The 144,179-nt window shown below is 44.4% G+C and overlaps 3 protein-coding genes, 1 long non-coding RNA gene and 1 pseudogene across 7 annotated transcripts; 2 read left to right on the top strand and 3 right to left on the bottom strand.

Moving 5' to 3' along the window:
* Positions 1-24,070: 24,070 nt before the first annotated feature.
* LOC136498659 (transcription factor BHLH156-like) lies at positions 24,071-25,955 on the bottom strand. The gene is given in 4 exon segments (XM_066494540.1): positions 24,071-24,386; positions 24,539-24,940; positions 25,376-25,576; positions 25,578-25,955. Coding segments are annotated over 4 exon segments (1,056 nt in total). The 5' UTR covers positions 25,917-25,955; the 3' UTR covers positions 24,071-24,272.
* Positions 25,956-38,950: 12,995 nt separating this feature from the next.
* Positions 38,951-48,956, bottom strand: LOC136497564 (small ribosomal subunit biogenesis GTPase RsgA 1, mitochondrial-like; annotated as a pseudogene).
* A 2,481-nt stretch (positions 48,957-51,437) lies between these two features.
* LOC136497445 (large ribosomal subunit protein eL43z) lies at positions 51,438-54,075 on the top strand. Of its 2 annotated transcripts, XM_066493241.1 has the most exons (5): positions 51,438-51,550; positions 53,192-53,231; positions 53,311-53,399; positions 53,663-53,745; positions 53,827-54,075. In XM_066493241.1, exons 1-5 carry the CDS (start codon positions 51,548-51,550, stop codon positions 53,888-53,890), a joined length of 279 nt encoding a protein of 92 aa, XP_066349338.1. In that variant the 5' UTR covers positions 51,438-51,547; the 3' UTR covers positions 53,891-54,075. The 2 variants fall into 2 exon arrangements, with proteins under 2 accessions (XP_066349338.1, XP_066349337.1); XM_066493240.1 differs by lacking the exon at positions 51,438-51,550 and having other exon boundaries at positions 53,180-53,231.
* Positions 54,076-57,649: 3,574 nt separating this feature from the next.
* On the bottom strand, positions 57,650-67,440 carry LOC136497874 (uncharacterized). 3 transcript variants are annotated; one of them, XM_066493753.1, is made up of 9 exons: positions 67,027-67,440; positions 66,710-66,754; positions 66,010-66,124; positions 65,174-65,237; positions 65,040-65,088; positions 64,387-64,484; positions 58,551-58,689; positions 58,246-58,370; positions 57,650-57,847 (listed from the first exon to the last, which is right to left on the bottom strand). In XM_066493753.1, the coding sequence occupies exons 1-9, from the start codon at positions 67,357-67,359 to the stop codon at positions 57,730-57,732; spliced, it is 1,086 nt and encodes a 361-aa protein (XP_066349850.1). In that variant the 5' UTR covers positions 67,360-67,440; the 3' UTR covers positions 57,650-57,729. The 3 variants fall into 3 exon arrangements, 2 of the variants coding, with proteins under 2 accessions (XP_066349850.1, XP_066349851.1); XM_066493754.1 differs by lacking the exon at positions 58,246-58,370 and having other exon boundaries at positions 57,718-57,847; XR_010769457.1 differs by lacking the exons at positions 57,650-57,847; positions 58,246-58,370; positions 64,387-64,484; ... (3 more) ...; positions 66,710-66,754; positions 67,027-67,440 and adding an exon at positions 59,123-64,287 and having other exon boundaries at positions 58,560-58,689.
* A 26,891-nt stretch (positions 67,441-94,331) lies between these two features.
* On the top strand, positions 94,332-95,992 carry LOC136495272 (uncharacterized). The gene is made up of 5 exons (XR_010768956.1): positions 94,332-94,704; positions 95,005-95,124; positions 95,385-95,590; positions 95,688-95,755; positions 95,869-95,992. It is a non-coding gene; the product is annotated as an uncharacterized lncRNA (long non-coding RNA).
* The last annotated feature ends 48,187 nt before the right edge of the window (positions 95,993-144,179 follow it).

The following is a 144,179-nucleotide window of genomic DNA, read 5'->3' as shown; positions in this document are numbered from 1 at the left end:
ACCACCACCAAGCCATCTAGGAGGTGGCAACCTCCAAGAGTAACAAGCACCACTAGCTTGCAACTCGATCACCTAGTGCCCACTCGATGCAACCTCATGATGCAATCGCTACTAGAATCGCTCTCTCACACAATCGAATGATCACTATCAAGTATATGTGAGATGGAGGACTCCCAAGCACTACTACACAAGCCACCAAGGCTCTAGTGTGCTCAGCTCTCGGCCTAAGGGTGACCATGGCTTCTATTTATAACCCCACGAACAAATAGAGTTGTTACCCCTTCACTGGGCAAAACTCGGGATGACCGGACGCTCCGGTCGATCGACCGGACGCTAGCCCTCAGCGTCCGGTCGTGCGATGCACGCCACATGTCCCCTTCTTCGAACGCTGATCACTCGATCTCAATGGTCATCTGTCGACCGGACGTAGCAGCTTGAACTGACCGGACTCAACAACCCCAGCGTCCGGTCCTTTCTAGTAAGGTACCAGACATGACCGGACGTGTCTAGTCGGTCGTGATCGGACGCAGCACTAGCATCCGGTCACTTCCAGCTTCTCTGCTCTGCCTACGTCATCACATGTCACCCTGACCGGACGCACACAGTCAGCATCCGATCACTTCTAGTGCCAGCGTCCGGTCGATGACCGACGCCTGCACGCTGTCTGCCATCACTGACCGGACGCTGGAACCCAGCATCCGGTCACCACGTGACCAGCGTCCAGTCCACTCTGTGAAACCCTATCTTTTCTATATAGGGCGTGGGTGGCACCGTCGGACTGTCCGCACTCTACGGGCGGACACTCCGCCAGGTGGAGTTTCAAACCCTTCTCACCTTGTTCCATCGCCGAGTTGATCCACATCAACTCCAACTTCATCTCCTTTGTAAATGTGCCAACACCACCAAGTGTACACCACCATGTGTATGTGTGTTAGCATTTTCACAAACATCTTTCAAAGGATTAGCCACTCAACTTGCCACACCACTCAATCCTAGCGACGATGCAAAGTTAGATCACTCGAGTGGCACTAGATGACTGATATGCAAACAAGTTTGCCCCTCTTGATAGTACGGCCATCTATCCTAAACCTGGTCATCAACTTCTCTACACATCTATGACCGGTGAAATGAAATGCCCTAGGTTATACCTTTGCCTTGCGCATTCCATTCCATCTCCTCCAATGTCGATGCAACACATGCACCAACATGATCAACAATGATATGATCCACTTCATATCATCATGTGATCATATTGGTTCATCGATCTTGACTTCACTTGCTTTTCACCATTGCCTTCGTCCATCGGCGCCAAGTCTTGCTTAAGCTTCACCGCCACACGGTCCATTGCTCCAAAGCCTCCGACTTGCCCTTCACGCTTGCAACTAGGTCCATCAAGCCAAGTCTTGTCTTGATCTTCTCCACCTTGATCACATGACTCAATGTCATGTCTCATGTGCAATGAGCTCCTTCATCATCACATGTGTGAGCTTTGCAACATCTCCAAGCCATTTTCACCTTCATGGCATATGTTGCTCACACATATGTACCTATGGACTAATCACATGTGTATCTCACATAAACACAATTAGTCCACCTAGGTTGTCACTCAATTACCAAAACCACACAAGGACCTTTCAATCTCCCCCTTTTTGGTAATTGATGACAACTCTACAAAGATATGGAAATTAAGCTCTTTTGGATTCATGTTGCTTGCCCAAGCAATTTTACCATGTGTAAATGATTTTGGACAAGTACCACAAACCCGAAATGATAGTATTAGCTCCCCCTACATATGTGCTAGAGTGTTTGGTTTGAAGTTCGCACATATGCATAGATTGGAATTGTGGGAGAGTAATTACTACCAAATGATGCTAAGGTGTATAGAATAAACCTTTGAAGCATGTACCAATCGGAGTTGCACCTTTAAGTTCATCCTTAGCACCATGGTTAGCTAGATAACACTTGGAAATAAAAAGCACTAGATACCTTATGAGATCAACTTTAACAGCAAGGTACTAGCATTACTTGAAAAGCATACCAAGTGTCTAGCTATCATCCTATGCATGCTAATTATCAAATCATCATTCAAGTTCTACAACTAGCATACACCACACAAGCATGCATATTGAATTTGAAAGCTTATGCCATGCAAGCAAGCACATGAATATGCACATATCAAATGCAATCAATCAAAGTTCATGAGCTTGCTCCTCCTACTTGTGTGCATCTCTTGTCCAAGAATTTTGATCCATCTCTTTTTCCAATGTTGCTCCCTCTTTGTCCATGTCCATGTCCAACCTCTATTTCTTTGAGCTTTCAATCTTTCCCAAGCTTTTATATCTTATCTCTCCCCCTTGTTCAATCTCAATCTCAAAGCTTTCATATCTTTGTACAATCTCTCCCCCTTTGTCATCAATTTCCATAAAAGGTGTGCTTCTCATTGATGCAAAGGTATGCATTTGGGGTAGATGGTTGAGGCTTGAATCTTGCATTTTTTATGGACATCAATTGATTGTTGGAATGACACCACTTGTAGATACCACTTGTAACTTGTACTACTTGTATCTCATGTAGAGCTTCTTGAGATACCACACATAGGATCTTTGATCTTGATATCAATTTGTGGTACACCTCCCCCTATGTGATAGCATGGGTCATCCATTTGATACACTTGAGCTCTTGTAGGTGAGGGATTCATTCTTTATTTGATGATCACTTAAAGTTGAGAATCACTTGTGGAACCATCGTCTTGCAAGATTGATACCATGTGTAGATGTGATACCACTTGAAAGAATCTTTTAGTATGGAACCACTTGTTGGATTTTTCAATAAAAACTATTTCTTGAACATTTGCTATCTTCATGAGTACCACTTATAGGATATCACTTGTGAGTTGATCTAGACATCATTTGTAGATTCTTGATAAAATATTTGAGTCTAGATACCACTTGAAACAAACGAACTAGATATCCATTTGCATTGTTGTCTTGTGCTTGTACTCTTATCACTATCATGAGCTTCTATGGTTAACTTAAACTAAATTGATTTGCCTAAGCTTTCAAGTCCGGTTTGAACCAATGATAAGCTTCTTCACACCTCTTGCAAGGGTTATCTTGCCAATGTTGTACTTGTCACTTGCTAGCAATCCAAATTAGATCAAGTACTTGGGATCACTAGCTCATGAACAAATTCATATACTAACCACTAGATCAAGTAATAATTCAAGCAATAGTGGTAGGCTATGAATTTAAACATTTCATTTGTTATGCATGATCCTATGAAGCATGTACTATATGCACTAACCGCATACTAGTAAGGGATGAAATGATCATGCATATTACAATGATACCTTTGCTGTGTTGGAGTAGAGGATAGTCACATAGATTCCAATTCATTACTCCAATAGCAATGTGAAGTCCAATTATAAGCTTGGTGAAGACCAATAGATACCATTTTGAATTCCATTCTTCACCCATATGAAATGAATACCACTTATGTTCAAGTGCACTTTCTTGTTGTGGTTGGCTTGCTTCATCTTTTGATCAATGCTTGCATGAGAGAACTATTTGGAATACCACTTGAAATAATATGATTAGCTCTCTTTTTGGGTGTTGCTTGCTTTTCTTGATCAACCCTTTTGATTGCTTCAACTAAGCATCCCAAATGTTCCTCGAATCACCACTTCTATGTTAGCCTTCCAAGTACCACACTTGGTTTACCTACTCATAGGCGGCAAGCCCCTACACTAGGGAGAAGTGATCTCTCTCCAAGAACCATCCTTGACACTCACTTAAAATAACTTGATTGATTGATCCAAGTGATGGACTTAACTTGATGAGTAACCTTGATTCCTTCTTTAAGTCCTTTTCTTTCTACTTGTTTAAGTCATTTTCTTTCTACCAAATTATTTCTAATAGTCACTAGAACTTTAATTTCATCTTCAACTTGAGTTTGATCTTGATCTTCATCTTGACTACCAAAAGTGTGACAAAGTACACTCCACAATCAAATGGCCTTGTACTCTTTTCTTGGCATGTATCTAGATCATCTCAAAACCAAACTTAGGATGCCTCAATTACTTATAAACATGTTTCCAACTTTGAGGACCATTCAATCAAAGTGACTCTAGATCAATCCAATATTTGTCACTTTTCTGACAGATTTTGTACCCTTCAAAGGAATAAACATTTTTCCCAAAGTACAATTCCAAATACCACTGAAATTTGGTGGAGGTGTGCAATACTAAGTTATCTAGTAGTTGTAAAAATTTGAGATTCATTTGACTTCTAGATTGCTACCAGATTTCAATTCTTCCACCACTGCTATATGCTGAAAACTGTTGCACTATAGCTGACAAGATCCACTCCAAAGCTGAAGCATTTCTTATCCAATTCCCATGAAACTTTTACACCATCTTATACCATAAGTCTAGAGCATGTATACCAATTTTTATGCCAATCCAATAAGTTTTGATTACTCAAATATGGCTAAGATCATAGCTCACTCAGATTTTTAATATAGGACAGATTTCAATCACTTGAGCTATACTTTCATCAAATATGAATCAAACTTGAAACTAACTTGTTTGAATACTTCCATAAGACATATATCCATTCAAACCACTTACTAAAAGTCATCTCATGAATTTATCCAACACAAATCAATTCAAGCTTGACTACTAATCAATTATCCATTCAATCATCTCATAGCAAGCAACATTGCATATTTATCCAATTCAATCAACTCATATGCACCCAAATGAAATGATCAACAAGAGATATACCTTGGTTAGCTCATGATCATCCAACTAGCAAGCTTCAACTCAATTATTTGCAAGTCATCAAATATATCCAAAGAGTCACCAACAACTTGAATTATAGCACTTGTATGTTGATAGCACTTTGGACTTCACTCAATTTTTCACTTGGCATTGGGTTTGGATGTGCACTAGGCTTCATATCTTGACTCAACATATGATGATCAATATGAAATCAATTGAATCAAGTCTCCAATGCCGATGGTACCTACAATCAATCATCCACTTTTTGATGGTACCCAAACAAGTTTGGGTCCTCTCAAGTTAGGTGCAACATACTTAGGCATAGCCTTAGTATGAATAGCGGGATATTTTGCAATAGCAACCATAGATGTACCATTACCACCCTTTCTAAGCAAATTTGATAGAAGCCTAACAGGCTGAGATGTTATTCATCATAAGGCTATGTTACAAGAGGGTTACATATATAGCCTAGGATACAGAAGTGCCCAAAGGGCCAGACCCGAAGGGGCCAGTTTAGACTAGAGTGATAGATTACAGAGGAGCCCAAAGGGCCAAGCTAGCCTAGAGGAGGTGGCGCATTCATATGTAGAGTAGAAGCATTCACATAGAAACTAGATATTCTAACACCCCCCCCCCCCCGGTCAGAACGTCGCTAGGACGAATGTTAAGACTGGAGCGAAACTCTAGGAAAACAGAGGAAGGGAGCCCCTTGGTGAAGACATCGGCGAATTGCGATGTGGTGGGAACGTGGAGCACACGGACAGCCCCAATGGTGACCCGTTCCCGGACGAAGTGGAGGTCGAATTTCCATGTGCTTGGTTCGCTGATGTTGGACGGGGTTGGTGGAGAGGTAGACGGCGCTGACGTTGTCGCAGTAGATGAGGCAGGCAGACTGTAGCGGCTGATGCAGCTCCTGCAGTAGTTGCCGCAGCCAAGAGGCCTCGACGACACCAGTTGGCAACAGCCCGATACTCGGCCTCGGTGCTAGACCGAGAAACGTTGTGTTAGTCACTTAGAAGACCAGGAGATGAGGCTACCTCCAAGGAAGACAGCATAGCTAGAGGTGGAGCAGCGAGTGTCTGGGTCAGCCGGCCCAGTCGGCGTCCGTGTACACAATAAGTTGAGTAGGGGATGATTGAGGAATGACCAGGCCATAATCTAGAGTGCCCTGAAGGTATCGAAGGATTCGTTTGGCAGCAGCAAGGTGACTCTCCCTAGGATCATGCATGTGAAGACAGATCTGCTAGACTGCGTAGGCAATGTCAGGCCTAGTGAAAGTGAGGTATTGTAAAGCACCCGCAAGGCTACGATAATTTGTAGGATCAGCAACAGCAAGACCACCATCAGCAGAGGTTTTGGCGCATGTGTCAATAGGGGTAGAGCAAGGTTTGCAATCAGTCATGCCATGATGAGCCAAGATATCTAGAGCATACTGCCGTTGGGAGAGAAAAATAGCAGCACCTCGTCGTTGAACTGACATGCCAAGGAAGTGATGAAGAGGACCAAGATCTTTCATGGTGAATTCCTTCTTCAAAGCATCAATAACACGGCTGAGAAGCTGCTGGGAGGATGCTAGTGAGTATGATGTCATCAACATAAAGAAGAAGGTAGACTGTGTCAGCACCCTCGGTGGTAGATGAACAGGGAGGTGTCCGAGCGAGCTTCAGAGAATCCCAAAGTGACCAAATAAGTAGCAAACCGACTATACCAAGCGCATGGTGCCTATTTCAGACCATACAAGGACTTGTTCAGCTTGTAGACATGATTGGGAAGAGCATAATCAGTGAAACCTAGTGGGCTGCGAACAGTAGACAGTCTCTGAAAGAACCCCATGAAGAAAAGCGTTCTTCACATCAAGTTGATGTATAGGCCAATCTCGAGAGTGGGCCAAAGTGATAACCATGCGGACAGTTGCAGGTTTGACAACGGGGTTGAAGGTTTCATCATAATCGACACCTGGCCATTGTGTGAAGCCTCGAAGAACCCAGCGAGCCTTGTATCTGTCCAGGGAACCATCAGCATGAAATTTGTGTTTGAAGATCCATTTTCCAGTGACCACGTTTGCCTTGGCAGGGCGAGGAACGAGGTCCCAAGTGTGGTTCTCAATAAGAGTTGCATGTTCTTCTTCCATGGTGCAACGCTAGTGAGGATCAGTGAGGGCGTCACGACAAGACCGAGGAATTGGTGACAGCGCCATCGGTGTGAAGATGAAGGCACAGTTGGTGATATCCAGACTTCCCACGGGTCATCATGCCATGAGAGTTGGTGACTGGTGGGATGGGAACAACACCGACAGGAGGAGCAGCCTCCACGTAGCGAGGTGGTGAAGGGACAATGCTCGAGCACCGGGAGGGAGCAGCAATGGGAGACATCGGTGAAGGTGCTAGAGCAGGAGCGCGCTGGGAGTAGACTTGGGTGACAGGCGGTTTGTTGAATGCCATTGATGGTGCCCGGGTCATGGTGGGCGCCATGGGCACCATGGGCGCCAGACGAGCAGCAGGCATCATCAGCGATGGAGAGGTAGCAGGTACCGGGGACTGCTGGAGGTGGAGTCCGAAAGTGCGGGGAAGCCTGGTGGAGACCTGGGTGCCCGCGGGAGATGACCAGGGCTTGTGTGAGAGCACTGACAGCAGTGGAGGCTCATCGGGTGGCTCAACCTAGTAGGGGTGCAGTAGCCACGGGCAGGGAGCTGGCATGGCCTGAAGTAGTGGGTGTACCTACAGAATGAATAGGAGCTAGTGGAGGCTCATTATTAGTTAGAAAATCAAGCTCGCTGGGTGGGGGAGATGATCGGTGATGGGAGAAAGGAAAATGGGATTCGTCAAAGGTAACATGGCGAGAGATGATGACCCGGTTGGAGGTGAGATTAAGGCAGCGATAACCTTTGTGATCAGCGGAATAACCAAGAAAGATGCACAAAGTAGAGCGAGGAGCAAGCTTATGTGGGGCAGTGGTAGTGAGATTAGGATAGCAGGCACACCCAAAGACCCGAAGTTCAGTGGTAGGAAGGGTGAGTGGCATGGAGGACGAAGTAGGGTGTGGATAGACCCAACGTCTTGGTGGGAAGACGGTTGATCAGATAGGTGGCAGTGGCAAGAGCGTCCACCCAATAGGAGGGAGGCATAGATGCTTGAAACAGTAAGGTGCGGATGACATTATTTATGGTGTGAAGGATGCACTCAGCCTTGCCGTTTTGCTGCGAGGTGTATGGACAAGACATACACAGGGAAACGCCTTTGGCAAGAAAGAAAGCACGAGAGGAAGAGTTGTCAAACTCACGGCCGTTATCGCATTGGATGGATTTTATGGGGCACCCAAACTGAGTGGAGACATAGGCAAAAAAAATAGAGAGTGGAAAAAGTGTCAGGATTTGAGGCGAAGTGGGAAAGTCCATAGAAAATGCGAGTAGTCACCTAGTATAACTAAATAGTACTTGAAACCAGAAATGCTTGAGTACAGGAGAGGTCCACAAATCACAATGAACTAAATCAAAAGGTTTGGATGCCCTGGACATCGAACTAGTGAAAGGTAACTGAACATGTTGTCCAAGCTAACAAGCATGACATAAAGAGGTGTCGTCGGGCTTGCTGTAGATAATAGAGGAGGACTGAGCAAGGTGTTGGAAGGCATCCTTGCCGAGGTGACAAAGGCAACGGTGCCAATCGATCGTCGATGGGGTGGTGACAAGAGCGCAGGAGCCGAATGATGATGATGGTAGCTATAGGGTGTAGAGAGGTCCCTGAGCTATTGCAGCGAAGGAGGATGGTGCCCGTGCATAGGTCCTTTACAGAAATGCCAATAGGGTCAAATTCAATAGAAACATGGTTATCAGTGGTGAATTGACGAACAGAGAGAAGATTTTTGATGATGTCAGGAGCAAGGAGAACATTGTTGAGGCGAAAGGGACCTGGGAAGGGTGGAGTAATCGATGCCAACCACAGGGAGAGTGGCACCGTTGCCAACAACAATGGAAGAGGGAAAGGTGGAGGAAGAGGATAAGGTAACCATATCGGAGTTGGATGCAATGTGGGAGGAAGCACCTGAATTGACAACCCAATCACTACTGCCCGGTGGCGTAAGGGTCACAGTGCTGAAAGCATTGGCGAGGGAGTGTGGATCCCAAGGTGCCCATGCAAGAGGGGGTGCCTGAACCAGTGCCTAGGAGCACAGACCAGGGCCCGGTGTGGAGTATGGTGGAGGAGCCGGAGCCATGGCAGCCATCAGAGCTTGCTGCTGGTGTGGAGGGAAGCCGACGCGAGGCGGTGGAGCATGAGGACTGCCTAGGTTGGAGTCGGGCCACATATGAATGGACCCAGTCCATGGATTGAACACGGAGGGCCATGGTGAGCCTCCAGAGCCGCCTTGGCCACCTCCAGAGCCACCTTGGCCATGCCCCACCGCGACAATGGCGCCCACGTCTGCTACCAGAAGGGGCGCCCCCAGTAGAGGGAGATCCCTGAGGGGGGAACGGTGGTGCAGGAAGTGGAGGCGCAGGTGGCTTGCTGGTCAGTGTAGCGACAAGCGCTGAGGGAGGAGCCATAGGCTACTCCATGTTGAGCTCAGCAAGGCGCAGGTCTGCGCGAACAGTCGCTAAAGGAAGGAAACAACTTCTGGCGAGTGATCAGCTGTGCCATGAACTGAAAACCGTTCGTTGAGGCCAGCGCAGGACATTTAGGATGAGCGTACGGTCACTGATGGGCTCACCAAGATTAGCAAGGGCATCAGCCTTGGTCTTCATCTGGTGGCAGTAGTCGTCGATGGAGAGGGTGTCCTGAGAGAGGTTGCGAAATTCAGCATCAAGAAGGAGTGCCCGGGATTCACGATTTCCTAGGAACTGATTCTTGACCCCGAGCCAAGCCGCTCGGGCAGTGGTGCCAGCGTGCTCGTGGACGATGTCCAGAAGGTCGGGAGAGATGGTGTTGAAAATCCAAGAGACGACCACGCAGTCCATGCGAGACCATGCCGGATCGTCGGGGCAGGGCGTCATCGCTGAGGACATGGTCCCTCAGGGAGAACCGCCCGAGGGTGAGGAGGAAGTAGCCGTGCCACTTGGAGTAGTTCGATGACGACTGGAGTTCGAGGACGATGGGGATCAGGTGCTTGATGTTCTAGACAGTAGCCGCCTGGCTGTGGAGATGAGCAATGGCCGTGGCTTCAGAGTGGGCGTCATCGTCGTGAACATTGTTGTCCTTGAGCAGCTCCGCGTGAAAATGATTGTGGAGGGCGATAGCCTGCTGCTCTAGGGCAGTCAGCCTATGCGCGCTCTTGGTCAAGAGCAGCAGCAGCAATGCGAACGTGCGCTCCTAGGCGGCTGGCGGCAGACTCTAGGAGGTCGGCCTCCTGTTGGAGCTGTTGGCTTCGCTCGGTGTTGGAGGAGCGGATGGAGATGGCCTGGGCCTCTAGCAGCTCGGTGGCAGAGGTAGCTTCATCACGAAGCTTGGCCACAGCAGCGATGGCTGAGAGACCAGTGCTAGAGTCACCAGAGGTAGGGGTATCAGTGGCCATGGGCACAGTAACAGCGGGCGCAGTGGCCTAGGGGCACAGCACGCGGCTGGGGGCGCGAGCACGGCGCCTGGGAAAGAGGGGCGAAAGCAGGCACAGGACTCAAAAGTCTCGTGATACCATGATAGAAGCCTAACAGGCTGAGATGTTATTCATCATAAGGTTGTGTTACAAGAGGGTTACATATATAGCCTAGGATACAAAGGTGCCCAAAGGGCTAGACCCGAAGGGGCCAGTTTAGACTAGAGTGATAGATTACAGAGGAGCCCAAAGGGCCAAGCCAGCCTGGAGGAGGTGGCGCATTCATATGTAGAGTAGAAGCATTCACATAGAAACTAGATATTCTAACAAAATTATTATCAACAATTGAAAATAGGCTTAGAAGTGTCACCTAGGGGAACATGAATGTGCCATGTGTCCCCTTTCCCAGTCATGAGTAGCACTTTCTCTTTGATTGAGCCTTCTCTTCTTTGCTCATGTGGTGCTTCTCATTGCCTTGCCTCTCATGGATTGCTTGAGCCTTCTTCTCAAGCTTGGTAGGACACTTAGAGGCAAAGTGTCCCTATACTTCCACACTTGAAGCACTTGATGTGAGCATAATCTTTCTTCTCATCTTCATTCTTGCTCATCATCTTGGCATCTTGAATTTGCATTGGATGCCTTGCCTTTCCACCCCTTCTTGTTTTCTTCTTCATCATCATTTCACCACCATCTTCATGGTTGATCTTGATTTGCTCTTGGGGTGTCTTTTCTTGCTCAACTTGTAGCTTTGGTTGAGGCTCTTCTAGTTACTTCACCAATTGCTTGGTTGGGCATATTGAGGTAAGGTGACCCCAAGTGCGGCACTTGAAGCACTTAACATGCTTTAGCCTCTCTTCTTCTTTTATCTTCTTGAGCTTCTCAATGTTCGGGCAACCATTTGCAAGGTGTCCCGCTTCATGACACCGGTAGCACATAGTATGAGAGAGCTTTCTTTGTTGTAGCTTCTTCATCTTTCTCTCTCTCTTTCTTTCGCCCTTTGTCATCTTCTTCTTGAAGTCGAGACCACGCTTGTCACCATAGTTTCTTTGAGTCTTCAACATGTGCTCAAAGGTGACTTTTGAGTTGTAGCACCTCTCTAACTTGTTGCTCAATTTCTTTACTTGTTCATTGAGATCATTATTCTCCTTCAAAAGGTTAGTCTCACAAGACATAGAAGTAGAACAAGCATCTATATGTGAAGAGCATGGCATATCTAATAAATCATCACAAGAGGTGGATATATGCTTCTTGCCTACATCACAAGGGTTAGCAACAATTTGTGATTTATCATTTGATCCATGTGATGAGCTCTCATTATTTTTAAGTTTCTTTGTAAACATTTTAATGAGAGAAGCATGTTGTTCTAATAATTCATCATGAGATGCAAGTAGTGTCTCATGATTCAATTTTAGCTCATCATGTAAAGATTTATAAGCATCAAGTAATTTCTTATGTTCTTCACAAGAGTTCTTTAGAAATGAGTTTTCATTTTCTAATTTTAATGTTTTAGCTTTCTCATTTTCTAAAGACATGGTCATGCTAGCAAGTCTACTAACAAGCTCATCATATGAATCAATATGATCAACCACATTATCATTTGTTACCTTGGTATCACCTTGTGACATGAAGCAATGTGGTGATGTAGTTGGAGAGCTTGTAGTAGCATCTTCATCAAGGCTTGAGCATGAATCATCATCACCATCAAGTGTGCATGGGGTAGCATCATCACTTGCAACACTTGTGGCATCATCATCAACCTTGTCAAGTGAACTTGTGGTAGATCGATCATCATCATCATCACTTGACCATGAGGTGGAGCAATCTTCCACAATCACCAAATTGTGGTTATGCTCAACATACTCATGTGCCTCCATCTTGGACTCATCATCATCATCGGAAACCGTCCCATATTTCTCATTGAGATAACTCCAAATCTCATGGGCGGTCTTCATGTCAATGATCTCTCCAAATATACAATCATGTAAAGATCTATACATGATGTTAGTAGCTTGGATGTCGAGATCTAGGCATTTCTCTTGTGCTTGAGTTAGATTATCTTCATCCAACACATGAGAAAAGCCTACATCTACCATCCACCACATTTGAGGGCAAATAAACTTAAAATTGCATATCATCCTATTTTTCTATCGTGTAAAGTGTGTGCCATCAAAAATATGTGGACAATCAACATCTAGCCCATAAGCCGCCATCCTCTCGGGTCGGTGAAGACCACAAATGAGAGACCTAGCTCTGATACCACTTGTAGGGTCGAGATGGCGGACTAGAGGAGGGTAAATAGTACTTTCTAAAATTAATCGCATCGGCTAACCGAAATAAGTAAAGAATTAGAACTATCGGTCTAGCCAAGACCACACCCCTCTATCTATGTTCTCTAGCACCTTATAAAGATACTAATTAAGCAACAAAGGTGTCGGGCTAGCTAGAGCTCACCTAACCAATTCTAGAAGCAAGGTCATACAAACATATGCCACTAGTATTTTAAGCAACAAGGGAACTTCTACACATGCTAGTAAGCAAAAACACAAAGCCAACTAAGCTCACTAGCAATGCACATTAATAAGGCAACCAATGTCAAATTAGAGAGCACAAATACTTAGCTACACAAACTAAACAAAGTGACTAACAAGGTTATACAAACCTAATTAGCCACGCAAGGGAGCTACTTCTATGCTACACAAGCAAGAAGGTAACTAGTAAGCTACACAAGCTAACTAGTTACAAGAGCAACTACACAAGCACAATGTATATGAAAGTAATTATAAGCTTGTGTAACGAGGATGCAAACCAATGGGAAGAACAAGGTTGACACGATGATTTTTCTCCCAAGGTTCACGTGCTTGCCAACACGCTGCGTCCTCGTTGTGTCGACCGCTCACTTGGTGGTTCGGCGGCTAATTGGCATCACCCGCCAAGCCCGCATGTCGGGCACCGTAAGAACCTACCCCAAAAGTGAGGGTAGCTCAATGATACGCTCAACTAGAGTTGCTCTTCGTGGCTCCCATGGGGCGAGCACAATGCCCCACACAAAGTTCTTCGGATCACCGCACAAGCTTCTTGCGGGCTTCAACGAAGACCACCACCAAGCCGTCTAGGAGGTGGCAACCTCCAAGAGTAACAAGTACCACCGGCTTGCAACTCGATTACCTAGTGCCACTCGATGCAACCTCACGATGCAATCGCACTAGAATCGCTCTCTCACACAATCGAATGATCACTATCAAGTATATGTGAGATGGAGGACTCCCAAGCACTACTACACAAGCCACCAAGGCTCTAGTGTGCTCAGCTCTCGGCCTAAGGCCGACCATGGCTTCTATTTATAACCCCACGAACAAATAGAGCTGTTACCCCTTCACTAGGCAAAACTCAGGACGACCGGACGCTCCGGTCAGATCGACCAGACGCTGGCCCTCTGCGTCCGGTCGTGCGATGCACACCACGTGTCCCCTTCTTTGAACGCTGATCGCTCGATCTCAATGTTCATCTGATGACCGGACGCAGCAGCTTGAACTGACCGAACTCAGCAACTCCAGCATCCGGTCGTTTCTAGTAAGGTACCTAGACATGACCGGACGCGTACGGTCGGTCGTGATTGGACAGTAGCACCAGCGTCCGGTCACTTCTAGCTTCTCTGCTCTACCTACGTCATCACACATCATCCTGACCGGACGCACACAGTCAGCGTCCGATCACTTCCAGTGCCAGCAGTCCGGTTGATGACCAACGCCTGCACACTTGTCTGCCATCACTGACCGGACACTAGAACCCTATCTTTTCTGTATAGGGCACTGGGTGGCACCGTCGGACTATCCGCACTCTACGGGCGGACACTCCGCCGGTGGAGTTTCAAACCCTTCTTACCTCTGTTCCATCGCCTGAGTTGATCCACATCAACTCTAACTTCATCTCCTTTGTAAATGTGCCAACACCACCATGTGTATGTGTGTTAGCATTTTCACAAACATCTTTCAAAGGATTAGCCACTCAACTTGCCACGCCACTCAATCCTAGCGACGATGCAAAGTTAGATCACTCGAGTGGCACTAGATGACCGATATGTAAATAAGTTTGCCCCTCTTTATATTACAGCCATCTATCCTAAACCTCGGTCATCAACTTCTCTATACATCTATGACCGGTGAAATGAAAATGCCCTAGGTTATACCTTTGCCTTGCGCATTCCATTCCATCTCCTCCAATGTCGATGCAACACATGCACCAACATGATCAACAATGATATGATCCACTTCATATCATCATGTGATCATATTGGTTCATCGATCTTGACTTCACTTGCTTTTCACCGTTGCCTTCATCCATCGACGCCTAAGTCTTGCTTAAGCTTCACCAGCCACGCGGTCCATTGCTCCAAAGCCTCCGACTTGACCCTTCACGCTTGCAACCGGTCCATCAAGCCAAGTCTTGTCTTGATCTTCTCCACCTTGATCACATGACTCAATGTCATGTCTCATGTGCAATGAGCTCCTTCATCATCACATGTGTGAGTTTTGCAACATCTCCAAGCCATTTTCACCTTCATGGCATATGTTGCTCACACATATGTACCTATGGACTAATCACCTATGTATCTCACATAAACACAATTAGTCCACCTAAGGTTGTCACTCAATTACCAAAACTACACAAGGACCTTTCACCTTCGCGTCTCGCTCTACTAGAGTTGCTTTTGGCGGCTTCCACGGGGTGACCACAATCCCCCTCACAATCACTTCTCTAGAGCACCGCACAATCTTCTTTGCGTGCTTCGATGGAAACCACCACCAAGCCATCTAGGAGGTCGCAACCTCTAAGAGTAACAAGCACCACCGGCTTACAACTTGATCACCTAGTGCCACTTCGATACAACCTCATGATACAATCGCACTAGAATCACACTCACACTCAATCGGATGATCACTATCAAGCGCATGTGAGTTAGAGGGCTCCCAAGCACACCTACACAAGCCACCAAGGCTTAACGGTGCTTAGCTACCAGCCCAAGGCCAGCCACCACTTCTATTTATAGCCACATCAACAAATAGAGCCGTTACCCCTTCACTAGACATAAAACATGACATTCGGACCCTTAGATATGGGGCGTCAGACCGTTCGACGCCTAGGTCCAACACCCTGCTCAGCCACTGTCGAACCACCATGCGTCCTCGTTCAAAAGGTTCCGACCGTTGCCGCCAACGGTCACTGGATCACGAGCACAGAGTCACTATCGAACACACCGTAGGACCGGGCGTCGGACCCACCATAGGGTGAGTCTGACACGGTCCAGAGAAGTCTAGACATGATAGAAACGATCGGACGCTAGTCCGATGCTCACCATTGGACCAAACCCTCGGTCTGATGCCTCACGTGTCAGCACCGCTGTCAAACCTCTCTTCTCCTGCGTGAAGCAACAGTACGTGCATCTGGTCCGACACCACGGATTGTCTCGGTCCGACGCTGCCCTGAGCATGCCCGAGAGACAGGGTTGGTCGTCGGACCATCACCAATGGTCCTGACGCCCCCTCTCTGCCAGGGTCCAATGCCTCCTGAACTTTCCCGAGTTGATCCACTTCAAATCACACAACTTCTCCTTGACAAATGTGCCAACACCAATAAGTGTACACCACCATATGCAAGCGTGTTAGCTTTTTCTCAAACATTTTTCAAAGGAATTAGTCACTCATTTCACCACGCCTACTCGATCCTAGCAACAATGCAAAGTTAGATCACTCGAGTGGCACTAGATGACCGATATGCAAATAAGTTTGGCCCTCTTAATAGTACGGCAATCTATCCTAAACCCGATCATAAACTTCTCTACACACCTATGATCGGTGAAATAAAATGCCCTATAGGTTATATCTTTGCCTTGCGCATTTCATTCCTATCTCCTCCAATGTTAATGCAACACATGCACCAACCAATCACAAATGATATGATCTACTTCATATCATTACATGACCATATTGGTTCATCGATCTTGACATCACTTGATCTTCACTGTTGCCTTCATCAATCGGCGTCAAGTCTTACTCAAGCTTCACTGCCACACGGTCCATCGCTCCAAAGCCTCCTACTTGCCCTTCGTACTTGCAACCGGTCCATCAAGCCAAATCTTAGTTTTTATCTTCTCCACCTTAGTCACATGACTCAATGTCATGTCTCATATGCAATGAGCTCCTTCATCATATGTGTAAGCTTTGCAACAAACACAAGTCATCTTTACTGTCATGGCATGAAATGCTCACACAAGTGTACCTGTGGACTAATCATCTGTATATCTCACTATTTAAACACATTAGTCCACCTAGATTGTCAATCAATTACCAAAACCAAATAAAGACATTTCACTAGGCGCGTAGAGGGAACACAAAAAAAAAAAGATTAGGCTGCTCGAGGGGAGCTTTGCCATTAGAGGCCGAGGCATAATTACTGTCAATAATTCATTTGACTGCGCAGTTAGCCTCGATGTGTCCCCGGCATAAGCACACGCGACACTTAATAGGGGCCTTGCAACGCCACCGTGGATGACTACTGGAGAGACATCTGGAGCAAATCCTGGAGTGGCTTTCATCAGGGCGATTTTCTGACTAGGCGTCGGGCTCCAGGCTGGAATTTAAATTCAGGTCAAGGGTCAAAGAAGGCTGACTCAGCTGGCTGTGGGGGCCAGATGGAAGCACGTTGGAACAAGCAGGAGGAACAGAATGAGCCAGATTTGGAAACTCCAATCGATCAAAGACAGACTGGCAAACCGGAATAGCATTGGCACCAGTCAAAATAGGCCAAGAAGATTGCGCAGTTTTAGAACGAAGAACAGAGGGTTCAGGGAACTGCAGGCGGTCAAAGACCGATTTATGCAGTCGAACAGCATGGGCACCAGTCAGAGGAAGCAAGAAAGGATTTGTAGTAGCTTTGACACTTTCTCTTCATTGGGGCTTGGCCTGATGCCACGAATGATCTTCCTCTGCCAAGGTATTTTCGCAGCTCAGACTGCCAGTTCGGACCTCCATTGTTCCACAGGTGGAAGAATAGCTTATACTGAAAGCACTCATAGGAACGAAGCTTACTCAGGAAGTGACCAACCAGATTGGACGCAATAGAGAACCGAAAACACGAGAATCCAACTACAGGACTTGAAGTTCCTCAGCAGAGCCACCAACGATGGCCTGAAGGATCAAGCCAACAGAAATCAGGGAAAGACGGAACCGGCAACGGCCAAAAGAAACCACCAAGAAAAAGACCGAGCCAAAACGAGAGATGGGGAGCTTGAGGGAGCGCCAGACATTACGCTGGAGTTCCAACCTCGGGTTGAAGTTGAGGCCAACGAGCTCCATCAGTAAGCTAGGAAGGCTAGCGGCAGGAGCAGGAAGGACTCACCGGGGGTTGAGGCATTACATTGAACACGTGTGAAGCATCTCCCATGGTAGCTCCCTCATGGCGTCGTGGTGGCTTGCCCGGCGTGAACAACGACCCTAGCAGCGGAGGGGCTGAAGGCGACCTTAGCGTGGGCATTGAGAGAAGCCATGCCCAGACATCTACCTCTCCCATGTCGATGAATCTTCAGCAGGGAGCTGTCTCCGACAGCGGCCTAGAGGTGGAGCAGTCGAGCATCGATGAATCTTCAGTAGGGGGGCCTCTCCGACGGTGGCCTAGAGGTGGAGCAGTCGAGCACCGAGCCCGGGTCGGTGGCCTAAGGCGGGGGCGGCGAGGGGGCGAGCTGCCTAGGTTCATGTCACACACTCCTGTCATGAGGTCTTGCCTGAACTGAACCCACAATCAACGAGATTGTGAACCTTGTTGTCTACTCTAAGGACTGGCTTGTTGACTTCACCACCTGTAGTCTCAGCCAGTTACCGGGCCTGCCAAATAGCAGCTTGACACTGTGACATTGTGATGCCCAACAGGACTCCTCTTCTTTCAAAAAATAAATAAAAAATGCATTGGGAAGTTTTAGTAAATTTCCTAGTTTTTCTTTGAAATGTTGGCTTGAGATCTAAGTCAGTTCAATTTTATTCCAAAATTGAATGAAATTCTAAAATATTCTTTTACAATAGGTACCCTCTTCTTGACAGGTTTCAGACATAACACATACTCCCCTGTTCCAAAAAGAAATGTGTCATATTTACTATGGATCTGAACATTGTCCAGATCTATTGAAAAAAACAACACTCTTTTTAGGATAGAGGGAGTGGAGGTTTAGAACAGTATATGCACCGAGGCACTTGCACTACGCATATACAATACAATGTTAGTTAAAGGCAACCCTATATGTATACAACCACTCACCCCTATAATTAAGTACACGCATAGTCTACTTATACAAGTACTTTCAATAGATTAAATCAATAGAATTTGAGATTAATAAAACACTATTAGTAGAGCACATTAAAATTCCCAAATAAATTTGTGGTGGTAGCAAAAGTTCATAATAGGAACTACAGTATGTAGCTTCCGACAGAAAAGTTTCGCCGTATCTACGACAGTTAAGGATGTCACAATAACTTCTCATTCCCCTTTTGAAGTGCAATTCAAACCTGATAAGCCAACTTCACCAAGTTAAAATATGTTTGGACAATCATATGGTACTCTTGCAGTGGAATATTCGAACTTAATTCACAGTTATAGTTTGACTGAATATACAAATCACAAACAAAGCAGGTTGTGCCCAGTATTCCTATCTCGATTTTTTTTTAATTTTAACACTTTTTAAAACTAATTTTAAATCTAATACTGTCTGTTTTTTAAACTAACATTTTTGGCCGCGCCTATTGCCCTGGCACGGCCAAATGTCTGTGCCGCGCCATGCATAGTGGCGCGGCAGGGGCTGACGTGGCAACGACCGGATTCGCTGACCGTTTACGTGGTAGGGCCTGCCGCGCCACCAACCTTGGCGCGGCAGTGTCGCGCCCTGATCCGTGGCGCGGCAGAGCCGAATAAAACCCTGCGGCCAGTTCCGCCTGCCCGAGCAGCAAGCCCGCCTGGCCGCCACGCCCGCCGCCCGCCCGGCGGTACCTGGACGGTTTAATCGGAACGCGTCGCGTCGATAGTGGGAGTTATTCTAAGTATTGCTTGACGTAAAATTAATAGTGGATTTATTTCTGTCTTTTGTTGAATTTTTTTCACGGACGAATAGAGAATTTGATAAGCCAATGATTTTTTTCGTCTTTCATAATACGCTTAACCACCATGTTAACTAATCGATCATGAAAAATCTGATCGGATTGAAACAAATATTTTTTAAGGGGATTTATTTATTTGGCTTTTTGGCCCCATATTGTAGGATCGGCGGCGACGCGACCATGGACCCTGGCTTTCTCGACCCCTCGCGCAAGACGCCGGCCACCGGCGTCAAGATACCCCGGGACTGTCGGTTTCCGAACTAGTTGCTACTTAATCTCGCATGCAGTGATGTCGCGACGCATTGAAACGAATATAAAGCAAATAAATGAAGTTCGTGCGCAAGTTGACAAGCTGCCACATAACATTTTCATTGGTTTGACATAAGTTCAACATAACATAACCAACTAAGCCTGCAAGTTTCGGACGCCAATAATAGTTCGACCTAACAAACTAAGACCCAGGAGTGTAAGGATCCCTCGGACGCCTATGTCTCTTCGGATTTATTGGCAACACATTGGGAGTGTAGCCAATGTCGGTGTGGTCGCGTCGCCGGTGCGTACGGCTCGTACCCTGCAAGTATATGATATGCACGATTACTTATAATTATTTATGATCATTAGTTCATATAGCCTACGTATTTAAAGAAACTACTTTTGTTAGTACCTGTGATGCTCCTTGGGTACCAAGCAGGGCACCACCTAGCTAAGACATGTCGATCTCATCCTACGGCCAATCGTCCCACTGGTCGTGTTGTCTACGGAAGCTCGGGGGGTCGTCGTCGTCGTCCTCGTCATCCTCGGTTGCAGGGTCCTTCTCAGCGCTATAATGTGGTGGTGTACGCACCGCGGAAGTGGCACCTGTCATCTGCTGAGAAGAGCCGGCTGGTGTCCTCAAAGAGGCTGAAGACATGCCACCCGACCGCACAGGGAGTGGCGGTTCCTCATAAGGAGTGTCCATGCAGCTCAGCTTCTGAGCTAGCTTCCTGCAGCTCTTCTTCACCTTCTACATAAATAGACGTTAAAGTTAGTGTATTTCTCAAATGCATATACACTAAAGAAACATTTTCGGAACGCACTAGTTTATGTTTACCTCCACAAAAGCCACGAGAACGCCTGGCCCCTGCCCTCTAGACTCGTAAAGCCAGAACGCTGCTTCGTTGGACATCCATGACAATTGTGACGCCTGGGTATAGAAACGTGATTGGACAGTTTTAGTACACATACTTAATACCAAAAGGATAACAAATTATACCATTCAAGTATCTTACCACGTATCTTTGAAGCGGGGCTCTCTGTAGCTGTGTGTCCTCCCTAGTGGTAACGTCGTACACATCTTCGATGACATCTTCCTTCGAGTCCTTGTCAATCGCCTCCTCAGTGTACGGGGGCTTGATATGTGTCCTCATAGACCTATGAAGCCACCGCAAGTACTCGTCGAAGGTGTGCTAGTCGTGTGGAGGACCCGTATGGACCGCCTGTCGTTCCCTGGTCTCCCACAAGTGAATGTGCGCGTTGTGTGTCACGCGCCAATCCTTGGTCTGGTACCTCTTTTTATGGTCATACCTGCAACAAAACGATGTTAGTTGTACCACACACACCTCTGAATTGTAGCTTTGTTATTAATCGATAACGCACCCGTGTAATCCTTGGTTGGTGGAGTAAAGCGCTGGTGGACAGCTTGTCATTCTTCCAAACTGTCTGCAAACCCTGACGGGCAAGTGAATCTCGACCACGTGGAAGAAAATAAGAGGGACGTTGCAGCGATACTCCTCTGACTCGTCCCTAATGACAGGACTGAGATAGTACTGGAGCTCCGGAGCATCCCAAGGACACCAATGCACCTGAATGTTTCGTAATTGAGTTAGGTTGTGATATAGTGTACATCGAACAAGACACAGGTATGATAGTAAAGAGAGCGTAACCTGGTGCTGTATCAGGACGTCGAGACCATCCGTGTACTCCCTGTACTTGCGCCTCGCATTGCCTCTAACTAACTCTGATTCCGTCTAGATAAACAGAGTTGTAGGGAGGGTATCCTGCTCGTTCTATTGCTGCATTGAACACTGATAATGAATTAGTCATTAATAAAATCATCATATGTAACCATATCGAAGAATATAATGAACCGAAGTACTTACCGGTAAAGTGGTATTAAGGGGCCTCCCAACGGGCCATCATTCCCAACACCAAACCTAGAGTAGGTACGAGCAACTCCTAAGGTTCGCATACCCTGAGGTGCGACTGCAGGCAACGCATAGCTATCGATACGTCCATGTCAGGACTGCGCTGCCCCAGCTTGTACGCCTGCTATGTTCTCCATACGATTGGCATAGTATGTCAAGTAAGATCCAGCTGATGGTGTTGCCCGAGGCATCTGGGAAGAGGAAAGCACCAAGAAAGTGCCAGAGCTACACTCGAGTGAACCTGTCGATCAGAGCCTCCTCAGCCTATGGGTCCAAGTAATCAAAGCGCTCTGTGATCCAGGACGACAAAACACCGAAACTTTTTCTAAAATTGATCAAAGAAAATGAGACCCGATGGCTACAGGAAAGCAATGCAAGTATTAAATAGGCTTTAATTTCTCACTTATTTTTCTTAGAAGCCTCATCGTCCGGTGGAAGAAAGCCAGTAAACTCTGCCACCAGCTCCCTCCAGTGATCGTTGTCAACTATCCCTGTCACTGAAAGTCCCCCAACTGAAGGCCAAAAATAGCCTTCACATCCTGCATGGTCAAGGTCATCTCGCCACAAGGTAGGTGGAACGTGTGGGTCTCAGGCCTCCACCTGTTATAAGAATAGAATGACTGTTAGTTGTCTCAAATTTGTTACAAGAAAGTTTACGCACAAAGAATGCACTTGCACCTGTCTACAGCTACAGTAAGTAGTGCTGGGTCAAGGGACGAAAGACCGTGGTTGACAACATGGACAAGTTCGAGGAAGCCGGCACGCCGTATGTACGGCACGTAACGCTCGTCCCACTGATGCGCTCTGGTGTGCGTGTAGGGCTTCAAAGTAGGTAAGGCCACCTCTGTGTCGTTGTCATTCAAGATGTGTGCTTGGTGCTGGTCGTCGTACTCCACCTCAAGAATGAGGTACAATGGGTGCTGCGTGGGAGGGGTCATCCTGTTACAAATTGATAAACAAAACGTTAAAGTATTCAAATTAACAAAATTCAAATTAACATTATGTAGCATTGCAAAATTTGAACTACTTGTTATGCAATACGAACACAATATGAAAGCACATGTATATATTCAAAGTAACATTAGCAGACACATCACGCACTAGTAACATAAACAACTTCACTAGGAATATAAGCATTTGACGAAACTTCATGAAATCATCAAAATCGACGTATCACGCACTAGTAAGTACCGACATTTGTAAACTAGTATCTATTCCCAAAATTCCTAACTATAAACTAAATAATAAATACCTAATCAATTCCTAAATCCAAAATCCTAACTATACTAGAACACACAACCTCAAACCTAAAAACTACCTACGTAAATCACAAACAAAATCACTAACCTAACTATCCTAAATCACTAACTATCATAAATCAATAACAATCATAAAACCCTAACTATCCTAAATTACTAACTATCATAAATCACTAATTATCCTAAATCAATAATAATCAAAATAACATCAAATCGAGAGGGTACCTTATGAGCGAACGGCCTCGACGCGCCGGCGTTCATGGCGTGGCCGGCGCGGGCGCTATTTGGGGACTGGGCGGGCGCGAGCGCATGCAGGCGCTGGCGGCGGGCGCTTGCGGCTGGCGGGCGGGCGGGCAGGCTCGCTCATGATATTTATTTGGCCCTGCCGCGCCATGTGCCGTGGCGTGGCACTGCCGCGCCAAGATCGGTGGCGCGGCAGAGCCCTGCCACATCAACGATCGCGATTCCGGTCGCCGCCACGTGAGCCCTCTGCCGCGTCACCCTGCATGGCGCGGCACAGGCATTTGGCCGCGCCAAGACAATAGGCGCGGCCAAAAGTGTTAGTTTTTAAAAAAAAACAGACAGTGCTAGATTTAAAATTAGTTTTCAAAAATGTTAAAATTAAAAAACAATCCCTATCTCAGCCATGTTGTGAGCTAGCAAGCAGTTCTTCCAACTCTTGGAGATTTCTGGGGTCTGAAGAATAGGAAACGTGAAAAAGATAAGGATCTAGAAAAATCATAACGTCTCGTAATTTCGTACGGAGAAAGTAGTAGTTTAAACTATAAACTTAGGCCGCGTCTGTTTGCTTCCGAGAGAATCATGACGCATTGACGCAGACAATATTTGCAGACGTTGAATTCTGAGCGTCTGGGTTAGATCATGCTGCCTGGCCAACGAACACTTTAGTTAGGTACCATCACCACGCCCACCCAAGCAGCACCGAGAGAAGATTCCTTGTCATCCCGGGGTGCTAGTTTAAGCTCTAACCAAGCAACTTAATTATGTTTCAATCATCGATGTATGCTGCTGTCAATCAAGAAAGAGAGAAAGCAACGTCTGTGGCATTGTACTGTATCCAACAGGGCACATTGCACACCAGCTGCCATCGGATGAACGGTCTGATCACATTAGGATTGCCCGTGCCAAGAACGTGTTACACATCACCTAGGTACAAGTACAGTAAACTAATAATTCAGAAGAAGAAAAAGTACAAAAGGAACAAACGAAAAATCAGTTGAAACAGGGGAGCGGAGAGTCCATGAGTCCTGGCTTGAATCTTGATGATGATTCCCTTCAGAAACACTCTATAGTCCAGACTTTTACAGTCTATGAACAGAAACAGGGTATGAGCATTAGCAGCAGCTGGTGGACCGCCACGTGGATCGGATCATGAGATCTGGACCGTCGCTTCGGGCCGGAAGCCTTCCTTGAGAAGAGCCGCCATCATCCAAAGCTTCACGGAGGCCTCGCCGATGGCTGCATCTCCTACCTGTTGGCTCACCTGCACGTACAATTGCAACAACAATCCACACAAACGATTAACGACTAGCTAGTCGATCTCCATGATTAACCAAAGTCAAAGGCTCTTGTCAGTTAGCTAGCTAGTTAACCAAAATCCCGTTACATGCATGCACGGTGCACAGCAAGCAATACCTTGAGCGTGAGCGTTGACACGACGCGGTCGGGGCCCGACCGGCCGACGCTGGAGCTCTCCACCTCGAAGCACGCTAGCGACTCGGCGGCCGCGCAAAGCGGCGCCGCCACGCCGTCCCGCCGCTCGCACTCCACCGTCACGAAGAACCTGCCCTCGCCGACCTGCGCCGCGCCCACGTGCGTCACCCGGGCGCCGGTCCCCGCGTCGCGGCGCTCCAGCTGCTGCTGCTGCTGGAGTCGGCCTGCCCCCGCGCGGCGGCCGTGCTGCGGCTGCTCCTGTCGGCTAGCTGGCGACATCGGCCGGGCCTCCAGCGCCGCGACCTCCTCCTTGAGCTTCCTCGCGTGCGCCTGCAGGTTCTTCACGTACACCACTGCGTCGGCGATGATGGACGCCTTGTCCATCTGCATGTGCGCGACGATCGACATGAATCGAATGTGTATGTGTCGTGGAAATCATGTAAACCAGCTATCGATCGAGCTCCTCAACGAACGACCAAGCTCCAAACTAGCTCCAACTCCATCCTGGAAGAGGCGGACGCCTGGATCGGCGCGGGCTTCGGCAGTCTGGCGTTGCTCACCGCCCTCACTGCTTGAATTACGCTGCGCTCCCCTTCCGGCTCTGTCGCGCCATTGGTTCTTTACTTAGTACAACCTTACTTCCCTACCACTAGTTGATGATTTGTGTTATGTGTTCCTCCATGATGTGTATGGCTCCTCGCCGTGACCATCAATGGAGTTTGTAAAACTTCCCACTTCCACTTAACGAAGCACGTGTCAATGCACGTTTTTGAAAGAAAAAAAAAATAGCTCCAAATGGATCGATGATCGGAGCCTAACCTTGGTGATGTCGGGGACGAGCGACCTAAGCTCGTAAAGCTTCTCCTTCATGCGGACCCTCCGCTTCCGCTCCGACACGATGGTCTTGGACCGGTCCCTCCTCTTCCGCGTCGCACCGGACACGTCGTCGCCGTCCTCGCAGTGCCGGTGGTGCGGCTCGGAGGCGAGCTCCCCCTCCCCGGCGCCGCCTTGCTCCCCAGAATGGAGGGCTCGCGTCGTCGCCGTCCAAGGATATGCTCGGTGGCGGACCGTCTGGGGAGCCACCGTCGTCGTTGCACTGCCACTGCTGGTAGTGATGCACGTCGCCCATGATGCCGGTGCCATTATTGACATCGTCGCCATCGGCCTGGCCACCGAACAGCTCCTCGCCCAGCTGCATGAGGTCCTCCACCCACCCGCCGTCGTCGGTGGCGCCGACGTGCTCGACGAACAACCCGCCGTTTGGGAAATGGGCGGGGTCTTGGCCGCTGTCGACGGCAAAGAAGCCCGGGCTGCTGGGCATGAAGTGCTCCAAGTACAGCAGCTGGTGCTCCATGTCCATGCTTCAAGACTTCAAGTAGCGGTGGTGCTGATCTTGTTGGAAAAGGATAGGAAATGCTGGTGACCTTGGATTGGAGGCCAAGACCGCAAATGGCTAGCTCGTTATATATATAGCTCTAGTCTGAAACGGTCTAGGATAACAGGATTCCATTTGTGCCGTCCTCTCACAGTAACCACACTCAACAAAGACACGATTAATAAATTAAAATAGTTAAGAAAGAACCTTGCTAATAAATTATTGATACTTTCTAGCAACTTCTGTAACTGAAACAGGTTGCCATGAAGCAAGCCGTCAGACTATTTATACTATATATCCAAAAAGAAATCCTTGGCGAATTACATAATCAGTAGCCGGCCCGGGATGTTCAAATTAACTAGAAACTGACTCCTCTGTGAAATATATATAGTTGTGAGTTCATCAAGTTATATATAGTTGTGAGTTCATCAAGTTATTTAACAATCAAAAGTTGCTGAGCGCTAATTATCCATTCCTTGGAGCTTCGCCGAGTTAAACACGGCGGCAAATAAAGCAGCTGTCCTGAGTAAAAAATAAATAAACAGTTACTTCCTTCATTCCAAATTATAAGTCGCTTTGAATTTTTTGGTACATCAATTTTACTATATATCTAGATATAATGTATGTCTAGATACATAGCAAATTTTGTATACAAAAAAATCAAAATCGACTTATAATTTGGAACAGACGAAGTATCAAATAAAGCTTTCAAATTTCTTCAAGTGGTTCCATTTCTCGCACTTAAGAGCTTTTGGGTATGGGTTGCTAGAATATTCGAGAGAAGGACATCCAATTATTATTTTAGTAAAATACTACTCAAAATTATAGTTTACTAAATAAAAAAAGGCATCGACATCTATAATATCTAATTAGTTTGCTACTTCTTCATGAAATATATTTTCATATATAGTGTATTTATTTCAACTAGTACATGTTAATAGATTTTTTTTCCTAAAACATGGTTAGAGTTAGAGAAAATTTAACTTAGTATAAAGCTAAAATTAATTAACTATTGGAATGGAGTGAGTAAATATTAGGCACTCAAAGTGATTCACTGGATATCCTTATGCTTGATAATTAAACTGAAGTCAATGCATCCTTGTAGATTTCAATGATTATATTCCGAACACAGGATAAGGCACCAATCAATTAATATTCCATTGTCCTTAAGCTAAGTTGTACACATCCAGTAGAGTTGTCTCCTTTATACAACCAGCACGGTTATACTTTGTGACTTGGTTTCCCCACTTGTCACGTTTGACGTATACGATGCTTAGAACAACCGTAGCAATTCCCTACCTAGTAATAATACTATAAATTTCGTCCCCCTACATGAGCAGAGAAAAGTTTACTCAAAAGGGAATGTCTCAACGAACTATCACAGTGAGCTATAACGACAGGGTTACCTGAAAAGGAAATATGCCACGTGGCGAAGTGATAAATTTTTTGTTGGAACTAAGATCTCTTTGAAGACCAAAATGTTCATCTCGCTGGTTTTACAAGATGGAACGGATAATCTCGTCGAAAGAAATTGGCATGGTGATGAAAGTTGTGCTTTCTATAAATAGAAAGAAGCATGGATCATTTACTCTTTCACAATGCAATTTGGCTAAATATGTTTGGGAGCCCTATGTTTGGAATATAATTGCTTACGTGTTTGAAATTGGCTCTTTAGCAGTTCTAGCTGGACAAGGGGCAACAGAGATTCATCTCTTAAGGTTAAAGTTTGAGTGCTCTAAAAGCTTCCGCACAGTTGGAGTGGCAGCAGTATGTTGGGTTCTGTGGGGAGCCAGAAACAACATATGCTTAATTTGAAAACAAAAGGAGTAATAAATCTCCTACTGAGATTGTGGGCTTGGTTCGTTGGTTTATTTCTTATTACTAGGCAGGTTTGCAGCCATCAAGGGCACTCTGGAGATGGCGCCACTCTAATTTCACACTCAAGCAACTCAAGATGGGAGAACGCTAGAAATTCAAGAAGGGGCTGCCGCATGCATGAGCGGGGAAGACTCTCGCTGGCTGTTAGCATGACGAGTGTGAGGTTACTGATTACAAAACTTGGTTTTGAGGCGATGCTATACGTTTCATCGTCACAGAGCCCTTGGTGTCGATGTGTCCCATCCTTCGGTTCTAAACTAAGGAGTAGGTGTTATAAACTTGAACCGTTGGTCGCTCCTATAATTTCGCTGCAAAAGTAATGAAATTGAGGCTCACCTATTTTGGAAGAAAAAAAAAACATCGTCTTTTTTTTTACTAAATATTGAGGGTGCCTCGTATTTGATAATTATTATGGAAAACAGGAGCTAGTACAAAATGATAACTTGATACAAAACAAGCTCCAAATAAAATAAGAGCAGATTAAAGATCAAACCAATCATCTTCTTCCGATAGTTTGCTGCTCGCCAAAGCTTGAAAATTGCACTGAAACAATAGCAAGGGAAAAGCACACCTGCAAACATCCTTACCATATAAAGCTTTAAAGAAATTGCAAAAACCACTCGTTACTGGCAACGAGATGTAAGACTGATTGAAATATCATTGTCCGCTGGAAACCCTAAGAAACAAAGTCTTGTGATTCTTCATTACCAAAACAGAGTGTCGAAGAAACAAGATCTACTACAGAATAGAATGAAATAGGAGGTTCAACTGCCGCATCGAAACCCGGCCAACTACTTCACTTGATAAACACACCACCTACCAACACACTTTAAGAGAACCAACATATATGACAAAACAAGCTCTCAATGGCCTATCACGGTGCTAGATCAAAAGTCGTTCGAGGTACGGAGAGACTGAAGAGAACTTATTACGATACATCATCGTCTCCACTATCTTGTTGATCCCACCAAAAAACAATTATAGATGAAAATAAGACCTACAAAAATAAATGTATTTTTAGGGAAGGCTCCCCACTCCTCTAGACCTCAGCAAGGTCACATAAGCGAGAGAGGAGGGGAACCTCAGGGGGATAGGAAGAGGCCCACAGGGCGGTGGATGGGGAGGCGGCGCTTGTGTTGTGTTTTTAGCTGGTGAGATTTCAAATGAATGGTATATTTTTTTTCTTTGTAGGTTTTACATATGGATATATGGTGGCTCCGTACTTGGACTATTCTCCTAAATCTTACCACATAGGATTTTATTGTAGTGGCATAGCAGTAGTTGTTGACGGCCAAGGTGTTTTTCATTAAGATATTGAGCTCCTTTTTAGGTTGTGTGCTTGCAGAAGCTGGAAGCAAGTTCAGATATATATTATAGCAACTCGTAATATTCATGAATTAATAAAGTCCTTCCTTTATAAAAGATAGTAAGATTTAATATATATTTTTTCTCTCTCTCTAAAAGAACTGCATGACAGGGCTTGGGAGAGTTCTAATAAGCCTGCATTCAGAGGACGTAGCATAAGCCTATCGCCTAGATGGGTTCTGGGTCTGTTTTCAAGTGAACCAAAAGAAATTTATAGCAAATAAAAGCCAAAATAGAACAAATTGTATACTAGAAAAAATATTGGAGAATCAATATAGGTTGCAACTGCGAGTAGAGCTTATTTCATCTCATTAGTTGCAGCTTGACATATGCTTCTAAAATTCTGAATTGGGCTTCCTGATAATCGTGTTAGTTAGGGCGTTACCATCGTCAGCACATTATATTATCCTTACCATAAAGGTTATGGATTATATATACTAGCAAATGATAATGCTGAGTCACACTGTTCATCTAGCGGCTCTGCGTAGCGCTCTAATACAAAAAGATGAGATTTTATTTGGACATGAAGCATTGCTGAGTCGTCACTGTTCAATCTAGTGGCTCTGCATTTTTTAGACTTTATAAATTGTTGATCAAGATGCAAGGACGCTATCATTCATGCCGCATCAGCGGCGACACATTTTTATATAGGGCAGGTTGTCATCACCACACACTCGATTCTGATCACAGGACTTAATCATAAGCATGCACCTCCGAGCGAGTCAAAATATAAAGTATACACCTGAAGTACTGTGTCACTACAACTTAGGTAATGGAAATAATATGGTAGAACCTGAAAGTAGCACAGAAATGCTGGTTTTTGGAGATCTGACTACTAAATCTTTGGTTATTGACGCATATGCTCCTTCCGTCCCAAAATATATGACCTTTTTTATTTTTAGACATCTTGTTTGATTGTTCGTCTCATTCAAAATTTTTATATAAATATTATTTTGCTATGACTTATTTTATTAGAGATACTTTAATAATGACTTATTTATTTTATTATTTGCATAAAAACTAAATAAAAAATGGTCAAACATGATATCTAAAGGTCCAAAGCATCATCTATTTTGGGACGGAGAGAGTATTACATAAAGAGAATGTATGAGGTACATAAAAATTTATAAGAAAAAAACAATGCTCATTTTTGTTAAATTAAAAATATTACAAATTTTTATGTATGACTCATAAATTATAACTGCAAATGAGAGAGGAAATGGGAAGGGAAAGGAGGATGAGAAGGACAAGGACAAGGAGACTCTGAACTTGCTCATTTTTGTTGCTGCAGTACTTGACCCATGATTCAAGCTATCATAATACACCAAACTAGCCATTGAGTATATAGTGAAGAAAATGGACCAAAAGTTTGGGACGTTGTTAAAGCTTGTGTTCATGACTAGTTTGAAGAATATAGGAACAAATATGCCCCACCTAATGCAACAACACCAACTGATGATCCCCAAGAACCAAAACAAACCCAAGGAGGTAGGATGAAGTCCCTAATTGCCAAAAAGACTGAAGCTACATGTTGGTGCTGGAAGTGGCAGCAACACGCCTGAACTTGAAAAGTACCTTGGTGAAGATACTAAACCTAAAGATAACAAGTTTGACATTTTAGCATGGTGGAAGATTAATTTGTAAGGTTCTCAGTGTTAGGCCAATTGGCTCATACTGTGTTAGCAATTCCGGTTTCAATTGTCGCGTCAGAAGAGGTATTTAGCGCAACTGGACGAATACTTGATGACTTTAGACCTCCCTCACTCCCTTCATGGTGCAAGCACTTGTCTGTACTCAAGATTGGCTGTGAAGGGCCACTCCCATTAATATCCAGGAAGATATGGAGCAACTAGCTAAAGTAGCGAGAGGTAATTAAGCTAATCTTGTCATGTTGTTCATATTATTTGTAATGGAATAATCACTAATTGTTTCATCTCAATTTCAAAGTTTATTGAAGAATATGTTGATGGGAAAGGTAATGCAAGGTTGATTCCTCTATTTCACAATCACAAGGTGGAAGCAACGCAATAGCAACACCAACCACCACTTCCTAAATATGGTGAATTCACTGAGTTGTTGCTAACTTGCTGTAGTACTTGTGAGCATAAGACTTGGTTTAATTTTGGAGAGTGTGGATAGCTTGTTGAAGTACTTGTGAGCATAAGGCTTGGCTTTGGAGAGTGGCTGATGTTAATTAGTTTATGTTATTTTCCAAAATATATGTGGGGAGAGAAAGAGGAGGAGAAAAATAAAGAAGAGAATGGTGAGGGAGGAAGAAGAAAGGGCTAGGGGCAAAAACAACATTTCACTCAAGTCAGAAATAAATATATACTTCAATGGATTCAGTATCTTCTAGCAGTTTGTTCACAAACCATAGGGTTCATTAGCCAAGTAGACTTTTTTCGATGTCTGCTGACAACATGACATCACTTTCTATGTCCCATAGCAAATTTTCTATAAAAAACTAAAATCATTCAAGAGATAACAACTAATGTCATAATTTGCATGATGATACAAGCTTTCATGATGTCCCTCACTGTTTTTGCATCCCCAAAATCAAGTTGTGACCTAGACAATGGTGAAATGGGATTGGCGAACTCCAAAAGCTCACTCCACATGCTTCGTACTTCTTGTGCTTTGGTGAAATATTTCCTCTTATTGCCACATATGGTTGTTATATAGACTTCATAAATGTGGCCAGCCTAGGTATAGACCATCTCCAGGCAGTATCCTATCACATGATCATGACCATTTATGCTATATGGTTCACATGAGGAGTTTGACTTTCAGGTACCTTCACTAATAAGAGAGATCTATGCATAATGTTGATATCTTTGTGAGACCCTAGGTAAACTAAGAAATACGTGCATATCCACAAATCATTATTGGAAGCAACATCTTTTGAAATCATTGTAGGCTCCTGCATACGGTCCATGTACATACCTTACTATTCGAAGAGACAATTCTTCCACTTTCAATGCATGCAATCTATGGAACCTAGCATACCAGAAAAACCATTTTACTCCCCAAGAGCAAGTAATCGAGTTGTATCATTCATCATTCTCATTAGGTGATCCTACTCATCTTTAAAATTCCAACTACTGCAATGGCAAACCTTCGTACAATCTCAATCACAATACTTCCTCTCCAATATGAACATACTCATATGTAGCGTCCATTGGTACTCCATAGGTTAGCATACGGAATTAGTGTTATGGTGACTCTAAAGTACTCCAAGTGTATTTGTTGCATTTCTCTTTTGCATGAAGTAAATATCTACAACATGCCTTATGTTGTAAAAAAAGATATGAGACCAAACAAACAATACACCCATAATATAATGTACAACATGCTTTTAACCTAAGCAATCGAATACAAACAAACCTCTGATGGACCACCGTGTTTTCATGCATGTGGAATGACTTCATACAATTCAAGCAGCGAAAAGGATGAAATAGTTATCATCGCCCGATGATGATTCATCCAATTGCATTTGTGAAAGTGATTTATGACGGATCATACCCTTCAGTGACCTAGTCCATGACATCTTGTGGACCTATACCATGTGTATCACTAAGAAAAGTAGCGAGGATAGGGCTTAGCCTAACTTGAAGTATACTACAAGAAAAGGCTCCAGCTAGATATGCCTCTAGATATGAGGACTTACTGTAATAGGACTAGGAAACAAACTCTAGTAGGAAAAGAATCCAATATAGAACCCTGCCTCCATGACTATATGAGGGCAGGGCTCAAGATATCATAATAACACATCCCATAACCTCATCAAACAACAATGTCCCTCACGTCATACAACAAGCCTCGCTAGGACACACTACAGATGCATGGACACCCCTCAGGGACACCATACATCCAAATATCATACAATCCCTCAACATGGGACTAGGGTATTACCTCGGCATGAGGACCTCAACCTATATAAATTTGTGTCTAGTGTTACCATCAAGCTCCTAGACTGATGCATAATCCTATAATCATGCCGGTAACAAAAACACCAACACAACCACTCCAAGCTAGCCGCATCCACACTTTGGCTGCCCTCGCTAGTTGCCAAGGACTAGCCAACACGCGGAAGGTTGGGCTCTCGGTGGATGCAAAGGCCCATCCCAGCTATTATTGCCGGCCCATGGTTGAGAAAATATATGGGTCGCACACACAATAAATTGGTGGACCCACTATATTTGTTTTTTTATTTATCAACAAAAAATTAAGAACTACCGGTGGATGGCAAATCATTTGCTCCCAACTCTTTTTAGTTGGATGAAAATCTCAGTTTTTTGGCAAGCATCTTTTTTGAAAGAGTTGCTCTTAGTATTCGATCTTCACCACTTACCTAACCCACTACAGTAAAACACAAGGCATATGAGTAACTCTAAGGGCACATGTAAATCGACCTCTAAAACAATTTAGCCTCTCGAAATAGAATAATAATAACTTATCTCAAGCTGGCTCTCTTTTTTTAACATTCCACGCGGCATTAGGCTTGCAACGAATGGAAGTGGCAGTCACTTTGGAGCATATCACAGAACCACCCTCACAGCATCAGGGCCCCAAAATTCATTTGAGCATTTGGAAAAGCACCCACTAAAATAGATTAGCCGCAAAACAGCAATACCTCCTTGGAGAAGATGCAGAGGCGGGCATTCAGCACCAAACTTTTGATAAGAAGGTTCTGGAACAGTACATGGTGAGCTGTGGAGTGGCAGTTACTGAAAAGGAAAAGGAACCTGGAGAAATTAGACACGACATGGTGCATGACCTCATCAGATTACATACAATAATAATGAATTTGTGGAAGGAGCCTGCCTGAATGGCACCTACTACCAGAAAGCCAGAAACGAACGAACATTTCAAATATACATACCAAGGACAATGAGAGCCACATATATTAAGAAGAGGGAGAAGAACATATTAATTACGTATTGGGCGCCATTGTTTATCTTCTTCGATTCTCAGCGGCTCCATTGATTACTTATATTAAACCTGATGCTTCTTCTAAACAACGGGCCTTCCTTGTTGCGTAATAAACAGTGAGCAAGGGAGGAGGGGTGCATGAAGTGCTCTGACCCAGCGAGCACAAGCGAAGCTCGTGGAGGGGCGCCCGGGGCACGGGCACACCACGCACCGGCGCGTCTGCAGCGGTGGCTGCTGCGGCGGCAGGTGGGCTTGCTTCTGGGAATTTGGAAATGGACGGTCAGGGGAGGAGCCACTTGGCAGGCAGCCGCGGCAAGCCTGCGGATTTCTTTTTTATTTAAAAAATGGTAGTAGATCAGACAGGCGTAGTCGGTAGTAGTAGTAGTTCGCATAGTAGGAGTATATTTTTTTGAAAGAAGATATATTATCAGCTGATAGACTTGTACCTGGCTTCCTGAATCCTGATTGAGTGGAAAAAACAAATTAAGAAAATCCTTGTTTGGGCAGGCGGAGCTTGGTTGTCGTAACTGGCAATACAGTCATCAGATTAGTCTCCATGTAGCATTGTGCATTGTGATGAATTTTTAAGACATACGACTAACAACCGAGGTAACGATGAATTTTTGCAGCGGGGGGTACACCTGAATCAGAGATGTAAATTTTGTGTTTGTTTTCCTCCTAAACTTTAATCCCTGTCACATTGGATGTTTAGACACATGCATAGAGTATTAAATATAGACTAATTACGAAACTAAATGGACTAGATTGAGACTAATTTGCAAGACGAATTTTTTAAACCTAATTAGTCTATGATTCGACAATGTGGTGCCACAGTAAACATATGCTAATGGCGGCTTAATTAGGCTTAATAAATTTATCTCAGCGGATTACTAAGGACTTCTGTAATTTGTTTTATTATTACTATCCGAACACTCGATGTGACACCCGATGCACAGCCACAATAGGTTCTGGGACAGGTATAGACTTTGACATTGCCTGTTCTTCCACATGGAAATTATTTATAGTGGACAAGCTTAATAGCGGTTTGCACCTCCTCAAGTTTAGTCACTTAAATTAGCTTCCTAAATTTTAGTCATCTGTTAGTTTGGTAGGCTAAAAGTGACTAAAAGAGGCATTTTAGTCTATTTTAGTCAGGGTATTTAGCTCCAAAGTAACTAAAAGATGAGTCAGTCAAACTAAGGGGGTGTTTGGTTTTCCCTGCTAAACTTTAGTCAACTAAATCTGTCATATTTAGTCACTTTTCACCTAACTACTATGACTAAATGGACTAAAGATGCTTTAGCCAACTAGTCACCAAGATATTGCTAAATGTGACTAAGGGGGTGTTTGGTTCACTCTTCACCTCCTAAATCTAGTACCATTTAGTCACTTTTTACCCAAACACTTTAACTAAATGGGCTTTAGCTAACTAATCACTCAAATATTGCTAAATGGGTCTAAACCTCACCTTTTAGTCAGAATGTCTCACCTTTTAGTCACTTTAGAGCTAAACACCCTAACTAAAAAGGGACTAAAAGGACCTCTTTTAGTCTCTTTTAGTCCACCCAACCAATACAGGGGTGACTAAAGTTTAGGAGCTGGTTTAGATGACTAAGCTTTAGGAGGTGCAAACCAAATAGGTCCTAAACCTCACCTTTTAGTCACATTTAATCACTTTAGAGCCTAAACACCCTGACTAAAAGAGACCAAAAGGCCTCTTTTAGTCCTCTTTTAGTCACCCAAATCAAATATCCAGTGACTCAAGTTTAGTCCATGGTTTAGCTACTAAAGTTTAGCAAGGGGAAAATCAAACAGGGCCTAAAATGTGAGGTTTAGTTCCCATTTAGCAATATTTGAGTGACTTGGTTGGCTAAAACTCATTTAGTCCCATTTAATCAAAGTATTGGGTAAAAAGTGACTAAATGGAACTAGATTTAAAAGGTGAAGAGTGAACCAAACACCCCCTGAGGACATGTTTGGATTGGATTCTAAAATCCAGGTTCTAGATAAAAATAATCTCTGATGTTCCTTAATTTTATGCCTATGTGTTAGAATCCTCGGTAACGCTTGAGTGTTTGGACGAGATTCTAGGATTTTAAGATTTTTTCTATCCGAATTCTTATAATCCCTATGGATCCAAACGCTACCTTAACTGCTTAAGAACGCAGTGAAACTACAAAACTAACTATGTGCTAGAATTATGTTACTTGATCCTGTAAAAATCTTAACTAGTAAGACCATATGAATACACAATTAATTGAAACTAACTTGGACTTACAGAATGGGAGATGCCCCAAGTGTCTCGATCAAGGACCTCTGACCTGCACCGCAGCGACGATGCAGCTGTGTTGTTATTGATGTTGAGGAGAATCAGCGTCCCTGTGGTGGTAGCGATAGCTCATCGGTTTTCGTTTTCGACCTGTTACCTAACTTACCATGCCATCTCGATTGGTAGACCAACTCACACTCTTTAGACCCTGTTTGGTTTTCATAAGTTAGGTGACTGAAAACCAGTGACTTATAAGTCTTGCATGTTTGATTGTAGATGACTTATAAGCTCATGCCTGTTAAGTGAAAGGTGTGGACCCTACGCGAAAAATAGTGGCTTATAAGTTTTAAGCATGGGTGAACCAGCTTATTTCTTATAAGCAGGGGTGACTTATAAGTTAGTGGTATTTGGCAAAATCAGACACTTATTTCACTTTTTAACTTATAAGTAGGTGACTTATTTGGAATCAAACATGCCCTTAGGTAACGGAAAAACACCTATATGTTGGCTGCATAGGTTGGGACCGGGCATCGGGCCTGTTCGCTTAAACTTATCAGTCGGCTTATCAGCTAGAATCTATAGTATTTTTCTCTCATAATAAAACAGTTTTAGCCGGCTTATCAGCTTGCTTTAATATCAGCCGAACAGATCCATTAATATGTCGCTGTGAGAGGTGAGTTAGTTACGCGTGGTCAAGACTCTTTTATTGCATGAAAAAAAATTTGGACACAGATTCTTAATTAACAGAGATAGACTCGCGTTTGATAGAAATCTAGATTCTCGTAAATAAAAAATGTTTCAGATCCAAATTTTCTATAGAAGCTTTTCGCTGCTGAATCAGAATCAATTCGTGAAGCCGTTTGACTAGCTCTGTGGCCCACTAGATTTTCAAAACTACTCCCTCCATCTCTAAATAATTGTCGTTTCTCGCTTCTCGAGAAATAACTTTAACTAATTTTATATTAAAAAGTATTAGTATTTATAGTACATGATTAATATAATTAGATAGATCGTTGAATCTATTTTCATAATAAATTTATTTGGAGATATAAATGTTGCACGTATTTTATATAAATCTAGTCAAACTCACGGCATAAAAACTTAAAATGACATTTATTTGGGGACGGATGGAGTAGAACTAGAATAAAGAGAAATCAGGGTTTTAATGTTTCTCTGGAGTAGTACAAAAATGAGAATCAATTCTAGGTGATTCTCACCGGAACATTTCTCTTTGTTGTGTTTGGAAGCAATCCTAATGAGAATCTGAAAATTTCTAGGCTATCAAACGCGTCCATCGGTCAAACGTATGCCTGTGTTAATGGTTTACAAAACCAGGCATCTAAAAAGACCGCATCTCGTCTATTTGGCCTTAGGAGTATAGGACACTCACATCTATTAATCAGTTAACAGAGACAAACATTTTAAAGACGTCAGTCAGGCATTCTAATTATGCCATCTCTAAAGACTGATTAACAAAGTCAGTAGTCTTAAATAGTTGTATCAAAATTAATTAATATTGAGTCAGATGAAGGGCGGGCTTGGTGCAAGCGGTAGAGTCTTACCGCCTATGACCGGAAGGTTCCGGGTTCGAGTCACGGTCTCCTCGCATTGCACAGACGAGGGTAAGGCTTGCCACTAACACCCTTCTCCAAACCTCACACAGAGCGAAAGCTCTCTACACTGGGTACGTCCTTTTTTATCGAGTCAGATGAAGACAAATTTTATATTAAAATCATAGAGAATGAAGCGGTCTATGACTTTATAGTTGACAAATTTTTAATTTTAAACTATTTAGAGTAACAAAAATTCACTTTAATTTATTAGGTTTTAAATTTTGATTTAAAAATCTTTTAATGATCTAGATGTTGACATAGTCTATACCAAAATATTAGATCTCAATGTGACATAGAACTTTGTACTAGACAAGTTTTTTTTTCATCTTAAGTCTTTTAAGCCCCAAATATATGTTTAAAGTTCTTAGTTCTTCAAATTCATAATTTTAAAAATTTCAAAGAACATGAAATGTTGACATAGTCAATACTAAATTTGTAGTGGTTGATGAGATCTACAATCACAGATAGTGTGCGACTGACACTTTCCTTGCGACCAACACGACGTGCGCGCTGGCGAATAATATTGTGGAGATATAGACTGTTTTAGGCCTTGTTTAGTTAGACGAAATTTGAAAATTTGACTACTATAATACTTTCATTTTTATTTAGTAATTAGTATTCAATTATAGACTAATTGGCTTAAAACGTTCGTCTCGCGATTTTCGACCAAACTGTGCAATTAGTTTTTTTTCGTCTACATTTAATACTCTATATACGTATCGCAAAATTCGATGTGATAACTACTGTAGCATTTTTTTAGAAAACTTTTTAAAACTAAACAAGACCTTAGGCCCTGTTTAGATGCGAAAATTTTTGACTTTTAGCTACTGTAGCACGTTTGTTTGTATTTGGCAAAAATTATCCAATTATGGACTATTTGGCTTAAAAGATTCGTCTCGCCAATTACAGGCAAACTGTGCAATTAGTTATTCTTTTTACCTACATTTAATACTCCATGCATGTACCGCAAGATTTAATGTGACGGGAAATCTTGAAAAATTTTGGGTTTTGGGTGGCATCTAAACGGGGCCTTACAGTGATCAGCATAACTGCTTAAGGGCACCGTCGCACTACAAAACAAACTATGTACAGCACCCAAAGGTTCCTTCCTGCCAATGATTAGACTCGTGTAGCTGTTAGATCAGAAGATGAGAAACGATTATCGTTTCCTAGCACGCTGCTGGACGTCAAACCGGTAGTCATCTTCGAGGTCATCAATGTCATCTTCAATTTCGTCAAGAATAGATTGGTTAATCTTCTTTCTAGACACCCTCCTGTGCTTCTTGAGTTCAAGACGAGGCTCTGCTTGCTTCACCCCCATGACACCTGTTTTGTACCTGAATCAAGATGGATGCACTTTATTATCCGGAACATATGTCCTGAGATTTAGCATCCATAAGGGTAGAAGCTCTAAGTATAAGAAACTAATCTCAAGAAAACGATGGCAAACTTTGTTTCTTTAGTCTGATACCATTCGTATATGTGGGTGTTTGTGAATTGTCACTATGACTCTGCATTATTATATAGTACTGAAGACCAAGACATTTTCTTGAATGTATGTGCAATATATGCAAAAAAAAATGACTACATGGCCAAATCTTTTGTCAGGATCTCTTCTACAACTGGTTAACAAGAGTATGGTGCTGGGAAAATAACATCCCTCCATAAAATTCAACCATGGCAGGACAGTATAGCTCATTTGAATAGTCACCATTGTGACAGGCATCGCATGCGCAGAACAGAATCATCATCATATGGTAAACACATTACAATTACCAAACAGTAGCTCACCTAAGAACTTTGGCAGATTTCATACACCAACATTCTAGTTTTCCTGGGTTCGCTTTATCAATCATGGAAGGAACAAATTAACGCTTCCTAATGCTAGGTTTTATCCTTGATATGTTGTGCCAGAGCTGGTTATTTGTTTACCATAATTTGCACTAGTACTGTTATACCAGTTTGTTAAGTAAAAGAAAGTTACATCTATTACAAAGTTACCAGGACATTTGCTTATGCAAGTAAAATTTCTAGGGAACTAAATTTCAACATCTACAAAGTTAACTATGTGATTGCGACTACAGGAGAGAATATTATACCATCTAGGCTCTACCATACAAGATAATGCTCATAAGCTATGCCTTCGTAGCATACCTGACATCACCTTCTCTTTTTGTTCCAAATGTTCGTAGCTGGATTTCTTCTCTAATTTTGATCTCATCAAGCATCTGGAGATAGTATGGATACCTTTCCCACTCCCCTTTCACAACACATCCATGCTCACCCAGGTGAACACAATCATTAAATAAGCATTTTGTGGGCTCGTTCTCTTTCAGCGCTTTTCTTATCTGGAGTATCAAATAATATTACTAGTAAGAAAATGATATAATAAACTGAAATACAGCCTTAACAGCGCCACGTAGAGAGCAGGCAGAGTGGCAGACACTACAAATAAGAATTTAATAAACAGGACACGATAAAAAATAGTCAAAATGAACCTCAGGAAATGTTTCTGCAAGACTCCTTTTTGTCACTTTCATCAAACTAGGGTGGTTAAATCCAGGAGTATCAGCAAGGAAGCCTCCACCAGCTATAGGAAGCAATGAGACATGCCGTGTTGTGTGCTTCCCTTTACCACTTTTCTTGGACACAGTTCCAACACGTTGTTCACCAAACCATTTACTATTCTGGTGAATGATAAGCACAAGAAAAATAAATCAGTATCCACATCAAGACAGATTCTAGATTTTACTACCACTAAAGTTGTGAAGCTTTGCAAAAATGAAGTAAAAGATATCAAACAAGCGATATCCAGTTTGTAAGGTGCTCTGAGAAAGCGAAGAACATGTAACAGACCACGGTGCACATCTTTGGCGAGTTTTGTCCAACTAACCAGATCAACTTGCAGATACAGTACAGTACCAATCAATTATCAAGTTAAAATTAGTCCTCGGTTCCTAATCGGATGAACTAATTCATGCACTATTAAGCTAATAAGCCATTTACCACGTACTAAACTAAAGTTATGTGATGAAAGAGGGCATTTTTATAGAAATGCTAACAAAACAAAACAAAACAAAGAAATTCTCAGTGAATTATAAATGCAAAGTAAAGTTTCAGAAATGATAAAAAAATAATCAGGAAAATGGAATAAATGATGAAATGACTATCACCTGTTCAACCAGTTTATGTATTGGATCTTCTTCTGATATGTCCTGGTTACACCTCAGTGCATTGATCAGGCTGGACTTCCCAACGCCGCTTGGACCAACAACTACAGTTGTTTGTACTTCCAACATCTCTTCAAGAGCAGTAAATCCTGATTGCTTATCAACACTTAGAAACAGTGGATCATAGCCCCAACTCTTCAACCTATCTCTCCAGTATGCTATTGTCTGCAGTGCTAAAAAGCAAAGAATATCAGTCGACCATATAACATAAACAGAACACCAAAGAGTGCACATTACAAATGCAATAACTACATATCTTACATTCAAATTTGAAGAACAGCAGAAGTATTGCAAACAGACATGCTATGTGTACAGATTAGAATATCGATATCGGGCAAACAGGCAAGGAGAACAAAAACATGAATTTATGAGTAGGGCGGCCCTTGTTTTGCTTTACCAGCCCCAGGTGAGCCCCAAATACAGGACACCATCATCGGCGATGGGGTTTTAAAATGATACACATATCTTCGGGTATGTATTATGTAGTCTCTGACAGTGGATGATAGGACTAGGAGTCCTACCAGAGTTGCTGCGGAGGTTGTACGGATGGAAGAGGGGAGGTCGAGGTCTGATCTCTCGGCGTTGCTGCTGCTGCCCTAGGCTAACGTGAGGGAGAAGGCAGGGAGGAGGGTCACATAAGGCCCTTGAGGCCAGGCAAATAATGTTTGCCTTCCATAATCCCACAATAATGTTTACAAGATATATATATCCCCTCTAAGCAATCCTGTTTTAAGAAATAAATATCCTATTTGGGGAAAATAGCAAATAATAAAGCATAAGGATAACTGGGCTATTAGCCCATCTAATCTAGGCGCCATCTATTGATCTGGGCGCCACTTAGCCACGCCGGCGCCTAGCATATTGGATGTCGGTCATCATATCTCCCCCCTCGACAAACAGCTCGTCCTCGAGCTGGAAGTTGGGGTAGAGATCCTTGAACTCCTGGAGTGGCTCCCAAGTAGCTTCATCTTCTGACAAACCGTGCCACTTGATGAGGACCTGCCAAGCGCCCCAACGAAGCTGAGCATGGAGAGCATGTTTCAGGGGCCAGAAGGAGACGACCATCCAGCGTCGCTAGAGGGTCACCCTTGTGCGGCTTCAACAGCCCCACATGGAAGACATCATGAAGGCGAGCACCCTCGGGCAGCTGAAGACTGATAGGCAAACCGTCCAATGCGTTCAAGCACCAGGAATGGCCCAGCGTAGTGAGGGCCAAGCTTACCTTTGGCCCGGGGCTCCAGGGACTGTGCTATGCGGTGGAGGAGCAGCCACACTCAATCGCCCACAGCAAACACAACGTCGCAATGAGAGGCGTCATAGTACTTCTTGGACAGCTGCTGCGCCTGAAGGAGACGCTCGCGAACTTCAGGCGAGAAAGGCATCACGGTCGCGAAGGAGAACATCCACCGTGTCGGTACAGGCAGTCCCCGCTGTATACGGCAAGAGAGGCGGTGGAGGCCGACCGTAGACCACCTCAAATGGAGTGGCACGTAGGGCGGAGTGGAAGGATGTGTTGTAGCAGTACTCCAACCATGGCAACCACTCAACCCACGCACGAGGCCGATCACCGGTGACGCAGCGAAGATACATAGCCAGCACCTTGTTGACGACCTCGGTCTCCGTCTGGGGGTGAAAGGCCGTGCTCATGCGCAATGTGACGCCCCCATCTTGAATAGACCACGCCACACATGACCTGTAAACACCGGGTCCCTGTCACTGACAATGGAGGAGTGAAACCCATGGAGACGCACGACGCCGTCGAAGAAGGCACGGGCGACAGGCGTAGCGATGTAGGGGTGGCCGAGGGCGATGAAATGCGCATACTTGGAGAAGCGATCGGCCACCGTGTGGATGACAGATTTGCCATTGACCTTGGGCAGGCCCTCGACAAAATCCATCGAAATGTCAGCCCAAACCTGGGATGGCACGTCAAGGGGCTGCAGCAGATCCGCTAGTAGTAGAGCTTGCGTCTTGTTCCGCTGGCACGTGCTGCACGTACGCACGACGTCCTGGACCAGAGTGCGGTTACCCGGGATGAAGAAGTCGCTCTGGAGCCGCTGGAGTGTTTTCTGGACCTCCCTCATGTCCAGCGGCATGCGCCAGCGTGATGGCCTGGTGGCGCAAGTCATCATGGGCCAGCACATAGATGCGGGACCCATGTAGGAGGAAGCCTTCAGAAAGGTGCCATGGCTCACCGAGCTCGCCATCCTAAAGTTGCTGCAAGAGACGGCGGGCATCGTCGGTGGTGGCCGTGGCCGCTCGAATGTCTTTGATGAAACGAAATGAGGGTCTCGAGATGGCGTGCACCCCGGCGTCAGTTGCAACGGCATTGGAGTCGCGACGGGACAGAGCGTCAACCACCGTGTTCAACTGCCCTGGGCGGTATTCCACAGTGAAGTCGAAGCCGAAGAGCTTGATGATCCATTGATGTTGCGGCACGGTGGAAAGGCGCTGATCAAACAAGAACTTCAAGGCGAAGTGGTCAGTGTGGATGAGGAAGACGCCCCCAAAGATATGGGTGCCAATGACGCACGACCTGCACAAGACCGATCAATTCTCGCTTGTAGGCCGCGAGCTTCAGGTGACGAGCGGCGAACGGGCGGCTGTAGAAGGTGAGCGGTCCCCCATCTTGAAGGAGAACAGCCCCAAAGCCGGCGCCGGAGGCATCGCAGTCGACAGTGAACAGCTTGTCGAATACGGGCATCTGGAGGACCGGCCATGTCGACAAGGCGCGCTTGAGCGCCTGAAAAGCCGCCTCAGCCTCCTCGGACCAGGAGAAGGCGTCCTTGCGCAAGAGCCTGGGTGAGGGGCGCCGCGATCGTGCCGAAGTCGCGGATGAACTTGCGGTAGTATCCCGCGAGGCCGAGGAAGCCGCACAGGCCGCACGCCGAGCGCGATGTAGGCCATGATGCGACGGCGTCCACCTTGTCGCCGTCCATGGCGACACCGTCGACGGAGATGACGTGGCCGAGGTATGCGACCGAAGGCGTCCCAAAGGAGCACTTTGAGCGCATGAGGTGGAGACGATGCGCCCGGAGCGCGTCGAGGACGAGGTGGACGTGCTGCAGATGTTCGGCCCACGATGAGCTGTAGATCAGTATGTCGTAGAAAAACACAAGGACGAACCTGCGCAGGAACGGCCTAAGGACGTCGTTCATCAGGGCCTGGAAGGTGGCCGGTCCATTGGTGAGGCCAAAAGGCATCACCAGGAACTCAATGTGACCGTGATGCATGCGAAACGCCGTCTTCTCGATGTCCTCCAGGTGCATGCACACCTAGTGATAGCCCGATCGGAGGTCGAGCTTGGTGAAGAAGTGGGCACCATGGAGCTCGTCGAGGAACTCATCGACCACCGGAATGGGGAACTTGTCCTTGGACGTTTTGTCGTTTAGCGCACGGTAGTCGATGCAGAAGCGCCAAGTATTATCGGCCTTCCGCACCAAGAGGACGGGAGCGGGGAATGCCGATGTGCTGGGCCGAATGACGCCCTGAGTGAGCAATGGCCTCACACTGCCACTCCAACTCATCCTTCTAGAGTTGCGGGTAGCGGTACGGCCGAACGGTGATGAGCGCAGGTACCTGGGCAGCATGTGGATGCGGTGGTCGTAGGGGGCGCGCTGGAGGCAGACCGCACGGCTCCGCGAACACGTTGTCGAACTGGTGGAGGAGGCAGTCCAGCAAGGGCTGGTCTAGTGCTGCAGCCACCGCACGGGCCGTCAGTTCTCGAATGTTATCGTGGGGGGGGGAGCCGAGGCCCTTCCACAAGATGTGCCGAGAGCCCTGCGTGAAGGCCATGCATAGGTCCTCGAAGTTCCAGAGGATAGGACCGAGTGTGCGGAGGAAGTCGACACCGAGGATGACATCAAAGTCGCCCAGGTTGATGCCGAAGCAGCTGATGGAGAACTCTTCCATGCCGATGGCCAGCGCCACATCACGGGTGACCCCTTTAACAAGCCAATCGGTCCCCGTTGGCCACCAAGACCCTCATGGTGGGATGCGGCGCTCTAGACTGGCGTAGGCGGCACATGAGCTCGGCGTCGATGAAGTTATGCATGGAGCCAGAATCGAGAAGCGCCACAAGGCGGTGGCCGTGGACGAAGACAGGCAGGTGCATGGCGTTCTCCGTCCGAATGCCGGCGATAGCGTAGAGGGAGACTGTCGGCTGGGCTGCTGCATCGTGCGCAGCCTCAGGAGCAGCAACGTCCTCCTGGATGGCAGCCACAACCGCGACCTCCGCAGGGACCTCGTCGTGGAGGCAATCAGCCGACTCCAAGTAGAAGAAACGCTGGCACTGATGGCCGCGGACATAGGGCTCGTCGCAGTTGTAATAGAGCCCCTGGCGACGCGCTCCAGCTGCTCAGCCGGTGTCAGCCAACGGAAGGGACGAGTCGGAGCCAATTGGTCGGCCGCTGGTGGTGGAGCGGGCAAAGCCAGGGGCGCCCGGGCCCGCTAGTGCTGTTGTAGCCGGCCAGGGAGGCGCTGGTAGGCCTAGGCGCTGTGGTGGTCGTTCCCCACGCTGGACAGGGGCCTGCGTCATGGCTGCGGCGCGGCGCTCGAAGGCCCGCGCCAAATGCATGGCCGTCTGGAGATCCTGAGGCTCGCGCAGCTCCACGTCAACCTTGATGTGCCCCGGTAAGCCACCCACAAAGAGTTCTGCCTTCTAGGGGCGGACAGGTTGCGGGCATGGCACAGCACCGCATTGAAGCGGTCAGAGTAGTCTTGGACCGTCGACAGGAACGACAGTCGGGCGAGCTCGGACAGGCGGGTGCCACGAACCGCCGGCCCGAAACGGAGGTTGCAGAGCTCCTTGAAGCGGTCCCAGGTAGGCATGCCCTCATCCTGCTCGAGGGCCTAGTACCAAGTCTGTGTTGCGTGTTAGTCGCTGAATTCTCACTCTTGGTAGTAGGAGAATTCTTACTCTCATCGAGAGAGGATGACACTAGGAGTTGGGGCAATTTTCTTGTCTATTTCTCACACAAACTCACACAAATGCCATACCAACCTGAGGGGTTGGGGTTACATACTTATAGGCTGCTAGCCAGCCAAGCATATGCCAAGATGCTAGTCTAAGATGCTGTCCTCTAGTCTAAGATGTTGTCCTAAAAACAGAAAAACAGCCACAAGGACCATGTGAGCAGCACAACCCCACAAAGACCAGCCACACATGAGACTTATCCATCATTGCGCTAGTCAGATGGTATGACGCCAGCCAGATGCGATCCGAGGCCAGGGTGCACTGACCGCGGAAGAACTGCTCGCAATGGTTCAGCCAGTTCAGGGGATCCTCGGCGTCATCATAAGTTGTGAACTCCAGCTTGTAGAAGCGCGGAGGAGCCATGCCCTGGCCGGCTCCGTGGACGGATGGCTCGAGAACGCCACCCAGGTATGGCGACGCGCCGGTCGGGCCGGCACCGAACATGTACGGTGAATTACCACCATAGAGAAGGGTCCCGTCCGAGCCCCCGTAGAAAGTGCCATCGGTGTGTTGGTACTGGTGGCTCAGCCCACCGAGCTGGGGCGTGGCACCGGTGGTGACCGCCGACGCAATCGTCGCAGTAGGGAAGGGCGGCGCCGTGGTGAACATTGGACCGATCATTGGCACAATGACGTAGGACAGGATTGGCGAGGGGGACGGCGGCCACCGCATCTGATGGATGGGAACCGGGGCTGTCGCCTACACGCCCTAGGACCGGTAGCGCCGTCGTTCCGTACCGCGGCATCCCATAAGGGAAAACCGGCGGCAAGGAGGTTGTGGCCGATGGTGGCGGTTGCCTCTGTGTCTCCACGCTGGCAAGGCGGGAGTAGATGTCGGCGACGGAGCGAGCAAGATCGGCGACCGCCTTGACCAAGAGTTCAGGAGTCGACGATGAAGGTACAATAGGCGCCGAGGAGATGGGTGGTGCAGACGTGGTGGCCGGCAGCACAGAGGTGGTGGCAGGCGGCGGCAGGGTGGTGGTGGGAGGAGAACCTGACATCTTCGATACCAGATTGATAGGACTAAGAGTCCTACCGGAGATGCTGCGGAGGTTGTACGGATGGAAGAGGGGAGGTTGAGGTCTAATCTCTCAGCGACGGCGAGGAGCCGTGGCTGTGAGACCTGTTGCCCTAGGCCAACGTGAGGGAGAAGGCAGGGAGGAGGGTCACGTAAGGCCCTTGAGGCCAGGCAAATAATGTTTGCCTTCCTTAATTCCCACATAATGTTTACAAGATATATAAATCCCCTCTAAGGAATCCTGTTTTAAGAAATAAATATCCTATTAGGGGAAAATAGCAAATAATAAAGCATAAGGATAACTGGGCTATTAGCCCATCTAATCTAGGCGCCATCTATTGATCTGGGCGCCACTTAGCCACGCCAGCCATATTGGATGCCGGATCATAACAGTGGACACTTAAGTAAAAGGGTGGTGTGCTTGCATTTTGAAGTTTTTACCCATGACAGCATCAAAGTTAATGCATTTCAGCATTTCGCACGACTGCATACAATCCAGGTGACCTTTTGTGAATCTAAAGGAGCATGTCCCCAAACATATTTACAGTGTATAGGTGGAGCAACTGGTGAGTTATATAGAGCCCAATATTTGCACCATTAGTGTCATTATTGGTTATTTGATTGACAAAGGTGCCAATAATAGCACCTTCGAGCAGGAATTAATCTTGGCTGATAGACATTTTTTCCTTGAGATGTAAAAAGGAATACAGGAAATCTGGCCGTTGATACTGATAGTAATATTGGTGTGAATAAAAGGTAAAATCCTGATGGTAAGCCATTTTTCCTGAGCAGCCAAAACAACTATACCTTAAATGCACCCAGTTTTTGGGATTCAAATTGGTTTGCCATGGCACTGGCCCTTCCTGTTCCAACATAACCATTTTTTCCGGCCACTTCACTGAGTAGCTCACAACAAATTGTGGAATGAATTAGAGAAACCTTATCCACAAATCACAGTTCTTATAATCTTATCTCAGCTACAATGCACTGCAATCCAGCCAATCTGATTTACAGCTCATACAGAGATGAATAGCAATGGAGCAACCAATCGGAGTGGGCCGTGTTCACATTACCTGTTCGTCGACGAGCTCGACCTTGTTGAAGACGAGCACAAACGGGATCCCTGTGGACTCGGCCTCGACGAGGAACCGGGTGAGCGTGGCCGGCTCGGGCTTCGGCTGGTCGAGCGAGAAGAGCACGACGAGGTGGTCGACGTTGGCGACGGGCGGGTCGGCCACCTCGGACCTCCGCTCGAAGACATCCTCGATCATCCCGTGGCGGTCAGTCCAGTCAACCACCCCGACGAGGACGCGGTCACCGACGAGCACGCGGCGGCGGATCTTCTTGAGCAGCGCGCGGACGACGCAGAGCAGGTCGGAGCCGCGGTGGTGGTCCAGCCCCGGGGCCGTGGCGTCCACGATGACGCGCATGAAGTTGGCCTGCGAAGGCAGCGACGAGACCCGTGGCCTGCTTGTGGAGCAGATCCTCGGGAGGTGGGGGCGGGAGGGACGCCGCCAGGGGGAGGAGGCGCGGGTGGGGCGAGGAGTGGTGGTGGCGGAGCGGGAGGGGAAGGGGGATGAGGCGGTGGTGGAGAGGGAGTGGGAGTGGGAGTGAGAGGCGGAGGCGGAGGCGGGGCAGCGCCACGGCGGTGGAAGGGAGGAGCGGCATTTCGCCACGGCGGTGGAGGGCCTGGAGCGCAGTGGATAGACTGGTGCCCCCGCGGCACTGCGCGGTGTGCACACGGCTAGGGCGAGGGATGGCAATCTAACCGTTGGTTTCGTAGCCGATGAACGTGGGTACGGGCAGAACATTCATCCGCGGGGAAACGAGGATCGGGTAGCCATAGAGATGCAGGTAAGATAGGGGGTGGAATGATAGTACCGTTGTTATAAATTATGCATTCTGTTCGGTTGGCTGGTTTGTATCGAATGCCTAGGGCTAGGAATCAGGAGGATGTCCATTTTGCCAGAATGGAGCGGAAGACATCAAACATATGCTTTTTCACGTGTGATCGTGCAAGAGAAGTCTAGAGATCGCTTGGCACCTAGGAGAGATTACAACGCTCCCTTGCCACCGATCGGTCAGGTTCAGTAATCATCGAAGATATCATAAGAAGAGAAGAGCATGTTGATGCACTAGATGTGGGATTGGCTGAATTAGTCCTTACCGCTGGATAAATGGGGAGATCATCCAGCAACCCTCAAAATCAGCTATGTCCATTGCGACGTTAACAAAGAATTATAAAGCAGCAATGAAGAAAAGTTCGCATATACGGCAGGGATGGATGAAGCCTCCAGAAGGAAATGTGATGGTGAATGTTGATGTGGCCTTTAATGAAGATGGGGGGTGCAATTATAAGGGACAGTACCAATGGAGTCTTAGCTGTTTCCCATAGCTTTGTGCCGCACTTAGTAGATTCACCAATGGCAGAAGCCTATGCTTTGAAAGAAGGGTTGATGCTTGCACAACACATAGGGTGTAATCGACTAATTATCCAATCAGACTGTATGGAGGTCGTTCAGACAATGAATGACGGAGGTTTCATGGCAAAATTCAGCAGCGGCTTTATACGATGAGTGCATTACAATATGGAGCGGGTTTAAGGATATAACAATTGAGCATTGTAATAGGCAGGCGAATCAAGCGGCGCAACTTAGCAAGAAGAGCGATGCAGTCAAAGCAAAATTGTACTTGGAACGATGAGCCCCCTAGTTTTATCATTGATCTTCTTGTGAACGATGTAACTATCTTGATTGAATAAAGTCTGCCATATTGTTTCAAAAATAAGATGTGAGTATAAAATTTTACCTATGAATACTTGACGAGTATCCATAATTTTAAAATAAATATATATAAAAATAAATATGTCACCTTTTTAATGCCTTAACCAAAACACGCCCCCTTAAACACGAAAACCTAGGGAGGAATAAAAGCTTGAAAGTGGTTTTTGTTGTTGTTGGGGGGCAAGCATAATCACAAAACCAAAGCTCCTCTAGTTGCCTACATGCTATTTCATTAAACCATTGAAGATTCAAATAACTCCAAGCTAGGCACTAGAAGACAGAGTATTATTATTAAGAATAATCTAATTTTGGTTTTATATTTTTCTAAGCTTAAAAATATTGTAATAATAATTGGGTTTTTATGTTTTTAGTTACATAACTTTTCAAAAAAATGGTTGACTTTTTTTTAAAAATATCATTGAAGTTTTTAAGACTATTTGACCTCTTAAACTATCAATGCAATCTAATTGACATCTCGCAGTTGACATGGCATTACGTAGGCTAAAATCACCATCAGGACCAGCTAGAGGTATCATTTGTGCGCTATTAGACAATTTGAGATGTAGGATATTTAATTTTGTTACTTCGAGATAGAAAAACGGGTGGTATTCAATAGTTGATGAAGGTCAAATAGGCTTTGGCCTTTGAAATCAGGAAAAAGTGCATTCTTACTGTTGAATTGTCACTGTAGTATGATTTTCCTCGTCAAACTTCAAAATCAGATATCTTATCCCCCTAAACTCTCAAAACCATCTAAAGTACCTCCCTACCCTAGTTTGAAATGGTTTTGAAGGCGTTTTGTCCTTTTTATTAAAGAAACCTAGTTAATATTTGATAATGGTGGTATACCATAGAAAAAAATCTCTAAGTTTCTAAAAAAATACAAAAAGATAGATTCCGATATGACAAATCCAAAAAAGGTTTAGATATCATGAAATGTCTCTAGTTGCTTTAAAAAAAATACATTTAGCTCTAGGAAAATGTAAAAGATATCCAAAAATTCCAAAACCTTCTAATTGATATCTAAACATGTATTGAAAACTTTTTGCAACAAAAATATACTACACAACTAGCATGAATGCATCGGCTCTAAACAAATGTTTATACATTGATTAGAGTTTTGGAGTCTAGATTTTAATGGATACTTTTCCATTTACCTTGAGCTAATTTTTTTTTTTGAATTTTCTAAATATGCTTTCATGAGCTCGAAATATTTTGTTACATTTTTCTATCCCAATCTATCTCTTGATCTTTTTGAAAATTTTAAAGCTTAAAGACATTTTTCTTAGCTCAAAGGGGACAAAACCGTCCTCAAAATCAATAATTTGAATGGCTATAGTTTATGAACTTTTTCTTAGGTACTCATACAGTCATACTCCATTTTGGCCCGGCCCATATCAGTACAGAGGCCCGATCCATATGCTTCCACGAAACCCTAGCACCTCCTATATATAGTTTCTCTCGTGCCACTTTCTCGAGCTTCCCCTCACGCACGCCGCTGCAGCAGCCGCCGCCGCTACCGTCCCGCACCTCGCTTCCTCTCCCGTCGCCGAGATGGTACGCCGCTTCTCCTCTTCCTCCCATTCTTCCCGTGACCAAGAATCTGCGTACGGTGGATGCCTAGTTCTGGGCGTTTGTTATTATGTGTCGCGCGAGATCCTATTGGTTGACTTGGTAGTCCAGCAGCTTCAGCTCGATATGAATTCGGAGGCTTTATACTTTAGCTTTCAGGATAGGGGCGTGCCAACAATCATGCTTTGGATCAGTCGTGTTTCCATGGAAATTGAAGGTCTTAGGGTACCCAAATAGGCCTATGTGAAACTAATGAGGTGGTATTGTTAGCATGACAGAAACACTAGAATTCTGTAATAGCTTGTGCTAAAAGTGCAATTTGTTGCTAGCCTGTTGGTAGGGTCGTGCGAGTGGTTAGATTTTGCTAGCCTGTCAGTAGCCTGGATTGTGCAATTTAGCGTTGCACAACGCCTTTTGTGAAGTGTAGGTTTGGAGCAGTTGCTACCTCAGGTTTGCCATGGTGAGGTGCCCAAAACCTGCTACGCTAAGGGTAGGAAGCAAACTATTTGCCTACAACCTGTTTGTACTCCACGTTTGAGTCCTAGATAGGCTTAGCCCTTCAAATGCTATTGGTGATCATACATTAAATGGAAACATGTTGAAGGCAGTGGTGTACTCCCTCCGTTCCAAATTGTAAGATGTTTAGGCTTTTCTAGAGACATAGCTTGTACTATGTATGTAGACATAATAATGTATATCTAGGTGCATAGCAAAATTCATGTATCTAGAAAAGCTGGAATGTCTTACAATTTGGAACGGAGGAAGTATTTTATTAGCCGACTCCTAATGTCAATTACTTCTGATTTTGCATGGTCTCAAAGATTTGGTTTTGACCATTTGCTACAACATTGTATCTGTAAGAAATTTTTGATATTGTAAATACTTATTATCATAAATCTGGATGTATCAATATAGCATCGCCAACCTAGATGCTTAGGATATCTTATTTGGTAGATTTTAATTATAATGTTTGACCAATCATACACAATGGTGACAAGTATATGTGAATGTGCATAGTATTTTTTCAGCGTTTTGAGGTGTGCTCTATGTTTGGTTTTCATTGTGAGTGCTTATGCAAGTTCAAGCATATTGGAAAAATACATTGTTGGTTTGGTATAAAGACAAACTAGTTCACCAATTTGGATGAAAAATAAAACATTTTTCATGAGTCCAACATGGTCACCTGACACCTTTGCTGTGTAATCTGAAGCCCCTGCGCTGCACCAGGCAGCATGAAACATGAAAGTAGTATACAGTGCTAAGTTTAGCCCTTGAATACCTCATGTAATCAGTGGCTTATAATACCCTTTTTTTTCACTTGTGTTGATTTTAGTTGTTATTCCTTTATTCAGATGTATATAGGGTAATTTTTCTCTTGCTGCTATTGGAGAGTCAATAGCGACTAGCTGAACTGTATGTTTTTTAATGGTTTACTTATCTAATAATGTTTAAGTAATTATATTTTTGCTCTTGTGTTGACTGTTAACCTACCTGATTGGTACAATCTTTTATACTGAATTATTGATACTAACTTTAGTCTTGAAGTTACAGTTACCAGTAATATTGCCTTGAACAATTTTAGTGAGCAGCTGTGTAATTTATTATGTTTTTATAATGCCTATGCAGACGAAGCGCACCAAGAAGGCCGGCATTGTTGGCAAATATGGTACATGCTTAATAAATATGACATTCCCACTTTGTGCGTCTGGAGTATGAAGTTAACCTTGCAAATTACAATGTTACAGGAACCAGGTATGGTGCTAGCTTGCGTAAGCAAATCAAGAAGATGGAGGTATCTCAGCACTCCAAGTACTTCTGCGAGTTCTGTGGGAAGGTATGTCACCTGAGTTTTCTGTTTTTTGATCTGTTATACTGCAAGCTGTCTTTACGGATTGTCACCAGTACTATGATGTTATGAACTGTAGGCTGCAGATTGATTTTGAGCACAAAAGCAATCGTTCTTGAATATATTTGTTTGTTTATTCTCACATTTGAATGGTTTATAAGATGTCTAGGCATGATTAGCAATTTGTTTCTAAGATAGATGTGAACTACTAGTTGCCCTAGTGTCCCACATTTGCTGTGTTGTCTTTCCAGTTTGCTGTGAAGAGGAAAGCAGTTGGAATTTGGGGATGCAAGGACTGTGGGAAGGTCAAGGCTGGTGGTGCTTACACCATGAAGTAATTCTTTGGTGACTCTGCATCTTGTGTTCCAAACCATAATTTGTCAAGCATGATTATAATTCTGTTGTGTATTTGCAGCACTGCTAGCGCAGTCACTGTCAGGAGCACGATCCGTCGTTTGAGGGAGCAGACTGAAGCATGATAAAGCTCTTGTTAGGCATGTTGGGGTTCTAGTTGCATCACACTATATTGGCTGTTTGGCCGAGATAATGCTCCAGCGTTTTTGGTTTATGCTCTCGGATCTCTAAAAGTTGGGTGCTAAGATTTGTACTTGGTTACCATTGTGAATTTCACAAGTGATATCTGATCCTATGCCTGTCTTAATGACGTCAAAATTGGTTGTGGTCCCCCCCCCCCCCCCCCCACACACACAAAAAAAAAAAATATGGTTGTGGTCCACCCTTTGGTTGCGTCATTGGTTTGCAATTCCTTTTTCATTAAAAATTCTACTTATAATGCTGCCTGTTCTCATAATCAAAGAGATCTTGACTGGCCTGGTGGTTGTACTAGGCAGCGTCACAAACTCACAATGCACCAGTGCAATCGAACGAATTCAACCTTCTATGTGCACATCGACACTGAATCGTCAGATATCCTGTTTAGGCTACGCTGCTCTTCCACAGTTCCACTGAGCGTACTCTGTGATTATGCTTGTTGAACTTCAAAAGTTCGGTGATGTGGTGTTACCGTGGGATTTTTCAAGTTCAGCTCACGACGCGTAGCACCTCGGTTAGCTGAATTTTTAGTTGTCTACATGTGGCAGTATTGATAGTCTGCTAGCTGAATTTTTAGTTGTCTAAATGTGGCAGTATTTGTCCTGTTCGTTTGGCTAATAAGCCATGGCTTAAAAGTACCGTTGGCTGATTTATTGTTAGAGAAAAATATCGTTCGTTAGCTGAAAAAGTACGGCTTATAAGCCTAGCGAACAGGGATAGGCTTGCCATCTTCAAATCTTCTGAGAACCTTGACATGTGGCACTAGGTCAGTAGGGGCCTGTTCGCTTGAACTTATCAGCCGACTTATCAGCTAGAATCTACAGTATTTTTCTTTCACGATAAAATAGTTTCAATCGGCTTTAATACCAGCCGAACAGGCCTATCGTTGGCTTTTTTTTTTGCGACAATGATTGTTGCCATTTGATCTACATGTTGCATCGGCCCCCTCTGTCATAGGAAGTTGTTGTACACATCAAAGTTTATCCTAAAAAGTTGGAATTACTATTTTTTAATTAGAAACTATTATTTTAAACTTGTTTCTCAGTACCTTTAGCTCGAGCCCTCCCAGTAATTGCACCGCCCCGCGCCGTACCTCGCCCTAGTTGACGCCTCTGGCCTGTCACCATGATAGTATGACATTTCTCTTCTCTCGTCCTCCCTCCGTTCTTCCTCATGCCGTCTCTTGATCTCTTCTACCGTCCCCACTCCGTTCCTCCCTGTTTGTCCTCACTCCATTCCCCGCATGCCAGAGTACTTAAGTTCTGCGGGTTTGCCTGCATAGATCTGGGGGCATACTGGGTGTCTCCAAATATAGTTGGCCCAAGGCACCGCATGACAATCTCATTCTGAACACAACTTTCTGGTATGGCATGGACAATTCATTGTCCTTGCTAGATAGTCCGACATGCTAGTAAAAACTCATCTCAACCACCCAAACCTGTCCTTTTAGCTCTGTCGGACAGTCCGACACTCATGACTGACGATCCGACAATTGTTGAACCAAACCAGTCTTAACCAGTCAGAATTATGCTGGTGATAGTGCCACTAGGACAAGGTGACACCTAGCAAATATATACAGTGAGCTATCCGTTGCACACCCTTCCTGACCCCATATGCTAGGCCTCACTTTGACCAACTCGCACATGTCAAACGATCCGCATCTCACCCACGGACAATTCGTCAACCAGAACGCATTGACACCTTCACCCAAAACCTACCAGCATGTCTCCCTCTTCCTCCCCATGTTACACCACACGCGCGTGTGCACATACACACAACTGGTGTGCAGAACATAGACGCCATGTTCGCTTGAACTTATTAACCATGGTATAATGTTTTTCTCCCACAACAAAACAACATCAGCCAGCTTATCCATCAGCCGAACAGGGCCAGAGAAGAAAGAAGAATAAGGAGGAGAGAAGAGGAGAAAGGTTGCCCCATGCTAGAGGACCTTGGTGACTGAGCTCCTCCACACCTTAAACCTTGCTAAAGTTGGAGTAGGCTATCTCCAAGACATCTTCCTTAAGTCCATGGTGGTGCCCCCAAGGTCTACTATAAAGAGGAGCTAAGATGAGTTGCTTGACCTAGGCATATCTTGGAGAGTTAAGAGTGGTGCACGCTTGTGAAAGTTGATACAAGCATACTAATTAGCAGTTGGTAGCACCCTGCAATAGCGGCCCTCTACTGCTACTACTATAAGGTAGCGGATCAAAGATGCTGTAGTATGTTGGAACTAGCGGCCGCTACAACACTTAGGATTACATTATTGCAAACCGCTATTGCTGTTGTTTGCTCACTATTCACTAGGTTGATGGTTAAAATGATGATGTTGATGATTCCAATGATGATAAAAATATTAAAATAGTAATTTAGACCATCATAATGAATGATGAGATGATTAATGATATAATTTCAATTGATATGAGAACTTAATGATAATTTGTCTCCAGCATCTCTTCTTTATATCTTATTCATTTTAATGCATTTATTCGATAATGTAATAATTAACTAAAAACTTCTAATTATTTAAGTAAACATGATATTACTAGTGGCATGGCATATGTTCCAAACATTAAATATTCCACTATAGCATCCAGCTATCCACGGTCCACTATACAAACACTAATCCGCTACAAAAACGCTATCTACTATTTATTATCAGCATGACTTATCAGTCATAGTACGATATTTTTCTCTCACAACAAAACAACATCAGTCGGCTTATTAGCCATAAAAACCATCATCCGAACAGCCATACAAGGTACCTCAAGGATGGCCTAGAAATGACAATGATTTGATTAATGACTCAAAGAAGATGAATTAGAAGTCTGAAGTCAAGAACACCAATTAGAGCATTTCCTAGTGACACCGCAGGATTTGTTCAAGGCCATTGCATCATCCAATGATATTGTGTAAAGGCTGTGTTTATTTGGTGCACAATTTTGTTTTTTTGTCATTGTATTATCCGGTGATGGAAGTTTGGCTACAACAGACGATCTGGTGTTCGCTCGGGGCCCCTTGTGCCGTGCCATTAGTCCTCACGCTCGCTCAGCAGTTTTTTTTAAAAATCTCACGGCCTGTTCGCTGGTTGGTTTCTGGGCTGGTTTGGACTGGCTAGTGCTGGTTTGTTGTGAGAGAAAAATACTGCTGGCTGGCTGGCTGAAACTAACAAGCGAACGGGGTGTCAGTCGGGTCATTTCTTTAAAATCTGACACACAGTGACGGAACCATAAATTTTGATTAATAAGAGCCGGACAAACATGATTGCATCTCATAAGTATGATAAGTATACAACAAATGTATGTCAGCAACTTTTTTAATACTTGTACACATGTAGTTAGGATTCATAACGAAAAATCATAATATTAAGATCGAAAATCATAGTAAATTGATGATTTACTATACTATGTATTAAAATATTTACTGGATATTAATATTTTTTCACTGTGTTAGGGGGGCCATGGCCCCTGCCAGCCCCCCCCTTGTTCCGCCACTGCTGACACGTTCGTTGTAAAGTTTTATAAAAGTCTGGTTTTGTACAGTTCTGTTTTGTTTTCTACTTCAGTATAACAAATAAGTAACAGTGGGTATCTGAGAACAAAAAACATTGCTCGAACCTCTAATGCAAGCGATCAGTTATGGAGCACCAAACAAAACCATAAGCTGAATATTTGGTTTGTCCCAATCTTGCCATGCATAAGCTCAGTCAGACCACAATTTCACATAGTTGTTTAGTTGACTAATGCTAGATCATGCCAAATAGCAGCTACATTCCAGAGTCTGTGGCAACCAACCAAAGAAGCCCCCATTCATATGCAGATTGTAGTACAAAAACCCATATTTCGTATTGGGACTTCTCGATAGAAACATTATCCAAGTAATTCCTTCATGAAAGAAAGAAGAAACAGTCAACATTTCAAATGCTTCCACTCTACTTTTTCCGAAAGAAAGCTCTATGCTTGAGCAAAAGCACATCTATGCTAAAAAACATGTTGGTTTTGCAAACATACATTATTGTTGTGGAAGAGCTATCACACATAAAACATGGGAATAAGAGCCATGGTATTCACTAAACATTATTAGGCATTAACACTAACAAAACAATGAAATGATAATCTGGACTTCGTTTCAATCAAAACAATAATACTGGAAGCAACTTCCAAGCACAACCTAGAAAGTCCCTACCAACAGATGTCCACCAAAAGAAAATCAAGAAAAACCAGGGCTCCAAATTGTCAAACCACGTCAAGATTATCCCAATCATGGTGTGAGTTTCTCTAACCACGTCAAGATTATTTCAGCTCCTTTATCCCACGAGCAATCTAACATCATGTCATGAGCTACACCTTCCACACATACTGGTTGCACTCCGTAAAATCTTGAAGTTTCATAAAGCCCTTCAGAATCCTAATTCCAGAACATAAACAGATTAACATGGAAGGAAACAAATTGTTTCTTATGTACACTATACAGGAAAGTAAAGCAGTCGAGCAGGTGTACCACCATGCTTGCAGGTAAGTCAGTAGAAGGGTTAGTTACATTGTAAATTTATTGTGGAGGGAGAGAGCTGAGGGGAGGTTCACTCACAACAATGAAATCATTTCTTGCACCCATGACAAGAATTTCTGTGGTACTTTCTGGCACAGAAGGTACAGGCAATGATGCATTTAGCTTCCGTAAGTCAAACAGTGGCAATTTTGAGCTCTCCTTCATTAATGCTTGGTACCTTTAAGACAGTGATGCAGTATGTTATGTTGTGACTGAAGACACAATGAGAATGCAATCCATAAACAATAGGTTCACCATGAGTTCTCCATGTCCAATTTCTCATACATAAAAATAATAAAATCATTGATTTGTGGAAGCAAAGGTGAAATATGACAACAGAAGGAGAAGCACCTCATGCAAAAATAAACTATGAACACCCCTCTAGTTATGATGGCTACTACTACTGCAACTATCACTTAGGATTGCCACTACTACTATAGGCCACTCCTCTAAAATAGCATGAATTGATGTCCACAAAAAAAAGCTATAGGTATTAAAGGTGGCATGGTCCAAAGAGTCATTGACTCATGGAAGCAGGATATAACCACAATTCAGAATAAATCACACACACACTGACTACGAAACAGAAGGTACTGTTGCATCCAAGGTACCATATGTCAAGGGCCTCCGGCCCTAGGGTAGCTGGCCCTTGGCTACGGAGTTCGTAGCTCTGGTCCGTCTTCTCCGGCGGGGTTTGCCCCTCCGCTGCAGGCTTGTTTGTAGATGAGAGAGGTAGAAGGCTTAGAGGTAACAATCTTGCTTAACCTTAACAATGTGCGGTTACAGGAAATATGTTGGCCTTGGCCCAACCGAATGAGAGCTAACTGCTCCTAAAACAAGGGACTAATAATAGGAAACTAATTATCTAATAATAGGAAACTAATTATCTGGTGATCCTAGCCACTGATGGTGGCCTGGTCGTCGCTGCCGTCCTCCGTGCGTGCCGCACGTTCCGCGGCCCGACGCGCGTCTCGCGCCCTGCGGCGCCTGGAATATGTGCGCCCCCACATGACATCTCCCCCTCCGTCGAGAGGCAGCTCGTCCTCGAGCTGTAGCGCAGGGTAGTGGGCGAAGAACGGCTCCATGTCCTCCCAAGTCGCCGACGCCGCCGAGGTCCCCTTCCATTGGACCAGTACTTGTCGCACCCCGCGGGCCAAGCGAGACTTGATGACGCGCTCGGGCTCACAGACCACCGCACCGTGGTGCATGCTTGGTAATGGAGGTGGGGCGTCTGGCGGCGGCCCATGCCACTTCTTGAGTAGGCCGATGTGGAAGACATCGTGCAGGCGAGCGCGGGCCGGCAGAGCAAGACGAACAGCCACCTCGTTGATCATCTCCGTGATGCGGTAGGGGCCGAAGTACCGCGGCTTCAGCTTGCCGGTGACCGTGCTCGGCAGGGACGCCGGCGCTCGCTGACGAAGACGAAGGAGGACCCAGTCCCCGACTTGATAGGACACGGCGCGGTGCGACCTGTCGTAGTGCTTCTTCTGGGTGGCCTGCGCTTGCTGGAGGCGATAGCAGATGTCCTCCAAGAATTCCGCGCGCTCCTCCATGGTCCTGGCGACGGCGGCCACCCTTGTGTCCCCCGGTTCATATGACCGAATGGAGGGGGGGTCGCGTCCATAGACGACCCGGAACGGGGTGTCCCGCAGCGAGGTCTGGTAGGCGGTGTTGAAGATGAATTCCGCCCATGGAAGCCACCGCAACCACTGGCGCGGCCGGTCCCCAGTCAGGCACCGCAGGTACATGATGATGACGCAGGTTGGCGGCCTCCGACTGCCCATCTGACTGGGGGTGGAACGCGGTAGGTCATGTGGAGCTTGGTGCCCACCAGGCGCATTAGCTCGCGCCAGAATGCGGAGGTGAAGACCGGGTCGCGGTCCGACACCATGGACTGTGGAACGCCGTGTAGACGAACGATCTCGGCGAAGAAGACGTGAGCGACGGATTCGGCGGAGTATGGGTGTGCCAAGGGGATGAAGTGGCTGTACTTGCTGAACCTGTCCACCACCGTCAGGATGACAGACTTGCCGCGGACACGAGGGAGCGCTTCGACGAAGTCCAGTGCGATGTCCGTCCAAACACCCTGCGGCACCGGGAGTGGAAGAAGGAGGCCGGCTGGGTGCAGATGCTCAGCCTTGTATCGCTGGCACACCCCACAGGCCCGCACAATGTCCTGCACGATTCGCTTCATATTAGGAAAGTGAAAGTCGCGGCGGAGTCGGTGAAGCGTGCGCTGGACGCCTTCATGTCCCTCCTCATGGACAGCCATCAGGATCTCTTGGAGCAGTGGCGAAGCCGGGGGAATGTACAGGCGCCCGGCGAACACGACCATGCCATCGGTGGTGGACCACGGCTCGCCGCGCGCGCCCGGGCTGATCTCCTCCTTGATGGCCGCCAGCGCGGGGTCGGTGTCCTTGTGCTTGGCGAAGGCGCTCGATGAAGTCGAACCGGGGAGCGGACAACGTGAGGACGGTGGCGTTATCGACTGTGTCGCGGCGAGACAGCGCGTCCGCCACGGTGTTCGTCGCGCCGGGCTTGTACTCCACACCTTGAAGTCGAAGCCGAGCAGCTTCCCCACCCAATGGTGTTGTGGGATGGTCGCCAGCCGCTGGTCCAGGAGATATTTGAGGCTATAATGGTCAGTCTTGACGGTGAAGTGGCGACCCCAAAGGTACGGCCTCCAGTGTCGTACGACGTGGACCAGGCCGATGAGTTCCCGCCCGTACGCGGCAAGGGCGCGGTGGCGAGGCGCTACGGGCCTGCTGAAGAAGGCGATGGGGTGGCCGTCTTGGATGAGGACCGCGCCGAAGCCGTGGGAGGAAGCGTCGCATTCCACGGTGAACGGCCTGGTGAAGTCTGGCATGGCGAGGACCGGTGCCGATGAGACCGCGGCCTTGAGGGCGTCGAATGCCACCGGTCGTTGCCGCGGTCCAGACGAACCCTTCCTTTTTCAGGAGGGCGGTGAGGGGCGCGGCCACGGACCCGTAGTTGTGGACGAATTTGCAGTAGTACCCCGCCAGGCCGAGGAAGCCGCGCACCGCACGCGCCGAGCGCGGTCGAGGCCAGTCGCGGATGGCCTGCACCTTCGCCGGATCCATGGCGACACCTGCGGCGGAGATGATGTGGCCCAAATATGCCACGGAGTCGACGCCAAAGGCACACTTGGTGCGCTTGATGAAGAGCCTGTGCTGCCGCATGGTCGACAGGACGACGCGAAGGTGGCGAAGGTGGTCTGCCCATGTCTTGCTATAAATCAAAATATCATCAAAGAAGACTAGGACAAAACGGCGAAGGTATGACCGAAGCACATCATTCATGAGTGCTTGGAATGTCGCCGGGGCGTTGCACAGCCCGAACGGCATGACCAAGAACTCGTAGAGTCCGTCGTGGGTGCGGAACGCCGTCTTGTGGACGTCCTCTGGCCGCATGCGCACCTGGTGATAACCCGATCGCAAGTCGGGCTTGGAGAAGAAGCGCGCCCCATGGAGCTCATCGAGTAGCTCGTCGACGACGGGGATGGGGAACACGTCCTTGACGGTGAGCGCGTTCAGCGCCCTGTAGTCGACGCAGAATCGCCACGACCCGTCCGCTTTCTTGATGAGGAGGACCGGCGAGGAGAAGGACGAGTCGCTGCGGCGGACAATGCCCTGCTCGATCATTGCGGCGCACTGCCGCTCCAGCTCATCTTTGTGGGCCGCCGGGTCCCGGTACGGCCGGACTGCCACCGGCGACGTGCCAGGCTTGAGGACGATGGCGTGGTCGCGGCCGCGTTGAGGGGGTAGACCCGAGGGCTCGGCGAAGACGTCGTTGAAGGAGTCGAGGAGGCCGTCGAGGAGGGAGCCCTCGGAGGTCGCTGCGCGGACCGCCGGCCCGTCGGGGTTGGCCACGCCCTGCCAGCATATGTCGCGCCCCCGATGCGTGAATGCCATAGTGCGCGTGGTGACGTCCCAGGCGATGCGCCCCAGCTTGGCCATCCACTGGGTACCGAGGACAATGTCATACCCTGCGAGCGGCATGACGTACAGATCGACGTGGAACGTCATGCCCTCGATGAAGACGGGTACGTGGCGAAGTACTCCAGGGCAGGCCACCTTTTCTCCGTTGGCGACCGTGGCGGTCAGACGTGGCCGCGGCTGGACGGTCAGACGTGGCCGCGGCTGGACGGGCAGCCCCGTGCGGTCGGCGGCTGACTCTCCGATGAAGTTATGGGTCGAACCCGTGTCGACCAAGGCGACGAGAGACGCCGCACCTAGTTGCACCCAGAGCAGGATCGAGTTGCCCACGGCGACACCCGCCACGACGTGAAGGGAGAACACCGGTGTTTCCGTGTCCGGCGTGTCCTCGGTGGTGTCCTCGTCCTCGTCCACCACGCTGTCCACAAAGAACAAACGTTTGCAAACCTTGTTATGCCCGCGACTGTACTTCTCATCGCAGTTGAAGCACAGTCCGAGTCGGCGCCGTTCCTCCTGTTCCGTTTGGTTCAGGCGCCTGACAGGGCGGCCCTCAACCGACGCGGTGGGTGCTGGTGTTTTGGGCGTGGACGGAGTGGCAGTGCGCGGCTCGGGTGTCGGCAGCACTCCCTGGCCAGGTGCCTTGGCCGTGGACGTGTAGTACTGCTCCAAGAGTTCCATCTGGCGCGCGAGGCTCATGGCCGCCGCCAGCGATTGCGGGTTTTGGTTCTGCACCTGGAGGCTGAGCGGCGGCAGAAGACCGCCCGTGAACAATTGCACGCGCTGTGCTTCGTCGAGGTGTCCCGCGCGGGGAAGGAGGGCTTGGAAGCGATCCTGGTAGTCCTCCACCGTGCCCGTACGCCGGCAAGACACGAGCTCGAAGAGGGGGGCCGAGCGTAGCGGTGGCCCGAAGCGGAGGTTGAGAAGCTCTTTGAAACGGGGCCATGGCGGCGTCCCCTCGTCCTCCTGTACTTGCATGTACCAGAGTTGGGCCCCCTCCTGGAGGTTGTAGGACGCCATCCATGTCCGTTCTTCCGGCATGATCCGTTGCTGCATGAAGGACTCGCACTGGTTGAGGAAGGCCAGCGGGTCACTCTTGCCGTCGTAGCGCGGGAACTCGGGACGCCAGTGCTTGGGCGGCCGGTCTTGGTGGTGTTCGCCCCCAGATCCCGGTCGGCCGCCGGACGCGGACGAACCCGCGATGGTCAGGTCGGCGATGGCCTTGGCGTTGGCCTCGATCGACATCTGCATCAGGGCGACGGACTTGGTCAGCGCCTCGAGGGAGGCCTTGAGATCATCCCCCATGGTGGCGGCGCACGATGCGACAGAGGTCGATGACGAAGATGGAGGGCTGATGGCGGCGGCTGGTGATGGGCTAGGGTTTGCGGCGGATGCGGAAGGCGAGGATCGACGAGACCGTGATACCAGGTTGTCAAGGGCCTCCGGCCCTAGGGTAGCTGGCCCTTGGCTACGGAGTTCGTAGCCCCGGTCTGTCTTCTCCGGCGAGGTTTGCCCCTCCGCCGCAGGCTTGTTTGTAGATGAGAGAGGTAGAAGGCTTAGAGGTAACAATCTTGCTTAACCTTAACAATGTGCGGTTACAGGAAATATGTAGGCCTTGGCCCAACCGAATGAGAGCTAACTGCTCCTAAAACAAGGGACTAATAATAGGAAACTAATTATCTAATAATAGGAAACTAATTATCTGGTGATCCTAGCCACTGATGGTGGCCTGGTCGTCGCTGCCGTCCTCCGTGCGTGCCGCATGTTCCGCGGCCCGACGCGCGTCTCGCGCCCTGCGGCGCCTGGAATATGTGCGCCCCCACATGACACCATAGGTGCCAAGTTCATGGTGCTAAAGACTATAACCTCATTTTCGAAAGAATATATTAGAGTGCAAAATGAACTGCCAAACATCTCATTACCTTAACACAAGTTCATCATCCATTTGTGCTGAGAAAAATGTTTCCTTACAGAGCGACAATGAATTTGCATATGCTTTTGCAGCCAAGCTGAGAGTCACCTGATAGAAAGTTTATTAAGATTTTAGATATGTTCATAAACTACATAACTAAGTAGATACATGAATATTAACAGAAACCTTGCAAAGATAAGTATGAAGAGAAATGTTATGGCTTCATTTCTAGTTCGGTACATGTGTATTAAACATCAAATCATGTAATCGCTTCAGTTTGTGGGTGACCTTAATGATGCCAGTAGTAATATGTTGTCTATGAAGAGAAACAATTATCAACAAGGACACGTAAAATACTGAGGAAAAAGGAAACAAAATTGACCAAAATATAAGGGTGGATAATTCAGAACATTTAAATAATAATTCAAGATAGAATTCGAGAAAATTAAAGGAATATGATTATTTGTAGAATGGTAAAAGAATAGGCATTTCTCATTTATAATGGAGATCAACTGGTATTTTTAGGTCTAAAACAGAATAAAAGTTGGAACAATTTATTTATACTAGACGAAACAACTGCAAAATGAGGTTAGCTCAGCAGAATTCCAACACAACCAAGTGATAGATCTCAACAAAAAAGTGTAATAATGCAGATCCATTTACCTTGACTGCAGCTATTGGTTTAGTCAAAAGGTAACGCCATACCAACCCACTGTAGATAAATGATACAAAGGAGTTGCATGACGACGAAAGTCAAATAAAGATGGCAAATATGCAGTAGTGGATGTGAGAAAGACCTGTTTCCTGAGGGAGGCACAGAACATACAAGGACAGCACCAGAAAGCTTTGGATGCAGAAGTGCTGAACCAATAATAAAAAAAAGTTACATCAGACAGATTTTGGATGTACTTATCAGTTGATGAGGAATAAAATATATTTTTTACTCTTCTAACTATACAACTGAATAATTTGAAACAGGAGACTTGATCATTACATATTACGTTTTGTAGGTAACCTAACATTGCAACACATATGAAAACAAATCACATCTTTGGGATATTATAGAAGAGGGATTTGTAGAAATGCAGGTGAAGTATCTTGGATTTATCCTGTTTAACTTGTGTTTGTCATCCGCAGACAATTATAGAGGCACAGTTTGTGTATATTTTATAGCATACTGTATAACCTCCGGGTTTCAAGCTCTCGTATCTAATTGGTATATACAATCTAAGAAGCAGACAGTACATCAATATTTATGCGTATCAGTCAACAACCATGATTCCTGTTTCACTTAGCATGTGTGAAATATAACAAATGACCAATTAGACAGAACAACTCAACTCATGAGTGAAAACAGTGAAAATAGGCAAATAAGAAACTTAAGATCCTCTGGGAAATAGCATCAGTTGTTCCCTCTGCATTTGACTTTATGACTAATCATCTCAAGACAAAATTTGCTCACTATGCTAAAGTATCTCCAATTAGTTTGATGTTTTGGCCCCAAGCCATGAAATCCATTTGGCAAGGGATTTTGGAAGTAGCAGATCTATTCAGATGAAACTTTTAAGCTTAATTCAGTTAAGATGGAACATAAACATGTTAAACATGCAAAGAAATCTTTGAGGGATTATGCCTTGCAAGCATGATGTATATTGTTGTACAATCAAGCCTCCGAATGAATGTCCAATTAGTACAGGTGGCAAGGGGAGCTCCTTCTGGATGAAATCAGCAATATCACCAGTATGTGTCTACTGCAAGTCAATAAGATACTGGGGGTAAATCTAGTGAGACAATGAAGTGGGCCAGCTCTACAGAGTGAAGTATAAGTATTATAGTGCAATCTTTGGCTTAAACACGTTAATTGTCATGTGAGTTAGTATGTGACGGTGCTTGAAACTTCGTTCATAGTATATGCTTGATATTTCTCACTGTATTTCTTCAAATCATAGATTTATAATGTTCACTAAATGATGACAACGGGACAAGTCAGTTTAAAGTGGTGAACAACCTAGAACCATACTTAATACTCCCTCAATTCCAAATTATAAGACGTTTTGGCTTTTTCAGAAACACTGTTTTTGCTATATATCTAGACATGTGTATATCTAAGTCCATAGCAAAAACTACATATCTACAAAAGCTAAAACGTCTTATAATTTAGAATGGAGGGAGCAATATGTTGCATTCAAAGTTACACCCCAGTATACATTTGTCACACATTAATGAGTACTGGACCAGCAATAAGAATTAATTGACAGAACAGCATCAAGTAACGGAAATGTAGAACAGTTGAGACGATTTGAAACAGTCCACTGAAGCATAAAACTAATTACCTCAAGAGTGCCTGCCACTGCCTCCTGTGGAACACTGCTTTCACCCTGCAAAGGTTGTCACCGAAGCTGCTAATGTCACATGGTCTACAAACAGATACTGGCAACTGGGCGATGCAACAGGTCAACTGAAATGTCACATGAACGATGCACCGACCAATGCAAGAGGATTCAAATATTCAGATAAAATGCTGCACACATAGACTAATCCAGAGCCAGGGATTTGTAGCTGCTGCATTTTACTACTGAATTATGAGTAACGCAACCAGTTTTTCTGAGGGATGAAAAACACAACCTAGTGATGCATTTCGTCATTTTACCTGCGCGCGGAGGCTGAGGGCGTAGCAGGGGAACCCGGCCCGCGAGAAGAAGGGAAGCCAGTGCTCAGCCCAGCACCAGGCCGCGTGGAAGCTCCCGTGCACGAACACCAGGGGCGTGCGCTCTTCCGCCGCCGGCGGGCACTGCGCGATGACCTCGAGGTCGAGGCCGCACGGCAGGCGGTGGAAGCGGCGGGACTGGCCCTCTTGCAGAGCGTAGGCGCAAGCGGGGCGAAGGAAGAGCCTCGTTGTCCTCCTCCTCGCCGTCCGGGCCTGCGCTGGCGCCGGCCGTGAGGAGAGGAAGAAAAGAGGAGCGCCCAGGGTGGCGGTGGCCATGGAAGGCGCCAATCGGATGCAGAATGATGGAGATGTGTTTTTTTTAATGAATGATGGAGATGGGTGGACAACTGGACATGGAACAGCGGATAGATATCGATAAGAAAAAAGTGCAGAGCAACGCGATGGGCTGCGGAAGAGCTAAATAAACGCTCGCCCCAAATATAGAGTAACGGTTAGCTAAGCCCAGTACCACCCTGCTCGCTTAAGCTCTTTTACAGCCAGCTGCTGCTGCTTGCACAATAAATTGCGGTTTTTCTTCAGGCGCGTGAGATACGTCCGGACACCGCTCCGGTTCGCAAACTCGCCTGCCCCGTCACATAAAATTAAATAGAATTGGCTCTCATTCCCCACCGCGCCCTGTCCTCATTTTCCACCGCGCCCTGTTGCCCCCCACCGCGCCCCTGTCCTAACGAGCACGAAACACTAAGTACAACATCGCAAATTATCTAAACTATGTAGCGCAGTGCAACGTCGAAAATTATGTGCCGTAACGTAAAAAATTATGTACTGCAACATCAGAAATATGTGCTGCAACATCTCAAACACTAGTACTACAACATCGCAAAATCAACCATTAAACATGGGAATGGAAACATCTCAAATCATCTTTCAGTGTTGTAATATATGAAAAAGGTAATTTTAACGATTAAAATCGCTTGTCACAACACTTAGAAAAAAGTTAAAACTCACAAGTTGCAATATTAGGGGAAAAAAAATACAATCCCAACATTAGAACTCCCTTTCTGCAACACATGAATCACCTATTTGTAACATTTAAAAATCACCTGTTGCAACATTCCAAAAATTCCCTTACAACACGGAGAAAACAGCAAGGCATACAAATAGCAAGGGGTTGGGTTCGAGGTGCAGTCTGCTCTAGCCCAGGCCCGTCACCTTCAAGTTCATCGGAGGGAGGAGGGAATAGGATCCTAGAGCTCGTCGGAACCCTAGCCACCGCCGCGTCTCTTAGATCTAGAGGAGGAGGAGGAAGAGAAGGAGGGCTCAAATCTAGAGGAGGAGAGCTCAGATCCAGAGGACGACCGACCTACCTCGTCGGAGGCGCCGCCGTTGTCCTCGTCTCTGGTGGGGGAGCGGGAGCGGGGTCGCTGGGGTGTGGGGTAGCAATGGAGGTCGCGGAGGGGGGAGGGAGGGAGTGTGGGCGGGCGCGGCGTCCGTCCGGGGCGCTAGCAGACCTGGAGCGCGGCGCGGGCGGGACGGCAGTGAGTTGGGCGCGGGCACGGCATAGGATGGGAGAGGCACGAGCGCTGCGGGAGTGAGCGGTCGAGGAAAGGATAAGGCGGCGTGCGGCATGGGTGGGTCGGGTCCGTGCGTCCGTCCGGACGCCGCTGTGTATCAGTATTGAATAAACTGTGAGAGAATTTTGGCAGCAGCAGTTGCAGCACAGTTGCCTCCTTTCTCCTGCGGCTCTTTCCTCAGCAACAGCAGGGCGGTTTGGCTGGCACCCATGGCAGACGCCCAAACCCTGATATGCAAGTTCCCAATGCCTCAGCCGACAAAAGCTCAAGCAGGCAAGGCTTCCGTGGTTCCGTACTCCCATCCTCCCATATCGCGTTTCTTTGTCCGCCTGAACTCAAGCAGGCCTGGACTGATCACCAACATCAGGGCCAGCAGCAGGCACTCAGGCTGACGATCGGCCTAGATGCGAGGAATCCAATCCGTGTATTTTTCGTCTTTGGTTTGTACACAACTTGATCTCCCTGGTTAGTGATTGTAGTCGTTTAGCAGATTATTCATATTGGTAACTGATATAGTCATACGTTTTTCTCCTAATTTAGATGTTGAAATTTTATAATGTTACCTAAGTAATATTTATCTAGTGTTAAGAAAAAGGAGAAAACTATAAGATCAGTTTACTCAACCAAAATAGGTGCTATCTATAAGCAAAGATTTTAAATCTACAACTATAACTAGAGATAGCTGCCGGAGAAGACAACAGCCAGGAGAACGAACTTTTAGCACTAAGTAGGGGTGTTTATTTTCACCTCCTAAACTTTAGTCGTTGTCCCATCGGATGTTTGGACACATACATGGAGCATTAAATATAGACTATTTACTAAACTAAATACACAGATTAAGACTGTTTTGCGAGACAAATTTTTTAAGCCTCACTAGTCCATGATGTGACAATGTGGCGCTACAGTAACATATGCTAATGACGGATTAATCAGGCTTAATAAATTCATCTCGCGAATTACTAACGGATTCTGTAATTTATTTTTTATTAGCATCCGAACACCCAATACGACACTTCCTAAACTTTAGTCCATGAATCTAAACACCCCTAATCCTAGACGCTAATAGCTACGTTTAGCTCGAGATAGCCGCTGAATGGGCTTTTATTTAGCTGCGGCTACAACACTGCCAGCCCCAGAAATTGACAAACAGCTGGCCTAGGATGCCTCTACCGGTCCACCCACGTAACCCTAAAAAAACTCTCACACACTCTGTTTGCCTAAAAAAGGGTTAATTAATTGGATTTATGTCATTATAATTTCACCGTTTTTGAAACACACCATTATTATTCAAAAAACTATGCCAGTGCCATTGGAACTATGAAGATGTTAGAAATACGTCATTATATATGTCTGGAGACGATTTTAGGCCCACTGTCAGGCATATGGAGCGGTCCCATTATCCATATGGACAAGATTGCCCCCTTCATCTTTCTCTCTCACATCCACAGACACATGGGGCCCACTCGTCAGCCTTCCACATGTTCTCCCTCCCCCTCTCTCTGTTGTCTTCTTCGTCTATGGTCACCTGCTGGCAGCGGGGGCACGACTTGGTCGGCCACACGCTCGCTTGGCTATAGTGCAGTAGTGGTGCGGTGGCCCACCTACACGCAAGCCCGGCGGTGGCGCCGGAGCCCGCGCGCGCTCACTGACAATGGCGCGACCGCCTCCTTGTCTTGTGGCGTCATAGCAGCGCGCACGCATGTTGGCGGTCTCTATAGACCAAATCCGACCGCCAAATAAGTAAAAAAGAGAGGAGAAATTAGCAATCTTAATCACATATGCATTTACTATTAATCAAGTTCCACATATATTTGGAGAACATTATTTTACAGGTCACAAACACAAATACATGGAATAATTCACTGAAAGGCGCTTTCCGATGCTGATTTGCGCAAAGGAACAAGGAAGACGGCCACCAAATTAATTCAAATGGGGCAAAACCCCACGGGGAAGCAATCCTGGTCCAGCCCACGGCCTACCAGGCGAAGGCGGTGGCGAGAGACCACGGTCAAGGGGCGGTCAACCCCTAGGGACGCCTGACCCCTTGCCGGCGCTGCTCAGCCCCTCCTTGCTGTGGCGGTGGCATGGAGCCATGCTAAGGCAGTGGGAGCCGATCCTCATGCCAATTATAGCTCGTAGCACCGCCTATGCTCCTATATAAGTAGAGGGGTACCCCCTCTCTAAAGACACACCACATTGAGCAACACCTCACTCTCTACTCTCTTTAGTTTTACCTTTTAGTTGTATTAGAGCAAAGCAAAGCCATCTTGGAGGGCTTGGCTCCTTGGAAGAAGAAATTCTTGGTATGAATATCAATATGGGTTCATCCAAAGTCATGTCTTCACTTTATTATAGTCATACTTATGAACTAGAGTATAGTTATTATGTTATGATCTTGATATATGAACTAGTGTAGAGTTTATTTGTCATGAGAATAGCACACTTAACTTTATGCTTAAACAATCATATAACTTATATAATTAGAATTAGAGCTAAGTTGAGGTGACGGTTCATCATGCCGTCAGGTGTGCCCAAGTTCTTTACCTGTCGATCCGTAGGGTCGGGGACTCGAGGGGAGTTGGGTAGTTTCTGTATACGCAAGCGTGGTGCTTGGATATGGAGAGACAGGTGAATGCATTGTCCTTCTCTCCAGTTGAGGGGTAGGCGGTAGCTGATAGCCCTGTCCGTCCTTCGTAATCTTCCACGTTCGTTTAGGGTGTAGGAGTCTAAATTGTCATACGAGGTTGTTGGCAGACCAGTACTTGGTGGCCTCCCGACCTGCTTCACACTTAGCCCTAAAACTAATTATGTAATTTATATGATTATCAACTAATCTTTGTATGACTACACTAGACCAATACCTGCTCGACTTAGAATTATTCTTTTATCCTTTCTCTTTCTATTTTATCCTTTAAGGAATGCCAAGTGTGTGTCCACTATCTTAGAATTACTATTCTTACCCTGTTATAAGCATTGGTGTACTTGCAAGCATTATTGTTCATGTTTATATCCATACTAGACTCTTAATCAAATGCCTTCCTTTAGGAAAACATAAATAACGATACCCTAAATACTTCCGGGTGAAATGCTACAATGATAGCTCCGTGCGCTTGCGGATAAATATCTAAAATGGTTAAGGAACTATCTAGGCTATTTCTTAGTAGCATGGCTATACATTAGTTATGTTGCTAAGAAGTACCAACAAGGTATTTTGGGCGCCATTGCTGAGGATGGATTCAAACCCCGTACTTAGTAGTGACGTTAAAAAATACCAATAAGCATTTCTGGCACCATTGCCGGAGAAGGCATATTGATTAAAGAATCTAGTAGGACATGTTCATGATAATATGCATGTAAGGTAGGAATTGTTTATGTAGGCTAACTCGCTTGTTTTCTCATGTTATGGGTGAAAACAGGGATATTGTATGACTGGTTACGACCTGCCGAACAACTACATTGAAAATCCGGAGGCACTCTGTGGCAGAACCGCCTAATCTAATGCCTCCTAGGAGTACTTGTCTTCCATTAGAAACTAAGTACTCAAGAGAGGGCACCAAATTACGCCATTCTATCGGGCACACCCCGAGGGAGAACCCAAAAATCCACATTTTTCCATCAAGATCACAAATGAGAGAATAAAGCTTACATCATTATTAGCCATTTCTTACATCACTTTTTATGTAACATCAGAGTATAATATTTATTGTTTATAATAGTGGAATATAATCATGTTATCAGAGTTATGAACACTTTAATTTAACAGCGGAAATATAAATAGGTGATTAGAATTACAGCAGGAATAAATATCTATTCATGATATGATGAAATATTGATATATAAACACTAACAATAGATTATAAAACTTCTATTTATAAAACATTTAGTGAGAGTTATAAATAAAGACTATGATTGCAGTGTAATGGAATCCTTTCTGAGCCTACCAGGAAGAATCCACACACAAGAGTCAGCTTTAGCATCCATCGGTCACCTGCAACAGGGGGAAATAAAACCCTGAGTACTCAGTTGTACTCAGCAAGACTTACCCAACAGGAGGAAAGAAAAAAAGACTCCAAGGATATGCAAGGCTATCTGGCTGGTGGGTTTATTGCATTTGCAGGAAGCATTACTAAGCGTGCGTCCTTATATTCAATTTTTATTAGCGGTCGCATTAGTTTATTAACTAACCATTCTATGTAAGCACATGTGCTACTTTCAAGCAGGTGGTAAGCAATCATATTTCCTTTTACCATCTTTCATCTTCCGGTTCTTACTACGATGCTAGAGTTTAGACAAGTTGTATCGGAATACCGGCGATTCGCTAATCAATGCCCCCCAGCTAGGTACCCCGAAAACACATGCCCCGCTTATACCCCTGGCACAAGCAGGACCAAGCCACTACCCTCTTATCACGAGGTCTAGGTTCTCGTCCAAACTGGGACTCCAAGCCTCCACCCCTGAGTCCTGGACTCAGTGCGGTGCAAGGACCTCCAATACCCAAAAACCACCCTGACAGTCGGTCCAGAAATAGCCGAAACTCATAACATGAGAGTAACAAGTCTTCCCTGCGTCCATACCAGAGTATGTGCTTAGGATAATAAATCTGTGACTTGCCTATCGTCCAATGCAACGGCTGATCCTTAACTAACACAGACAGGAAAAATAGTGTAACCAAGCTATGCCCCGTTGGTCGTAGGACACAATCTCTTACACCCACCAATACCCAAACCATGTTCCTGCCCGGTCTCCATTTTCCTTTCCACCATTTTATATATTCCAAGTGATAATAATACAGTAATATATTTCCCATCTCTCATGAGTGACAGGCAATCACTCAACTTCTATTGGAGTCCTATAGCATAGCACTCTACATGATCCTGTCATACTAGTAAGACTCATAGGATATGCAAGTGGGTTTCATTCAACTCCTTAAAACTTAATGCATAAATATAATTTAAAGTGCAGAAAAGTAGGGGTTATGCACCGGGGCTTGCCTGGGTAAGATTTAATCAGAAGTTAGTTTTCCATCATGGCAACACGATCTACAAAAGCATCATTTCTCCAGCAACTCCCGATGACTCCACGATCCATCGACGTCCCTATTATGATATGCAATGCGAAGCAATGCAAAGACGTAATTAATCGACTGAAATCGTGACTCGTAAAATACGATTTATGCCACTCAAGCTAACGAGCTAGTTCTAACGATGACCGTACTTAGGCTATGTATCCATGTTGTCGAATAAGGCATTATTTCCCAACAAATGTTTTAGTTATACAATCCCAAGGTGTTTCTTTATTCTATTCTATCGATTTAATCATTATTCGAAATAGGGCATCATTATCTATATAGCAAACTAATTATTCTAAATCTATAAAAATTACAGTGAGTAGCTAATAATATTAGTAATTTACTGTAAAATTTTCAGAGTCAACACTATCACTGATTTCTCACGAAAATTCCTACAAGTTCACCTTTTAACAATATTAAGCATGTTAAAATAATTAGAGCAACCCTAAAAACATACCGAATCTAAGCGAACAAAATACACTATTTGATAGATCATGATTTTAGAAACTCAACAAAACTAGTTTGGCATTTTTATGATTTTTCTATGAATTTCCAAGCATTCAACCGATTATTAAAATTACAAAACACCGAAAAAGAAAACAAAAGCTCCTTGGGCCCGAAGCGGCCCAGCTCAGCCTGGTTCAGCGACCAAGGTAGCCCAGACAGGCGGGGCATGCGCGTGGGCATGAGCGGCCTAGCGCGGTGGTGACAGACCGGACGCGCAGTCACGGGTGCGGGTGGCCCAGACATGCAGGCAGCGGCCCAACGCGGGGACGAGCGCGAGCGGCCCAGCGACGGCCCACGCGTGGCGTAGGGGCGACGGCGGCAGGCTGGCCCAACGCGAACGAGCCCACAGGCACGATGTGCATTTTGTCGAAAGAACCCCACGCTTTTCTCTATTCAACCCAGGATCCACAAGCACTATTCATTTGAGTCATGTATTTTACACCTAGAACCCTGTATTAGTTTCTTTTCACCTTTTTTTACCTTCTCTTCTTCTACGAACAGAGAAGCAGAGGAGCACCGGCCAGCGGTCAATCTCGGCTGGGAAGGACACAGCGACGGCGAAAAGCCCACCGGCGAGATGCACAGGAAACTGGTCCGGGGCAGTGGCGCGTGAAGGGGACCGTGACGTCTAAGAGGGGGGGGGGTGAATTAGGCAACTTAAAAATCTACTTCTGAACTATGGCCTCTTTTTCTAACCTTAGCAAAACCTATGCAAAAGATAAAACTATCTAAAGGTGCAACTACGGTTTTGCTAATGTGTTGCTATCTCTACCACAAAAAAGGAGTAATACAATCAATGTAAATGCGGAAGCTAAAGAGCAAGGTAGAGATATGCAAACTCCCATCGATGACTCCGGTATTTTTACCAAGGTATCGAGAAGCGCACAAGCTTCCCCCTAGTCCTCGTTGGAGCCCCTCACAAGGAATCCCTCGCAAGGGCCAAGCTCTCGGTCGGGTAACTCTGTGGATAGCCTCGGGCCTTCCCTACGCACAAGTAGGTCTCCAATGTGCCTTCCAGCAAGCCTCTCCCGGATGCTCTCCACCGTCTTCACTATCAAGCTTCCGACCGAAATGCCGCGGGCCTTGTTCCCTCTGGTACACGGTGGCGGCCACACCACAAGCGCGGTTGGTGTGATCTCGCAAGACTACAAGCCCCTCCGATGTACAACAATGGTGCTTGCAAGCACCGAGTGGTAAGAGGTATGCAAACCTCACTAAACACTAGGCCTAAACCTAGAGCAAGCGCATAAGTAGTGGTCTAATCAACCTAAGCACTTCGCAAAAGCACCTACGCTAATCACCTGATGAATCACTAAGTACTATGCAAGTGGAGATCACTAAAATAGTGTATCAACACCCTTGGTATGTTTTCTTAGCTCCACACACCTCATTTGGCCGGTTGGGGGTTGTATTTATAAGCCCCACTGAGAAAGTAGCCATTGGGGATGAAATCCCGCTTTTCTGCTACTAACCGGACGCTGGAGTCGTCCTGATCGGATGTGTCCGGTCATCCCAACCGTTGGAGCTATGAACAACTGATCGGACACTGCCAGCGTCCGGTCACTTGCCACTGGACGCGTCTAGTCACAAGTTCGCCGCTCTAGAACCTCTCTATACTCGATCGAATGCTGCTGTCCTACGTCCGGTCGGTTTGCCGCTAGCGTCCAGTCGCTGTTGCTGTTGCCAAGCCTCTGATCGGAGCGTCCGGTCGCTTTTCATCAGCGTCTGGTCCAGCGTCCGGTCACTGCTATGAGCTCGTTTCTTCTCGATCTTGCGTGCGGCTTGGTTCCTATCTTCATGCTTGGACTTTGCTTGATATCTTGGGTCTTCTCTTGTGCTCCTAAGGTCTTGCTTGAGGTGTTGATCATCGGATGATCACATCGCCATTATCCAAGTCACATCTTGCATCCTATTAAACTATAAAACAATCACTTGCAAATTCATTAGTCCAATTTGGTTGTGTTGGTCATCAAGCACCAAAATCTAAAGTAAATGGGCCTAGGGTCCATTTTCCTTACAATCTCCCCCTTTTTGGTGATTGATGACAACACAACCAAAGCAAGCAAATAATAAAATTTTGAAATTAAAAAACTACCTGCTTGCTAGGATGCAATGCAAGGGGCAAGATTATATGATGCTAAAAGATACTACTTGTAAGACTATATAAAAACTTATCTTGCACTTGCAAATGTCCCCATGTGGTATTATGGATTTAAGCCTTGCTTTATGGATTTAAGCCTTGCTTCCTATAAATTCTCCCCATTCCATAATCTAATCTATAATCCACCATCGTCCCTTTCTCGGACCATTACTACAAATTAATGTTTGCTTTTGGTCCTCTAAATTCTCCCCCTTTGGAATCAAACACCAAAAAGAAAGACATTAGTAGCATAAGGGAGGGTCAAACTTTGTGATCCTTTGTATATAGAGTGGAATAGGTCACAAAATTTGACTCTCACATTATATAGATTAAGCTCCCCCTAAATATATGCATACATATGGTAGAAGACAGAGCTTATGCATAATTGGCAAATTTTTGCTCAAGGGAATTTAATCTATATAATGCATGGAGAAAGCATATAAATATTAAAATGAAATCAACATAATGATATCGGTTTAGAAATACCACATGTGGAAACCAATTTAATTTCTACCACTTGCAATAGGTGGTGGATAGTTGAAGTATGATACTTAGCTCCGGGGACTCCATTTTCCTTGCAATGAGACTACTACACACATGATAAGCTTGAAAAGGTGTTAGTGTCAGAGCATCCAACTTGTAGTGTAACCTCCCCCTAAATTTGTGCACACAAGTGTGGGATACTTGTAGAAATCATGCACATTGATTTTAGAATCAATAATACCACTTGAAAGATGACATCTCATGAATCTGAGAATCATTTTCAAAGATGATATTTGAGAGAAAACATCTACAATTTGGACTTTGGCACATATTGGATGAACAATTGAAGGACAAGCTATGTGCCGTGCTCCTAATTTTAAACCATGTAGGTTTGCTCTAAGGGTTAAGCATGAAACCGAGCAAGCCTACCATAAGATATACCTAGTGTATGCATGACAAAAGATATAAGAATTCAAATGCAAACCTAGGCATGAAGAGTAACTAGATGCTAAAAAATACCAATTGTAGGAAAATTTAAATCTAATACTAATTGAAGTAAATTGAGTCTAGTTACCTAACATGGGAAGGGGAATTTGGGTCCATAGTATTCACTAACCCACTTGGCAATGTCTTTGTCCATCATGATGCACCCCATGAAATGCATCCAAACTTTGCCAAGTCTCCGAATTCCCCAAAGTCCATTGGACTTCTCACTGCCCTTTCGGGATCCAAACCTTCTTGGTGCTCTTCATGTTGGAAATGATCTCCTTTGGCACCCAAAAGTGTTTGACCCCATTGTTGGCTTGCTTGTTCACCTTGATGGCCACCACCTTGTCATTTTTCTTTTTCTTCAAGAGATAAGGTGTGGAGGCCTTCTTGTCCACCTTGTTGGTGTAGGTGTTGGAGAGCTTGCTTGTTTGCTTCTTCTCTTTCTTCTTTGCTTCTCCCCCATTCTTCACCTTGCACTCATAGGACTTGTGACCTTCCTTGTGGCACACGTAACATACCACGGTTTGTCCTTCATCAAGCTTCTTCACTCCCTTGACGGTGTTATCTTGATGAAGTTAGGTCTGCTTTACCTTGCCTTTCACTTGAATCAAGTCCTTGGTGAGGCGAGCTACTTCTTGCTTAAGTTGCTCATTCTCCTTTGCAACCTCTTGTGTGTATGTATCTACAACAACTTTCTCAACACAAACTTGATTGCACAAAGGTGAGTCTAAACATAGATCATTACAAGAAGTAGAGGCATCCTTTTTAGACATGTTAAAGATAAAACTTTTTATTTTAGATGCCTTGGTGGGGGTTGTACTAATGGCTTCAAGATTAGCAACTTTATTAGTTAGCTCATCACAATGTTTGCTCATGGTTTCCATTTTTGCAAGCAAACTTTTATAAGCATCTTGTGAGCTAGCTAACTTTTCTTTTTAATTTTTCATTTTTCTTTACAAGTTGCTCATTATTTATTGTGCATTCATTTATTGTTGCACTAGCCTTAAGTTGCTCAATTTTAGTAGATAGTTCAACATTGAGATTAGCAAAGTTCTCATATTGTTCAAGCAAAGTTTTGTATGCTTCTTGTGAACTATCTAGCTTTTCTTTTAAATTTTTTAGCTTCTTTTGTTGACTAGTGCAAACTTTAGCATATTTAAGATTTTGTTGCACAATTTCATCATAAGAAGGCATATCATCATCACTATCACTCTCACTAGATGATGAGCTTTTGTTACCTTGTGCCATAAGGCACACACGAGAAGAGCTTGATGATGAGTGCTTGCGGCCTCGCCTCTTGTGACGGTGTTCTTCTTCACTTGAAGAATCATCCCATGATCTTATTGAGGTGAGGGCTTGGTTCTTGCATGCCTTCTTCTTTGTCTTGGGTGTGGGCTTGTTTGGACAAACTTCCACAAAGTGCCCCAACTCGCCGCAACCATAGCATCCTCTCTTTCTTTGTTCATTTCTTTGATTTGTGAAAATGAGATCTTGAATTTGGATGGGCACACCCTTGACATTGAGCCTTTGGATCATCTTCTCTACCTTGTTGATTAATTTGATTGATTCTTCATCAAAGTCAGAGGTGGAGGAGGAAGATTGATCATCACTTGAATCTTCATCATCATCATCATCGTCCTCATCTTCTTCTTCATCTTCACTTGAGGAGCTTGAGCTTGAGCTTGTCTCAACTTGCTTGCCCATCATCTTCTTTTTCTTGCTACTTGCGAGAGCTTTGCCTTTGCTTGATGAAGAAGCTTCTTCTTGACCCATCTTACATGACATTTCAAATGCCACTAACTTGCCGATGACTATGCCTGGGGTCATGGTGCTCAAGTCCTCCATATTGTGAAGGATGGTGATGATGCTTGCATATTTCTTTTGTGGTAGCATGGAGATGATCTTCCTCACGATGTCCACATCATCTAGCTTTATTAATCCTATTGAATGGAGCTCATTGATAATTAGATTCAAACATGAATAGATATAACGAACAAGCTCATCATCATTCATTTTAAAGGAATCATAATTTTGTTTAGCTAGACAATGTTTTTGCTCACGAACATTACTTGTGCCATCATGGAGCTCTTGGAGTTTTAACCAAATTTCATGTGCCGTATTTAAAGTGAATACTTGGTTAAACACATCAATGCTAAATGATTCAAACAAGCAATTCTTAGCTCTAGCACTGAAATGCATTTCTTTTTCATCACTCTTTGTGGGTATTTTGGGATTCTTGATGGGTTTCATCCTATCACGAGTGACTCTCCATACACCCAAATCAACCACCTCAAGGTGGCAAGCCATTCTAGCCTTATAATAAGGGAAGTTAGTGCCATCAAAGTGCGGAGGCCTAGAGGTATCCATCCCAACCACTCTAAATGGCGTCGGCTCAACGGCGGTTAAGCCAAAGGTCTAAATTTAGCCAACCGGCTCTGATACCAATTGAAGGGGACCGTGACGCCTAAGAGGGGGGTGAATTAGGCAACTTAAAAATCTACTTCTAAACTATGGCATCTTTTTCTAACCTTAGCAAAACCTATGCAAAAGATAAAACTATCTAAAGGTGCAACTACGGTTTTGCTAATGTGTTGCTATCTCTACCACAAAAGGAGTAATACAATCAATGTAAATGCGGAAGCTAAAGAGCAAGGTAGAGATATGCAAACTCCCGTCGATGACTCCGGTATTTTTACCGAGGTATCGAGAAGCGCACAAGCTTTTCCCTAGTCCTCATTGGAGCCCCTCGCAAGGGCCAAGCTCTCGGTTGGGTAACTCCATAGATAGCCTCGGGCCTTCCCCATGCGCAAGTGGGTCTCTGACGTGCCTTCTGGCAAGCCTCTCTTGGATGCTCCCCACCATCTTCACTATCAAGCTTCTGTCCGAAACGCCGTGGGCCTTGTTCCCTCCGGTACATGGTGGCGGCCACACCACAAGCACGGTTGGTGTGATCTTGCAAGACTACAAGCCCCTCCAATGTACAACAATGGTGCTCGCAAGCACCGAGTGGTAAGAGGTATGCAAACCTCACTAAACACTAGGCCTAAACCTAGAGCAAGTGCATAAGCGGTGGTCTAATCAACCTAAGCACTTCGCAAAGCACCTACGCTAATCACCTGATGAATCACTAAGCACTATGCAAGTGGAGATCACTAAAATGGTGTATCAACACCCTTGGTATGTTTCCTCAGCTCCACACACCTCATTTAGCCGATTGGGGGTTGTATTTATAAGTCCCACTGAGAAAGTAGCCCTTGGGGACGAAATCTCGCTTTTCTGCTACTGACCGGACGCTGGAGTCATCCTGATCGGACACATCGGGTCATCCCTACTGTTGGAGCCGCGAACAACTAATCAGACGCTACCAGCGTCCGGTCACTTGCCACCGGACATGTTCGGTCGCAAGTTTGCCACTCTAGAACCTCTCTATACTTGATTGGACGCTGCTGTCCTACGTCCGGTCAGTTTGCTGCCAGCGTCCGGTCTAGCGTCCGGTCGCTGCTGCTGTTGTTGAGCCTCTGATCGAAGCGTCTGGTCACTTTTCATCAGCGTCCGGTCGCTACTGTGAGCTCATTTCTTCTCGATCTTGCGTGCGGCTTGGTTCCTATCTTCATGCTTGGACTTTGCTTGATATCTTGGGTCTTCTCTTGTGCTCCTAAGGTCTTGCTTGAGGTGTTGATCATTGGATGATCACATCACCTTTGTCTAAGTCACGTCTTGCATCCCATTGAACTATAAAACAATCACTTGCAAATTCATTTGTTCAATTTGGTTGTGTTGGTCATCAAGCACCAAAATCCAAAGTAAATGGGCGTAGGGTCCATTTTCCTTACAGCGCGGCCACGATGGGGACGTGGCGCGGGGAGGTGCATGGACCGAGGTCAAAGATTTAGCCAGGAGGATTATGGATAATCTTAATATTGATATTTCTTCTCCTGATGACGATGCTTGATGTAATTGACCTTTGTACTCCAGCCTCTATAATAGGATATTATACTTCTTTTTGAATGAAGATTCTTTATTTTTTGTTGATGTCTTCTTTGCCTAGATGTCTTCGCCTTGTTTATTCTTTAAATGAGTTGTCCAAGTGATCAGAATTTTTTTCGAGTAGTCGTTTGATTTGTCGAGTGCTTGTATGGCTTTCGTCTGCGCCGTGTAAACAACTCGGTATATGTAGATCGTTGTCTTGACAAATTTTCTTGATTTGCTGAGTGCTTGTCTAGCTTTCGTCTGCGCCATGTAAACAACTTGGTATATGTAGATCATTGTCTTGGGAAACTTTCTGTTCTTGTTAGTACTAAAAAGACTTAGGACCGAGGATCTTAAGTTTCTTCAGCTTCTTCTTTTTTAGCTTCTTAACTCGAGATGTGGCCAGCATCTGGCTCTTTCCCTGGTTGTAAAAACATGTTAGGATTGGTTTGGGTGTTGGCTTATCAGCTACCCTCATCGGCAGGCTCAAGCATCTTTTTAGATTTTTTGCTCTCAGCCGGTATGCTCAGGCATAATTTTAGCCATTTTGCTTTTTGGTTCGGGTGTTAGATTATTAGCTACCCTCATCGGCGGGCTCAAGCATCTTTTCAGCTCTTTTGCTCTCGGCTAGTATGCTTAGGCATAATTTTAGCCATTTTGCTTTTTAGTTCGGGTGTTAGCTTATTAGCTACCCTCATCGACGGGCTCAAGCATCTTTTTAGCTCTTTTGCTCTCGGCCGGTATGCTCAGGCATAATTTCAGCCATTTTGCTTTTTGGTTCAGGTGTTAGCTTATTAGCTACCCTCATCGGCGGGCTCAAGCATCTTTTCAGCTCTTTTGCTCTCGACCAGTATGCTCAGGCATAATTTCAGCCATTTTGCTTTTTGGTTCGGGTGTTAGCTTATTAGCTACCCTCATCAGCGGGCTCAAGCATCTTTTCAGCTCTTTTGCTCTCGGCCGGTATGCTTAGGCATAATTTTAGTCATTTTACTTTTTAGTTTAGGTGTTAGCTTATTAGCTACCCTCATCGGTGGGCTCAAGCATCTTTTTAGCTCTTTTGCTCTCGGCCGGTATGCTCAGGCATAATTTCAGCCATTTTGCTTTTTGGTTCGGGTGTTAGCTTATTAGCTACCCTCATCAACGGGCTCAAGCATCTTTTCAGCTCTTTTGCTCTCGGTCGGTATGCTCAGGCATAATTTCAGCCATTTTGCTTTTTGGTTTGGGTGTTAGCTTATTAGCTACCCTCATCGGTGGGCTCAAGCATCTTTTCAGCTCTTTTGCTCTTGGCCGGTATGCTCAGGCATAATTTTAGCCATTTTGCTTTTTGGTTCGAGTGTTAGCTTATTAGCTACCCTCATCGGTGGGCTCAAGCATCTTTTCAGCTCTTTTGCTCTCGGTCGGTATGCTCAGGCATAATTTCAGCCATTTTGTTTTTTTGGTTCTGGTGTTAGCTTATTAGCTACCCTCATCGGCAGGCTCAAGCATCTTTTCAGCTCTTTTGCTCTCGGCCGGTATGTTTAGTGAAAACAACTCAGGAAAGCCATAATGAGACATATGTTGTCGAGAAAAACCATCTTTATTGATCATGAACGTTGATAAGCCATAATAAGACATGTTGTCGAGGAACACCATCTTTATTGATAAGCCATAATAAGACATATGTTGTCGAGGAACACCATCTTTATTGATAAGCCATAATAAGACATATGTTGTCGAGGAACACCATCTTTATTGATCATGAACGTTGATCTCTTGTGGTTTGTATATATATTCTTCCTTGAGTTGTTTTCATGCGTATAATCTTCTTAGTTGGCTAATGTGCCATGTATTGTTGACTTCTTTTCCATCTTCAGTTATCAACTTGTACGTGCCTGGTCCGGTGACTTTTGTGACAATAAAAGGACCTTTCCATGGACTGAGTAGTTTATGGCATCGGTCAGTTTTTTGTATTCTTCTTAGTACTAGGTCTCCGATTTGGAGTGATCGAGGCTAGGTATTCTTGTTGTAGTGGCGTCTTAAACCTTGGAGGTATCTGGCTAATTGAAGGGTAGCGTTTACTCTAACTTCTTCTGTACTATCGAGTTCTAATCTTTGGCTGTGTTCTGCTTCTCCTTCGTCATATTGTTCTATCCTTGGTGACGTCTAGATCAAGTCGGCAGGTAGTATGACTTCTGATCCATAAACTAGGAAGAAAGGTGAGTATCTGGTGGCTCTGCTTATTTGAGTTCGTAGCCCCCATACTACTTTGGGTAATTCTTCAATCCATTTGGATCCATAGTCCACTAGTTCTTCATACAATCTTGGTTTTAATCCGGCTAGTATGAGTCCATTAGCCCTTTCTACCTGTCTGTTGGCTTTTGGATGTGCGACTGATGCATAATCTATGCTGAAGCCGCAATCCTATGCCCAACTTTGGAATTCTGTAGCTGTGAAGGGAGAACTCAAATCTGTGATGATTCGATTGGGCATGCTGAAGCGGTGCATAATGTCTTGGATGAACTCGACTGCTTTGGCTGCGCTGTATTTTGTGAGTGGTTTGTATTCAATCCACTTGGTGAACTTGTCAATTGCTAAAAAGATGTACTCAAAACCACCCTTTGCTTTCTTGAGAGGTCCTACTTGATCCAGCCCCTAGCAGGAGAAAGGCCAAGCAGGTGGGATGCAGATGAGATTGTGGGCTGGTACATGAGCTTGTCTTGCGAACATTTGACAACCTTTGCATTTTCTAATGAGTTCTTCTGTGTCTTTCAAAGCGGTTGGCCAGTAGAATCCAATGCGGAATGCTTTGCCGACTAGTGTTCTTGAAGCGACATGATTTCCACAGCAACCTGAGTGTATTTCGTCTAAGATCTCTTTGCCTTTTTCAAATGAGACACATTTTAGGAGTACTCCTGATGATGCGGCTCTTCTGTACAGCTTGTCTCCTACTAGGACATAGTTTTTGCTTCTACGAACAACTCGGGTAGCCTCCTCTTTATCTGATGGCAACTTATTCTCTTTGATATAATCAATAAAAACCTGGGTCCATGAGGTGGTGATTACCAAAATCTGGGTGCCTTTAGCTAGGAGTTCAGGGGTTATCTCACCGGGTTGTTTGATAGAGGGAGGTGATAACTCCTCTATGAATACACCGGGTGGGACCTTCGCCCTATCCGATTCGACCTTGGCGAGGATGTCTGCTGCAATATTAGAATCACGTAGGACATGTAGAATTTCCAATCCTTGAAAATGTTTTTCGAGTTTTCATATTTCAGCACAGTAAGCACCCATGTTTTCTTTGGTGCAGTCCCAATCTTTGTTGACTTGGTTGATGACCACTGCTGAATCGCCGTATACGAGTAATCGCTTGATTCCGAGGGTAATTGCTACTCGGAGCCCATGGATGAGGGCTTCGTATTCTACTTCATTGTTTGTAGCTTGCCATAATATCTGAAGGACATACTTGAGTTGTTTTCCGTCTGGAGAAATGAAGAGAACGCCTGCACCGGCTCCACCTAGCTTGAGCGATCCATCAAAGTACATCTTCCAATGGTCAAGGATGGTATTTGACATAGGTTGTTGAATTTCTATCCACTCAGCAACAAAATCGGTAAGGGCTTGAGATTTAATTGTCTTCTGTGGGTTGAAATCGATATTGAGAGCACCAAGTTCAACTGCCCACTTAGATATGCACCCTGTTGCATCTCTATTGTGTAGGATGTCTTCGAGTGGGAAATCTGTCACCACGGTAATCTTGTGGCTTTCAAAATAGTGGCAAAGCTTGCGTGAAGTGATCAGGAGGGCGTAGAGTAGTTTTTGCACATGCGGGTACCGGATTTTTGATTCTGACAGTACTTTGCTGATGTAGTATATGGGGCGTTGTACTTTATATACGCGCCCTTCTTCTTCTCTTTCTACGACTATCGCTGTGCTGATCATAGTAGAAGTTGCCGCAATGTATTGCATCATGTCTTCATATTTCTTTGGAGGTGTGAGAACGGGCGAGGAGGTGAGGTATGCCTTAAGTCTTTTGAAAGCTTCGTTGGCTTCTTCTGTCCACTCGAACTTGTCTTTCTTCTTTAGTAGTTTAAAGAAAGATAACCCTTTTTCACCGAGTCTTGATATGAAACAATTGAGGGCCGCCATGCAGCCTGTTAGTTTCTGCACATCTTTGACACTTTGAGGAGGGCCCATCTCTATTATGGCTTGAATTTGCTTGGCGCTGACTTTGATTCCACGATGACTGACCAAGAATCCAAGTAGTTGTCCTGAGGGAACTCCGAATACACACTTATTTGGGTTCAATTTCCACCTCCACCTTTTTAGGTTTTCGAAGGTTTGCTTTAAGACTTCAATTAGTGTGTCCGGGTTCTTTGTTTTTACTACTACGTCATCCACGTATGCCTCTATGTTTTCACCGATCTGTTCACCAAGGCATGTTTGGATTGCTCTTTGGTAAGTGGCACCAACATTCTTGACTCCAAACGACATGGTCTTGTAGCAGTAGGCACCGAATGGAGTGATGAAAGATGTCTTGCTCTGGTCTTGTTCCTTTAATGCGATAGGTGATATCCTGAATAGCAATCAAGAAAGGATAATAGGGTAGATCCTGCTATTGAATCAATTATCTGATCAATGTGTGGTAGCCCGAATGGATCTTTCGGGCAGTGTTTGTTGAGATCTGTGTAGTCGACGCACATGCGCCACTCGTCCGTATTCTTTTTTTGTACTAGAACTAGGTTTGCTAGCCAATCTGGATGAAGGATTTCTCTGATGAATCTGGCTGACATTAGCTTTGTGATTTCTTTTTTAATTGCTACCTTCTTGTTGGGTGAGAATCGTCATAGCCGTTGCTTCATAGGCTTGGAGCCTTCATTGACATCGATTCTGTGCTCAGCCAACTCTCTTGGGACACCTGGCATGTCGGCCGGCTTCCAAGTGAAGATATCTTTGTTGTCCTGAAGAAAGTTGGTGAGCGCGAGTTCCTATTTTGTCAAGAGGTGGGCGCTGATGGTTGCCGTTTTGGAGGGATCACCGGTGCCCAGGTCGATTTGCTTGACGCCGACTTCTTTTGGTGGTGCGAGGATGCTGGCCTTTTTAGTCGGTATCTCTAGCTCTTCTGGGCTCATTTCTGCTGCAATAGTGGCTATTTCTTTTCTACCATTGGTGGCTTGTGCTTTGGCTGCAATTTGGATTGCCTGAACGTCATAGTCAATAGCGCGCTACAAATCACTTCGAAGGGAAAGGACACCGTTAGGCCCTGGCATCTTAAGCAATAGGTACGGATAATGCCGTATCACCATGAATTTTGCTAGTGCTAGGCGACCGAGGATTGCGTGATATGATGAATCGAAGTCTATAACTTCAAACTTGATGAACTCTGTACAGTCGTTTGAGGGAGTTCCAAAAGTAACTGGTAGAGTGATTTGTCCAAGTGGCATGGCTGCCGTGCCGTGTACTATGCCATAAAAAGGGGTGCTCATTGGTGTAATCATCTCGGCGAGTTGTAGTCCCATCTTTCTTAGGGTTTCTAAAAAAATGATGTTGAGTCTGGCTCCCCCATCGATTAGTACTTTTGTGACAGTCATACCGGCAATAGTTGGATCTAGAACAAGTGGGTAATGGCATGCGTTTCCTATGCTAGTCCATTGGTCTTCTCTTGAAAACTAGATTGGATACTGTGACCAATTGAGATATCTTGGATTAGTCGGTTCTACTGCCATGATGGTTCATAGAGCTAGCTTTTTTTGATGTTTGCTTCTGGAATCTAGGGCCCCGGCGAAGATCACTGCTACTGTCCCCCTGGATTTTTGGAATCCCTTGTCTTTGTGGTTGTCTTCTTCTTTTTTCTAATTGTCTTCTTTAGTGTTCCCCTTACTATCTTTTCTTGTGTATCGATCATTGAAGGTGTAGCAATTTCTGATGGTGTGATTTCTTTTAGGGTGCCAGATGCAATGCATGTTTTCAATGTCGTCATACCTTCTGGGTTTGGAAAACTTCCTTGATTTGTCAGCCACCGCTACGGTGTTGTCTGGTCCACGTTTTCTTTCCTGATGTCTGATGTTTCGATGATTTTGCTTGTCCGGGTTGTCTCGGTTCTTTCTATCCGGGAACCTTTCTCGTGTCTTCTCCTCTGTAGTAATCATCTTTTCTACTATGCGTCTGAATTCTTCATTGTTTCTCGGGTTTTCTTTGTAGAAGTCCTAAAATTGCCACCTAGCCATGATTCCGTGAGAGAAAGCTTCGATTACTTCTCGTTCAGTGATGTCATGTACTTAAGGACGCAGTTTGCCAAATCATCGATAGTAATTCCTGAGACTTTCGCCCCCTTTCTGCTGGAGTCCTTTTAATTCTACGTGGGTGATGGGGTGCGTAATGATACCCGTGAAATTTTCATAGAAAACTTTTTGCAAGTCCTCCCAATTTCTGATTTACCCTGGATTTAATTTGTCGAATCATTGGAGGGGTATGGTTTCTAGGGCCATGGGAAAGAACAAGGTCTTGATATCGTCGTCTCCTCCGGCTAGTTCAATCAATTGCGAGTAAATCCTGAGCCACTGCCTTGGTTCAGTCTTGCCATCATATTTAGAGTGGTTGGACGGCTTGAACTTATGAGGTAGTCATATTGAAGCAAGTCTATTTGTAAAACAGGGGAATCTATCGTGCGTTCTAGCTTCTTTGTATTCTGATTCAGCACCTCCTTCCAGCTAACTGTTGTTTTGGTGAGAGTAGTTCTGCGGGGCTGTCTGAATGGGTGCTTCGCTTCTGATCTTCCTTGGTTGTTTGACTCGGTAGTTTTGACTATGGTCCCTTCTACTTTCTCTATTGTGACTTCCACTTGGTCCAAGTCTCTCGAAAGCGGACTTCCTTTGATTTTGATCTTCCTTCCTATGAGATGTTGACCTAGCAGGTAGTCTTGAGTGGGTCCTTCTATCGTGCGTCCTTAGGGCTGCTGACCGAAGAAAGTCCCAGAGCTGTTCCTATTTTTCACTAGGATGTGATGTCGCTCCGAGTTCTTTTAGTGCTTCTCGGATCCTATTGTAGGGTATATTCACCGTGTGTCTTTCTTTGACTTCTTGTTTTGATTTTCTTCTATTGTACTTGGCTAGATCTGACTCATATTTGATCCAAGCTTCCTTGCACTGCCTAGCACAGTGTTGGCGTCCTTGTTTCAATTTGTTTTTTCTTTCTCTGGCTTGCTTCTGATTCTCGGTCTCACCATCGTACCCCTGGGTAAAGGGTGATATGTTGGACTCAGATTCATCTGATGACCTGATGTCGGGTGCTTCCGGGGGGACCAATGGTGATCGAGGATGGCGCACCACGACTACTTCTCATGCGTGAATTGTTCTGTTATCGGTGTTGGTTTCCACACTATCGGAGTTGTTGATAACTTTAGTAGAGGCTTCAAGGTCGTAGATCGAGTCTCCTTCTTGGTAGGGTAGAATTGTTGTTGTCGTTGTGCCGACTAGTCGGGTACCGCTATCCTCAGGAACAGAACCTGGCCAGTGGACGATGTAGTCTTGAGATGTTATAGTTAGTACGAGACCTTCCTAAGCTCCTTTCAGTGGCATTCTAAGCACCAAATTGAGGGATCCTTCGGGCCATGCCTGATAAGATGTTGCCATGTTGTGGAGTCCGAACGGAAAAGGACCCAACTTCTTGAAAGGACTCTGAGTGTACTCCGAGTTGTATTCTTGATAGGCCGAGGCCACGCTCTGAAGCCCCACCGGAAAAGAACTCGGTTTCTTGAAAGAACTCGGGTAAGACTCCATCTCGGATGCGGAGCCTGAGTTTGAGTTGGATGCGCAAAGCCACGAAATCCGAGTTGGATCGGACATCACGAGCTATGCGAATCTTCCGACGAGTTGATCTGCCGTAGTTGCCGAAATAGCGAGGTCCTCATGGTGATCCGAATCTTCGTGGAGACGGCCTTGAAGCTTGCCATTGTCGTCCGCCTCGTAGATCCATGAATCGAAGATTAAGGTTGATCCCATCGAGAAGATCATGTTGACGAGGTCCGTCGAGCTCTCAGATGCAAATTCGCCGAAAGCCCCTACCTGGCACGCTATCTGTCGATGTTTCGCCACCGATAGCCTGCCATGGGGGTACCCGGGGCAGTTTGTTTAGGCTTCAGCGTATGCAGAACTTGATGGTAAACGCAAGAGATAGTCGATTTATCCTAGTTTAGACCCTCGATCGTGATCGAGTAATAGCCCTATGTCTAGTCGGCGTTAGCCTTTGCGTTAGATTGATTGTCCCATCTCTTTTCATCCAGGAACTCCGCCCTCCTTTATATAGTCAGGAGGCCAGAGTCCTAGTCGATTTACAATGAGAGTTCCTAGTAGGATTACAAGAATCCTAGTTAGACTAGATCTTCTCTTTTCCTTGAGGGGTATCCCGTGGGTCCCACATCGACAGTAATTTGTATGATTATCAACTAATCTTTATATGACTACACTAGATCAATGCCTGCTCGACTTAGGATTATTCTTTTATTCTTTCTTTTCTATTTTATCCTTTGTGGAATGCCAAGTGTGTGTCCACTATCTTGGAATTAATATTCTTACCCCTATTATAAGCATTGGTGTACTTGAAAGCATTATTATTAAGTTCATATCCATACTAGACTCTTAATCAAATGTCTTCCTTTGGGAAAATATAAATAATAATACCCTGAATACTTTTGGGTAAAATGCTACAATGATAGCTCCGTGCGTTTACGGATAAATATCTAAAATTGTTAAGGAACTATCAAGGCTATTTCTTAGTAGCATGGCTACACATTTGTTATGTTGCTAAGAAATACCAACAAGGTATTTCTAGCGCCATTGCTGAGGATGGATTCAAACCCCGTACTTAGTAGTGACGTTAAGAAATACCAACAACGCGCTCGTCCGACAGCAGCTCGGCTAGCCTGACACGGCAGCACCCCGCATGCTCGCGCGCACTTGCCAGCCATGGCATGAACCGCTTGCTCGTTCCGTGGCATCGCAGCAGCGTGCACGCGCTCGCCCAGCAGTGTTCCCCTACGGCACGTCCGTGCCACTGCGGAGATGCGCCTCCTGCTGGCTGGTGACTGCCGAGTGGCCGCACCACGGGGGCTGACCATGGCGTCAGGGACCGCACCATCGGGCAGCTGCGCTGGCTCCGCAGCCTCGCTACGCACATATAGAGGAAAAATAGGAGCACGGAGGCACGTGGAGGCCAGGAAGGTCATGGGCTAGGTCCTCACTGCCGGCGAGACCTACATCGGCCGAATCAACCAAGGTCCCATGCGCGTGCTATGTCCATGATCAGTCTGGGCGCTTTTAACCAAAAATCCGTAAACTGAACCGAACTGAACCGAACCAAACCGAAATTGTGGGTTTTTTGGTTCTTGGTTTGGGTTTCGGTTGCAGGTTTGGGTTAGTTCGGTGTTTGCTACAGGAACCGAACACCCGATCAAAACTGAAGTCATGGCCGCATTGCCTCTCTAACTTCTCGTCCTCGCCTTGTTCTAGGCCTAGCCCTGGGCCCATCACGTGGACAACTAAAACCAGCGGCCGAAAAGGCAAAAAGCAATCACGTGGCCCTTTGTCGCTTTCTCTCCATCCGCATCTCGTTCCTCATCTTTCTTCTTCATTCTCTCAAATCTCGATCTATCCACACAGCCATTCCAGAGTACTAATTCATGAGCACAAGGCGCAGGCTTGCTGCTTGCGGGTTGAGGAAGCATATCACGCAAGCACAAGTTACCTGCGGGCTATGGTAGCTTGCTGTGTGATGTTCAATGGCTCACGGCGGTAGGTTACAGAGGGCGTCAATGCAAGTCTGAATGGCGATGCCATGGTTCGAGAGCATGCTGTGGTGGCCGCGGGCATTGCGGAGCCATTGGTGGCACGAGCAAACACATCAATGTGGCGCAGCGTTGGTCGGGTGAGTGGCGAGGACCGGCGTCGTCCCCGCGGGTGAGCTACGCTACACGCCTGATGACCCAGCAGCGCTCACCCAGTTCTAGATCGGTGAACTTCGGTGAAAGCCGAAAGCCGAACCGATCAAATCGAAACTGAACTACTCGATTTCTCAGTTTTCATTGCACCGATCGGTTTCTAGTTTTCCTCAAACCTTAAGTTTTCTTGCACCGAACAACCGAACCAAAGTATCGATTTTAACCGATTGCCCAGGCTGAGTCCATGAATAGGATTAGGGAGAGGACAGAGGAAGGGGATGACACATTGGGCTCGCCGAGAAGGTCCTATTTGTTTCGCTGAAAAACAAGCCGGAACAGCTCCGGCTGATTTGTTGTGAGAGAAAAATACTATTTCAGCTGAAAAAATAAGCTGAAAAAGACGAATTATAAAAGAAGCAAATATGGCCCAGTGAGATAGAGTGGGAGGGGTATTTTGGTCCTTAGAAAAATATAAAATTATCTACGTATATAATGGCATATTTTAGCTTTCACGAGAATTATAATGGACTAGCATAGTTTTTGAATAATAATAGTGTGCTTAAAAAACGGTGAAATTATATTGGCACAGATCCAATTAACCCCCCAAAAAAGTGGCGGCTGCTGCTTTTGGTTCCGGCCGTGACGTCAGACCTTTGACTGGAGTTGTCCTGCGGCGGTGACTTCAACAGACTTTCACCAGCGGCAGCAACGATGGTGACAACTGCTTCAAGCAAAGGTGGCTTGCGGCGGCGGCTTCCAGGCTCTAGTGACGGCAGCCGATGGCCATCGCTTTCAACGAACACGGCTATTGATGGCCAATAACATCGAGTTAGACCATCAACATTTCACCCAAAAGTAAGATAAAATCACATCACATGCACCCAATTTGCTTTATAATTCACCTAGTTCCACTTGTACTTAGAAAAGTATTTGAATACAGGAAATTTGTACAAATTTCATCAAACACAAGTGCAAAGGAGGCAAGTGGACGTGGCAGGGGCCTTGGGTCCACCTGGTGTGGTCGCTCGATGCCACATGGCATCGCCCGATGCTCCACCTAGCCCTGCCACGTCACTGATCCCTGGGAGAGCTAGGTGGCACACCTAGGAGGTTTCCCCCGCCGTTGATCTACGTCGGTTTGATCCGAAGGCTGAGGTGAAGCTCCCTTGGATCCTTGGGCCCACTGTCATCCACTTGGAGGTGACACATGGTCAAGAAGAGCATTAAGTGGATGACCAAGAGGGAAAAATTCAAAGCATCTTTTAAGGAGTTTGCTGAGGCTTGCGGTCTTGACTATGTCTTGATGAAGGGAGGTGTGCAGTTGAAGAGTCCTCCGGAGTTGGAGGAGGATGAAGCTCATAGGTTCCACAAGTTTGATGACTCCAAGTTCATGTGGAATAAGGGGCTAAGGAGAGAGGCACATTTGCTAAATGGTATGCTGCATTGCACTATGATTCATAGCTAGGATGAGAGTAGTAAGTTTATAGATTAAGCGTGTGAAAGCCCAAGTTTGGTTTTGGTTAATTGATGAAACCTATTTGGACTAATCCTTGCATCTAAGTATGTGACTAAATAGGATGGTCCAATCCAAGTGAAGGAGCTAGGTTCCACTCATCGATGGAGATGGGCACATGAAATGAAGTCCATTGTGGTGGTGTGGACATGTGATGATGATCAAGCTCCGGACTTTGGAAAAGAAGAAAGAGAAAAACAAAATTGGCTCAAGGCAAATGTGATATTCATAGGGCCATTATGTTTTCGGTGATCGAGACACTATAGAGAGTGTGATCACATTTAGGATAGATGGTCGTACTAAGACGGTAGGCCTCATCCCTCTGTTGGATGGCCTGCACCCTCTGAGCATGGGCAGCCCGTGTCTCGGCCTGTGCTACGTTCCTATCTAGAACAACATTCTCCATCTGAGTCTAGAGGGCTCCCAACGCTGTATAAGCGTCAGCAGTGTCCCAAAGAGCCTCCCTAGCTGTCTTCTTGTGCTTACACACACACACTTCTTCAGCCTTCGCTGTACTTCCCTAGCTTCCATAAGCTTGTTCACATAGATGTTATAAGACTCTTCCTAGAAATAGCGGGTGTCTTCTCAGGCATAAAACATTTGCATGACAGTGAACATAGCCTTCATAGCAGGACTCGAGCTCTATGCCCGCTTGTCATGGTCCCGCACCATAGAAACACAGTCATGCTGTCTCCAAACTTCCATAGCTGGATCCACTTGAGGAATAGATCCCGCTGCACTATTGGTGAGTGAATCATCATGCTGCTAATAAAGTGTGCTCAAGATCTCAAAGGCTGCCACTTGAGCGCCTTCCCAAGGGGTTCGTCCCTCAGACTCCGCTTTCTAGCCCTGGTACTATGGTGCCCGTGTATAAGAAGGATGGACACTTACCTCAAACCATGGTTCCTCCTGCACATGCCTCTGTGTCCAAAAGTATTGGGGCGGCTCTATGTACCCCACAAAATACAACACTTTCCAGAGCGAGGCAGATGTGCCAAAGATACCCAAGAATGCCTTGTTCCCTTCTTGCGGGTAATAGGCTACCATCTGTAGCAAAATGGTGCAACTCTCGTGAGAACAATATTATAATAGCAAAGATTACTTACTGAATAAGAAACTTATAAAGGAAGGAACAATGCAAGTATGTAATGAATGATTTATCATGATGCGTGCACGTTCCATACGTCCTCATAAACTTAGAAAAAATTGAAACTTCTAGCGAAATACACAGTGGCATACATACGTTCTCTCATAATATAATGTAACTAGTCAGGCTACAGTTTCGTTGTTAGCGTACCTGTACAAGAGTTTCATTTCAGCCTAACCCCACAATTATATAAATACAGAAATAAAAATCTGGACTCTAGGTTGAATACTAAATACTTCTATATATATATATATACCCATATATATATATACTTGCACTTCAATACGAACACCCCTTTATCAACGAATGCCTAGCAACAGAAATAAGATCTGTTGCTTTATGACATATCCCACGTCGCACACCGCGCCCGCTCCCCTAATAACTTCGTCTGCGCAGCCCACGAACGTGGATAGTCCAACTGCCTAGTAGGGTTTATCATGATTAGGGATTAACTGTGCCTTCATCTAGTAGAGGCGATGGTCGGCCGCATACTCCTGGTGTCATCTGTCGATCCACACCATCCTCCTCCTCTCTCCGATATCTTCCTCCAGTGGGCAACTTCCTTCCCTCAACCACATTGTTCAGATCCGGTGGCGGTGAGTATGCACAAGGAGGCGATGGGATCTGATGGACGATACCACAACCTCCGTCGTTTGATCCAACCTAGACCGAGCCTAGAGTTTGAGCATCAGGTATGATCTCTCCCTTCCTCTTAGTTTATTACATCACGTTGCGATGTGACAATTTCTGGCACCTACTGTGGACAAGCTGAGAATGGCGGCAGCCATGCCAACTGTATCTACCTCGTCTCCCATATTGGACTCTGTCAGCAACATGACGTTCTTCCTCTGATCTACAAGGTCACGTCCAATCTCCCCTTTTCTGATTCTTTTTTGTTTATCGGCACAATAATCTGTCCAATCCTCCCCATTCTGATTCTTCTTTTACCAGCACAACAATCTGTCCACTATGTTTTCGATAGAATGCTTCCCAGAGATAAAAAAAAAGTTTCACTAATTTTTGTGATATGATTGTATGAATGTGTGATACTCTAGAGATTATCAAACAAGTCATGTTATTAGGGAATCTAAGAAAAAAAAACCAGTCAGAAGAAATTTACTTGGCTTGCATATATCTGAACTCAATTTTTTTGGTCCCAGTCTTCTTGTTTTTAGGCAACAAACTGGATGGTGCACTTATGGAAAATCCAATATAGGCAGGGTGAATAGCTTAGGAATCATATGATTACCACGTGAAGGTGTGGACAAATGGAAGAAAAGGTTTCTGCTATACCATTTTTTGTTAAGTATACCAGTGTTCTTGTTTCTGCTATACCATTTTTTGTTAAGTATTAACAACCGCTGATTGATATCCCAAGTTGATATTTTTGTACATCACTGTAATTTTGATGGATATGGTGTTTCTAGCTTGTTCTGACTCCTCAATGGATTAGTTCTTCAGTTCTGAAATTAAAGAGTATTTGGTAATAATTCAGTTATGCTTACTAACGGATGATGTTATCTTTTTTGAACTTGTGCAGACAAAGGTAAATTTTCTAAATTTTGTATTGTGATTCTGTGATATACAACTATGAGCTATGAGGAGGTGACTGAAGAATATATCTAGGAAGGTAAAGGTATCCCTTCTTCAAGTACGTACACAAGTTCTCTGGCTATCTAAAAAAATTCCTGACTTGTTTCTGATGACAAGTAAATCCCATGTATAGGAGATGATACCCTTGTTCAAGTACGTACAAAAGAACAGATCTAGCACATCCACCAGTTTCAATTTATTTTTGCGTGGCTTTACTGGTTCTAATTTAGCTCAGCTTCTTTTATGTCAGGGTTGTTGTGTCACTGTAGAAAAAGGGTATTAATGAAACCTTAATTCTAGAAGAGCTGCCAGGAACAGGTATATATACATTGGCTCAGTTATTTTCCTTCACCAAGATTTGTAAATTCATGGGAAAATCGCATATTTTCCTAAACATGTTCTTAGCGAAGCACTCTATATTTTCATGCAAGACGAATATATGATATTTTGGATGTTCAAACGATTGAAGGATCAAGAACAAGATTTCCCCTCAAGATTAGTTGTTTAGGACTGAAGTTAACACTTATGTACATTTATTTTCAGTATGGAACTTTGTAATTAGTGAATCATTGTATACAATTATAGAGTGCACCATTTTCTTGTACCTATAAAATCATTTACATACTTTTAGTTAATTAATATTATCTTAAGTTCCAAAGATATTTTTTAATGTTTCTGGTTGCTGGGTGTAAGATATCCAATTAATTTATCAAGCTATTAATACTATAAAAATAACATATATATGATTTTAATAACAAATTCTAAAACCATGCGTCATATTCTACTAGCAACACATATATACATTGCTACATATTCGTTGTTAGTGCTAGCAATGCTTGCATACCCCTCTTACCAACACATATATATGTGTTGCAATTGATCCTTGCAACGCCACTTTAAGCAACACATGTTGGATGCGTTGGTATTGATCCTACCAACACTTATTCAGGCTTGTAGAAACGCATATATGCGTTGCTAAAGGGGTGTCCTTTTGTAGTGTTTCGTATCAAAGCTACCCGAACGTAAATATGTCCCATATATACATATAAATATGCATATACAGCCGTATCAAACCTAAGCCACACTTAAATACCTTAGTATATATATATAAGACATATATATACTTCAGTATCAAAGCTACCTCTCCTCTTAGACCGCACGCTCACATCTTGCGGTCATGCCACTCATCATCTTACCTTGGGCGTAGAGGCATTTGATCCATATATTACCACTCAAGTGAATAGCATCCATACAATAGCATGCCGTATGAACGACAAAAATAAAAACCCACATGGTAGCATTTATTTAGCCACCTGAAATCCTTAACTGGACATAAGGAAAATGATCACTGACACACCCTAGATTCAAATTTTAGATTTGAACACCTATTTATATATAGCTATAAGTTTGCCAAAACTAGTTTTGTAAAAAAAGACTTTTGTTTTAAATACACATATGGCAATAATGTTAAATCTTGCTCTGATGCTAGCTGTAACAGAACCATTCAATTTATAAGAGTACAAGTACAATGGTTGCCCACAAGCCATCGCACTATCATACTTGAGTCCATATAAACCCGGTAGTCCGTCGAGTACCATGAAGGGTCTCGATTCATCGCCAACATACAACCAAGATCATACATTACTCTACATACATGCCACATGTTATATGGAGTTCACAAATACATTGCCATACATCAGAGTGCGATTAAAGTTATTACAAACCAAGTTCAAATAAAGTAGTAACGGAAGCAAAGTAGTTTTTAAACCAACATCTCACACCATTATTCAAATACTTGCCAGCCATGATCACAACCCACAAAAGCATCATAGATTAGATATATAAATAGAAGCGCCTTGCCTGGGGCCTACTCCCCATCCGCAGCGGGACAAGCAATTCTTACAATATCCATGAAAGACTGTGTTACTTGCAACAAGTGAGAAATAAACCCTGAGTATAAGAAGGTACTCGGCTAGACTTACCCATCACAAACCAAAAATAAAGTGACTCTAAGGATCATGCAAGGCTTTATAAGTGGAGCTAGCTTGACAACATTTTGCATAAAAGCTACTAGTTGAGCTATACATTTTATAATTCAGTCATCAAGTTAGTTAATTATAGCTATTCATCTATAGATTAGCAACTAACCTATGCCAAACATGTGGTATATCAGTAGTGACAGAACAATAGTAACCATAGCAATTTATTATTCATTTTCAGAACAATTCCACTTGCCATTATCACTACGATAGAAGGAAGCTTAGTCAAGTTTCTCACTATCCGGGAGAGACAGCGATTCGAATCGATTGCAACTAGCTGAGAAGTTATTCATAACACAAACCTAGGTCTACCAGCCACGGTAGCCTTAGGTCACCTTTAGTACAACTTAGGTACATATTTCACGGGTTCGATCAGCGCCGCACAATTAGGGGCGCTACCGATTGCCAGGACAATCAGGACTACCCTACCCTTGGGCTCACATCTAGCTTCCTACACATCCTTACTACCTCTAGTGTGCGCACTTTGATAGAATGAGACCCATCCTGAGTTGAGCTACTCAGCTTCATGGTCGAAACGAGTTATCCGGCCAGCTAAGTGAGAGGCATGCGTTCAAAATGATAGAGAACCAACAACGATGTGGTCCTTAATCGATGCAAACAGAATCACATGAGTCAACCTACAACATAGACTCCATCCAACCTCGATTTACAGCATCCCATGGTTCTTTTACATGATAGCAAATATAACCAACCATGGTTAGTGTCCACCTATATCTCGTAGGTGATAGGAAATCATCCGACTTCTACCGAGCTAAGCATTGCTAAGCAGTTATTCGATCCTGGACCAACATAGGATTCAAGGTATATTTCTGGACAAGGTAGTTCTATGCATCAAGTGTTTCCAATCAACTCTTATAACCTAATGCATCAAATATAAAGGACTCAAGTTATATTTTATAAAACATAGGAGGCTTATAATGCTCAAGGACTTGCCTTTCAGGAAAGAAGTAGGCTGGTGATCAGGGCACTCTGGTAGTTCTTCTAGAGCCTACTCCTCGCCTTCGGGAGCTGCTAGCTATGGTGTCTCCTGATTCTCCTCCGCCTCTCTTCGAGTTCTAGTAGGGTTACTCCTTCGGGCGATCCTATATGCTATGAGCATGAAATAAGATATCACTGGATGCATAGATAATGACATGGATGATATGATATGCTAGAATGCATACTCATAAGTGTCCTTAATAGTAATGTATTAAAGTGATAACTAAGATAAATTTTCTTTTACTGAGTAGGTGCATATCTCTTCTCTAGTAATTAAACAATTGTCCATTTAAGCATTTTTTGGACTACAAGATAGCAGCCACTTGTTTTGACCTATAACTGGAGTTATACACATCCAAATAATATGGTTGTAGGACTTTCTAGAAAGCTTATGAAATTTCCTACAACTTTCTTTTAATCATCTTAAGGTGATTCAGTATCTATCTAGTTCAAACAATTCAATCTTTCAGATCTGTCTAGAGGACAAGCAAATCTGATAGCAGACTTCTAATAGCTATAACTCTTAAAATCAATTAGGCCTATGACCATGAAATTTTAGTACAAGTATGATGAGTAAGTTATCTATAACTTTATTATTAACAAGTTTTATAGGAAAGGTCACTATCATCATGAATTTGTCAATACAACAGAAACTACTCATGCAGCCATTTAGTTGAATTATAAAGCAATAATTAACTAGCTGCCTATAACCAATTACTTCTATGCCCAACTAATAACATCAATAGATCATATGCATCACAAGCACTATAGAAAATATTATGGTTAAGCCCAAATAATTTACTTATGTGCATTTATTAATTTCTTTATATAATAGGGTGATTTAGAGGATAATTATTTCCAATGATCAATAAATTCGAAGAAAATTATAGTGGGTTACAAATGATCCCAATAGTCTACTGTACAAATTTCATGCTATTTGGATAAGTTTAGTCACCTCTACAAAAATGACAAGTTGCATAGGCTTATTTTAGCAAAAATAGTTTAGCCTAGTGAAAAGTGTCAAACAACATATTTCATATTTTTCTTACTTTCATCCTAGCACCATAACACTATGTAAAAAATTGCATGATCATAAGTTATGTATTTTTACCCCATTTATTTTCACTTGAAACTAGCAATTAATCAATGTTAAATAGGAAGATTATATTTCAAGTATGACTACTGTAGCTTTAGTACTTTTCCTACCTAGAGCATGGCAACTAAGACCATCAAAATTAGAATCACAATTTTAGCACTTCCCTAGCTCAAGTTATCCATTTTACAAGATAGAAACTATTTTAAAAGCACTTTACTTGCTTAATTTAATTCCCCAAGAAAAATACCCCAAACGGTAGGTTTCATATTTTTATCCAATAGTACACTTCATGATGAATCCAATAAAATTGGGATCACCTCATTTGGATACTCCTAGCTCAAGATATGATTTTTGCAAGTTTGCTACAAAATCTGTGAAAACAAATAAAGAAAATCACTCAAAAATCCAAAATATATTACATACACCTAGTCTATACACCCACAGAGGCGCCGGCAGCTGGGCTGCACGGTCAACGGACCCCACACATCAGAGACATAGGAGTAGGTCATGGTGTTTGTCTGGCCCTATCTTGCCAGCGATGAGGTCATCGGCGGTGAGGTTGCCACTGACGTGCTCCCCTTGAAACCCCACGTTGACTGGTACCCGTGATTGACTCAGCGCATCACCGAAGTGACCTCACCGGCGAGCATGGTGGCTCGGTGGTGGCATGTGGTGGCGGACCCACCATCTCTAGTGATGACACGACCAAGTGAGCGTGGCTACAACATCAGGATGTCCTACCAGAGCTCTAGGGCTAGGTTATGGCCATGGCGAAGTAGTGGTGAGCTTCGGCCATGTGCATGGTGGCATGGCGGCATGAGCACGGTGATGGTGAGGTCACCATTCCAACGAGATGGTGGTCGATGATGGGTCTCCATCTTTGGGGATGGTGCTAGGGTTCATGGCATTATGAAAACACACGCTAGAGTCTAGCTATGATCGGCTATGGCGAGCTTGAGCTCACGGCCATGGACTGGCGCACTTGGTGCGGTGGCGTGTTCCTGGCATGGTGGCGGTGGTAGCAGGTTAAATAAATGACAATGTGAGCATCTATGACCTAAGACTGATGATGAACCCATGGAGGAAGAAGGTAGGAGGAGCAGTGGATATGGCTAGGCCACGGCGACGCTCCATGGCCATGGCGGCGACAGCGACATGAAATGCCGCTTTACCTTGGCTCGAACAGTGGGAGTGGTGAGTTGGGGAGGTAGAGTGGCTCACAATGAAGCTATCCATGTGATGGATTGGATGGAGCTACGGGGGTGGTGGTGTGCGAGCACATCGGGGGCACGTGGCAATGGCGATGGCAGCACGGCTCGGCTATGGGAGAGCGAGAGAGAAAGGCAGAGTGAGAGTGGGAATGGAGAGAGCAACCGCTGTGCCTCCCTTTACTCCCTCTGCTTACCAGTCTAGCTAGGCCGATGTTGGCGAGTGGTCACCATGCAGCGCACATGGCCTAGCAGTGGTTGGCCACGACGTGCTCGGTCGGCCGATTCAAATCAGTCGTCAGGCCGACTGACAGTGTGTTTTCACACCGTCATTACTCCTAATCCATGGTGATTTAGCAAAAACATCATTGATAGAAGTTGTAGAGCTATGTGAGTACTACAACTTTGCTTTAAGAAGCATTACCAAATTCTCACTGGTTTTCAAAATGCAAAGGTCCAAAGTAGGTCACATTGAAACTAAAAACAACTTCTAGACAACAAATTGTCTCAAAACAACATTTTATTGATTCTTGTGGGCCCTATTTGACCATGTTAGGCACTGAATTAGTACATGACCCTTAAATAAAGTTTGTTACCCATGTCAAGAACTACAACTTTTATTATGGTTGCACAGCCATGCAAACTCTCTATGCTATAGTTCAACTTTGGTCAAAGTAGGATCTTAAAAAATGACATTATGAGTAAATTAGGACTTAGAAGCAAATTTGGCCCATGTCATGAATACAAACATTGTTCCATTTACCATCCTAGATATGTCTAAGGTGTTTTTGTGACCTCACAACCATTTCTTGCATTGGTCACACATGATCACAAGCATATGCATGTATATAAGCAACATCACATGTGATAAAGATAGAGTGAATGAGATGAAACTTCATATGCTCATGCTCATGAATGCTTGGATGATGCTTGTGCTCATGAATTGCAAGTGCCAATTGTATGCTTAATACTAGGGTGTTACAGCCCCTCCCCCGTTATAGAAATCTCGCCTCGAGATTTGGATGACCTACCATTTTTCATAAAAGGCAGGATAAACCTCACGTAGATAATCCTCTCGTTCCTAGGTGGTATCTTGTTCGCTGTGGTTATTCCACACCACTTTGTAGAACTTGATGACCTTACTCTGGGTGACTCTTTCCATTTCTTCCAAAACTTGGATCGGTTTCTCTTCATAAGTCAAATCTGATTGGAGCTTAATATTGGCGGGTTCAATGGCTTCATCTGGTATGCGAAGGCACTTTTTAAGTTGAGAAACATGAAAGACATTGAATATGGCTCGCATCTCTAGAGGTAACTAGAGCTTGTAAGCTACCCTTCCACTTCGCTTGATGATCTTGTATGGGCCTACATATCTTGGTGCTAGTTTTCTTTTCACCCTAAATCGTTGCACCTGTTTCATGGGTGATACCTTGAGGTATACAGTAGTCACCCACCTCAAATTCAATAGGTCTTCTTCTCTTAGTCAACATAACTCTTTTGCCTAGACTGAGTAGCTTTCATATGTTGTTGGATAATACGCACTTGCTCTTTCGGTTTCCATGACAAAATCAATACCATAGTATCTCCTCTCTCTGGGCTCAATCCAATTCAAAGGAGTTCTACATTTTTGACCATACAAAGCCTCAGAAGGAGCCATCTTGATGCTCCCTTGATAACTGTTGTGGTAGGAAAACTTGCTAAAGGTAGCCACTTTTCACACATGCTCTCAACATATCTTCTAAGATTTGATTTACTCGCTCAGTCTGCCTAGAGGTCTAAGGGTGATATGTTGAGCTTCGAACTGATGTTGGTACCTAACTGCTTGTGCAAGTGCTCCCAAAACCGAGTAGTGAATTGAGATCCCCTATCTAGCACAATTGTACTTGGTACCCCATGCAAGCGTACTATCTGAGCTATGTGTATTTCTACATACTAATGCGGTCGATAGTTGGTTCTTACGGGAATGAAGTGCACGGATTTGGTCAGACGGTCTACAATTACCCATACTGAGTCAAAACCCTTTTGAGTGAGTGGGAGTCCAACAATGAAATCCATGCTGATCTCCTCCCACTTCCATCCTAGAACAGACAAAGGTTGGAGCAATCCGGTAGGCTTCAAATGATCAGCTTTGACTCTACTGCAATTATCACACCTAGCAATATAGGCGGCGATATCTTTCTTCATCTTGGTCCACCAAAAAATAGGTTTTCAAATCTTGATACATTTTGCTACTACTCGGATGGATGGATAACTTGGATGAATGAGCTTCATCTAGGATTTGATTTCTAAGTTCGTGGTCTTTCGGTACCACTAGTCGGTTTTTGAACCATAGCGTACCTCTTTCATCCAACCTGAAATGCTTGGTTTCCTATTCCTTCATCTTTCTCTTTATGTGTAACACACCTACATCTGTCTTCTATAGTTCTATGATTTTGCTCTCAAGTGAACAACTAATAGTGATGTTAAGTAGCACAACGAGATGCAATAGATTAAATCCATCTTCCAACAAGGCTTCTAAGGTGTTACAATGAGATTTCTGACTAAGTGCATCTGCTACAACATTGGCTTTTCCTAGATGATAGTGCACTTCCAAATTATAGTCCTTAATCAGTTCTAACCATCTATGCTGTCTCATGTTCAGTTCAGGTTGAGTGAAGATGTATTCGAGACTTTTGTGATCAGTGTATATGTGACATACATTCCCCAACAAATAATGTATTCCATATCTTCAATGCGTGGACAATTGTGGCAAGCTCTAAATCATGGGTAGGATAGTTGACTTCATGCCTTCTCAACTATCGAGAAGCATATGTAATAACTCAACCTTCTTGCATAAGCACACACCCTAACCCTGTACCTGATGCATCATAGAACACATCAAAAGGTTTTTCAATGTCGGGTTGTGCCAAAACAGGAGCAGTGGTTAGCATGGTTCATAGAGTGTGAAAAGTAGCCTCACACTCTAGGAGTCTAATTAAACTTTTCATCCTTCGAAAGTAATCTAGTCATGGGCTTATCTATTTTAGAAAAGTCAGGAATGAAATGACGATAATAACCTGCTAGCCCTAGAAAACTCCAAACTTCATGAACCGAAGTTCAGGGCCTTCCAATCCTTGACCTCTTGTACTTTAGATGGTTCTATAGAGATTCCATCTTCAGATAATATATGACCTAATAAAGATAATTCCTTTCAGCCAGAATTCACACTTGCTAAACTTTGCATACAACTTATGCTCTCTTAGCCTAGACAAGACAACTCTCAAATGCTATGCATGATCTGCCTCATTCTTAGAGTAAATCAGGATATCATCGATAAACATGACCACAAACTTGTCAAGCTTGGGCATGAACACCAAATTCATCAGGTACATGAAATAAGCAGGAGCATTTGTCAGTCCAAAAGACATGACCAAATACTCATACAAGCCGTATCTAGTGGAGAAAGCTATCTTAGGTATATCCTCTAGCCTGATCTTAATCTGGTGGTAGCCTAATCTCAAATCGATCTTAGAGAATACCTTTGCTCTTGCCAATTGATCAAACAAAATATCAATACGAGGCAAAGGGTACTTGTTCTTAATGGTTACGGCATTGAGCGGCCTATAGTCCACACACATCCATAAGGATTTGTCCTTCTTCTTCACAAATAAAGCTAGACAACCCTAGGGAGACGAAACTAGGTTCGAAAGAGACCTTTGTCCAAAACTTCTTATAGCTGAATTTTAAGTTTGGCTAACTCATTGGGTGGCATCCTATAGGGTCTTCTTGAGATAGGTGTTGTACCTGGCACTAACTCAATCTTAAACTCAACATCCCTATCTGGCGGCAAACCAGGCAACTCATTTGGGAATACATCTAGAAACTCACAAACTATAGGAATATCACAGAGAGTAGTGGTTTGGATGGCACAAGATAAGTTTTGAGGATCAAAACTTCTAGGAAGTGGCACTAGGAAAGCACCATACCCTTTAGGTTCTCTCAACATAATGGTTTGAGTGGATGTGTCAATATGAACTCCATGCCCACTCATCCATTTCATGCCCAATATCACATCTATGGCTAATCCTGGCAATACTATAAGATCCATAGTATACTCTCGCTCCTTGTATGGAGATGACTACATCTCTGACTAATTGGTTTGTGGAAATAGCAGCCCTAGCTGAACTTATACTATAACCACCCTTGTCTACCTCAAGTATTTTCTGATCATGCTTAGATGCAAATGTCTGACTCATAAATGAATGCAAAGCTCTAGAATCAAATAAAACAATTGCAGGGTGCTTGTTTATAAGAAACATACCAACAGTCATGACTTCCCCTGGAGGAATGTATAGTGCACATATCTAGGACATGCCTTAGGATTGGCTTGCTTTTGATTACCCTAGTTTTGATTCCCATTCTTCTTGGGATAGGGGCATTCCTTGGACCAGTGACCCATCTGATTGTAATTGAAGCATGGCTGGTTAATTCTTGGCCCTGCTGAGCTTCCTTGGCCTATGTTACCCATGGGTAGGGCAATAGTGAATGCCTTGTGAAATACCTTATGAGGTCGGCTAGCCTAGGTGTTCTTCTAGGGAGGCCTAAACTTAGGTGCTGTAGGATGGAATTTTGGCCTAGCTACCACTAGAACTCTAGAGTGAGAAGACCCTAAGGCACCTGCCTTAGCTGCCCATTTGCGGCCATTTGCTACCTCATGTAGGTTGTTCTAGTTTTCCTATGTTAGGGCATCATTGACGAAGTCATTGTATGTAGCACATTTGGAGTTGGCCATTGTTTTCATCAACTTAGTGCTGAGTCCTCTCTTAAAACTTTCAATCTTCTTTACCTCTATATCAACAAATTCTGGGGCATAGCGTGTAACACCCCACTAATAAGCATTGCATTTGGCATTATGCATTTCATGAGCACAAGCATCAGCCAAGCATTCATGAGCATGAGCATATGAAGTTTCATTTCATTTACCTTCTCTTTATCACATGTGATGTTGCTTATATACTTACATATGCTTGTAATCATGTATGACCAATGTATGAAATGGTTGTGAGGTCATGAAAACACCTTATACACATCTAGGATGATAAACTGGAACAATGTTTATATTCATGACTTAAGCCAATTTTGCTTCTAAGTGTTAGTTTACTTTGAAATGCCATTTTCATGATGCTAGATTGACTAAAGTTTAACGGTAGTTTAGAGAGCTTGCATGGCTATGTGACCTAAGTAAAAGTTGTAGTTCTTGTCATGAGTAACAAACTTTAATTAAGGGTCATGAGCTAATTCAGTGTCTAACTTAGTCAAATAAGGCTAAAAAATCAATAAAATATTGTTTCTAGACTTGGGAAAATTTGCTAAGTCACAGGCTGATTTCGGTTTCAATGTGCACCACTTTGGAGCATTGTAACTTGTAAACCAGCTCGAAATTAGGCCAAACTCATTTAAGCAAAGTTGTAGATCTCCAGTAGCTCTACAATTCATATTAGGGAAGTTTTTTGATGAATCGAGCTCGTTTGGGAGTTATATGTACACGAACTTGCTCTATCAGTCGTCTATTGCAGGCCTAAAACCTAGTCGAGATAGCACGACATCAGTGGCCGATCGGCCATAGGCCGCATCCACCACGTGGACACCGTATGTCAGCGTCGGGCCCATGTGTCAGGCTAGGGTGGACAGCAAAGGGAGCCATGTCCCCGCTCGCTCTCCATGCGTGCTCACTCACTCTGCCTCACCTTGCCTCGCTCTCTCGCTCAAAGCCGAGTGGAGTAAGCCACCATTGCCACTACTGCACCTTAGTCACACTCACACACCAACCACCCTACACCACCATCCAATCCATCTCACCCACAGCTCCACTTTGATGTGCTTCACCTCACTGAGTCGCTAGCACCACCATTCGAGCAAGGGAAAGGCTGCATTGCGCATCGTCATCGCTGCCATGGCCACGGAGCGTTGCTAAGCTCCGAGCTCATCGTGGCTAGCCTTATCCACCACTCCTCCAATCTCTCTCTCTCTTGATTCATCTTTGTCATAGGTCCTAGAAGCTATAGCCATAGCTTGTTGAGCCGCTACCACGTCACTGGTGCCTGGAATGCGAGCCACACCGCTATGAGCAAAGAGCACCTGTCCCATGCACGTCACCATGGCCGTGCCTGTCTAGTTGCCGTTCTCTCTTGTAGTTAGGTGTTAGGGTTTAGCCTTAGGATAGCGAAGCTCGCAGGGAATATGGACACACGCTTGTGTCTCCTTTCCCACTAGAACATCACCATGCCGCCACCATGCTCACACCACCGTGCCGCCTATGCACGTGGCCAAGCTTCACCGCTGCTCCACCTTGACCTAATCCACAGCCGTAGAGCTTTGCTAGGGTTTGTAGATGCCTGTAGCAGTGCTTGCCTGGCCATGCCATCACTGGGGACGGCCGAAGCACCACCAGTGCACCGCCGCTAAGCCACCATGCTCACCGGCGAGCTAGCTTCGGTGATCCTCCAAGCAAATCGAGGTACCTATAGGTGCGGAATAGGATGGGGAACACGTTGGTGCCAAACTTGTCGACGATGACCATGTCGTCGGCTGAGCTTTTCGTCGGTCAAGCCGGTGCTCTGCTCTGTCTCTCTGTCGCATGGGACCGAGTTGACCATGGGGCCCAGTCAGTCAGTCGTAGCGGGGTGTATACACCTGGTGCACCTAGCTGTAGCACCCGATTTGAAATTTGATTTTCTTTATTAATTTTTTATAGATTTAGTTACAAACTTCAAAAATTCATATCTTGAGCTAGGAGTATCCAAATGAGGTTAACTAAATTTTGTTTGATTCATCATGAAGTGTACTATTTGATAAAAATATGAAATCTACTGTTTAGGGTATTCTTCTTAGATAATGAAATTGAGCAAGATAAGTGCTTTTAAAGTAGTTTATATCTTGTAAATTGCATAACTTGAGCTAGAAAGGTGATAAAATTGTGATTCCTATTCTGCCGGTCTTGTGTTGACATGTTCTAGCTAGGAAAAATATTAAACCTATAGTAGGCATACTTGAAATATGGTCTTCATATTTAATCCTAATTAATTGCTAGTTTCTAGTGAAAATAAATGAGGTAAAAATACATAACATATGATCATACAAATTTTTACATAGTATTCTCAATCTAGGAGGAAAGTAAGAAAAATATTAAATCTATTGCTCGACACTTTTCACTATGCTAAACTATTTTTGCTGAAATAAGCATATGTAACTTCTCATTTTTGTAGAGATAGCTATACTTATCTAAATGATATGAAATTTGTATAGTATACTATTAGGGTCATTTGTAAGCTACTATAATTTTCTCAGAATTTATTGAGCAATAGAAATATTTATCCTTTAAACCACCTTATTATCTAAGGAAATTAATAAATGAATATAAATAAAATAGTTATGTTTAACCAAGATGTTTTCTATGGTTCTTGTGATGCATATGATCTATTGATGTTATTAGTTAGGCTTAGAAGTAATTGGTTGTATGCAACTAGTTAATTATTGCTTTTATAATTCAACTAGATGGCTACATGTATAGTTTCTGTTGTGGTGATAATTTCATGACTGATAATGATCATTTCTGTAAAGATGATTAATAACAAGGTTGTAGATAACTCACTTATATACCTGGTATTAAATTTTCATAGCCATAGGTCTTATGGTTTAAGAATTATGGCTGTTAGAAGTCTGCTCTCAGAAATGCTTACTCTCTAGACAGATCTAAAAGATTGAATTGTTTGACCTTAATAACTGTTGAATCACATTAAGATGATTGAAAGAAAGTTTTAGAAAGTTTACTCAGATTTCTATAAAGTCCACAACCATATTATTTTTATGTGTATAACTCTAGTTATGATCAAAATAAGTGGCTGCTGTCTTGTAGTCCCGAAAATGATTTACATAAGTGTTTGTTTAAGTTACTAGAGAAGAGATATGTGCCTACTCAGAAAATAAGATGTAACTTGTTATCACCTTAATACAATGCTATTGAAATCACCTATGAGTATACATTTCATCACACCATATCATATCATACATGTCATTATATATGCATCCATGATATCTTATTTCATGCTCATGCATATAGGATCGTCCAAAGGGATAACTCTTTTGGAGTTCAACGAAGAAGAAGAGGAGGATTAGCAGGAGACACCTCAAGCTATAGTTCTAGAAGGAGAAGAGCAAACTCTTGAGGACCTCCCTGAGTGCTCAGGATCATAGGCCAACATCTTTCCTCAAAGGCAAGCCTCAGAGCATTTTAAGCCTCCCATGTTTTACAAAATATCACTTGAGTCCTTTATGTTGGATGCATTAGGTTATAAGAGTTGATTAGAAACACTTGATGCATAGAACTACCTTGTCCATATATATATATATATACCTTTAACCCTATGTAGGTCTAGGATTGAATATATGCTTAGCCATGATTAGACCAGTAGAAGTCAGGTGATTTCCTGTCACCTACGAGATATAGGTAGATACCGAAGTACGGTTGGCTATATTTGCTATCATGGAATAGAACCATGGGGTAATGTAACTGGAGGCTGGGTGGAGTCTATGTGTAGGTTGACTCATTTGATTCCATCTATGCCGTTTAAAGACCGTACCATTGTTGGCACTTCTGACAAGATTGAACGCATGCCTCTCACTTAGCTAGCCGGATAACTCGTTCCGACCACGAAGCCAAGTAGCTCAACTTAGGTTGGGCCCCATTCTATTAGAGTGCGCACTTTAGATAGTAGTAAGGATATGTGGGGAGCCAGACGTGAGCCAAAGGGCAGGCCGGGCCTAAACGTCCTAACAGCTGGTTGTCCCTGATTGTGCGACACTAGGCGAACCCACGAATTGTGGACCTGAGTTTTACCAAGGTACCTAGGTGACCATTGATCTAGTCTGCCTGGGTTTGTGTTAGGAATAAATTCCATGCTGGTTGAAATTGATTCGAATCACCGTGTCTCCCAGACAGTGAGAAACTTGGCTAGCCCCAACATCATAGTAACTATATTATAGAATGATGGTTATGATGAACATAGAATTATTATACTAGCTATGGTTACTATTGTAATGATACTAAATGATATACCACATGTTTGGCATATGTTAGTTGCTGATCTAGAGATGAATAGCTATAATTAACTTACTGACCAAATTATAAATGTATAGCTGAATTAGCGGCTTTTTATGCAAAATATTGTCAAGCTAGCTCCACTTATAAAGCCTTGCATAATCCTTAGAGTCACCTTATTTTTAGTTTATGACAGGTAAGTCTAGCTGAGTACCTTCTCATACTTAGGGTTTTATTCCCATTATTGTAGATGGTCTAGTTTATCATGGCTATTGCAAGAACTACTTCTGTCCCACTGTGGATGAGGAGTAAGCCCTAGGCAGGCGTCTTTTGTTAATCCCTCTCTTGTGCTTTTGTGGAAGTGTGATCGTGAGCTGGCTCTATATTTAAACAATGTTGTAGATGTTGGTTTCAAACTTTTAATTTGCTTCTGCTACTATCTTACTTGAACATGGTTTGTAATAACCTTAATTTGTACTATGATGGACGAACTGTATTTGTGAACTTTATGTAATGTATGACATGTATGTTCAATCATGTATGATCTTGATTATATGTTGATGGTTAATCGAGACCATTCGTGGTACTCGATGGACTACCAGGTTTATATGGGCTCAAGTATGACAGTGCGATCGCTTGTGGGCTGCTATTGTACTTGTGCTCTTATAAATTGGACGGTTCTGCTATAGCTGGCATCAAAGCAAGATTCAACATTAATTGCCACATGTGTATTTAAAACCAAGGTTTTTGTTTTCCAAAACTAGTTCTTAGCAACTTATAGTTATATATATAGGTGTTTAAAAATAAAGTTTGAATCTAGAGTGTGCCAATGATCACTTTCCTTTATGCCCAGTTATGGATTTCATGTGGCTAATTAAGTACTAACTTGGGGGTTTTCAATTTCATCGTCCATACGGCGTGCTATTGTATGGATGCCATTCACTTGAGTGGTAATGTATGGATCAAATGCCTCTATGCCCAAGGTAAGATGCCACTCATCGTCACAGTGGCATGACCGCAAGATATGAGCATGCGGTCTATGGGGAGAGTTAGCTTTGATACTGAAGTGTATATATGCCTCATATTTATACAAAAGTATTTAATTGCAGGTTAGCTTTGATATAGGCTATATATGCAAGTTTATATGTATATATAGGACATATTTACTCTCAGGTAGCTTTGATATGGAAGTATATATATGGGTATATATATGGAAGTATTTAGCTTGCAACCTAGAGCCCAGATTTACATTCTACATATATAATTGTGGGGTTGGGCTGAAATGAAATTCTTGTGCAAGTACACTAACAGCGAAATGTGTAGCATGACTAGTTACGTTATATATGAGAGAATGCTTGTATGCCACCGTGTATGCCATTAGAAGTTTTAAATTTTCCTAAGTTTGTGAGGACGTACGGAACATGCAGGCATCATGGTAAATCATTATTATTACACTTGCATTATTCCTCCCCTTATGGATTTCTTACTTAGTTATGTAACTCTTATCCATTATGATGTTATCTCACAAGAGTTGCACCATGTTGTTGGTATAGATGGTAGCACTAGCTAGAAGTGAGACTTTCCTATTGATGTTTGGTACCCCTGCCCTACTTTGGAGAGTCTTGCATTATGTGGGGTATTATGAACCGCCCCTCTATTACTAGAATGAAGTATACCTAGAGAGACAACCATGGTATGAAGTACAACTGACCATACCAGATTGTAACCAAGCACCCTTCTAACAGGAATGGAAGGTAGAATCTAAAGGAAGAACTCATTGGGAAGCTACCCAAGTAGTGGCTATTGAGGTGCTAAGTCAGATATGTCCGCAGCACGGGGATGAGCTTACCGGCAGTGCTGTTGGTACTTTTCCTTAGGTGAATCTATCTACAGCAGTATGGGCATAGCGCAACCACAATGCATTAATCTGAGACCGGGATGAGCAGGCAGATAGCTCTAGTCCTGCTATGAGTGCAATGTTTGTAGTGATGAAGATGTTCTATACTCGTTAGGACACCAAGGACTTCTGGTAGGAGTCCTATACCACTTGTAAGGATAGGCTTATGAGGGCCAAAGTTGCACAACGGAAGCTAAGGAAGCATGTGTGTAAGCACAAGAAGGCAGCAAGTGAGGCTCGATGGGAAACTGATCAGGCATATGTAGCATTGGGAAATCTCCACACTCAAATGGAGCAAGTTGATCAGTAGAGAACTACCACCCAAGAGGCAAGACCTGAATGATCAGGCAGTGCTAGCAGGACTACGGGAGCAACTAGAGGCTACTCGCACCGAGGCACTCATAGCTACGTGCCAGCGGATCCAAGTAAACAACCATGTAGCCCCGATAGAAGCAGCATGAAACAGAGCCAAAGCCCTAACCATTCAGCAGGACTATGTCAAGAGGGATTTGCGCTAGCAGCTTGCACAAACCTAGAACATGGTGGTTGATTTTCAGCATGAGGTGCATTTTCTAAACAACCAACAATACCCAATCCTAGATGAGGAAGAGGAAGATTCGGAAATGTTAGTTGAAGATGACAGTTGGGATGAAGAAGTGGAGCTAGAGGATGAAGACGATGCTATCTCTGACCATGATAGGGTGCACGCTGAAGATTAGAGTCACCTAGTGACTAGTTAAAGCGCTAGATGTATCCCTGTTATTCATGTAATGGACTTGTAGCTTGAAGTTTAGTATTCGTGATTTAACTTTGGTGTAATATTGGCACTTTGCATGTTGTCTCACTATGGATTGAGCTTTGATAAAATTCCAGTTTCGTTTTACTAGTGGACTATGACATGCATATTAATGAATTGCGAGTACGATAAGTGATCTAATTAGTGATGTCATGTTGCGAGAACGGATGATTATTGTATGAATTTAAGATTCTCTCTAGTAATTTTAGTTTGGCATGATTACACAATTCATCTACAATCTCTTGACATCATCCAATAATCACTTATTGTTGCAACTTTGCAGATGACTTGCACTCGTGTTGGGGTAGGCACCAGCTGGGGTGGCAACGACAGTGACTTCCCACCACCGCCGTCACCATTTGTGAATGAATTCTTTGCACAGTTCCTAGGTAATCAGAGAGCCATGGAGGATACACTGTGCCTCATTGTGTAGAACACCTGCTCATGCCCATCAGCAACATCATGGGCTTGAGCCAAATCAATATATCTCCTTCAAGGATTTTCAAGACACCAAGCCTCCTATCTTTAAAGAGGCCAAAGAACTGCTCTAGGAGGATGAATGGCTTAATATGATAGAGTAGAAGTTTCATCTATTGAGGGTTACTGAACATCTAAAGGCCAAATATGCGTCCCACCAACTGTAGGGACCGGCCAGGATATGGTGGACCCATTTCCTATCCTCTCTACCTGCCAACTCACAGGTGATATGGGAGCAGTTCAAGTTAGCCTTTAGGGGACATCACATTCCCTCGGGGCTAATGCATATGAAAGTAGCCGTGTTCTTGTGACTTACTCAAGGGACTAAGACCCTTACCGAGTACATGCATGCCTTCAACAATTTGTCCTAATATGCCCTAGGGTTCATTGATACGAAGGAAAAGAAGATAGAAAGCTTCAAGAGAGGCCTTGGCACTAAGCTATTGAAGACTATGGCCAACTCAAGGTGTACCACATACAATGAGTTTCGTCAGCGATGCCTTGACCTAGGAGAACCAAAACAATTTGCACGCAACAGCGAAGGGCCGCAAAAGAGCCCTGAGGCAGATGCCTTAGGATCTTTCTAGTCTAGAGCTCCAGTGGTGGCTAGGCCATAGTTTCATCCACCTAGTGCCTAAGTTTAGGCCTCCTTCACCAAAAGCTTAGGCCAATCGCCCCCAGAAGACATTCCACAGGGCAGTTCACCATTGCCCTACCTAAGAAAAATAGAGAGCAAGGAAGCTCAGCAAGGACCAAGGAGCAATTAGCCATGCTTCAACTATAATCAGTTGGGCCATTGGGCAAAGGAGTGTCCTCATCCCAAGAAGAATGGCAATCAAAACTAGGGTAATCAGAAGTAGGCAAATCCAAAGGCACTGTCCTAAAAACATGCATTACACAGCTGTTGAAGAAATCCCTATAGGAGAAGTTGTCACCTGCTGGTATATTTCTTGTTAACAAACATCCTGCCATTGTTTTATTTGATTCTAGAGCTTCTCATTCATTTATGAGCCAAGCATTTGCATCTAAGTATGATCAAAAAATAATTGAGGTAAACAAGGGTGGTTATAGTATAAGTTCAGCTGGGTCTACTATCTCTACAAATGAAATAGATTAGAGATGTGCTCATCTTGATATAAGAGAAGGAGTACACAATGGATCTAATAGTATTGCCTGGATTAGCCATAGATGTAATCTTAGGCATGAGTTGGATGAGTGACCATGGAGTTCTCATTGACAAATCCACTCGGACAATCATGTTGAGGGAACCTAAGGGGGAGGGTGCTTTTCTAGTGCCACTTCCTAGAAGTTTTGATCTCCAAAACTTGTTTTGTGCTATCCAAGCCACTACCCTCTATGATATTCTAGTGGTTTGTGAATTTCCTAATGTATTTCTATATGAATTGCTAGGTTTACCACCGGATAGGGAGGTGGAATTTAAGATTGAGTTAGTGCCAGGTACAACACCTATCTCGAGAAGACCCTATCAGATGCCACCAAATGAGTTAGCTAAACTTAAAATTCAGCTACAAGAACTTTTGGACAAAGGTCTCATTCAACCTAGTTCATCTCCATGGGGATGTCTAGATTTATTTGTAAAGAAGAAGGACAAGTCCTTGAGAATGTGTGTGAATTATAGGCCGCTTAATGCTGTGACCATTAAGAACAAGTATCATTTGCCTCGTATCGATATTTTGTTCGATCAACTAGCAAAAGCGAAGGTATTCTCTAAGATTGACTTGAGGTCCAGCTATCATCAGATTAAAATTAGGCCAGAGGATGTACGTAAAACCGCTTTCTCCACTAGGTATGGCTTGTATGAGTATTTGATCATGTCTTTTGGACTAACAAATGCTCCTACCTACTTCATGTACTTGATGAATTCGATATTCATGCCCGAGCTTGACAAGTTTATGGTCATGTTTATTGATGATATCTTGATTTATTCAAAGAATGAGGCATACCATGCAAAGCATTTGAGAGTTGTTTTGTCTAGACTGAGGGAACATAAGTTATATGCCAAATTCAGCAAGTGTGAATTCTAGTTGAGCAAAGTACCCTTGTTGGGCCACATCTTATCTAAAGATGAAATTTCTGTAGACCCATCTAAAGTACAAGAGGTCATGTATTGGAAGGCCCCGACTTCGGTTCATGAAGTTCGGAGTTTTCTAGGGCTAGCAGGTTACTATCGTCGTTTCATTCCTAATTTTTCCAAGATAGCTAAGCCCATGACCAGACTACTTCAGAAGGATGAAAAGTTTAGTTCGATGCTAGAGTGTGAAGCTGCTTTTCACACCCTATGGACTTTGCTAACTACCACTCCTATTTTAGCACAACCTGACATTGAAAAGCCTTTCAATGTGTTCTGTGATGCATCGGGTACAGGTTTGGGGTGTGTGCTCATGCAAGAAGGAAGAGTTATTGCCTATGTTTCTTGGCAATTGAGAAAGCATGAAGTCAAGTATCCTACACATGATTTAGAGCTTGGAGTAGTTGTTCATGTGTTAAAAATATGGAGACATTACTTGTTGGGAAATGTATGTCACATATACACTTATCACAAGAGTTTCAAATATATCTTCACTCAACCTAAGCTGAACATGAGACAACGTAGATGGCTAGAGCTGATCAAAGACTATAATTTGGAAGTGCACTACCATCCAGGGAAAGCTAATGTTGCTAGCAGATGCACTCAGTCAGAAATCTCATTGTAACACCTTGGAAGCCTTGTTGGAAGATCGATTTAATTTGCTACATCTTGTGGTGCTACACAATATCACCATCAGTTGCTCACTTGAGAGCAAAATCATAGAACTATAGAAGACTGATGTAGGTGTGTTTCACATTAAGAGAAAGATGAAAGAATAGGAAACCAAACATTTTAGGTTGGATGAAAGAGATGTGCTATGGTTTGAGGACCGACTTGTGGTACCAAAAGACCGAGAACTTAGAAATCAAATTTTAGATGAAGCTCATTCATCCAAGTTGTCTATCCATCCGGGTAGTAGCAAAATGTATCAAGATTTGAAAACTTGTTTTTGGTGGACCAAGATGAAGAAAGAGATCGCCGCCTATGTCGCTAGGTGTGATAATTGTAGTAGAGCAAGGCCATTCATTTGAAATCTGCTGGATTACTTCAGTCGTTGTCTATTCTAGGCTGGAAATGGGAAGAAATAATTATAGACTTTATTATAGGCCTCCCGCTAACACAACAATGTCCACAATTCTATATGGGTCATTGTAGATCGCCTCATGAAGTCAGCACATTTTGTACCGGTTAACACAAGGTATCACGCTAGGAAGTATGCTGAGCTGTACATTTCTCAGGTTGTGAGAGTACAAGGAGTACCAAGGACCATAATCTTAGATTGGGGACCACAGTTTATAGCTTGTTTTTGGAAGCACTTGCACCAGGCCTTGGGAACTAAACTAACCAAAAGTTCTGCATACCATCCACAAACTTCTGGACAGACTAAGCGAGTGAATCAAACCTTAGAAGACATGTTGAGAGCCTGTATAATATCTTCCAAGGGTTCATGGGAGAAATGGCTACATCTAGCTGAGTTCTCCTACAACAACAGTTATTAAGCAAGCATCAAGATGACTCCTTTTGAGGCCTTGTACTAGTAAAAATTGTAGAACTCCCTTGAATTGGATTGAGCCCAGAGAAAGAAGATATTATGGCATTGACTTTGTCACCGAAGCTAAAGAGCAGGTACGCATTATCCAATAGCATATGAAAGTAGCTTAGTCTAGACAAAGAGTTATGCTGATAAATGAAGAAGACCACTAACTTTTGAAGTGGGAGACTATGTGTACATAAAAGTGTCACCCATGAAGGGAGTGCAAAGATTTGGAGTAAAAAGGAAGCTTGCGCCTAGGTATGTAGGCCCATACCAAATTATTGATTGGAAGGGAGAGGTTGCCTACAAGTTACAACTTCCTCTTGAGATGAGTGCGATATTCGATGTCTTCCATGTTTCTCAGTTGAAAAGATGCCTTCGCATACCCAAGGAACCATTGCACCCACCAACATTAAGATCCAATCAGATTTGACATATGAAGAGAAACCAATCTAAGTGCTAGAAGAAATGGAAAGAGTAATACGGAGCAAGGTCATTAAGTTCTATAAGGTGGTGTGGAATAACCACAGTGAACAAGATGCCACATGGGAATGGGAGGATTATTTATGTGAGGTTTATCCCACCTTTTATGAGGAATGGTATGTCTTTCAAATCTTGGGATGGGATTCCTATAAGGGGGAGGGGCTATAACACCCTAGTGATAAGCATTGCATTTGGCATTTTGCATTTCATGAGCACAAGCATCATCCAAACATTCATGAGCAAGAGCATATGCAGTTTCGTTTCATTTACCTTCTCTTTATCACATGTGACGTTGCTTATATACTTACATATGCTTGTAATCATGCATGACCAATGTATCAATGGTTGTGAGGTTATGAAAACACCTCAGACACATCTAGGATGATAAATGGAACAATGTTTATATTCATGACTTAAGCAAATTTTGCTTCTAAGTGTTGGTTTACTTTGAAATGCCATTTTCGTGATGCTAGTTTGACTAAAGTTGAACAGTAGTTTAGAGAGCTTGCATGGCTGTGTGACCTAAATAAAAGTTGTAGTTCTTGTCATGAGTAACAAACTTTAATTAAGGGTCATGACCTAATTCAGTGTCTAACTTAGTCAAATAAGGCTCACAAAAATCAACAAAATGTTGTTTCTAGACTTTGGAAAATTTGTTGTCACAAGCTGATTTCGGTTTCAATGTGCACCACTTTGTAGCATTGTAACTTGTAAACCAGCTCAAATTTTGCCAAACTCATTTAAGCAAAGTTGTAGATCTCTGATAGCTCTACAATTCGTATTAGGGAAGTTTTCATTGAATCGAGCTCGTTTGGGAGTTACATGTACATGAACTTGCTCTGTTAGTAATCCATTGCAGGCCTGAAACCAGCCAAGAAAGCACGACGTCATGGCTGATCGGCAACATGCCATGTCCGCTGCATGGATGCCATACATCGACATTGGGCCCATGCGTCAGGCCAGGGTGAACAGCAAAGGGAGCCGCGTCCCCGCTCGCTCTCCATGTGCGCTCACTCTCTCTGCCTCACATTGCCTCACTCTCTCGCTTGAAGCCGAGTGGAGCAAGCCACCGTTGCCACCGTGCGCCTCAGTCATGCTCGCACACCAACCACCCCGCACCACCATCCAATCCATCTCGCCCATAGCTCCACTTTGACGTGCTTCACCTCACCGAGTCACTAGCACCGCCATTCAAGCAAGGGTAAGGCCGCATTGTGCATCACCATCGCTGCCATGGCCACGGAGCGCCGCCGAGCTCTGAGCTCACCGTGGCCAGCCCTATCCACCACTCCTCCAATCTCTCTCTCTCTTGATTCATCTTTGTCGTAGGTTCTAGAAGCTATAGCCGTAGCTCATTGAGCCGCTACCACATCGCCGGTGCCAGAACGTGAGCCGCACCGCTATTAGCCGAGAGCGCCTATCTGGTCACCGTTCTCTCTCGCAGTTAGGCATTAGGGTTTAGCCTTAGGACGGTGAAGCTCACAGGGAATACGGATGCACGCTTGCATCACCTTTCCCGCCAAAACATCACCATGTCACCACCGTGCCGCCATGCACATGGCCAAGTTTCACCACTGCTCCACCCTGACCTAATCCACGCCGTAGAGCTTCGCTAGGGTTTGTAGATGCCATAGCAGTGCTCGCCAGGCCAGGCCATCGCCGGGGATGGCCGGAGCACCACGGTGAACCGCCGCTGAGCCACCATGCTCGCTAGCAAGCTAGCTCTGGTGATCCTCCAAGAGAACCAAGGGTACTTGTAGGTGCGGAATCAGATGGGGAGCACGTTGGTTCTGAACTCGTCGCCGGTGACCTCAGCGTCGGTGAGCTTTTCACCGGTCAAGCCGGTGCTCTGCTCTATCTCTCTATTGTGTGGACCGAGTTGACCACAGGGGCCCAGTCATCAGTCGCAGCAGGGTGTATACACTAGGTGCACCTAGCTGTAGCGCCCATGAAGGGCACCGTGATGCCTAAGAGGGGGGGGGCTGAATTAGATAGCTTAAATTTCCGATTCTAAGCTATGGCCTCTTTTTCTACCCTTAGCAAAACCTTATGCAAAAGATAAACTATCTAAATGTGCAACTACGATTTTGCTAGTGTGTTGCTATCTCTACCACAAAAGGAGTAATACAAACAATATAAGTGCGGAAGCTAAAGAGCAAGGTAGAGATATGAAAACTCCCATCGACGACTTTGGTATTTTTACTGAGGTATCAAGAAGCGCGCAAGCTTCCCCCTAGTCCTCGTTGGAGCCCCTCGCAAGGGCCAAGCTCCCAGTCGGGTAACTCCATGGATAGCCCTAGGCCTTTCCTATGCGCAAGTGGGTCTCTGGTGTGCCTTCCGGCAAGCCTCTCCTAGACCGTTCCTAGCCGTCTTCACTATCAAGCTTCTAGCCAAACTACCGTAGGCCTTGTTCCCTTTGGTACACGATGGCGGCCACACCACAAACATGGTTCGTGTGATCTCGCAAGACTACAAGCCCCTCTGATGTACAACAATGGTGTACACAAGCACCGAGTGGTAAGAGGTATGCAAACCTCACTAAACACTAGGCCTAAACCTAGAGCAAGCGCATAAGCGGTGGTGTAATCAACCTAAGCACTTCGCAAAGCACCTATGCTAATCACCTAATAAATCACTAAGCACTGTGCAAGTGGAGATCACTAAAATGGTGTAGTAACACCCTTGGTATGTTTCCTTAGCTCCACACTACTCATTTGGCCAGTTGGGGGGTCTATTTATAAGCCCTACTGAGAAAGTAGCCATTGGGGATGAAATCCTGCTTTTCTGCTACTGACCGGACGCTGCTTTCGTCCTAACCAGATGCGTCCGGTCATCCCGACTGTTAGAGCGTGCGATCAATAGATTAGACATTGATGGCATCTGGTAACATGCCACCGAATGTGTCCAGTCGCAATTTGGCCACTCTGGAACCTCTCTATACTCGATCGAACGCTGTAGTTCCTATGTTCGGTCGATATGCTGCCAGCGTCCGGTTAGTACTGAGTGTGTTGCTAGGATGATGAATAGTGCCATCGGTGTGTCTAGTCACTTTCAGTACTCAGTGTCCGGTCGCTGCTACTGATGCCTGCTGTTGCCGAGCCTCTTGATCGGAGCGTCCGATCGCTATATGGACAGTGTCAGGTCACCTCTGTGAGCTCATTTCTTCGTGATCTTGCGTCCGGCTTGGTTCCAATCTTCATGTTTGGACTTTGCTTGATATCTTGGGTCTTCTCTTGTGCTTCTAAGGTCTTGCTTATGGTGTTGATCATTGGATGATCATATCGCCTTCGTCCAAGTCATGTCTTGCACCCTATTGGACTACAAAACAATCACTTGCAAATTCATTAGTCCAATTTGGTTGTGTTGGTCATCAAACACCAAAATCCAAAGTAAATGGGCCTAAGGTCCATTTTCCTTAGAATTTCCCCCTTTTTGGTGATTGATGACAACACGACCAAAACAAGCAAATAATAAAAATTTGGAATTTAAAAACTATTTACTTGCTAGGATGTAATGCAAAGGGCAAGGTTATATGATGCTAAAAGATACCAATTGTAAGGCTAAAGGGTACCACATGTAAACATCTTTGGAAACTTATCTTGCCCTTGCAAATGTCCCCATGTGGCATTATGGATTTAAGCCTTGCTTTTTGGTTCTACAAATTCACCCCATTACATAAACTAATCCATAATCCACTATCCTCCCTTTCTCGGACCATTACCACTTATAAATTATTATGATCGGCTTTTGGTCCTACAATGATTGTGCTTGCTTTTGGTCCTATAAATTCTCCCCCTTTGGAATCAAACACCAAAAAGGATGACATTAGTAGCACAAGGGAGGGTCAAACTTTGTGATCCTTTGTATGTGGAGTGGAATAGGTCACAAAATTTGACTCTCACATTACATAGACTAAGCTCCCCCTAAATATATGCATACATATGTTGGAGAATGTAGTTTATGCATAACTGGCAAATTAATGCTCAAGGGAGTTTAATCTATATAATGCATGGAGAAAGCATATAAATACCAAAGTGAAATCAACATGATGATATCGGTTTAGAAATACCACATGTGGAAACCAATTTGATTTCTACCACTTGCAATAGGTGATGGATATTTGAAGTATGATGCTTAACTCCGAGGACTCCATTTTTCTTGCAATGAGACTACTACACACATGATAAGCTTGAGAAGGTGTTAGTCTCAAAGCATCCAACTTGTAGAGTAACCTCCCCCTAAATTTGTGCACACAAGTATGGAATACTTGTAGGAGACATGCACATTGATTTTAGGATCAACAATACCACTTGAAAGATGACATCACATGAATGTGAGAATCATTTTTGAAGGTGATATCCAGGAGAAATTATCTACAATTTGGACTTTGGCACAGTATTAGATAAACAATTGTAAAACAAGCTATATGCTGTGCTCCTAAACAATTAAAACCATGTAGATTTGCTCCAAGGGTTAAGAATGAAACCGAGCAAGGCCTACCATAAGATATACCTAGTGTATGCAAGACAAAAGATTAAACATGCAAATGCAAACCTTGGCATGAAAAGGAACTAGATGCTAATTGAGATTGCAAGAATTGAATCTTGATACCAATTGTAAGAAATTACATCTAGTTACCTAACATGGGAAGGGGAATTTGGGTCCATATTATTCACTAACCCACTTGGCAATATCCTTGTCCATCATGATGCACCCCATGAAATGCACCCATACTTTGCCAAGTCTCCAAATTCCCCAAAGTCCATTGGACTTCTCACTTCTCTTTCGTTATCCAAACCTTCTTGGTGCCCTTCATATTTGAAATGATTTCCTTTGGCACCCAGAAGTGTTTGACCCCATTGTTGGCTTGCTTGTTCACCTTGATCGCCACCACCTTGCCATTTTTCTTCTTCTTTAACAAGTATGGTGTGGAGGCCTTCTTGTCCACCTTGTTGGTGTAGGTGTTGGAGAGCTTGCTTGTTTGCTTTTTCTCTTTCTTCTTTGCTCCTCCCCCATTCTTCACCTTGCACTCATAGGACTTGTGGCCTTCCTTGTGGCACATGTAGCAAACCATGGTTTGTCCTTCATCAAGCTTCTTCACTCCCTTGACGGTGTTATCTTGATGAAGTTGGGCTTGCTTTGTCTTGCCTTTTACTTGAGTTAAGTCCTTGGTAAGGCGAGCCACTTCTTGCTTGAGTTGCTCATTCTCCATTGCAACCTCTTGTGTGCATGTATCTACAACAACTTTATCAACACAAACTTGGTTGCACAAGGGTGAGTCTAAACATAAATCATTGCAAGAAGTAGAGGCATCCTTTTTAGACATGTCAAAGATAGAACTTTTTTAGGTGCCTCGGTGGGGGTTGTACCGATGGCTTCAAGATTAGCAACTTTATTAGATAGCTCATCACAATGTTTGCACATGGTTTCCATTTTAGCAAGCAAACTTTTATAAGCATCTTGTGAGCTAGCCAACTTTTCTTTTAATTTTTTATTTTTCTTTACAAGTTGCTCATCATTGATTGTGCATTCACTTGTTGTTGCAATAGCCTCAAGTTGCTCAACTTTAGTAGATAGCTCCATATTAAGATTGGCAAAAGTTTCATATTGTTCAAGCAAAGTAGCATAAGCTTGTTGTGAGCTATCTAGTTTTTCTTTTATTTTTCAAGCTTCTTTTGTTGACTAGTGCATACTTTAGCAAAGTTAAGATTTTCTTGCACAATTTATCATAAGAAGGTAGCTCATCATCACTATCACTATCATTGTCACTATCACTTGGGATATAGTTTTTGTTACCTCATGCCATAAGGCACACATGTGAGGTGGTTGATGATGAGTGCTTGTGCCCTCGTCTCTTGTGATGGTCATCTTCTTCACTTGAAGAATCATCCCATGACCTTTTTGATGTGAGGGCTTTGTCCTTGCATGCCTTCTTCTTTGTCTTAGGTGTGGGCATTGTTTGGACAAACTTCCACAAAGTGCCCCTAACTCACCGCATCCATAGGATCCTCTCTTTGTTTGCTCATTTCTTTGATTGGTGAAGATGAAATCTTGAATTTGGATGGGCACACCCTTGATATTGAGCCTTTGGATCATCTTCTCCACCTTGTTGATAAGCTTGATAGATTCTTCATCAAGGTCAGAGGTGGAGGAGGAAGAATGATCATCATCACTTGAATCATCATCATCATCATCCTCATCTTCTTCTTCACCTTCACATGAGGAGCTTGAGCTTGAGCTTGTCTCAACTCGCTTGCACTTCATCTTCTTTTTCTCACTACATGTGAGAGCTTTGCCTTTGCTTGATGAAGAGGCTTCTTCTTGCCCCATCTTGCATGACATTTCAAATGCCACTATCTTGCCAATGACTATGGCCTAGGGTCATGGTGCTCAAGTCCTCCATGTTGTGAAGGATGGTGATGATGCTTGCATATTTCTTTTGTGGTAGCATGGAGATGATCTTCGTCATGATGTCCACATCATCAAGCATTGTTAATCCTATTGAATGGAGCTCATTGATAATTAGATTCAAACGAGAATACATATCACGAACAAGCTCATCATCATTCATTTTAAAGGAATCATAATTTTGTTTAGCTAGACAATGTTTTTGCTCATGGGCATTAGTTGTGCCGTCATGGAGCTCTTGGAGTTTTAACCAAATTTCATGTGCCATATTTAAAGTGAACACTTGGTTAAACACATCTGTGGGGGGGTATGGCCCCTAAGACATGGGCCGCACCATCAGAGGTGGCCTGGCCCACAAGATCAAGGCATGCACGACGCTGCTCGGCGTGCACTGCAAGACATTATATAGTACCAAATAGGATACTTTACTTGTAACCCTGCCCCTCCAGAGTATATAAGGAGAGGTAGGGGTCTTCTACTCGACATCATGTATTCAATACAATACACCAAAGACACAGGACGTAGGGTATTACATCGATCAAATGGCCCGAACCTGTCTAAATCGCTGTCTCTGCGCTTTGTGTCACCATCCGGTTCCTGATCACGCGCATCCCCACCGACAAATCTACCATCGTGGGATACCCCTCGGTGGACTGCCGAGCATATTCTGTCGACAGTTGGCGTGCCAGGTAGGGGTGTGCGCTTGATCCATGGTGAGCCAGATGGATCTCAAATCAACAACGCATTCTCGTCGTCAATCTCATGGAGATCCATCCCGGTCCACGATGATGATTCATCGCTGCTACACCAGCCCCTGCGACAGCAGATCCAATCTCGGAACCACCTTCGAGGTCGTCTTCACCAATAACTCGCCGCCGCTGCCCTCATCAGCCCTCGTCGACGACTCATCGCCGCTACCCTCGGCGGCCTTCACCGACATCCCTCGCCGTCGACTCATCATCACCGCTCGGCAGCCTTCGCCAACATCTTTCGCTGACGTCCCTCGCCATCAACTCGTCGTCACTGCTCGGCGGCCTTCGCCGACATCTTTCGCCAACGTCCGTCGACTCGTTGTCACCGCTCGGCGGCCTTCGCCAACATCTTTCGCCGACGTCCCTCGCCATCGACTCGTCGTCACCGCTCAGTGGCCTTCGCCGACATCTTTTGCCGATGTCCCTCGCCGTTGACTCATCGTCACCGCTCGGTGGCCTTCACCGACATCTTTCGCCGACGTCCCTCGCCGTCGACTCGTCGTCACCGCTCGGCGGCCTTCGCCAACATCTTTCGCCGATGTCCCTCGCCATTGACTTGTCGTCACCGCTCGATGGCCTTCGCCGACATCCTTCACCGATGTCTCTCGCCGTCGAATCATCGTCACCGCTCGGCGGTCCTCACCGACATCCTTCGCCGACGGCCCTCGCCGTTGTCTCGTCGTCATTACTCGACGGCCCTCACCGACATCCCTCGTCGCCGCCGAGCTACAAGTAAGCTGCCTGCGTCACCGACCAGATAACGCTATACACCGCTGACCAGACACTCTGTCTAAAGCTAAGTCACCTTTTAATATTCTTCTAAATATTCTCTAATCTCCATATATCGTCATAATGTTTTTCCGAACTGTTTTCTCCATGTTTGCTCTCCAAATGATTTTCTGAACCCCCAAACAATCCTGTTGATGCTTGGATGCCTCCAGAGATGGCCCTGTCTCCGGCTTCTCCCTACACGTGCTATGGGCTCTGCGCTCTGCGTTATGGGTGATCGGCAGTGGCTCCTTGGTCACGCCTGTTCCTCCTACACGTGCATGGGCTCCACGCTCGATGTTATGGACTATGGGCTAGCTAGGGCTGGAGACTCAGCTACACACTAACTATTCGGGCGGTTTATATTAAACATAAATATATTTTCACGCCAATTGATCACCGAACTGCATACGTCGTTTCATCACCATTGTTGATTTTTCTCTGGAGTTTATTTATTTTTACATCATGTACTACCCGTTCTACATGTTTGTATTGCAGGATCATCGTCCAGGTGATCGGACCACCTGGTGCTCGGACTTCTCCACCAATCAACTGGTCGGACCGCTTGGTTCATGGACTCCGTCACCGACCAGTTGATCGGACTGTTTCGCCGCTCGTGCTTCATCGCTAGCTACGCTGGTTACTCCTCGGCCCTCGGATTCTTCATGCTCGAGGACTAAGTGGGCACACTTCACCACACGGACGTTGTCAGCTACGTCGATGCTCAGACCTCGCCGCCTACGCCGGGCACTCCTTGGTGCTCGGACCTCGCCGCCTACACCAAGGACTCCTCGGTGCTCGGACATCACTGCCTACACCGGGGACTCCTCGGTGCTCGCACCTCGTCGCCTATGCCGGGGACTCCTCGCTCCTTGGTGCTCGGTCATCGACAGCAATGCCGGGGACTCCTCGCTCCTTGGTGCTCGGTCATCGCCAGCGACACCGAGGACTCCTCGGTGCTCGGTCATCGACAGTGATGTCGGAGACTCCTCACTCCTCGGTGCTCGGTCATCGCCAGTGACACCGGGGACTCCTCGCTCCTCGGTGCTCGGTCATCGCCAGCGACACCAGGGACTCCTCGCTCCTCGGTGCTCGGTCATCGCCAGCGATGTCGGGGACTCCTCGGTGCTCAGACATCGTCGCCTACGCCGAGGACTCCTCGCTCCTCGGTGCTCGGTCATCGACAGCGATGCCGGGGACTCCTCGCTCCTCGGTGCTCGGTCATTGCCAGCGACGCCGGGGACTCCTCGCTCCTCGGTGCTCGGTCATTGCCAGCAATGTCGGGGACTCCTCGGTGCTTAGACATCGCCGCCTACGCCGAGGACTCCTTGCTCCTCGGTGCTCGATCATCGACAGCGACGCCGGAGACTCCTCGCTCCTCGATGCTCGATCATCGCCAGCGACACCGGGGACTCCTCGCTCCTCGGTGCTCGGTCATCACCAGCGACGCCGAGGACTCCTCGCTCCTCAGTGCTTGGTCATCACCAGCGACGTCAGGGACTCCTCGGTGCTCAGACATCGCCGCCTACGCCGGGGACTCCTCGCTCCTCGGTGCTCGGTCATCGACAGCGACGCCAGGGACTCCTCGCTCCTCGGTGCTCGGACATCGCCAGTGATGCCGAGGACTCCTCGCTCCTCGGTGCTCGGTCATCGCCGCCTATGCCGAGGACTCCTCGCTCCTCGGTGCTCGAACATCGCCAGTGACGCCAGGGACTCCTCGCTCCTCGATGCTTGGTCATCGCCGCCTACGCCGGGGACTCCTCGCTCCTCGGTGCTCGGTCATCGCCACCTACGCCAGGGACTCCTCGCTCCTCGATGCTCGGACATCGCTAGTGACGCTGGGGATCCCTCGCTCCTCGGTGCTCGGACATCGCCAGTGACGTCAGGAACTCCTCGCTCCTTGGTGCTCGGTCATCGCCAGCGACGCTGGGGACTCCTCGCTCCTCGGTGCTCGGTCATCGCCAGTGACACCGGGGACTCCTCGCTCCTCAGTGCTCGGTCATCGCCAGCAATGCTGGGGACTCCCTTGCTTCTCAAATCTTGCTATGTCTCGTCGGTGTGCTATCAAGCTGCTCCATGCTGTTTGGATCAGGGTGCTGATCTTGGGCAGCACGTCTGGGGTCTTGATATGTGCATGTCAGACGACGTCGGCAAGCTTTCAGACTTCTTTGACCCTGCTACAAGATTCATTCTTCATCTTCCAGCAGGCTAGGGGACTAAGTGGGCACACTTCACCTTGCGGTGAATGTGCTTATTCTCATCTCGAGGCTACGCCCGGGGACTGGCTGCCTGCTCGGCTAGTCTTCTACTTTATGACCCTGGCACCACGTGACTGTGTCACCTTACTGTCAGGCTCAGGGACTAACTGTGGGGGGTATGGCCCCCAAGACATGGGCCGCACCATCGGAGGTGGCCCGGCCCACAAGATCAAGGCATGCACGGCGCTGCTCGGCGTGCACCACAAGACATTGTATAGTACCAAATAGGATACTTTACTTGTAACCCTGCCCCTCCAGAGTATATAAGGAGAGGCAGGGGTCTTCTACTCGACATCATGTATTCAATACAATACATCAAAGACACAGGACATAGGGTATTACGTCGATCAGACGGCCCGAACCTATCTAAATCGCTGTCTCTGCGCTTTGTGTCACCATCCGGTTCCTGATCACGTGCATCCCCACCGACAAATCTACCATCATGGGATACCCCTCGGTGGACTGCCGAGCATATTCTATCAACAACATCCATGCTAAAAGATTCAAACAAGCAATTTTTAGCTCTAGCATTGAAATGAATTTCTTTTTCTTCACTCTTTGTGGGTTTATCAGTATTCTTAATGGGTTTCATCCTATCACGAGTGACTCTCCAAACACCCAAATCTACCGCCTTAAGGTGACAATCTATTCTAGTTTTATAGTAGGGGAAGTTAGTGCCGTTAAAGTGCGGAGGCCTAGAGATATCCATCCCAACCACTATAAATAGCATCGGCTTAACGGTGGTTAAGCCAAAGGTCCAAATTAAGCCAACTGGCTCCGATACCACTTGTAGGGGACCATGACACCTAAGAGGGGGGGGGGGGTGAATTAGGCAGCTTAAAATTCAGATTCTAAACTATGGCCTCTTTTTCTACCCTTAGCAAAACCATACGCAAAAGATAAACTATCAAAATGTGCAACTATGGTTTTGCTAGTGTGTTGCTATCTCTACCGCAAAAGGAGTAATACAAACTAATGCAAATGCGGAAGCTAAAGAGCAAGGTAGAGATATGCAAACTCTCAGTCGATGACTCTAGTATTTTTACTGAGGTATTGAGAAGCGCACAAGCTTCCCCCTAGTCCTTGTTGGAGCCCCTCGCAAGGGCCAAGCTCCCAGTCGGGTAACTCCATGGATAGTCCCAGGCCTTCCTCACTGCTGTAAGTGGGTCTTTGGTGTGCCTTCTGGCAAGCCTCTCCCTAGACCGCTCCCATCCGCCTTCACTTTCAAGCTTCTAGCCAAACTACCACAGGCCTTGTTCCCTTTAGTACATGGTGGCGGCCACACCACAAACATGGTTTGTGTGATCTCGCAAGACTACAAGCCCCTTCGATGTACAATAATGGTGCGCGCAAGCATCGAGTGGTAAGAGGTATGCAAACCTCACTAAACACTAGGCCTAAACCTAGAGCAAGCGCATAAGCGGTGGTCTAATCAACCAAAGCACTTCGCAAAGCACCTATGCTAATCACCTAATAAATCACTAAGCACTATGCAAGTGGAGATCACTAAAATGGTGTAGTAACACCCTTGGTATGTTTCCTTAGCTCCACACAACTCATTTGGCCAGTTACAGGGTCTATTTATAAGCCCCACTAAGAAAGTAGCCGTTGAGGATAAAATCCTGCTTTTTTGCTACTCACCGAACGCTACTTTCGTCCTAATGGGACGTGTTTCGGATGTCCCGACCATTAGAGCGCACGGTCAACTGATCGAACGCTGATGGCATCCGGTCACATGCCACCGGACCTATCCAGTTGCAATTTCGCCGCTCTAGAACCTCTATATACTCGATCAGATGATGTAGTTCATGTGTCCGGTCGATTTGTCACCAGCGTCCGGTTAGTACTGAGTGTGTTGCTGGGATGATGAATAGTGCCACTAGTGCGTCCGGTCACTTTTAGTACTCAGCGTTCGGTCGCTGCTGCTGGCGCCTACTATTGCCAAGCCTCTTGATCGGAGCGTTCGGATCGCTATATGGACATCATCCGGTCACCTCTATGAGCTCGTTTCTTCACTGATCTTACGTCTGGCTTGGTTCCAATCATCGTGCTTGGACTTTGCTTGATATCTTGGGTTTTCTCTTCTGCTTCTAAGGTCTTGCTTGTGGTGTTGATTATCAGATCATCACGTCGCCTTCGTCCAAGTCACGTATTGCACCCTATTGGACTACAAAATAATCACTTGTAAATTCATTAGTCTAATTTAGTTGTGTTGGTCATCAAACACCAAAATCCAAAGTAAATGGGCCTAGGGTCCATTTTTCTTACAGCCCTGATTTGAAATTCGATTTTCTTTATTAATTTTTTACAGATTTAGTTACAAACTTCAAAAATTCATATCTGGAGCTAGGAGTATCCAAATGAGGTGAACCAAATTTTGTTAGATTCATCATGAAGTATACTATTTGATAAAAATATTAAATCTACTATTTAGGGTATTCTTCTAGGAGAATTAAATTGAGCAAGACAAGTACTTTTAAAGTAGTTTATATCTTGTAAATTGCATAAGTTGAGCAAGAATGGTGATAAAATTATGATTCCAATTCTACTAGTCTTCTGTTGACATGCTCTAGCTAGGAAAAATACTAAACCTATAGTAGGCATTGTTGAAATATGGTCTTCATATTTAATCCTAATTAAATGCTAGCTTCTAGTGAAAATAAATGGGGTAAAAATACATAACATATGATCATACAAATTTTTACATAGTATTCTCATGCTAGGAGGAATGTAATAAAAATATTAAATATGTTTCTTGACACTTTTCACTGTGCCAAACTATTTTTGCTAAAATAAGCATTTGTAACTTGTCATTTTTGTAGAGGTAGCTATACTTATCCAAATGGCATAAAATGTGTATAGTAGACTATTATTTTCAATTGTAGGCTACTATATTGTTTTTAGAATTTATTGAGCAATGGAAATATTTATCCTTTAAACCACCTTACTATCTAAGGAAATTAATAAATGAATATAAATAAATTAGTTATGTTTAACCAAGATGTTTTTTGTGGTGCTTGTGATGCATATGATCTGTTGATGTTATTAGTTAGGCTTAGAAGTAGTTGTTTGTATGCAACTAGTTAATTATTGCTTTATAATTCAACTAGATGGCTGCATGTATAGTTTTTGTTATGGTGTTAATTTCATGATGATAATGATCTTTTTTGTAAAGATAGTTAATAACAAAGTTGTAGATAACTCACTTATCTACCTGGTATTAAATTTTCATAGTCATAGGTCTTATGATTTAAGAATTATGGCTGTTATAAGTCTGTTATAAAAAATGCTTACTCTCTAGATAGATCTGAAAGATTGAATTGTTTGACCTAGATAACTCCTGAATCACATTAAGATGATTAAAATAAAGTTCTAGGCAATTTTATAAGATTTCTAGAAAGTCCACAACCATATTATTTTGATGTGTATAACTCCAGTTATGATCAAAACAAGTGGCTACTATCTTGTAGTCCAGAAAATGATTTACATAAGTGTTTGTTTAAGTTAATAGAGAAGAGATATGGGCCTACTCAGTAAAATAAGATGTAACTTGTTATCACCTTTATACAATGCTATTGAAAACACCTATGAGGATACATTTCATCACACCATATCATATCATACATGTCATTATATATGCATCCATAATATCTTATTTCATGCTCATGCATATAGGATCGTCCGAAGGGATAACTCTTTTAGAGTTCAACGAAGAAAAAGAGGAGGATCAGTAGGAGACACCTCAGGTCATAGCTCTAGAAGGAGAAGAGAAAACCCTTGAGGACCTCCTTGAGTTCTCGTATCATAGGCCAACCTCTTTCCTTAAAGGCAAGCCCCGGAGCATTTTAAGCCTCCCATGTTTTACAAAATATCACTTGAGTCCTTTATTTTTGATGCATTAGGTTATAAGAGTTGAATTGGAAAACACTTGATGCATAGAACTATATTGTCCATATATATATACCTTTAACCCTATGTAGGTCCAGGATCAAATATATGCTTAGCCATGCTTAGACCGATAGAAGTAGGGTGATTTCTTGTCACCTATGAGATATAGGTGCATTTCGAAGCATGATTGGCTATATTTGCTATTGTAGAACAGAACCATGGGGTAATGTACCTAGAGGCCGGGCGGAGTCTATGTGTAGGTTGACTCATGTGATTTCGTCTATGCCGGTTAAGGACCATACCTGTTGTTTGCACTTTTGATAAGATTGAATGCATGCCTTTCACTTAGCTAGCCGGATAACTCATTTCGATCAGTGAAGCCGAGTAGCTCAACTTAGGCTAGGTCCCATTCTATTAGACTACGCACTCTAGATGGTAGTAAGGATGTGCGGGGAGCCTAGATGTGAGCCCAAGGGTAGGCTGGGCCTGAACGTCCTGGCAGCTGGTTGTCCCTGATTGTGTGGCACTGGGCGAACCCATGAAATATGGACCTGAGTTGTACCAAAGGTGACCTAAGGTGACCGTTGATCTAGTCTGCCTAGGGTTTGTGTTAGGAATAATTTTTTCAGTTGGTTGAAATCAATTCAAATCGCTATCTCTCCTAGATAGTGAGAAACTTGGCTAGCCCCAACATCATAGTAACTGTATTATGGAATGATGGTTATGATGAACATGGAATTATTATACCGGCTATGGTTACTATTGTTATGCTTCTAAATGATATACCACATGTTTGGCATAAGTCAGTTGCTAATCTAGAGATGAATAGCTATAATTAACTTGATGATCGAATTATAAATGTATAGCTGAATTAGCGGCTTTTTATGCAAAATGTTGTCAAGCTAGCTCCACTTATAAAGCCTTGCATAATCCTTGGAGTCACCTTATTTTTGGTTTGTGATGGGTAAGTCTAGCTGAGTACCTTCTCATACTCAAGTTTTATTCCCATTGTTGCAGATGGTAAAAGTTTATCATGGCTATTGCAAGAACTGCTTCTATCCTGCCGTGGACGAGGAGTAAGCCCCGGGCAGGCGTCTATTGTTAATCCCTCTCTTATGCTTTTGTGGAAGTGTGATCATGAGCTGGCACTATATTTAAACAATGTTGTAGATGTTGGTTTCAAACTTTTAATTTGATTCCGCTACTATCTTACCTGAATGTGGTTTGTAATAACCTTAATTCGTACTCTGATGGACGAACTATATTTGTGAACTTTATGTAACATGTGACATGTATGTTGAATCATGTATGATCTTGGTTGTATGTTGATGGTTAATCAAGACCCTTCATGGTACTCGATGGACTAATGGGTTTATATGGGCTCAAGTATGGTAGTGCGATCGCTTGCGGGCTGCTATTGTACTTGTGCTCTTATAAATTGGATAGTTCTGCTACATAGCGGGACAAGTTATTGAAGGCATGCATATACTCTATAAGAGTCTTGGTCCCTTGGGTGAGCTTCATGAACTCGGCTGCCTTCATATGCATCAGCCCTGGGGGAATATGATGCCCCCTAAAGGCTGCCTTGAATTACTCCTAGGTAACATTTGCTCCAGCAGGTAAGGTAGACAAATAATGAGTCCACTAGATACATGCAGGCCCCTATAGTTTATGCGATGCATACTCGGCCTTCATCATTTCGGTGACCCTCAATAGATGGAACTTCTATTCAATAGTGTTCAACCACTGATCAGCCTAGAGCGGTTCTTCTACCTCTTTAAAGATAGGAGGCTTAGTCTCTAGAAAGTCCTTGAATGTACTGTATTGATTTGGCTCTGGCCCCTGATTCTACTGGCAGGCATGGGCTGTGTTCTACTGCAATGAGGTGCAGTGTTTCTTCCATCGCTCTTTGATTCCCCAAGAACTACATGAAAAATTTGTTCATGGAAGGTGGCGATGGTGGTGGGAGGTCACCATCATTGCCACTATTTTGGCTGGTGCTGGTCCCAGCGCGTGTGTGAGGCGTCTGCAAAATTGCAAGCAATAAGTGATTATTGGATGATGTAAGAGATTGCCGAAGAATTGTATAATCATGCCAAACTAATATTACTGGAGAGAATCTTAAATTCATACAATAAAACAGAGGCACAATAGTTCATTCTCACAACATAACATCACCAATTTGATCACTTATCATACTCGCAACACGGTAACATGCATGTCACATTTCACTAGCAAAACAAAACTGGGACTTAATTAAAATTCCAACCATCATGGACCAAAATGCAAGGTTCCAATGTTACATCAATGATACATTCGAAGATCGAAACTTAAACTACATGTCCATTACATAAAAGATAAAAAAAGATACGGAACTAGCGCATCTAGCTAATCACTATAGCTGAGTCAGGGCTCAAAGTGGTCATTATCAACACCAAACATATAATCACCATGGTAGTCCTCCTAGGGCTCGACCTCCTCCTCAGACTCCTCCTTGACATCCTCCATGCCATCATCATCAGCAACCAATACATTTGGATCTTCTTCCGCTGTGGCTACTAGGTGAGGAATAGGATTAATGATGTTGTTGAGGCGATGAACATCATGCTGAAAGCTCTAGCAATGGTGTTCTGGTGCTCCTGAATCTGATGTCGATACTTCGCCTCCCTCCTATGGTAGTCATTTTCTAGCCGCCCTGCTAGAACCATAGTCCTAGTCCTAACCTCCTCTCTAGCCTCTTTAAGATGGTAGGCCTCATCCCTCTACTAGGATGGCCTACACTCTCTTAGCTTGGGCGGCCCATGTCTCTTCCTATGCTATGTTCCTATCTGCAAAAACATTCTCCATCTGAGTCTGGAGGGCTCCCAACACTGTATGAGCGTCAGAAATGTCCCAAAGAGCCTCCCTAGCTGTCTTCTTGTGCTTATGCACATGCTTCTTCAGCCTTTGCTGTACTTCCCTAGCTTCCATGAGCTTGTTCACACAGATGTTATAAGACTCTAGGCTAGAAATAGCGGGCATCTTCTTAGGCATAAAACATCTCCATGACAACGAACATAGCATTCATAGCAGGACTCGAGCTCTATGCCCGCTTGTCACTGTCCCACACCATAGAAACACGATCATGTTGTCTCCAAACTGCCATAGCTGGATCCACCTGAGGAATAGATCCCGCTGCACTATTGGTGAGTGAATCATCATGCTACTAACAAACTATGCTCAAGATCTTAAAGGCTACCACTTGAGCGCCTTCCCAAGGGGTTCTTCCCTCAGACTCTACTTTCTAGCCCTGGTACTATGGTGCCCATGTACAAGCTGTAATGGACACTTGCACCTCAAACCATGGTTCCTCTTGCACATGCCTCTGTGTCCAAAAGTATTGGGGTGGCTCTATGTACCCCACAAAATACAACACTTTCTAGAATGAGGCAGGTGTGCCAAAGATACCCAAGAACTGCCTCGTTCCCTTCTAGTGGGTAATAGGCTGCCATCTGTAGCAAAATGGTGCAACTCTCAGTGAGAACAACATTATAATAGCAAAGAGTTACTTAACTGAATAAGAAACATATAAGGGGAGGAACAATGCAAGTATGTAATGAATGATTTATCATGATGCATGCACGTTCCATATGTCCTCACAAACCTAGGAAAAATTGAAACTTCTAGCGAAATACACAGTGGCATACATATGTTCTCTCATAATAAAACATAACTAGTCGGGCTACACATTTCGCTGTTAGCGTACCTGCACAAGAGTTTCATTTCAGCCCAACCCTAGAATTATATAAATACTAGAAATAAAAATCTAGGCTCTAGGTTGAATACTAAATACTTCCATATATATACCGATATATATACACTTCCGTATCAAAGCTACCCTAAAGTAAATACGTCCCATATATACCTATAAATATGCATATACAGCCGTATCAAACCTAACCCACAATTAAATACCTTAGTATATATATATGAGACATATATATACTTCAGTATCAAAGCTACCTGTCAATACAGAATTTTCGTCCCGTGTTGAGGACACACGCAACAAGCCGGAAGGGTTTGCTCGATGGAGCTGTAGATCCGCCTAGCTTCAGCATAGGGGTAGTCGATCCTACGCACTCCTCTCGAGACATGCCAGTCAATTTGACCCTATAATTGATAAGGAGAGAAAGTTCATCAGTAATTAAGGGAGGAACTTGCCGGTGTTGCTAGACAGTCCCGAATGTGCGGCTATGAGAGCCGATATGAAAGGAGATAGACTAAATAGTCGATTCCAGCATATTCATGAGAATAAATCGATTAAAGCTCATTGGGTTGTATAAGAAGAATCGGTTATCATTTAGGGTAAATGTCATTATTCGAACAGATATTAATCAATGGCAATAAGATGTCAACAATGATCGGTTTGTGCTGAGCCAATGATTACAAGTAACCGAACCCCTTTTTATATAAAGAAACAATTCAACACCATTTAACTATTTGATAAAGATAAATCTAATGAACATGTTAGATCTCATCTATCGCTATGACTAGTGGGGCATGAGGCAGGAACATGCAGGCTATAGAAATAACAATAGACTTGACGACCCTAACTCATTACTAATATTAGTGGGGCATGAGGCAGAATCATGCAGGCCAGTAATACAATAATAAGATCATGGGGCTAACATATCTTTCAACCTATCTTTACTTCAACGGTTTCATGATGCGAGCTATTCGTGAAAGCACTCAATATCGGCTAAAACAGCCGATTCAGGCATAGCGCACAGCTAAAGTCATGCCTTGTCAGAAATAGATCTAAAAAATAATGATCCCCACTCCACGGTGCTAACAGTGGGGTATGAGGTAGAATCACACAGGCCATAATAACGGGCCATGGAATGGTTCTTGCTAGCCAATAAATCTACTCAAGACACAACACGCCTTAACCGCACTGCTATGCCTGATCATGATTGACATAAAATAGCCGATAAAACATAACTCATCATTTAAGGTGTAGATTAGATCAATTTAGATTAGCAAACGATGAGCTAAACAAGATATAAGGCTGATCTAGATCAATCCCAATCGAGTAGAGTGATATTGCTATAATTAGATAAATAATGAAAGCAATAAGCAATATCGGTAACTTAATGAATCTACCAAAGGCTGCCATCCTAAGGTAGAGCCGATAACTTGACCTTGATCTAGTTCATGTAGTGGGGGTCGATCGGATCGATGCAGCGATACTTGAACTAGGCAAGAGTCGATAACTAACTTATACCAGAGTTACAGTGGAGGTCGACCGGATTGATGCATCCGTACGAATAGAGGTATAAGGCATGACTGGTACTTACAACAAGCAGTGGAGGTCGACCAGGATCGATGCAGCCATACTTGCTGAAGAACTCACCGAGATCTACTCTACTCCTACTCCTAAGGGATGGCTGGAGCCAAAAAAGTAAATAACTTGTATATTGGATTGATTGTTGTTCTTTACAATAGCCGGGGCTTGATATTTATACCCAGGACCTACGCATGACTCTTGTCTAAGCACGACTCATCACAATTTTTGACCCTAAAGAAATCATTCCTAATTTAAGATAACTTGAACTCTAATCTTTCTCTTTTTGTAGAGTCCAACATGTTTCATCCTGGTGCTGAATGTAGCCTTTGTCGTTATCCGCTGGCGCTATCTGAAGAAAGCTGGTTCCAATTTTTGCATCCAAATCAGCTGGTTCTGATCTGCACGTAATTGATTCCTTAATGACATGATCTTGGGAGCTTTCGAGTCCCTGTGACTCTTCTTCCAAATTCTGGTGTAAACACTACCTCTCCCCTTAGACCGCACACTCACATCTTGCGGTCATGCCACTCATCATCTTACCTTGGGCGTAGAGGTATTTGATCCATACATTACCACTCAAGTGAATGGCATCCATACAATAGCACGCCATATGGATGACGAAAATAAAAAACCCCATGTTAGTACTTATTTAGCCACCTAAAATCCTTAACTGGGCATAAGGGAAATGATCACTGGCACACCTTATATTCAAATTTTAGATTTGAACACCTATTTATATATAGCTATAAGTTTGCCAAAACTGGTTTTTGTAAAACAAAGACTTTCATTTTAAATAAACATATGGCAATAATGTTGAATCTTGCTCTGATGCCAGCTGTAATAGAACTGTCTAATTTATAAGAGTACAAGTACAATGGCAACCCACAAGCGGTCGCACTATCATACTTGAGCCCATATAAACCCGTAGTTCGTCGAGTACCACGAAGGGTCTTGATTCATCACCAACATACAACCAAAATCATACATGATTCAACATACATGCCACATGTTACATGGAGTTCACAAATACATTGCCATACATCAGAGTACGATTAAAGTTATTACAAACTAAGTTCAAATAAAGTAGTAGCGGAAGCAAAGTAGTTTTTAAACCAACATCTCACACCATTGTTCAAATACTTGCCAGTCCATGATCACAACCCACAAAAGCATCAAAGATTAGATATATAAATAGAAGCACCTTGCCTATGGTTGTCTCACCCACCTGACCACGGTGGACACTCAGAACGCCCCTAACGTGGTGTACGGTATGTTTTTACTGCATAGATCTAAGGCTATAGTGCTATTTGATCCTGGTGCTACATGTTCATATGTGTCTACCAAGTTTGCACGAGAGCATAACCTACCCATAACTCCACAAAGAGTGCCCATAGACACTAGTTCACCTTTGGGCAACTTCTGATGCACCAAGAGATGTCAGGGAGTGAACATCACCATTTAGGATCACCCTTTTCTAGCTGATCTTACCTTGCTTCCCTCTGAAGGACTGGATGTCATACTAGGGATGGATTGGTTGACTCAACATGAGGGAGTAAATATCTTGCTCACCATAGTATGTGGAGATAACACACCCGAGTGGTCACGTAATCCGATGTGAGCCCTACCTTGAGAAGACGGTTTCCATGTTATGTGCCTTGGAAGCCAAGTTAGTCGAGCAGGTGATCGTAGTATGTGAGTACCCTGATGTGTTCCCTGAAGAGCTGCTAGGTATGCCACCTGACCGAGATGTGGAGTTTGTGATCGACCTTCTACTTGGTACGAGACCTATTGCTAAGAGGCCCTACCGCATGTCGGTTGATGAGCTAGAGGAATTCAAGAAATAGCTTAGGGAGTTGTCTGACAAGGGGTACATTAGGCCTAGTGCTTCACCCTAGGGTTTCCCTATCTTGTTTGTGAAGAAGAAGGATGGTTCCATGAGGATGTGCATTGACTACCGGAACTTGAATGTTGTGATTGTCAGGAACAAGTACCCACTGACGAGGATAGATGATCTGCTAGACCAGCTGGGGAATGCCAAGTGTAACACCCTAGTGTTAAGCCTAGCATTTGGCACTTGCATTTCATGAGCATAAGCATCATCCAAGCATTCATGAGCATGAGCATATGAAGTTTCATTTTATTCACCTTCTTTTTATCACATGTGATGTTGCTCATATACTTAATTATGCTTGTAATCATATGTGACCAATGCATGATATGGTTGTGAGGTGACTACAATACCTTAGACATATCTAGGATGGTGAATCGAACAACTTTTGTATTCATGACATGAACCAATTTTGCTTCTAAGTGTTGGTTTACTTTGAAATGCCATTTTTATGATGCTAGTTTGACCAAAGTTGAACAATAGTTTAGATTGTTTGCATGGCTATGTGACCTAAATAAAAGTTGTAGTTCACATCATGGGTAACAAACTTTATTTAAGGGTCATGAGCTGAATCAGTGTCTAACATGGTCAAATAGAGCTCACAAGTATCAACAAAATGTTGTTTTCAAAACCTAAAATTTCGCTCTTTAACTGAATTTTTGTTTCAAAGTACCTTGCTTTGGAGCACTGTAGTTTGAAAACCATTGGGAATTAGGCCAAACTCCTTTAAGAAATCTTGAAGTACTCATGTAGCTCTACACTTTGTATTAATGAAGTTTTCAAAAATTAGCCATGATTTGGCAGATTTGGAGGTTCAAAAACATGCTATCAGTCAGCTCCTTCACCGGTCTGAATTGGCCAGAGCAGCAACATCATGGCTGACCATGCTCAGGCCACGGCTGCCACCTAGTGGTCGTACACTGGCGATGGTCCCACCAGTCAGGCCGATGTGGGCAGCAAAATGGTAGCGACACACCCTCTCCTCACTCGCTCTCACTTGCCTCGCTCTGCCTCTCTCTCGCCCTTGCTGCGCCTAAGCGAAGCTACATCATGCCGCGCCATTGCCACCGACCTCCACCGAGCTCGTGCGCCACCGCCATCGTGCCATTCTTCGATAGCTCGTGCACACAGCTCCACCACACCTCACTCCACCTTGCTGACCCTCTAGCATCACCGTTCAAGCATTGGTATAGCCGCAGTTCAAGTTCACCGTTGCCGCGCCCTCACCGAAGCACCGCCGAGCTTGCGCTTGCCATGGTCGTGTTCCACCGGGCCATCTCGCTCACGTGTTCCTCTCGTTAGGGTTAGGTTAGAGCTAGGTCTAACTCAAGGCAAGAGCCTAAGGCCGATGCCGACCTCATCGGAGTAGAACACTGTCGTGCCACCATGCCACCATGCACATGGCCAAGCCTCACCGCCGCTTCGCCATGACTCGATCCGCACCGTAGAGCTTCGCTAGGGTTAGTAAATGTCGTAGCTATGCTCGCTTGGCCATGTCGTCGCTAGAGGCGACGAGTCCGCCACCGCGCACCACTGTCGAGCCGCCATGCTTATCGGTGAGGTAGCTCCGATGATCCTCTGAGCAAACCTAGGGTACCAGAAGATGCACATTATGATGGGGAACACAACGGCGGTGACCTCATTGCCTGTAACCTCGCCATCGGTGAGTTCTCGCCGGTTAGAGTGTCGCCTCTGCTCTGTGCATCTGTCCAGTCAGTCCTGTTGACTGTGGGCCCCTACTATCAGTCGCAGTGGGTGTATGGACCGGGTGCACCTAGCTGTAGCGCTCGAGTTGAAATTTGATTTTCTTTATTTATTTTTCACAAATTTTGTTGCTAACTTTCAAAAATTATATCTGGAGCTAGGAGTATCCAAATGGGGTAAACAAAATTTTGTTGGATTCATCATGAAGAGTACTATTTGATAAAAATATGAAATATACTACTTAGGGTATTTTTCTAGGAGAATTAAATTGAGCAAGATAAGTGCTTTTAAATTAGGTTATATCTTGTAAAATGCATAACTTGAGCTAGGAAGATGGTAAACTTGTGATTCCAATTTTGCTGGTCTTGTGTTGACATGCTCTAGCTAGGAAAAAATACTAAACCTATAGTAGACATACTTGTAACATAGGTCTTCCTATTTAATCTTAATTAATTGCTAGATTCTGGTGAAATTAATTAGGGGCAAAATACATAATATATGATCATACAAATTTTAACACAATATTCTCATGCTAGGAGGAAAGTAAGAAAAATACTAAATCTATTGCTTGACACTTTTCACTATGCTAAACTATTTTTGCTAAAATAAGCATATGTAACTTGTCATTTTTGTAGAGGTAGCTATACTTATCCAAATGACATGAAATTTCTACAGTAGACTATTAGGGTCATGTGTAGCCTACTGTAAGTTTCTCAGAATTTATTGAGCTCTAGAAATATTTATTCTGCAAATCACCTTATTATCTAAGGAAATTAATAAATGAATATAAATAAATTAGTTAGGCTTAACCATGATGTTTTATGTGGTGTGTGTGATGCATATAATCTTTTGATACTATTAGTGATGGTTAGAAGTATTTGTTTATAGGCATCTAGTTAATTATTGCTTTATAATTCAACTAGATGACTGCATGTGTAGTTTATGTTGTGGTGATGATTTCATGATGATAATAATCTTTTCTATAAAGATGGTTAATAACAAAGTTGTAGATAACTTACTTATCTACCTTGTGTTAAGTTTTCATAGTTAGAGGCCTTATGGTTTGAGAATTATGGTGGTCGTAAATCTGCTATCTGAAATGCTTGCTCTCTGGATAGATCTGAAATATTGAATTGTTTGACCTACATAACTACTGAATCACATTAAGATGATTAAAAAGAGAGTTGTAGGCAATTTCATAAGCTTTCCAGAATGTCTACAACCATAATATTTTGATGTGTATAACTCCAGTTATCGTCAAAACAAGTGGCTTACTGTCTTGTAGTCCAGAAAATGATTTACATAAGTGTTTGTTTAAGTTACTAGAGAAGAGATATGCACCTACTCAGTAAAAGAAAATGTAACTTGTTATCACCTTAATGCAATGCTGTTGAGAACACTTATGAGGATGCATTTCATCACACCATATCATATCATGCATGTCAGTATATATGCATTTGTGATATCTTATTTCATGCTCATGCATATAGGATCGTCCGAAGGGGATCACTCTATTGGAATTCAATGAAGAAGAAGAGGAACATCAGGAGGCACCTTAGCTCATAGCTCTAGAAGGTGAGGAGCAACCTCTTGAGGACCTACCTGAGTGCCCTGGATCATAGGCCAACTTTCTTTATCAAAGGCAAGCCCCAGAGCATTCTAAGTCTCCCATGTTTTACAAAACATCACTTGAGTGTTTCATGTTTGATGCATTAGGTTATAAGAGTTAGTTGGAAACACTTGATGCATAGAACTACCTTGTCTAGGATATATACCTTTAACCCTATGTAGATCCAGGATTGAATATATGCTTAGCTATGCTTATACTGGTAGAAGTCATGTGATTTCCTGTCACTTGCGAGATATAGGTGGGCACTGAACCACGGTTGGCTATATTTGCTATCGTGTAAAAGAACCATGGATGTTGTAAATCGAGGCCAAACGGAGTCTATGTTGTAGGTTGACTCATGTGATTCTGTCTGCGCCAATTAAGGATTGTACTAGTTGTTGGTCCTCGGTCATTTTGAACGCATGCCTCTCACTTAGCTAGCCGGATAACTCGTTCTGACCGCAAAGTCGAGTAGCTCAACTTAGGCCTGGCCCCATTCTGTAAAAGTGCACACTTTGGATGGTAGTAAGGATGTGCGGGGAGCCAAATGTGAGCCCAATGGCAAGGTAGTCCTGATCATCCTTGCAGCTAGTTGTCTCTGATTGTACAGGCAGTTGATCGAACCCTGTGAAATGTGGACCTAAGTTGTACCAAAGGTGACCTAATGGTGACTATTGATCTAGGTCTACCTAGGTTTGTGTTAGGAATAAATTCTTAGCTAGCTGACATCGATTCAAATCACCTGTCTCTCCCAGATAGTGAGAAACTTGACTGAGCTTCCATCTATCATAGTGTTAATGGCAAGTGGAATGGTTCTAAGAGTGAAATATTAAATGGCTATGGTTATTATTGTGCTGTCATTAACAATATACTACATGTTTGGCATAGGTTAGTCGCTAATCTAGAGATGAATAGCTATAATTAACTTGATAACCAAATTATAAAAGGTATAGTTGAATTAGTGGCTTTTTATGCAAAATGTTGTTAAGCTACCTCCACTTATAATGCCATGCATGATCCTTGGAGTCACTTCATTTTTGGTTTATGATGGGTAAGTCTAGCCGAGTACCTTCTTGTACTCAGGGTTTATTTCCCATTGTTGCAGATAATACGATGTATCATGGCTACTATAAGAATTGCTTCTATCCCGCCATGGATGAGGAGTACGGCCCTAGGCAAGGCATCTCTGGTTAATCCCTCTCTTATGCTTTTGTGGGATTGTGATCATGAGCTGGCACAGTATTTGAACAACGATGGAGATCTTGGTTTCAAACTTTAATTGCTTCCGCTACCATTTTACCTAAACTTGGTTTGTAATAACTTTTAATCATACTCTAATGTATGGAACTATATTTGTGAACTTTATGTAACATGTGACATGTATGTTGAATCATGTATGATCTTGGTTATATGTTGGTTGAATCAAGACCCTTCATGGTACTCGATGGACTACCAGGTTTATATGGGCTCATGTATGACAGTGCGACCATTTGTGGGCTGCTATTGTACTTGTGCTCTTATAAATTGGATGGTTCTGCTGCACCAGGTTCTTTTCTAAGATTGATCTTCAATCTGGGTACCATTAGATAAAGATCATGACTGAGGACATTCCTAAGAGAGCCTTTGTCACTAGGTGTGGGTAGTATGAGTTCACTGTTGTGTCCTTTGGACTCACCAATACCCCTGCCTACTTCATGAATATGATGAGCAAGGTGTTCATGGAGAAACTAGACAAGTTTGTGGTGGTATTCATTGATGACATTCTTGTCTATTCAACCACTATAGAAGAACATGAGTAGCATATGAGAGTAGTGCTGGAGAAACTGAGACAGAATCAGCTGTACGCCAAGTTCATCAAGTGTGAATTTTGTCTTGAAGAAGTCACCTTCTTAGGTCACACTCTCACTACTGAGGGAGTAGCTGTTGATCCTGCCAAGATTGAAGCTATAAAAGAATGGGAACAACCCCGCAATGCGACTAATATCTGAAGTTTCCTTAGGTTGGTAGGATATTACCAGTCGCTTCATTGAGAACTTTTCCAAGATAGCCAAGCTGATGACCACCCTTCTGAAGAAGACCAATGAGTTTCGAGTGGAGGCCTGAAATGCGAGCAAAGCTTCCAAACCATAAAACAAAAGCTTACCACCACTCCTGTGTTAGCATTGCCTGACATTTAGCAAGACTTTGTGGTCTATTATGATGCGTCCAGACAGGGACTCAGCTGTGTTCTAATGCAAAATGGGAGAGTTATAGCTTATGCTTCCCGCCAGCTAAAGGACCACTGAGCAACGCTACCCTACCCATGATCTTGAGCTTGCAGCTGTTGTGCACATCCTGAAGATCTAGAGACACTATCTGATGAGGAACAAATGTGACATCTACACCGATCACAAGAGTCTGAAGTACTTTTTCACTTAGGAGGCATCTAAACATGAGATAACGCTAAT

The sequence above is a fragment of the Miscanthus floridulus genome, chromosome 12 (genome assembly GCF_019320115.1).
Source record: "Miscanthus floridulus cultivar M001 chromosome 12, ASM1932011v1, whole genome shotgun sequence".
Classification (NCBI taxonomy): domain Eukaryota; kingdom Viridiplantae; phylum Streptophyta; class Magnoliopsida; order Poales; family Poaceae; genus Miscanthus; species Miscanthus floridulus.
The sequence above is the reverse complement of the archived record's forward strand: the minus strand, read 5'-3'. Positions and strand labels throughout refer to the sequence as shown.

Coding starts and splice junctions, on each gene's coding strand:
- LOC136497874 (XM_066493753.1), bottom strand. CDS start 67,359: ATGGCCACCGCCACCCTGGGCGCTCCTCTTTTCTTCCTCTCCTCACGG. Junction 64,485..65,039: donor AACCAATAGCTGCAGTCAAG/GTAAATGGATCT, acceptor ACTTTCTATCAG/GTGACTCTCAGCTTGGCTGC. Junction 57,848..58,245: donor GCTGAAATAATCTTGACGTG/GTTAGAGAAACT, acceptor TCTTTCATGAAG/GAATTACTTGGATAATGTTT.
- LOC136497445 (XM_066493240.1), top strand. CDS start 53,180: ATGCCTATGCAGACGAAGCGCACCAAGAAGGCCGGCATTGTTGGCAAA. Junction 53,232..53,310: donor CGGCATTGTTGGCAAATATG/GTACATGCTTAA, acceptor ACAATGTTACAG/GAACCAGGTATGGTGCTAGC. Junction 53,400..53,662: donor TCTGCGAGTTCTGTGGGAAG/GTATGTCACCTG, acceptor TTGTCTTTCCAG/TTTGCTGTGAAGAGGAAAGC.